The sequence below is a fragment of the Cinclus cinclus genome, chromosome 2 (genome assembly GCF_963662255.1).
Source record: "Cinclus cinclus chromosome 2, bCinCin1.1, whole genome shotgun sequence".
Taxonomy (NCBI): Eukaryota; Metazoa; Chordata; class Aves; order Passeriformes; family Cinclidae; genus Cinclus; species Cinclus cinclus.
The window spans coordinates 68,538,296-68,647,807 of record NC_085047.1 but is presented as its reverse complement, the minus strand read 5'-3'; the positions used below and the strand labels follow the sequence as shown (position 1 = coordinate 68,647,807).

At 39.4% G+C, this 109,512-nt stretch overlaps 1 protein-coding gene across 3 annotated transcripts; it reads left to right on the top strand.

The window, feature by feature from the left end:
- Positions 1-8,121: 8,121 nt before the first annotated feature.
- On the top strand, positions 8,122-106,268 carry TBC1D4 (TBC1 domain family member 4). 3 transcript variants are annotated; one of them, XM_062487773.1, is made up of 21 exons: positions 8,122-8,607; positions 63,693-64,295; positions 65,644-65,733; positions 68,931-69,035; positions 71,528-71,660; positions 73,457-73,548; positions 74,338-74,448; positions 75,098-75,217; positions 78,705-78,779; positions 79,756-79,982; positions 81,802-81,951; positions 88,073-88,230; positions 89,148-89,357; positions 89,571-89,573; positions 92,899-93,057; positions 94,377-94,535; positions 94,975-95,219; positions 97,996-98,155; positions 100,339-100,508; positions 102,215-102,391; positions 103,977-106,268. In XM_062487773.1, exons 1-21 carry the CDS (start codon positions 8,122-8,124, stop codon positions 104,202-104,204), a joined length of 3,861 nt encoding a protein of 1,286 aa, XP_062343757.1. In that variant the 3' UTR covers positions 104,205-106,268. The 3 variants fall into 3 exon arrangements, with proteins under 3 accessions (XP_062343757.1, XP_062343758.1, XP_062343759.1); XM_062487774.1 differs by lacking the exons at positions 8,122-8,607; positions 81,802-81,951; positions 89,571-89,573 and adding an exon at positions 14,012-14,698; XM_062487775.1 differs by lacking the exons at positions 8,122-8,607; positions 81,802-81,951; positions 89,571-89,573 and adding an exon at positions 57,150-57,465.
- Positions 106,269-109,512: the final 3,244 nt, after the last annotated feature.

The window sequence follows — 109,512 nt, the reverse complement described above, 5'->3', positions numbered from 1 at the left end:
TACCTTCCCCTTTTTAAGCTTTTGCATTCTTTTTGAATACTTGAAGACACATTGCCTTGGATGAATTAAAAGCAAAGGGAGAGAGTAGATAAACTGGGGGAAGAATGTTTCTTTTTCCTGTTTGCCCAGTTGGAATGTTTCATTACCCTCTTGGCTGTAGGTATAATGACAGGGTAATTTCCACTCCTTTGCAGAGGCATGCAGGGTGGTTCTGTTAAGGCCCTGTGGGTACTAGAATAACACAAAAACGTGTCTTGAGTCATTTGATCAACCTGCAGAGAAAAAAAATGCCCTATCTCTGAAGAATCTCTACTAATGGCTGGGGACTGTGGAGGGAAACACTTAAAACTGAGCAGCCTCTCACTCATGTTCAAGATTCTGTAGTTGATCATGGTAGAGTTCCTTTCCCAGACAGATTTTTAGTACAGTGACATACCTGTTGGTTGGGCTGATAACTTGATGGGCATTTGCTTCATTAGGAAGCTGGATTGGTGCAGGTCAGTACCTGTCCTGAGTGCCTTGATCTCAGCTTGCATGGTATGCTGTTGCATTGCTTCCTTCCTGAGGCTCAGCCAGCTCATGACTGGATTTGCTTGTCACTGTGAAATTTTGGCCAAATGCTTCCTTTACTTTTGCTTTTATAGTACAGCAGTGTCCATACTCACTCTAGTGTATGAGGTGCTGTGGTTTAATCCCACCTGACAACCATACAGCTGCTCGCTCAGTCCCCGTTCTGTGGGACAACAGGGGGAATAAGGGAGGGTAAAAGTGAGAAAACTCATGGATTGAGATAAAGACATTTATCTGGGTGCTTGGAAAGACTTCCTGATTGTTCTTTCCAAGGCTTTTCTGACAGAAGGTGGACAAATGACCTGGCATTTAGTTGAGTTACTGGGATATGCATCTTAATTATGTATAACTTTGTGTCATTGAGGAAGTAAGGAAGCTGAGATTGCTGATGTTCTCCATGAAGGAAGGCTAATTTTAGTACTTCTGGGTTTTCTCTTCCCTAAACTGCATTAACATGCTATAGCTAATTACAAAGCTGCCCCACTTCAAGAACCCTTTCTGTTTCATATGTGTAAGTACTGTAGTTTCCAACTATTTAGTCTGTTTACATTACAAATATTGTTACATTTATATAAATTGGAAGTTTCAATGTCAGTTTTGCACTTCACATAATGAGCTTTGGAAAAGTAAGGAAAATTCATTGTTTCATACAATAAATCTGTGCTATGTAGTAATTCCAGAGGACTTTGTCCCAGCATCGGTCACCAGGTGGCACTGCCACAAAGAGCCTTGCCTCACAGCAATCCTTTGACGGCACATCTGGCTATGGGATAAGAAACCTCTGGTTTCTTCCCCTCTGTAGCTTGGGTCTGGAACTACGAATTCATGTCACCATAACTTCCATCCCACTTCTTATATTGTAAGGAAACAAACTAACTCCTTTTTTAATTATTATCAAGATAAGCAGAAAGATTTCCAGTTAGGTAAACAACATTCAGCATTTTAATGATAACAGGAATACATACCATACACTGCATATTTGCAGCAGTTAAAATCAATAACTTGAATATACTAACATTTCTGCATTATGACTCGCTCTTCAAATAGTATGATATTGCATTTGGGGCCTATTCTCATTTTACTGTTTTCCCTGTTTATATATCTCTTGAGATTTTTCTAGACCTGTACCTTGATCATAGAAGAAACATTTGTATTTCTCTAGCCAAGGTTTTCATGTCATTTGACCACTCTAAAATTCTTCTTCCATATTCTGTTATGCAGTCTAGTTATCAGTGTCTTTATGCCGCATTTAGGAATACTCTTCTCTGCCACTGAAAATGGCCCAAGTGCTTAATTTCCCTGTGAATTACCTCTGAATCTGAAAAGTCACATTCTTGGTATTAGTGAAGCTGAAAAGAATTTTTCTGTTCTGCATGAATGTCATTGCTGCTGAGTCTTTGGCAGTTTACAGGTGTTTGTAAAAACATACTCATCTGAGAGCTTGCCCAAAGTAAAGCAAGACAGGATTCCTTCCCAGTGATGCTTCTGAGCGGGAAGTCCTGGATGCTGCAACCACACATGAAGCTTGAGAATGGTACTGAAAATTACATTTAAAATGAGGAATGTAAGTGCCTGTCTGGCATGAATCACTGTTGTGCTGTGCCAAGCTGCTTCTCACAGTTGGGAATGTGAGGAGATGAGAGATACTCAGCAGTCAACAGAGTCAAGACAACAGATGTCGATTTACCTAGGACAGAATCAAGGAATATGAGAAAGAGGATTAAGGAGTTCCCATATGTTCTTTTTTTTTAATGTTAGCAGCTACACTGGCACCATTCTTGCTATTGTGTTGGGCCTACTAGTGCCCTGTTGTTCATGCTAAGCTGTACCTTCTTTTACCATGCATCAGTACGAAGTGGAGAAGCTGCAATAACACTTCAGTAGTGGTACACTTGAAGTAATAATGGCATTTGCATTTTCCTCTTGAAGAGACATAATTTGTGCCCATTGAAGTACTCTTGCCTTCCAAAGCATCTCCCTCCCATGTTATTTCTGCACTCTACTTCAGATTTGCTAACCTTTCTAGCTGGTGGTTCATCCTTTGTAATAATATATTTGTGAAATAATATCAATATGTTCCTTTCAGCTTTGGCACTGACAAGAAATTCTGTCTTAGTTTCCAGTGCTAGAGAATTGGAGTGGACCAGGATCCCTTCCAAATCACAAAAGTAGATGAGATAGATGTAGCAGGCACTGTTAGGGAGAGAAGTAGACTCCAACAGTCACAGTACTTCATCTCTTCTTCCTCATTTTTTTCTCTTATTTGTACATTATTGTTGCTGCTGGGGCTGGGGAACAGTAGAGAAGTAAATGGCTTCTTTTTTATAAAATAAATTATTGGAAATATGGAAGTTCTTGTTGCAGAAGTTGCTCTGTCTCCTGCAGTAACTAGCTTTGCAGCTGATCTGAGCTGCTGACAGCCACCAAACTCTATTACCTCAACAACTGGGATTCTAGTAAGTTGATGTGATGCAGTTTGGGGGGCAGGGGCCCTATTAAAAAAAAACCCAAACCAAAAACATCAACAAATTTCAAATGCTTCCACTTGGAAAGGTTCTGTGATCACACAGGACTCCAGATTAGTTTTAAATAAAATGCATTGTAGTTCTTCACTGTATTCAAAGTCTGTGCTGGAAAGTTTTATGGGATGACTGTGATAAAAAAAATTACTTAAGTAAGAATCTTTTCCCAATCAAATTTCTCTTTGAAGAATTGTCTCTCTTAATCAGTGCTACATTAAATTGAATAACAATACACTGAACACAGACATAAAATGTGCCAGGTTGCTTTAAGTTCTAGAGATGTTTATAACATTTCTAGCTAGGGATTATTCTCTTATGATCTTTGCTCATTCCAGTTCCCCTAAATCTGTTTTGGAGTGGTGTTATTGGCAGCACAAATTCAGTCTGTCATTTTGATCAAAAAGGATTAGTGCCATTTAAGAAGAAAACACTAAAACCAACCCACCTCTTATCAGATTAATTTTTCATCATTTTTATTGTTTACAAATTGCAGCAATTGTCCTCTGCTATTGACATATCCCTGCATGACCAATATGTCTTACTCAAAACTTTGGTATTGCATTTTAAACTGTAGTAGTCTTTATACATCCTGCAAAATACGTTTTTATTATTTCTAGTGAGGTTTTTTTACGTAGTTTAAAATAAGAGGCACCAGAGTTTCTCTAGCAGCTAAAGCTTAAAGCCCTGGTAATATGTCCAGTCTACTGAACTTTCTGGTACTTTAATTGTATTTCCAGAAGTAATTTCATTACAGTCTTCAAATAAGACTGGGTAGTTTAATTTAATTAGATGGTTTTTAAAGTAAAAATACCTGTATCTCATATCTGAATAAAAGGTGATCTGAAAGTAAAATAAAATATGACTAGTTTAAGCTAATGCAAATATGGAAATGGACCTTGAATTCCCAGACAGCTAAGTGAGATCATTCTTAGAAAAGCAATTGAATCAGAAGCAATTCCAGCTTCAGGGCATATTACTGAAATAATAGTCTAAGGTGACTGAAGTTATGCATAAATTATGGAATTGTAAAGTGAAGCCTGCAGATCCTCTAATAACTTAATATTTTTTCTGCAATTAAAATTGTGGCTAGAAAGCTTAAGGGGATGGATCATTACTAGCAATTAACAGTCTGATCATGTGAGATGCTGAGGTCTCTTTGCTGCTTAAGAAGTTACTGAGAACTGTGGTTGCTTACCATTCTGCAGGCCTAAATCTGAGTATGAACTGAAGACCCAGATATGATATATGAAATGGCTGCTGTGGTGCCATGTGACAGAAACAGTATATATTATCAAGGTATAGTCTTAGAGAATTAAACATACTTCCTCTAATAAACAGAAAGGACGTTTTTCCATTTTAGTTGGAAAAATAACCTTTACATGTAGTGCTCCATTGACAAGCATATAAAATTCAAAATGTTCAGAGGCACTTACATTTAGTTAACTTTATCTGTGTTTGGTCACTTCAGTAATATCCCTCACTTTAAGAGGTTTTGCATCTAATATCTAAATGGAAACAAAAGCCAGTGGCAGGTTATCAAAAATTCAAAAAAGTCTGATTGGGTCCGTGGTTGGTTTCACTTGCAGCACATGCTACAGCAGTTTTTCCCCGTAGTACTTTATGTATTTCAGATCTTCCAATAGAGTGCTCCCTTTGGATTTTACAAGTTGTTCCAAGAAGCTTGGCCAATGCTAATGCTAATAATAAAAAAGGAATTGTTAAAAAATTGTGGCTTCTCACCAGAGACTTTGTCTCTGGCATGGGTGCTGCATTTACACTTCTGTTTGGGATGATCTGGAGAGAAACTGTTCTTCCATCAAGAACAGACATGTATTTTCAAAGCTCTGTGGATAAGGGCTGTGGAAAATTGCTTTCTTCTCTGTCCCAAAGTTTTTGATTCCCATTATGTGAGCTATAAGGATTATATATTTTTATGCTAGTTCCTACCTACATTGTGCAAAGAATTAGAGAGAGATACTTTCATTATCATTATAGTTTAAACACTAGAAATTACATGAGAGGCGTGTCACATGTCATGGGCAAAGGAGTACTATGCTCAATATGAGAGAAATTGGAATTTTTAACTTAAAGGTGCATGAAATCTTACAAGTGAAAAAAAATTAGAAAAGGGGAACGACTTCAAGAAGGAAAGTTATATAACAAAAGGACTGACTTCCTACTGAAACACTGTTAATGAGATGGGATAAAAAGTGTTAGGCAGATTAAAGGATAAGAAATGATGAAGTAAATGGATAAAAGTAATGGACAGCTAAAAGGGATTACTACCAAGAATCAATTCATAGAGACATAAGAAGCTGAAGCAAGAAGAAAGCATGAAAACTTTGGATTAACATCTGAGAATTTGATTTTGAAAGTAGTTAAAATATTAGTGGTAGCATTTATATAAGTTAATTTCATCTTCTAAGGGATTTGTATAAAAAATTCAGTAATAAAAATAAATTAAGTCAAAATAACCAGATTTCATACCATATTATGCAAATCACACAACAGAAGGAAAAACCAAAAAGCTTTACAAAAGAGGCACAGTGGTGACAATTGAAGAATTTCACATTCATTTTTCACATTTTAGAATTTCCTTTCTACCTGACATTTTGCAGTAATTGAATTGCATTCTTATCAGCTGAAAACACAGCTCTGTAACATCTTAAAGTGAAGATTTCTTGCTGTTTGTATGATGCGAGAACACCAAGGCATCTATAATTGCTTAAAAGATTTTTTTTTTGCTATTTTAATGAGTTTGCATGATTGTCTTCAAGTTTCCTGATTATTATTAAATATTTGTATCACCATAGCACCTAAAAGCCTAGGTTGCTGTCTACTGTTTTTGGTGGTTCATATACAAACATAAACTAAAAGGGATCTAGTACTCCCAGAGATGGTGTTGGTAAGCAGCTGCAGCTATTCAGTATGTTGCAACCTCCCCTTTAGGCTGGAGTCATTTAATGATTCTCCCATCTGAAACAATTGCAGAAGAATGTATGAGGGGGTTTTGCCACAGTTCTAGGGCAAGCTCGGTGTTTAGTTCACTTCCCAGGTAGGTTAAATTGGTCTTTGCACTCAAGTGCCCGAATTGCAGTTTCACGCTCCAGATGAATCCTCTAACCAAGCGTACCCAGAAGAGGCGAGTAGTCTTGCTGCTCTCTTCACCCCAGCAGTCATTCCCGCTCCCTTTGTGCCAACAGCGCTCTCTCTATAAGCGTTGTCACTTAAATTAGAGACGGCTCACAGAACTGAACTGGCAGAAAAGGAGCAGCTCACTGCAGCATTAAGCCAGTGCCAGCGCTGCTGCCAGAAACCAAATAGCTCTTCTTCCAGGTGCACTGGTAAGAGGCTCACAAATTGTCATTCTGTGATGCTGTTGCACAAAATCTTAAAATACCATTCTCAGCCAAAAGGTTCATAGTAACTGTGGAGAGTGAGGGAGATTTTTTTTAGGTTTGTGATCCACAAAATTTGACCATTATTCTACTTACCCTAGTTGTAAAATCTGCTGTACAACAATGTAGTTCAGATGATCAAGTGTGAAAACAGCTTGGGAAAGCAAGTCCAGTCTGGCTTTAAACTTGTAACACTGTGGCACATATTAAAGTTGGTTCATATTCATATGAACACATTCAGCCTGAATAAGACTTTTTGCATTAGCTCCCCTGTCCTAAGGGACATGGTAGGATGTCCCTTGAGGCTTTTGGATGCCACGAGAGAGTATATATTTGAGGTCTTACCAAACAACAACATTAGATTGAAACTTACAAACGATAAACCAGATTGCATAAACTAGATGGTTAAACTGGGGGGGAAAAAGAGCAAAATTGTTTGCTCAGGAAATGAGCAGACTGGTTTGTAACAGTATGAAAATACCGCAAATGCGGCAGTTTTTGTCAGTTCAGGCTACTGTGTGCTGTGACCTGGGCGCTACATTACCTTTCTCTGCACAAATAATCATGTAGTCTCAAATTACACGGAGCGGCTCTTTAGCTCAAGCTACAGATTTTTTATTTGTGGCCAGGGTTAAAACGATGACCATAACGACGTGTACTGGGAGTTACCGCCGCTGTTGCTACAGATTTAAACGGGGACAGTCGCTTCAATTGGCAGTTACTAAAAGGATACGGATGATGTATGGTTGGCAAAGCTTGTCCAGCTTTCTCAGGTAGAGGAGATTAGTTACCAACATCTACAGTAGGTGGCGGATTTGTCGTTGACAAGAAATGTTATCGCGATAGCAACGAGGACCCCCCCCCCCCCAGTTAAAACCTCAAGCAGGAAACACAAGCTTAGGGGAATAAAGGAAAGTTAAAATCAGCCGTAATGGAACTCCTGACTCGGCGGTGCGCAGGGGAAGGATGCCGTAGCACGGCCGCGGTACGGCTGGTTCTCTGGGCGGGGAGAGGAGAGGAGAGGCGGCCGCAGGAGCGAAGCCGCCGCGGGCGGGAGGTGCCCCGGGTCCCCCATCCCCCGCAGCTGCTCTCCGACTCGTCAGAATCAAAACCAACTCAAGACAGCGTTTGGGAGCTTCTGCAAACGGAGCGGGGGGGCGGGCCCGGGCAGCCTCCCCACCTCCCTCTCTCCGCCGTTCGGCGACCTTCCTCTCCTTGCGGATCTCCTCCTCCTGCCTCTCCCTTCACAGGCGGCCCCGCTGCGAGCCGCAGGGAGGCCGGCAGCACTCGGCAGAAGCGGGAGCGGGGCGCACGTTGTGTTTTCCTTTGGGGTCCGGGTCGGCGGGGCTGTCCCGCCCCTGAACGGGAGTCAGGACTCGGAGCCCGCTCGAGGCGTAGCCTCGCCGCTCCGCCCCGGGGCGTTGAGGAGGAGGAGTGGGGTGTCTCGGCCGTCCTTCCCCGCCCCGCGGGCTGACCCCACGCGGGCAGGCGGGAGGCGGCGCGGCGGAGGGGACGTGCCCGGCGGGATGCGCGTTTAGCGGCGGCCCCGGCCGAGCGCAGGCCCCGCCGGCTGCACCTGGCGCCGGGGGAAGCGGCCGCCGAGCCCCACGTCCTGCACCCCGACACCAGCTATGGAGAAGCGAGGGGAGGGCGAGCCCCTCTCCCACCCCCTGGAGCCCGAGCCTGAGCCTGAGCCGCAGCCGGCGCCGCCGGGGGAGAAGCGCTTCAGGTTGTGGTACGTGGGTTCGTCGTGTCTGGACCGGCGGACCACGCTGCCCATGCTGCCCTGGCTGGTGGCCGAGATCCGCCGCCGCGGCCAGCGGCAGGAGCCCGGCGGCGCCCCGGGCAGCGGGGTGCCGGCCCGAGAGGTGCTGCTGCTGCTGGGCTCGCCCACGCTGCGCTGCGTGCCCGCCAGCCCCGGCCCCGCCGCCGGCCCCGGCCGCTCCGCCAGCCCCGCGCCCGCCGTCTTCATCTTCGAGCACAAGGCGCAGCACATCGCCCGCTTCATCCACAACAGCCACGACCTCACCTACTTCGCCTACCTGATCAAGGCGCAGCCCGACAACCCTGACTCCCCCATGGCCTGCCACGTCTTCCGGGCCACCGACCCCAACCAGGCGAGTGGGGGCAGGGGGCGGGGGCGCTGCCCGGGATCTCCCCGCTTGGCTCCTCTGCTCGCCGGGCGGGATCCCAGGCGCTGCGCTCCGCCGCCGCGGAGGGGCCGATGTGCCCGGGAGGGGTACGCTGGTACCTGCGGGGCGCTGCGGGACCGCAACCTCCGCACGCCCGCCCGTGGTATGGGGGGAGCCCGCCCGGGGCCGGCCGTGCCCGCCGGGCTCATCCCTGCCTGCCACTCCAGCTCAGGCGGCTGCAGCGCCCCTGGGCTCCGGGGAAACAAGGGGGCAGTGGGGACACAAACCCCGCTTGGCCGTGGGGTGCCTTGCCAGACCGGGGGTACCAACCTCTGGGGAACGCAGTGCCCAGCGACGTGGAGCCCCTTTCTTCCCGGTCCACCGTCCGTGGGGAGGCCTCGCATCCTGCAGCAGCTCCATGGCAAGGGCACGGTTTTGCTCTACGAGCAGGAGCCAGGATATGTGTTAAAGCGTCCCAGAGGTGCTGTCAGTGCTGGACGGGGATGGAATAGTGGAGGATGGTGCTTTTCCTCAGACCTTCGTGGTGCAGGAACGATCTTTTGTGACCAGCGGGTCCTGTTGTGCTCATGGGTCATGCTAAGGACACCTGGCCCTGCTCAGGCATATGCAGTAGTGCTACAAACAAGGCTAGGTTTGGGTGGGGACATTTTTGATAAAGTGCCAACTGGAATAAGAGACCTAGCAATAAGGTTGTGTTTTCCTGACTATCTAGCGGGCTTTGGCTGACACATCAAATGTGCAGCAGACTTGTTTCTCTCCCTTTTAGAGTATGTGAGCAATAGTGGGTGGACATGTAGGTTGAATAATCAATTTAGCAGGATGACAGCAAGAAAAATGCCTTTTGATTACAGCCCTTTGGTTAAGTAAGTCAGAATACCTTCTCAGTTTTCACTAACTAGAGGAAAAACTCTTGTAGTTAGAAGATAGCTGACTTACTGCATCTACTGAACAGCTGCTGGGGTTTCTTTGGTTGTTTGGGTTTTCTTAAGTAAGGAAGGTAGGAAGTATTAAGAAAACTACTAAAAAGTTCTTGGTATATTAACTTTTATTTGAACCAGCATACTTCCAGAGAGAACATGGAGGCATTTAGGTTGCATTCATAGCTGTGGCTTAAAGACAAGCAGTATCCCAAGTGGTGGTAACTGTGTTTAACTTGTTGGCAACTGCTATGGGTTGTGCTCTGCCAGGAGAGCATGCAGCAAGAGCGGGGAGGGGATCATTGTCTGGCAGGGGAGGAGCCCAAATGTCCTTTTAGGAGTTCAGGCAAACTAAGGTTCCTGCTGTTGGCAGATGCTGAATCAAATTTATTTCTGGGGTAGGTCTGTACTGGTGCCCTGAGTTTGTAAAACAATCTTGCTTTAAGATAGTGAATCTCTAGTACTCCAATGGACGTGCAAAGTACTATATGCATTTACATTTGGAAGGCTGTTTCTAACTAAAGCTCTATCCATTTGTCTTTCCTTCTTTCCTCGTGGAGAAGGTGCCCTTATGTGCATTGAATTAAACTGATACTGTAGGTAAAGTCTTTGTATTGAAAGAAGTTGTTAATGTGACTGTATCTTGTTGAGGTTTTAGTTACACCTGTTAAGATTTTTAAACTGTGTTATCATTAATAAAGACTATATCCATCCCTCCCAGGAGTGTTACTCAGCACATGAACTACAGTGAGGGTAGTAAATGCAGAGCTAGTGATGTGATTCACAAGTATCTGACTAACAGACAGGTTTTTTTAAGGGACCAAAAGGAAAAGAAGGTGGATTTCCCCTCTCCCTACGTTGAGTTTCCTTATCAATTTGTTGAGGTTTGGTTGGCTAAGCCTGTGCAGGTATCTAGCTATTGGTCTGTGCTAAAGCTTAATCCTGAGTGGGTGAAGTCAAGCTGCAGGTTACTAGCTCTAAAAGTCTTCTTTCCAAGCTCTTAATTGTTTGTTATAGAATTGATGCTATCCTTGCACGCTTTCAAGATCTGTACACGCTTCTGGTTTGTAGTGTTTATATGAGCTTCATGTTGTGTATTATCTTAGGAAGTATTTTCACAGCTGTTACTTTAAGACAACCTTTTCCATTTTAGGCTATAGTGACTTTCAGCCAACCTTAGTTGGCACTGCTACTGAGAAAAGTGATCCTGTCCTCTTCAAGAAGCTTCTACCCCTTGTTTCTTCTTCTCAGCTTTGTCCTCATGGCAGCACAAGTGTTTGTGTAGCCATACGGCAAACAGGATCCAGGAATTGACTGGTGTTAATCTTGCTTTTCCTTACTTTCTCTGGAGTATTTCCAAACTGCTTCCCTCATTTGCTTTTCTATGCAACCCTCAAGGTATTACATCAGGCAGGTGGGTTGGAGGCACATGGTATCAGTAAGTGGCCAAGAAGACAAAGGGTCAGATAGCTTTTCCAGAAGCTCTAGAGAAGATAATTTCCAGAGAAGTTGTGGGTACTCCAACCCCTGGAATTGTTCAGGTTGGATGGGGCTTTGAGCAGCTCGGTCTAATGGAAGGTTCTTCCAGCAGTGGGGGTGGAATTAGCTGGTCTTTAAGACCCCTTCCAAGCCAAACTTTTCTGTGATTCTGAGGAAGTTATGCTGACTTTAGATTTGTCAGAGATGACTGCAAAGCCATGGTATTGTCCATTTTGGCACTATTAAGTTTAGCAGCATGCTAAGTAACTGGAATGAAGGAAAGGTATGGGAGATGTCTTGTGGTCTCTGTGTTAAAAGACAGCTAGCCATAATTTTGAATGGTGGGTGTTAATTATAAAGTGAGAGGTTAATGACTGACTTCCGAGGAACGAGTGCTACCATGATAATTCAAAAAACAGTGTAGGTGCAAAGGAAAGTTTTGGCTTCAAGCCTGCTGCTTTGTCTACCAGCTGTACTGCACCGTGTTTAGGATGCACCTGCATTCACTATGATCACAAAAATGGCTGGCATTCATGGAAAAAAGCACTGCCTCTTGCCATTCTCTATGAATTTTTTTACCAGATGACTGATGAAAAACCAGTGTAATGTGTGCTCAGATGACATCAGATGGGAAGATAACATCTTTTAACATTATTTGCTATGACTGGAGAAAAATGAGAGTGAGCTAGTAGTATGAAACACCTTCATATTTAATTTGTAAGCCTGCAAATTTTAGGCAGAGCTGGAAAGTAGGAGCCAGTGAAGTGACTGCTGTTTTGGAGTAGTACTTGGACAGAGTGTCAGACTCTGAGCTTGTCAGGGTGACAGTGGATACTAAGATGCTTTTATTGGATTGGCCGTGTGGGTGTGTCTCTTTTGCTGTTTAATTAAAAGGGGAGACATCTGAAGCCATCTGGCTGGTGGAGATGGGAAGAGAAAGGTTTGTCCTTTTTTTTTTTCTTTTTTTTTTCTTTTTTTTTTCTTTTCTTTTTTTCCCTCAGAACTTACTACAGTGTTTGCTGCTTCTTGTAACTGTTCAAAGCAGTAGCCATCTGGAATGGATAAGGGGAGTTGTCTGTTTCGTGTTGCCTGGTAGCCTATGAGTAGCAGCCAGGGATTTGTTATTTTCTGTTGCTGTCATTTGAGAATTATCGAGTATGTGCAGACTATATGTAGACATCAGATGACAGCATTGTCTCACTTTATATTTGACAGATTTTCTTTATAATCCTGGGAACAGATTTTTGTTTTTTAACCCGAAAGTTAGAATTTATAAATCTGGCAAGCATGACCCCTTCTTGCAGCCACTGAGAAAAGGCTGTTTAATTAGTATTTTCAAGCTCCACTTTAACACATTTTTACCATTAAATATTGACTTTATTCTGCAAACCAGTTTTTAATTGTGTGCAGTTTGACAATTGCCTTGAGTTCCCTATTCTCTGGGGGAGAGGTTTATGGTATGCAGTTTTTCTTTCTGCAGTTTTTTTTGTTTTCTGTTATTATCATGCTGATCTAGATTGTGTGTTTCCTGCTTGAAACATGAGTAAGCCTGTTTTGAGAGGATTTTTTTTAACTTGAACTTGCATCCTAAATCAAATTATACCGTACTTGATTCTTATTAGTGAAAATAGTTGTTTCCTCCAGTGAAATAAGAACTCATTTAATGTGTTTTAATTTTCTCTTCTCAAACTTATAAGCATGATGAAAACATATTGTTGTAAGGTTTCAAAAGTTATCTGATCTGACTGTGGGAAAAAGAAGTTTAGGTGGACAGACCCCAGTTGAATTTAGCTCTTGTGGGTATATTCTATAGCTGTGTCTTTGTGTTACACCCATGTGTTAAGGGTCTAGGCTTTCTCAAGGTGAAGAAGTGGTAATGGAACCTTCTGGTGACAGTGTAAAGTTGTGATAAGAACTGGAGAGGTAAAAGCTCAGAGACAAGATCCAGAGACAGCCCACTTGTCAGAAACACTTGTCTATTCCAAGAATGTGTTTCTTTTCTATTGGATAATGTGTTTCAATATAGCAAGGACATATGACAATTGTTCTGGAAAAGCAAGACATCAGTACAAAGTCTAGCCAAAGAAGCCAAAGATTATGTTCTATGAATATCATATTACATAAAGTTTCTTAATGAAGAATAAAAGTTAGAAATGTTTGAAGAACAAAGTATGTCAAGTTTACATGCATATTTCTGTTGTACTTTGATTTTTATGTGATATAGGAGCATGAGCTGAATGGCAGTAAAGTCAAGGTGTAGGAAGTTCACATATACAGCATGGTTGGAATTCATATTAAAGGATTGCACTGGTTGAGTTTACTGATAAGATGTGTTTTGAATAGTTATAACAGACATGACAAAATAGGTATGCTGTAGGTTTTGAAGGATTCTGTAAAAAATGGGAGAGATGACATTTGTATGATAGCACAGTTTGGTTGCCGAGGAAAGATTTTTCATGAGAAACAGAGGTTTTCCCAGTTTTTACCCAAGAAAACAAGTCTTGGAGGGACTGAAAACATAAATGTTTTTTAAGTTTTTGTGGGTCAGAATTTAATTCATGGGTTGAGAAACTGAAAAGCAATGACTCAGAGCAAAGCATGGATGTTAAGGGCTTGGAATGAATGCAGAATTGTTTGGTGAGCAACCTTATTATCTCTAGCTTACATGAGCTAGACAGCCTCGGATGAAAAGTCTTGCACTCCCTTTTTTTGAAACTAAAAGTTGAGAACTTAATGTTTCATTTTTGATTTCTTATTAGATTTGGCACTTTTTTTTCCCCTGAAAACTAGAGTACTTTTCATTTTAGGATTGTCAAGCTATCTTTAGATTTTGTTTTTGAACATCCTGTCTGTAATACTTTTTCCCACATCACAAACAGAATAAATAAGAAAAACATTAAAATTGTTAAGTGTTTCTAAATGGTGACATGGGACCTTTTTATTCCTGGCTAATGTTTAGGAGAGGAAAGGGAATGGTTTTAAATACCCTTGTCTGTCATGTTTGTGGAAAGAATTAATCCATTTTTTCCTTTTGCAGTTCATGGAAACCACCCATTATTTGAGTAGAAGCAATGTCTTGGAGGACTGTATTTTCAAAAAGGCAAAACAAAGTACATGAAATTATGTATTTCACTGAGAGTGGCTGTAGGTAAACAGTGACCAGATAATAGGGCTGTTTTAAAGAAAGGCGCTTATGTGTATCTGAGAATACAAAATAAAAGGCTTATCTTCTGATTATTTGTTTCTAGGTTTGTTTTTGTTTCTTTTTTGTTTGTTTGTTTGTTTTGGTTTTGTTGTTTTTTTTTTTTTTGGTCCTCTCTGTCAATGCAGAGGCAGTTTTTAAAAAAATAATTAAATAGAAATCTGACTGTAAAAAGATCTAGCTAGCATATGTGTGTCGTGACAACAAGGGGAGTTTTAGGAGTGATAAAAATCCCTGACCAAAATACTTGGAGGTTGTTATTTATAAAAGTGAGTTCTAAAAAAACATTTAATTTCTAAGTAGCTGTTATGAATTAGTGGTGTTCCTGATGCCTGTCAATCTCTGCTCTTTGCTAAGGTTTGGTACAGCATTTGATGTGCACAGCTCACCGTTCCTTGGATCTGTTCCATCGATCTTCCCCATTTGGAGCTCCCTGAACATCTTGAGTTTCTCTGAGGTAAAGTGGTGAATGAATACCGCAGTGAGGTGGGACCAATTCAGAGATTGCTGTCTGGTCTGTAGGTCATGCAGATTTTCAGCAGCATTGGCATGGACCCCTCATGGTACCAGCTGATCCTCTGCCACCTGGTTTTGTTTCCTTTGTGGTTTCAGATACTATTTTAAGTGCAGGGACAAGAAAAAAAGGAAGAGTTTGTTTCCAGTGTGGCTTTTGTCTCATATTTTGTCATGTATGTGGACTGTGGCATCTTCTACCTTTGTGTTATGTGCTGTTCTGAGACACCTTTAGAGACCACAAGAAGATAAAAAGACCTACAGGACCTTCAAGGGTAAAAATCTACTTGTAGAGGCATTAAATAATGTGGTGTTTCTGGAGCTGCTGAAAACCAACTTTAAGGAAGTAAAGTGATTTAATTTAGAAATAGGCTCTGTGCTATCCTGATCTGTATCACCTGTAAATGCAGTGTCTGTCACCTTATGTTCTGACACACATACATCAAGACCACATGAAGTTACAGGGATTCCAAAATAAAGTAGAGCATCACCAGTGCAAGACAGCATATGATCATTTGTCAAACAGCTGTATTGTCCCTTGAGAGGTCAAAGTATAAAAAGACAATATTGAATGTCACAGGGCAGGATAAAAATATGGAAGTGATTACACCAGGGATGCATGAACTATGAGACTTCCTATTTTGTGATTTGCTTTGGGTACCAGAGAACATGCATAAGTTTTGGATATGCCTGTTTTCATCCATGAGCGTGTTGGGGTTTTTTGCTCCTTTTCAGGTGTATTAATCAGGTGACATCTGGTAGAACAATGAGGGCAAATAAATATTCTTCATGATCTTGTAGATCTGAAATTAGTCTGGTATTTCAGTTGTTGGATGGATTTAGTTCTGACATTATATTTAAGACTGCAGAGAAAAGAACATAAAATCCCACACAAGCAAACAAAACCACATGCATTTGACTGAAAGGGCTCATGGCAGCCCATATTGGAGTCTTAAGTTTTATATTTTATAGAAGCTGACTATGTGTTTTGAAAGATCCGGTTAGTTTTTCTTCTGAATGCAGTCACGCTCTACCAGTGCAAAGCCTGTGATCGTCTCAAGCTGCTCTCCCTTCCTTGCCTCTGCCTCTGTGTAGCAGCCACCCTGCTTGAAATAAGCAGCAACTGTGCCTTGCTGTTTGAGGCAAAGCCTGCTTAAAGCCATCCCTCTTAAGTGAAATGGGCTGCTTGGCCCCCTGCCCCCTCTCCCTGCTGCAGGGAATTTGGACTTAGAGTGAGAAGTTAATTACGTGGTCCTCTTTTGGAGAGGATGGTACTGCCAGGATTTCCACTGCTCCCTTAGCAGACTCTTTCTGGACCAAAAAAAGAAAAAGCTTGGCAACAGCAAGACTATTAGGTATCGTTTTACCTTCACAAGGATAAACTTTGTCTTGTCTTCAGCTGCAGTGCCTAAACATGGCTTTTATGTCCTTTTGTGTGGTTTTACCTGAGTCAACTGAACAAAAACTTTCAATGTGTACTTTAAAGGCTGTCATAGCATGAATTTCAGATAAGGATGATGCCATGTAGTAAATGCATGCATGATATGTCTTAAATTTTCTGTTCAGAGCCTCAAAAATATGCCATGAGCGAATAATTATGTAGTTGTGTTACAGATCCTTTCACTTTGGATCATTTGTAAGAGTGCCAAAATAATTCAGTTGAACCTCTGCAAAAAATAAACACTTTTTTTTTTTTAATTTAAAAATTTTTGAGTCCTAATGCTATTCAGAAACTGCTTGATGCTTTGGAAGAATTGTATCTATTTAACCACATTTCCTGACTTTATAAGCTACTTGTAGTAGTGAGTTGTCTTAATCTCTGTTCAAATCTGGTTGCTTTCTCATGGAATCCATTATTTTCCTTTTTAAAATCATTTTATGTATTCAGAATTAGATAGGCTTTTAAAAATAATGTCTTCTAGAAATTTGGAAGGGTAATATGTTGAGGATTTTCTTCTGCATCTCTGAAACTGCTGAAGATAGGTAGGATTTTACAGTATTGGGCATGTGGCCCTTTTCTGAAGGATTAAATAAATTTACAATGCAAACATGAAAGAGAGAGTTGTTCAAAGCCAGTGTGAAAGACTTGTAGAAGCTGTTGGGTAAGATAAAAGCAATACCATAGAAGTGTGGCTTTTTTCCAGCTCTACCATCCCTAGCTCTGCAGTTTTCCCTCTCCCATTACAGCTGACTTTAAAGATATATTTCAGTCATGAAGTTAATTTTTGTATGTTGATAAACCTTAACAAGGAACTTGCTCTGTTAAAGTGACTGGGGTTATGTTTTATTTCATTACTCTTCTTGGCAGGAACACACAGATCTGCACAGTGCTGTTTAGAGATCCTTGATGCATTGAAAAACATGTTGAGGGAAGTCAGAATATTATCCTCCAGGGCATAGCAGTGACTGCCTTCCTGACTGTTCATGATTTTGTTTTTCCTAGCAAGATAAATAAATATTTATTTTTCAGAATGCTGATGTTAAATATATTTCGTGTGTCATGTGACACAGATATGCATTTCCTGTTATGTTAATTCAGAAAAAGAGCAAAAGGCAGCAATGTCCCAGGAACTTTGGGAACAGTCAGTGGTCTGTGGATTCTTAAGTATTACTGAAATAGAGCAAATATTCAGTAACAGCAGTGAAAGACTAGGACGTGCAGTGCTAACTTGCTGAAGCATATTTTCATGTGGCTCTTCACCATTTGTTTCTTGCTTTGGCTTGATTATTTCTAACAACTCCATCTCAAGTTACGGTAAGGTTTCTAAATAAAAATAGAGTAGGCTAATGTATATTTAACAGTGCTGTATTTGCCAGGGAGGAACCAGTTGCTTGCTTGCTGCTTGGCTGAAGGGCAGAAATGAAGCTTCACACCAACTCCAGCTAAAGCCTGTGCTGGAAGCTGATGTTTGACCTTCAGATGCTGTACAAATGCAAAGGTCTGCAGTTCCTGCCTGCCCCAGCTCTGTCACAGCATGCAAAATTATAGCCTTGGTAGTCTAAGGTGAAAAAATGCATTCCTGCTTGTGTGAAATTAGAAGGTGAAGGGATTGTGTGTATGACCTGCTGCCATAGTTGGCAATCAAAGTAAATACCACACTGCTCTCAGTGTCATGGTACTTCTGTGGCAATTAAGCAGTTAGGTCACAAACTGCCAAACAAGCTACTGTAGCTATACTCTACAAAAACAAAAAACCAAGAACATAATTTAAGATCCCGAAATGCTGCTCTGATGTGCAAATCCCATAACTGATAAGAGAGTTTTCTATGGAAAATATTGCTCTTTAAAATTTGGTTTAGGCTTTTGTACAAGACTTTTTGTTTTAATGCAGAACAATTTAAAACAAGTATTCCTTTTGTAGACAATACTTCTGTCCTGACTTTATGGTCATACTCATGGAGGCCCTCAATTTTCTGTTCAGCAAGACTGCAAACTTTAGCAGTACAAAAAATAACTTGTAAAGAGGATACTCTTTTTTTTGTAAACCAACTATATTATAAATAGACACAAGATGTTGGCTTTTTTCAGGAGCAGATTTTTTGGATGGACCTTGCCAGAAGAAAATCAAGTGAGCCTTTCAGCAGGAGCAACACACCATACTTTTATTTCAATTATTCATGAAGAAACACACCCAGATTATCCACAGCATATGTGTGCATATATTCAGGTTTAGCCTTGAGAGAATTTGCTGACCTAAATGGGAGCCGAGTAGGAGCAAGGCAACATGTTTAAAGCCAGCTCAGAAGGAGTGGGTTTACATCCTGGCACTGTGCCTTGGATTCCCTGTCTGCTTAGTGCTAGGGAGAGCTAAAAATAGTATCTGCAGTTTAGTGGGATAGTGTGAGGTTTACAAAATGAATGAGTTTCTTCCATAGTGACCTTCTGTCGCCAAAAATCTGCACAGAAGGTGATCTATCTATCTATCTATCTATCAATCAATCTATATAAATGCTGTGGAGTTTTTCAGGAAATTTTGTTTTCCTTTGTTCAATATGTATGCTGTCTTTAAAATATACAGCATTACAGTTTAGAGTGTGAGAAACATGGAGGCCAGCCCAGACTGCTTGGTTTGCTTGAGTTTTGTGTTTCTCTATGTAACCAAGTATTTTGTTTCTTTATGATTGCTCACTGTTCTGCATTTCATCTGTTTTACTTAAAACCATAGTCTTGCTGGTTGCAGCTGTATGAGAGCTTGAAAGGGAACTTCATGTTTAGTGAAAACTGGACGTTAAACCCCATTTTTAACAGTACCATCAGTAGTAAGCTGAACAGTGTCATTTTATTCCTTATCTGAGTTTAATTTTTTAAGATTTGACAATGTATTTGATGTGTTTCTGCTCTGAGTTCTCCCATGACTGCCATAAAAAGGTTAGATTTTGAGAAAATGTTTCTTGTAAGTTATCTTGTAAGATATACAAGTTAATTCTTGTGTATCTGCAGCACAGCAGACTGGGTGTTTTAGAATGTTACTTGTAGAAGGGTCAACCTCAGCAAGGCCGGGATGTATATGTATATGTATATGTATATGTATATGTATATGTATATGTATATGTATATGCTGCTGTTCATTAACTATCAAGTAACAAATCTGCAACAATCACATTATTATCTGGATTATCATAAGATTTCCTATTATGCTAAGCTTGAAGTATCAAAATGAAATGTTGCAATACTATTTCACTGTTTGGCAACCCAGCCTCTAATACTAGAGATACTTTTAGCTGCTTAGTCCTGCTGTTATGTTTTGCAATTCCACTGTTGGATTTTATACACATAGTTTACCATCGCCTGAAAAACTATGGCAGAGTTCCACTAGCTTTGACACTCATTTTGTGGATTTTAAAATTCTTACCGTAGCTCTGTGGTAAGCTCAGAATATTCTGTGGAGTCCCACAGGTTGTTGCTGTCCTTGTGGAAGCACAGCATCCAGCCCTGTTCTGGGCTAGTTTGTTAGAAATAAAGAGTAGGCTTAACAGTGTCCTGTTACACAGGTCAGTTAATTCACTTGAGCCTACTGCTGCCACGTGGGCTCCCCAGCCATGTTCCAGGGAGCAGTGTATGTGAATTGCAATGGATCACTGCTCCTGGAAGGGCTGTTGTTATGCACCCACAAGAGCCCTGCGTGAAACTATGCAGGGTCTGCTTTGTGCTTTCATCCCCTGTTTAATTGCTTTGGGTTGGTTTCAGGGGACTATTCAGTGAACAACTTAAGACTCTGTCTAGAGAGTCCTGCTCTGAAACAGGATCCAAGGCACACAAATCACTGTCTGAATTGCAGCGTTTTCCTGTAGGATCACCAGCTGCTAGAAGATCATACTGCTTCACTGCTCTGTTACTGCTTTAAGTGCCATCCTACTAACAAATATAGCAGTTTCTTACTATTACTATGTCATAAAAGTGATACTCTGGAAGCTTTTTGTGTCTACCTGTACTGCTCCTATTAAAATGTCAAAATAACTTTCAGCTCAATTGAATAAACAGGTGAGTAAGGATGTGATAGGTTTCAAATTTAGTTTCAGCACAGGTTGCTATTGTCATTTGGAATATTGCAGAGAACTAAGAAAACACTGAATCTACATGCCAATAGAAGTTTGTGGGACTTTGTGGTGTGCACCCAGAGTGTTCTTCCAGGGGAGCACACTTCTTGAAGGGATGTTTTCTCTAGTTGGCACCTGTGAGTGGTCACAGTGTAGGTAGGATTGGGAACTGCACCATGAAGGCAATGGGGAATTGGTACAGAAATCAGAGCTGCCCACAGAGCAATAAAGAACACAGGTCCCTGTGAGATCCCTTACTGATTGTCAACAGATGCATTACTTTTCTAATTTTTGGGCTTTTCCAGTCTTTTTAGTCTATGTGTATAGAAGGCTACTGCTTATTATTTTATGTCGTATCTCTTGCCCCTTGTTTCTCTCAGCTCCTTGAAATTGTCCCAATCCATGATTGTAATATTTGGGCTTTGAATGAGTTGTTGATGCTGCATGTAGTTCTATCAATCATGCAGACCCACAATTCTGACCATAGGGGGAAAAAGATAATAATCCCTTTAACCCTGTTGCTTCCCACAAGCTGTGGGCTGCAAATTAAAACTTGGAAGTAAAAAACCCAGTCATTCATTCTTTTGAGCTGAGCTTTTCAGATACAGCTATCAGGATTATAAGAATTTTAACTTCATTCCTGTTTATATTGCTTGTTTCAAGTTTCACATTTTAGAATTATCACCAAAACTAGCTCTTTTTTATTATTATTGATATGAACATGTTTTTTAAATGTATGTTCTGGTACCAGCTGTTAATTGAAAAGGGACTTGAACAGAAAATTTTATGTGAAAATAATAAAGCATGGTGTTAATTTCAAATTTAATAGACCTGTTCTAATGCTTTTATTTGCTCAAAGTTCCTTTGCATTTGAAGTTTAGTTTCACCTTCACACCCCTTTTTTAAAACACATGGCCTGGCAAACATTTATTTTTAAGTTGTACTGCCAGTGGCTGATGAAAAGTGAAAGCTGGTCTCCTTGCTGACCAACACAAATGTGTTCTGTGTCAGAAGGATGGTATGAGTAAGAAAAAAAGCCTCAAACAGATGAAAAAAACCCAGCCTCTACTGTAGAGGGAAGGGATGGTGTGCTGTATGGTAAAAGTCTGTAATATTAGCAAAATAAATCCTGGAGCCTAATATGAACAGCTGAGTCATTTGTAGCTGGTAGGGAGACAAATTGCTGCTGCAGGATGTTTGTTATTGCATGGCTGCTGCCACAACTGGTGGATTGCCTGCTAAAGAGCAAAGTAAACTTGAACTCGGTAAAAACTGCTGTGAAAAATACACTCCAGATAAGCTTACTTTAATCTCTGGAACATTGAATTGGTTCAACAGCATTTTCTAGTGCCTCAGGTTTTCAAATGTGCAAACATATTTAGAACATTGACATAATTATCAATTTCTAATTTATTCTTCTCTGTCAATCCACTAGTAATAGTAGCTGAGAACACATTCTTTTTTACTGTTAATACAGATAGGGTTCATGTATCAAATTATGATGTTAATATCTGTCCATGAAAGTCTCCAGACTATTACTTCTCTGCTTCTTAATGCAGTACCAGGCTGCTATTGTAGGTGCCTATGCTGATGGTCATGTCTATCTAATGAGGTTTGAATGTATTTAATATGAGCCTCAGAGTATGCAACTATGTAAAATTAATCCTCTCAAAAATTTATATTGTCTGTTATCTCTGAACATCATGTCTATTGGAAGATTGTTTTGACAGATTAGTTAATTAATTGTAAAACAAAGAGGTCTTCTACCCTCCTTAATGTTGCCTTTGCCTCTCAGCTGCTTTTTTATAAACAAGCAGTCTCAAAACTGAGCATCAAGAATAATTGCAAGCCCTTGCCCGAGTGCACTGTGGCAAAGGGTGAGTAGGTGCAGTTTTTAACAATCCTTCAGTTCTCTCACTGGTCTTAAAGAAGTTGGCAAATTGATGGGACCCGAAACAATACATTACAGAACTGCAGAGTGACATTTCAGAGAGGACAGCAACATAAGGTAAAGCTGAGGACAAAAGTAGGGCATTTCCCTTGCTCCATGGGGGAATAGTAATGTTTCCATGGGAGTCTTGTGGAGGAATGATTAGTGGCCAGCCATAGGAGAGGGAAGCTTTTAGTGTCCTGTATGATAATCAGTCTCCTGAATAATTAATGAGTGACTCTGATGAATACATTCCTATTTCTAGTCATTTTATTAAGAACTCCAAACACAGTTGCCAGTTCACTTTCTGAGATGTAGGACTACAGCTACAAGTTTACAATATAAGTAACTATCTGAACACCTCACATTACCCATGTGACCACGTGTCTGCATTGTTTGAATAACATAAAGGAAAAACCCCCAAACACAGCAGTAATTTTTTCAACCATATTGCATCTAGGCATTCTCAGATTCAACTCCTATGGAGAACTATGCGTCCTATCTTTTGACATGGTAGCTCAGAGTGCTCTGATAGTTCTTTTTTACCCAATAGCTTCTTTCTGTCAGCCTGGATGGTCTCAGCCTGTAGCAGCAGCATTGATGACAGAATACATCAGTGCAAACCTCTTGTTTGAGCCTCCAGAGTATAAACTAACAGATGGCATTGGCTAAGAAAAGAGGGGATGTTAACTACATCAAAATTACTTATTAAAGGATGCTGCTGTGTGAAAATGTTTTTCAACAGCTCAAGCATGGAAATTACATTCATAAAAGCATTATTTCTTTGTGCCCCAGAAATAGGTTGGAAATAAATTGATATGATTAGACTAGGTGTAGCTTTTTTAGAGATGAGTAAGTTAAAATAAAAACGGTACTGAAAGAGGTAGATTGACTTTATGTGCAGAATGCCTATTAGGCCTGTAAACAAGATCAGTTATTTTGAAGAATAGATTGAGTCAGTGGCTATTTTAGTCCAGATTAACAAAAATGCCTATTTCATGTCTTTCGGGAGCTCTAATGCTTGTGTATTTCTCCAGCTTTTCAGTGGAGGATGATTGTGTCTCAATAAAATTTCCCTGCAGTTTCTACCATAATTATATTTTCACAAGCATAAGTGACTTTCACTCTGCTGTTTCAGAGTCTAAGTATCTAATGTTTATGTGTTACATCTTTCACTGTGTATCCCAAGAATTCCCATACGCAGTGGCATGGAGCAAAAACATCCATGCCTTGTGAAAAATGATCCATGGGAACATTTAGACCTAGTGAAGTAATTTGGATGTGATCAAGCAGAAGTGAATTGTTTTTTGCAGCTGGTTCTGCAGTTTCACGTAAAGGAACCTGCAGCTGTGGTGCTGATGGCTGCTTTGAACAGCATGAGTCCTGTTTCAGCAAACATCAACCTCCTGTCTGTGGGACTGATCATCTTTAAGTGTCTATTGCATAGATAAGTTCCTTTCTTTTACGCCCTTCCCTCTAGATCTTCTGCTGAGAACATGGGATCATAGCTATACTTTCTGATAAAGTTATAATTTCTAAAACCTTATTTCAGGTTGTTTCCCAGCTTGTAAATGGCCTTTGTCTGTGACCTTGCAGTCATACCACCATCTTGTGAGCTGCAGTTCCTGCTTGAACACAATCGCCCAGTGTCACAGCTGGGCCGGCACAAAAATGCCAGTTATTGCACAGAACTACATTATTCTGCTGATTTTACGTGCTTAAGCGCTTAACAAGTGGTGATTCTTTCCAAGCTGATTTCTAAAGGCACAGGCCTTTCAGGTGTTATTGGACAAGTCTGGCTGACTTCAGGGACATGGCTTGTGTATGAATATTCCTGAAATGGGCTGCAAGCCCAGTATTTGATGGGAAGGGTTAATCTGAAGAGCATTATGGTTAGGTCTTGTTTCCAGATGAAATCTTTTTGTGAATTTTGATTTTTAAGAAGGCATGTGTTCTTTTGTTTATTCATTAGCTGGTTTGAAATGTGCTTTAATAGAAAGATGTGTAAGATGTCACCTATCCTCTTCCAGAAGGCATATTATACCATGAAGCAGTGACTTCAAGTAATTGCAAGACATTTTAAGAATAAGCTGTTACTTGTTTTCCCAAAAACTTAGGAACTAAAGAACCTGCTACTGGATCTTTTCTTCTGTATACTTCTTCTCATAGATTACAGTTTTATGTGACCTTCTGATAACTTCAGGGTGTTTTGGAAAAAGCAGTTTTATTGGAAATGTGGCACAGACATTGAGTCCACACTGAAGAATTTGCACAGGGCATTTCCAGATGCCTTGAAGGAGTTGCTGTGGTGATTTTATTTTTTAACAGAATCCAAAACCCAAGCAAAAGTGTATTTCTTCCTCACCAGTGGCTGAACTATGTTGTGTTTTCTGTTGTATTTTAAGCACTGGAGCACTGTAGTTTCCCTTCAGATAGACTGGCAGATCAACAAGAGGAACTAGAGAGGAACCCTAGCCTTTGGGGGTAGGGGTGGCTCTAAAAATAGAGGTTTCTTTTTAAGGTCATCTTCAAGAAGGATGGAAAATGTTGATGCAGTTAGCTGATCCTTTGCTCATGGTCTCATATTCTTACTTCTGAAAAACACCAGGAGATACAGCATCTTCTTGACACAGCAGTTTTAGGGTTATGAAGTGGTGAGCCTCAGCAGACCTGTTGGTCCTCCCTTGTGCCTTAAGAGCAGACAGTAAAGACAAGACACATGGACACTATATATATTGTGTGCAGTCTGGAGAGCTGGTGAAACCCAGCAGTATGTGTGCAGTCCAGTGCTAAGCCTCCTTCTGCAAGAAGAAAGCCCTTCTTGAGATGCTTTTCAGGTCAGAGTAAAACTAGGAGGGAACTGCACGTCTTAGCCATAAACGCTAGATTCTTATCTAGGTGTGTGGTAGATGTTCCCCTGATGTTATAGGAAAGGTAGATGAAAATCTAGCTATTTCTATCAATCCAGAGATGTTAAGAAATACAAGAAATCATTAATTCCCTGCGTGGTTCAGTCCCAGTAATTTAATTTTCAAGAAAAAGTCTTTCCAATAGCATTAGAAGTAATTTCACAGTTTAAATGAATTCAGTCACGCCTCTGTAGTAAAGAGTGCATTACCCTTTTTATTACCATCTGTGAAAAATGCCTTGACCTGCATTTGAATTCGAGACACGATGGTTAGACTGGACTGTGCATATGTTGTTGAAAGTGACTGATCTCATTTTTGAGAAGGTATTTCCTAATAAATGCATGTTTATCAAATGGAGTTTCAGAAGGGAAATGATTACTCATTTACTGAATTTACAGGACAGGCTTTTATAGCCCAAATTTTAGTAACTGCTCTGAATATATGGCAACTACTTTTTAGAATGTTAGCTGTATTTAGGACAGATGCCATTCTCTTTGAGAGGAAAAGTCTGTCATCTCTTAAAAATTGACCATTTGTCTTAAATGTCAATGTGAAATTCACAGATACCCTTTGAGACACATGTCAAATATTTAGAAAAAAATTTTGGGCGTTTCATCAGATTTCCTTGAATTTTCATTGATTAACACCTAGATTACCTGTAAAGACAGGTTAATCTGTCCAAACACACTTCCATTTCCCTTGGAAGTTTCCAGATCTGTCTGTTGGTAATGGCTGCTTGGTCTCTTAATTTTTTTTATCGAATAGAGAAATTGCATCAGTTTTTAATTACTTTTAGGTATTTCTGAATTTGAAACAAACAGCTCGGGCAGACTGCATTTGAGACAGAAGCAAATTTGGTGCCCTGTATCCATTCAGTATTGCAAACTTGCTTAATTGGTTGAAAATAAACAGATCTTATTTTTAAATATGAGCCGACATGTGAAGATCAAAATTCTTTGCCAGCTGTGGGCAGAGACAAATGGGAGAGAAGTCTCTTAAAATACATGACACTTCAAGGGGTCAGCATGTGCTGGGTGGACCATATGCTTTATTTAACAATTATACTTCACTGAAACAGCCAATTCTACTTGATTTTGGTTGTCAGCTGTTTTTATCAAATGGAGTCTATGTGCCTTTACAGGTCCAGCTAAATAGCATTTCAAAAGAATTTTAAGAATCAACCTAACTAGATGTGAACAAAAAAATTCAGAAAGAAACTGAAATACAACTCTCTTGCAGTGAGAGGATCATAGAGTCTGAATTCTTTTTGACATAATGCTGCAAAGAGTGCATACTATATTGAAAAAAAACCCAAAAACCACAAGAGAATACAGACTTGATGGTGGATAGTCCTTCAGTTTTCTTAACTTCTCAAGAAGGTTGGAACTGGTAATGTGTATCCTCACCTTTTGAGTAAGACACTGGGAACAAAAATTGTCATGAGTCTTCGTGTTGCATTTGTATACATGTATATGAACATGCCCCATCTGTGGTATTTAAAGAGAGGAGAAATTCCATTCATTAAGACTTTTCCATAGTATTTTTTCAGGACTGTTAATGAGCCTATGAGGTTCAGAAAGCTTTGAAACTAACGGTGTGATGGGAGCAGTTGAGTGTTTGTCAATTATTTACTAGCATGTGGTTTCAATTAGGATTGCAACAGGAGGGACATTTCCATGGGAGATTGCCTCACGTACCTATTAGAATACCAGTCTATTTTAGTTGTTCAGTGCAAGCTTTATATAGCTGTAACACGAGTTCATCAAAATTGCTCTGTTCTAGTTTTCAGATCAAGGGTAGGTGACAGATTTGTCTTTACAAGGTGAAATCCATTGGGATTGTTTCTCGATGTCAGAAAATAAACTAGGTCCTTAGTTGGTACTTGTAGTATGAGAGAGACCAGGAATGGTTTTCAGTTCATGATTCTGCTTTACTCTGTCTGTAACATAAGGTCCAGGTTCACACTGCCTCCTACATACTGTTTTTCATTAGACAGAGAGCCCCCAGAGCAGGAGCAGAGCCCTGCTGCACCCCAGAAGACACCTCAGTCTGAAGAGCAAGCCTACCTTGTTGTTCAGAGGGCATCACAGAATGGCCTCACCTCTGGCATATCAGAGCTGATGGCATGCATTACAGAAGAGGGCCAGAATCTGCCTCTGGAAACCAAGCATACAAAAAAAAAAAAAAAATCCCTTTTCCTCAGAAACTGTATCTGCTTATTTGCAAGATTTTTTTTCTGCTGCTGCTTTCTGCCTTTTTGAAAGCAGATGTTTGGCTGCTGACTGCTTGTTGATCCCCCGTGTGGGAAGATCCAAGCTACATCCTAGATCTGTTGATTAGCTGGAGCTGAGGCTAGGCCCCCCAGAGCACTGTTCCTGTTCTCTGAGCAGTGAATCAGAACATGAGAGCTCCTGACATCCAGGCCATCACTCTGATGATGCAATTTATTTAAAAAAAAATAAAATTAAAGTTACATATAGTCTCATTTTACAGTGGCTCGAGGTCAACGATGTAGAACCATCTAGTTTAGGGTTCCTAATCTACATACAGTCTTTTAAGCTTTTTTTGGAAATGCCAGAATAGTTCTGAGGAACATAACCTTCAGGTAGCATGGACAAGTATTGTGTTATGCAAGAGCTATTTTTAATGTATTAAAGATTAACATTGATGTATAAAGTTAATCAGGAAAAAAACATCCTGTGTTGATAAGATAAAAATCATTCCCCATTTGTTAATACTCCTGTTTTCAAGAGATCCCATATTAGACCTAAATGTTTTTTTATAGACAGACATTGGTCCATGGAGTAGTCAGTCAGGAGTATAACTTTTTTAAAGAAATGTGTTGTTTACAGTGACTGACCTTTTTTCCTTTGAATTTTTCAACTTAATTATTAAATAGGAAAGGTAGATTTGTTCCTTTACTTTTCCACTGTTGCACACTAGAGGTAGAAAAGAACCTAAAATCTAAGGAAGCGCTGAATCTAATATATATATATATACACACATATATATATATATTTTTTTGCATCTAGCATGTGTATAGGCTGAGAAACAAAGTCATTATTCATTTTGGAATATTAATTTGCATTTTGTGGTTCACAATCTAAATTAGACACAAAAAATTCCATAGAAGCACATAAACCAATGAGGAAATGATGAGCAGTAGGAGTTCCGGTGATGCATTCTGAAGGGTTTCCTTTCAGCAGTTTTGCAAGTGTTAATGCTCAGGCATTTCACATGATTTGTAACTAATACAAAAAGCTTGAATGTAAGCAAGACTGCATGATTCTGCTGAACCTTTTTTTGGCTACATCTTTCACCAGTCAGAAGCCATGGTTATGCTTATTTCTGGAGTTTGCTTAAGCTCTCAGCAATTATGCTTTATGATTAGTAAAAAAAGTTCTCTTGTAATCCAAATAAGCTTTTAACTCTCAGAAGTAGAATAGGAGCTCATAACTTGCACTCAAGAGGTTTCTTGGAAGAGAAATGCTCCTTGGCATAACTTCGAGAGGCTTTAGCATTGGCCCAGAATGGTAGGACTCGCATTCTCTCTTAGACATGCAGCCTCTTTTAAATGCCAGAAAGATTTTATTGCTTCTGCAATTTTTTCATCCTCCTGGACACACAGTCTGGCTACTTTCCCTACCCATTTAGATGTAAAATTACACAACAAGAGCTAGTTTGCAGAAGCAAATGGGAGTAGTAGGTAACTTGTAAGCAATGGCCTTGGGTATATTTTCCTTGTCCTGCTCTGGCAGGAGAAGAGCAAACCACAGCAAGCATGTGTTACCTTGCTTCCTATTCCAGCTGTATTTAAATCTTTTCCTGTTGCAAGCCATATTCTGCTTCTCATTTGGAGGAATGTGAAGTATTGGTAAGGATGTTAGGACAGAAAAATGCCTTCGGGAAAGCACTGCATCACCTTGAGGAGGAGGTTGCAAATGTGGCAACTTTTACTTCCCTTCAGGCTCTCTTCCAGTGCAAAGACAGTCTGTAAAGCTCTCCTAGTTCAGTTTCTTATATTTCTGGCAGTCAGAAGGCTGCTAGCCAGGGTGTTTCAGTTTGTGTATAGTTTAAGCTGTCACATTTTAATTGAAGGGGGAGGATATCAGTTATTTAAAGTTTCCTCCAGTGGTTTTCACAAATTAAATCTGCTGTAACAATGATGTTAACTGCACCACTAAAATATTTGCATCTCAGCAAAAGCTTTTGCTAGCTCTCTTGGATGTATTTCTTGAACTGTTTTTCTTAGCTGCTTAACTTTAATTTCACTTGTTCAAGGGCTGTCAGAAAGGTTACTAAACTGGCTCAAGATGTCATATTAGCCAGATACATTGGGAGGCAGCTTAAATTTTCAAACCCCAAGATAAACAGGGAACATGTTTCTGTTACAGTCATTCAGATGAAGTTAATTATACTTCATCTGCTTCTATATTTAATTGTGTTGCAGTTTAAGTTCCAGTAGCATAGAAATATAGGAGTGAAAATGTGATGCTTTTAAGCAATAACTGTTGTGATGTTCTTTCCTGAAAAAAAATTAGTATGTTAGATAAAATACGTCATAAGTGACAGGGAGGATTAATTTTGACAGTAAGCTTTGAAGTGATGTGGATGGGAAAAAAATTAGCAGATGTGGATATTTGCTGAAGAATCTGGATTTGCAGATTATGAAATGTGGTATGAATTACAAATGAGGGCTACTTGAAAGCTTCTCTACCTTCTAGGCCTGCTACTGTGTTCTTAGACTCCATATTCTGAGTTTTATCCCTCCTAAATTAGAAAATGCTAAAGAGTAACTCTCAGTTTTGTTAGCTAATTGTTTCTTAATGTTCAGTAGGATAACTGAGTAACAGCAATCTACAAAAGCATGCATTTTTTTAGTTAGCATTATACAAAAAACAATCCAGGAAACATTTATTTGAGAAAGGAAGAAAACTGTACATTTGTATTATTTCTGTTATAATGCTTTTTTATATATATATGTTTTTTATAATGCTTTTATTTTAAAATAAGCCTGAACGTTTCTTAGGGTGATGGAAGCACATCCTGCAGAAGAGCTGGGCAAAGAGCACCAGGAACTGCTAGAAACGACTTGGGAACAGCTAAAGGGAAAAGAGTTCAAGGGCAGCTCATATCTAAGTTGGGTATCCATTGGTCGAGTTGTTAAGGCTTTCCACAAGAAAGCTACAGACTAAGAGAATTCCAGATCTCTATTTACAAGAGATGCTGTCATTCCCTAACTTAATCCATAAGCTTTTAGGGTGGTTAGGGTTGGCTGTATTTCAGTGTATTATTTCACATGTTCTTGTATTTTTATAGGATGTGTGTCTTATGTCCCAGTCTGCTGGGCAGGTTTAGGGGAAGGCTATTTGATTTTACTCTGGGTGATGCGTGGGAGAAACAAAAAATTCACAGGAGGTTCAGTAACAAACATTTACTTGCAAACTTTCAAACAGTAAGGTAGAATAAGGTGCTTGGCAAATTTTAAAATGTATGTATTTTGGTTAGAAGTGCAACAATGTAAAAACATGTAACACTTAAGAAAAGGTATTAGGGGAAGGAAAGAAAGGGTAGCTGTAGAGAGGTGTATAGTGACCACCCTTGGATCCAGCGATGAGACCTCATTGTTGAAATTTCAGTGTATGTTGGTTGAAGTCATAGTTGAAGTCTTGATCCATTGGGGGTGGGGAAAGCCTATGAAAAGCAATGCCCACAGGGTTAGTATTTGCTCAAGTTAGGTGGGAATGCCCAGGTAATGTTGCAGTTAAATAAAATATGTGTCCCACCATTATTCCTAAATGGTTAAGCATCTTCCAGCCAAGCATATTCTTCTGGATGGGACACCATCTTGCAACAGGTCTCTAGTCTTATCTTTTTTGTGTTGTAGCTACAGAAGTGCTTTATTTCACTGTAAGTTGAAAAGCTTCTATCAAACAGGTCTTGCTTGACAGGCAGATTAAAAAAAAAAAAGTAATTTAAATTAACTAAGGGCTTCAACTCACCTTGCTGAGTATTTGTAAAGGCTAATTAGTGTTTACTTTAGATAATGGAAACTTTGGCTAGGTTTTTCCTTGGGAGCCAGAGACTGACAAAATCAACACCTTAATCAGCTGCAATATTCCTTATGCACAGTCAAAACCTTTGCATGTTTTGTCATTAACCAGGAATGTTTACATGTTCCTAACTGAAATGTTAGTTCAGAGCAGGTGTCCAGTGGACCTGTTCTGCCTCCCAGCAAGGTTAGATGTATTCAACTTGTAGGTTCTACCCTCTATCCTGGTGAAACTCCAGACAAAATTTGCAGCTGTAGGAGAAAGTAGTGCAATTGAAGGCAAAAAGTACTGTTGCACTTTATTTGTTAGCAAAAAAATACAGCTTCCCCCCAAAAACAACAGAACAATAGTGCTTGAATTTTTAATATTAGGCTGACTTACCAGAACAACCAATGTAGCTAAAAATGGTTGGATTTTAAAAGGAAGGTAGTAATTGGAGTACCAGAAAGTAAACTGTCTCTGGTATTTTTTTGAAGTTACAAAAAAGCACCTGTCCTAAAACACATGGGGATGACTTATATCTGCTGCATTGGAGTTCCTGCTTTTTGATGCAAAATCTGTACTCTAGTCAGTTTTACTATTCCTGGTTTACATCTTCTTGCCTTTCTTTTTCTATTTATGCTGTTATGAGAGTTCTGTGGTGTTTCCTTGAGAGTAAAACTATTTAGGATGATGATGACAGGATTGGCTGTACTAAACAGGATGACACGTGGGTTGTACTTAATATGTCATCTGAAATAGTACCTTTGGAGAGAAATCCTAAAATTTTTAGCCTTCAACAGGAAATTGATTAGAATAGCTACATTGTTGGACATCCATTATTTTGGGGTGGACTTCATCCTGGATAAAAGCTTGAATGGAGATGAGGAATAAATAAAGGAAGAGTGAAAAAATCATAACCTATTTATCTTTATAGATTTACAAATTGCTTAAATGCAGAGGTCTCTAGTGTGTATAGTGTTTCTGTGTCTGGTAGAGCTGGCACATCAGTGATGTGGAACTTGTACTTCAGACATCTATGAAAATGAGAAAGTTAAAGTAATCTTGCTTTGGGCAATGAGTCTTATTCCCCAAACGTTTGGGGTCTCAGGTGGAGTCTAATTATGATGTTCTTTCAGTTGTGGTAGAACAAAGCTGAAGCTGGGGGAAAAAATTCACTGTATTACACAGACAGAAGCTTTGGTGCACGTTGTTATGCATTAGGCTGTTACCTTCTTCTGTCCAAAAACCCTTCACCTGCTACCTTCACATTATAGCTGGGACTTCATATTGAAGAGGTAGTGGGAGGTAACAGTGAAAATCCTATGACTGTGCATGTATTTCACAAAACACTACCATTTTGAAATGACATCTCCATCAGTCATACAAGGTGCAACTGTTTACCAAAACACCATTTTGGTGTTCAGATAGGAGCAGGTATTAGATGTGCTATGAGCCCACTCCCATTAGATTCAATGTGCTAGGATAGGATTCATTCTAGGAGAAGAGACTGCTGAAACAGTAAATGTTAAACATATTGATACCAAGAAGCATATGAAGGCATCAGTAGTTGTAATATTCTTGGAGGATAATGATGTCAATGAACAGCTTGTGCTGTGCTGGATGTTTAAAATGTTTTAAGTACAGTTTTGAGTGGCAGATTTAATCTAATTAGCATGGAGCTGATAGCATTAACAGGTGCAGTCTCTCTTGCACAGCTGAACAGATAGGAGTCAGCACTGCATTGCAGAGGGAGATGTGCAGGTATAAATAGACATGATCTTGTCCTTGAAGAGCTTTCTGTTTCAATTGACGTATATCCTGATAAAGGTATCTGCTCTGGGAAGTGGTTCTCGACTCCAGCACCAAACAGATGGGAGTCTTGTGTTTGAACTTGCCCGACTTGCTCCGTCCAGAGGGTACTGGCTCTGTCCACACTGGCCAGCATCTGCTTAGTTTTATGTGAGTCTCTTGTGGTCACAGGGCCTCCAAGGGTAGGTAGGCACTTTGCATGGTTCAGGGAGCTAAAAACATGAGGTTGGAGTTGGCAGTTTCAGGAGTGACACAATGACATGGTGTTGAAGTGATTGTATCATGTCCTGGGAGTTGGCTGAATCATAAAATCACTGAAAATCCTTAATTGGAAGGGACCCACAAGGATCATCAGTTCCACTTCCAGCCCTGAACACAATCACACCATGTGCCTCAGAGCATTTTTCCAGTGTTTCGTGAACTCTGCCAGGCTTGGTGCTGTGACGAGATCGCTGGGGAGCCTGTTCCAGTGTCCAGCCATCCACTGGGTGAAGAAACCTTTCCTTACACCTAGAGTAGTAGGGGATACTAGGGGTGGAAAACAGCACTTGCATGTAAATGTTGGAGGTGTAAGGGGAGAAACAGTGAGATCTGATGCGGTCTCACTGTTTTTCTGTATTGCCCTGCAAGCAAGTACTGCTAAGTTTCATCCTTAATGTTTGAGCAAGCCAAAGGGGTGCAATGGTGAAGGCCAACAGGGCACTTGGGAGTGAGTTTGTATGCACAGTGGGTGAGCAGGGACGAGACTTTGGACTGAAATTGAAAGCAAGTGGCAGGCTGAAAGGCATCAAACAGTATTTTCAAGGGATTTTATTTTGAGGGCCTTAAGAACACCAATGAAAATACTTAGCCAGCTACTTATCCACAGTACGCAAGTGAAGCTGCTGAATGACTTGGTAAACTGCTAAGTATCTGATTTTTTTAAAGGAAAGCAGGTGTGGGGAGACCTTTTTTGATTGACTGCTGCATTTCTCAAGAGGAGCTTACAGGCAGCTGTAACCACTCAGACTGGTAGTATGAAAAGCAAATGACTGAACTGATCCCAGAAAAGCTTCTGGGTGTGTAGGGGGAATTAGTTGTTGGGAAGCTGGTCACATCTAACAGGAACTATGTCTTACCTTTGTAAATGGAGTAGTCTTAACTGATGAAGAGAGTATCTCCAGGAAGAGGGAGCTCCTGCAGAGAACAGTTGGGTTGGACCATCTTCTTAATTCTGATGAATGTGGGAGTTTTAGCATTCATTTTTATGGCTCATTTCCTTTCCATTTACACATGAAGTAGGTCATTAAAAAGTTGCTCTTTTTATTGGTGCAATCATTGTTTATCTTTAGCAGAATGCATCTTTAGGTAAATGAATTAGCTATTCCTAAAGAAAATTTATCTATGCGTTTATAAGTTTGTAATTTATTTCCAGTATTATGCAGGGGTATGAAAAAAGTACTGTAAATTCCTTGGATTATTATTTGTGTCAAAAAAAGGCATTTAAATGCTCCAGTGATTATCTTAATGAATGATTGAATGCTTATATGTCAGCTGGATTTCATTGCCTTTGTATTTAATTAATGAGAAAAACCTAGACTCTGACTTACAGAACCAGAAGTATTTCCCTAATGTTTCCACAATAGGGTTGTCAAATTGCCTGCAGATTAAAATTATCATGATGAAAAAAAACTCACGGTAATCTTTCCTGCCAGGATTTTTTGGTGAAATTTCACATTGCAGTTTAATATCATTAATGAAATCACTTCTATGCTAGACTAAAAAGAAGTGTCAAACTATAGAGTCCCAGCGTATGCTTGGGTACGATTATGGGATTTGGTTGCTGACAGTACTGATATTCTCTTGCTCTGTTATGGTTGCTGTGTGGGTATAGAGTGGGATTTTTTGTTGTTTTGGTTTTTGTGGGTTTTTTTGTTTTGTTTCATTTGGTTTTGTTTTTTTAATACTAGTATCTGACTTTAAAAAAGGTCATTGTCCAGCAGTAGCAAACATAGCCATGTGCTGTGGTTCTGCCAGGCACTTATATCCTGGGTTTTCTGATGCATGTTTTTCATAGCTTGCAAGGAGGAATGTGTGCATTACTGCTTATGAAATTACAGCAAATGCAAAATACTGATTTAAGATTTTCAGGTCTTTAGAGCTAATTTGTTTTCTAGTAGTTGTAGAACCTAAGTGGTCCATAAAATGTTTGTAAGGTATTTTTTGCTGTGCTGTCTTGGTACTATGATTTCTCTGTCTTATTAAAGCAGGTAGGTAAGTAAGCTCAGATGTTCTGCAGGAGTAACAAGGTCATTAGAAATTAGATGTCTTGTCTCTGCTGTTTATTCTTCCATATGATTGCACTCAACAGCAAAGGTGATTCATACTGCTTTGGTGGTTAAGAGTGCACATAACATTTGCACAAACACGAACTTGCTGGACACATGCTTCTGCTATCCATAAGCTGGTACACCACAACTGCAGCCACCAGCTTCCTAAGGAGTGTGTATTTTAACCTAAGGTCATTGTTTCATTGACCCAGCTGTATGATGAACTCTTTTCACTCTTCCATCGGTTTCTGTTTAAAGGAATATTAATAGAAGTATTCCATTTATAAGCTTTGTGTTTAAGAGGTCCAGTGGTGAAAATCATAAGATGCTTGTACTACATACATTAGAACAATGCTAGAGAAGATGAGAGGGACAGAAGAATTGTTGTTGCAGGAAGAGTTGAAATCATCCATGGAGAAAAAATAATCTGCATCAGTGTTTTTTTGCATTCTTCTGTGTCATTTCTGTGATCTTGGAGCTCTGTTATGAAACTTTTTTAAAAATCCCCAAGTCTTATTCCCTCCTTGTAACCCTGTATTAATCCATTATGTTTTTCCATTAACTTGTGAGGATCATATATCCGTTAAGGTGGGAGATTACTTTTTAAAAAAAAGTTTTGTGTCCAGTCCTTTGTAGTTTTTGGAGTTTCTTAAACAATGTGCTTATGGAAGGGGTGCCAAGCTTCCACATGTTCTCCATTTTTAAACTTGAATGCTAAAACCCAGTGAAATTGTGTGCAGTCATATACAAACAAATTATTTAGATCTAACTTAGCTAGTGTAGCGCTTACATTTTACAAAATGGTAAAAATAGAAGAGTTTTGGGCCCCAATTAAATTGTTTCATTTCTCAAAAATCATAAGACCTTAGTCGGAAGACATTCTACAGTTGTGCACCTCACTCTGTATCCACTTTTTAGAAGCTGCACGTGTTTAGTATTTCACTACTGAAGCACTTGCATTTATCATCAATGCAATAAACACTTGCATAGCAATATAGCACTTATGTAGAGAAATAATAGTTCTTTCCTGTTTCCCCCACTCTTTCCCACCTTTCTATCCATGTCCAGAGCTGGATGTGCGAGGCCTGGCCTCACAAGACATTTCTCATGCTGGATGAAAGAGGCTCCCTAAGACGCTGCTCACAGGGGTGAGCTGTGGCTGCGTGTGTGCTTCTGTAGCTGCTTTCAAAAAGAGAAGCTTTGAAGTGCTTCAAAGAACCCAGCGGTATCTGTACCTTTTGATTAAAAGGATGTTCGGTACAAATAGGAGAATATACTGAAATATTAAGATAAGCAAATTTTGTGGTCATGAACAATAATTCCTAGGGGAGAGCTCATGGTGACCAAAGTGTACCTAAGCAAAACTGTACTTTCACTCAGCTCATAAGGACTGAATAAACAAACAAACAACCTTGATTAAAAAGAAAGTGAACTGAAACACAGTAGTGACTGTTTTTACTGCCCTGTACTAGAAGGGACAAGTTATGGGTAAAGCTAAAATCTTAGTGCTTCTGAATTTTTCTCTGTGTCAGATCAAATGTGTCAGGATTTAATTTTATATATTTTTCTGCCAATACTAAATAAACAATGGGACTAGCTGTGTCTTTTTAAGTGGGTAACCTTCCTAAAAATGTTTTTACTTATGTGGAGGTTCCCCCCCCCCCGGAAAAATGAGGCTAGGGTTTTGGCAGAGGAGAGTTGTCTCTAATGTAACAGAACTTAGTTCATCTCATGCCAAACACCAACATTGATATCAATAATCGTTGACTCAAGTATTGCTCTTGGGTACATTAATCATTCCCATTGTTCCATAACACAGCAGGAAAAACAGTCTTTAACAATTGCTACCAAGGAAAATTGCATGGTGGGAACTGAAGCAGTTCTTGCAGTTGTGTAACAAAACTCCAGAATGTTGGCAACACTCTGGACCTGGAAGGGGATTCTTGTTGATGAATGTTAGCAGTGGATTCAGACTGAAGTGCACAGTTGTTTTCTCTCTTTGTGGTATTGAACTACACTGCATGTACAAAAATGTAATTCTTAAAGGTTGTTTTTTTTCTGCTCGCTGTCCCAAAGAGGATAACTTGTAGGTAATGTATGACTGGCAGATTGTGACAGTGTGAATTTGAATTTCTGTACTGTCAGTGTACATTTGAAGGGTGATACACTTGTACTGTGTAGTCAGATCAAGCTTTTATAGCATTCAGTGGTGCTAGCCTGTGCATTAGAGCATGCACATTTCAAGAGAAAAAGAACATACAGATTATTTCCCCTCGATTTCTTCCCACTAAGAGTAACTAAAAGTCCAGAATATTTTCTTCCCTCCTGTATTTCTCTTCACATTTTTTTTTACCACAAATCATGTTTAAAAAGAGCAACATCATTTTGTAAGACAAATGGTTTTAATTAAACTTCAGATGAAGGTCCTTCTGATTTCAGAGGATGAAGATCGTTTGAGACACAGATATTTCTGAGGAAGGCAAAGGATGATGTCTCCCCTGTTCCCAGTTAAAGGAATCTATTTCTTTACATTTGGGAAGATAATATAAAACACTTTGATGCTTAGGTACATTGTTACCTTGATTCTTTATGAAGTGAAGAAGGATGAGACTTTCATACCTTGTAAATTAGTTCAGTGTGCCTTCCAGTACACTGACTAAAAGCTAAAGCCAAGCTCTCCTTCATTAGGCTGTGACACTGGTGTGGAAAGTCTTCAGACCAGCTCTGGGACTGTTAGAGGTGCAGGTCAGATGTGCAGAGCATAAGTTGTGTTCCAGCTCCTGTTAAGACCTGTCTGCTTCGCAGCAAAGGTGCAGGGAAAAGAGCTCAGGTGCTGAGAGCTCTACAGTAGCTGTGCCATAGCTGTGTTTTACTTGGAGTGGTAATGCAGCAGGCATGCAGCACTTCCCTCCCACCTCAGCCAGGTGTCAGCACAGCCAGCGTGGGAGATGCTGTACAGAGAGAAGGTGAGCATGTTGTGGAGCTCTGCTTGGGTGGAGTGATGTGGCTACTCATTAGCTGCAAAGGTGGCATTTGCCTGTTAAATGTGCAGTGTTAGGTGTATACTTTGACTTCTGACTGGTCATTGAGACACTTTGTATTTCTAAGTCTCCCTTCCATTAAGATTCTGAGTCTCTGTGGTAGTACAGTTGGATTCAAAGAGACTGGAGTTGGAGTTAGGAGTTGGATTGATCCATAGTAGAACTTAGCACTCAATACATGCCTAAGTTTTCTAACATGATCTCTTGAGTGTTTTAAGCATCTATTTCAAGTTAGTAATTCATACCTCTAGAATGTTTGCATGCTTCCTTCCTGTTAGTGGTTTTAAAGGATTTCAGAAAAATCCACTGGCTGGTGGCATATTGCTCTGCCTTTATGATTCCAGATACTGGGATCTGGGTAAGTTACTAGCCTGAGTCTTATGCTTGAGAATAAATATTGCACCCTCAGGCCATCTGAAAACAATTTTTGTTCTGGGTGCAATTCATCTAGTTTGCATTTTGTAGTGGGAACCACTGTGTTCAGTACGTTCATCTGCATGGCTAGTTGTGGCACAAGGCGTCTTCTGTTTATGTTGATGGCTTTGCAGAGACTGCCAGACTGAATCACTGATGTAGCAATAATATTTTATAATGCTGTGAGATAGTTCCATTGACTCCACACCATTTTCAGGAAAAGAGTCTAGATAGGAAGTTCTGTGCTGTCATGTAGTGCCTGCCTATGTATCAGAAGCAGCAATGCTGTTCTTCCATTAAGGCTTTAGTTAAGGAAAAAATCATTACATCTTTTGGAATATTTCACGGTGTGATAGTTGGCAATTGTGACCAAAAGAAAGGGATTTTCCATTGCAGGATGTATGGTTAACAAGTTATATTCCTAGTTTGTTTTATTGGTCCTTTTAACTAGGAGCTGTAAAGGGCAACTTAGCATGGGATTGGGCTCTCACTAAAGAATAGATCTCATTACTGCCTGTGCTGCTTTCCCCAAAACACTGGGAAAATGCTGGCTACAGTTCTTCTACCTTCTGTCACCGTGAACAAAATCCCTTACTAATTTTTTCAGGCTTCCTAGGAATCGTTTTACTCCTGCCACAGTTAATGAAAAGCTGTCATGTGAAAGACCTGTATCTTATAAGATTTAACTCCAACAGCATTCTTCATATTTAAAGCTAAAGTTCTTCACTCTTACCCAACTATTTCTACTTTGCAACTGTCTCTACAGCTATAGTAATTTCTTGGATAATATCCTTTAGATCATAGCTGGGGGCAAGAGAAAAAAAGCAGCAGAGAGACTCTAGGTTAGTACAGGTGCTGTTACACTTGATGAAATACTTTGATAATGGCCCCTACAAGCCAAGAATTAACTGACATTATGTTGCTTGGTTTTTAGCAATACTTCGTTTCCCAAATGATGGCATTGGAAGGTGCTCAGGTTGCCCTCACAGTGCCATGCAACTTCCAGCAAACAGATTGTTTCGTACAGTTTACTTTGTTGTCATCATTTGTAGATGGCACTCTCTGACCTCGTTTGCGTCATTTCACCCACAAACAATTCTCCAGTTGTCAGAAGTCAAACTGCCAAAGATTATCTCTCCTGTATGGTAACTGTAAGGCCTTTGTGTGATTTGAACCTTTATACAGATTTGTTATTTTTTTTTCCTTATATTTTTCCTGCAAATTTAGGTAAAAGATCAGCTTTTCTTGTTCTAGTAGTTCAAACAGAATCAGTTGGAAGAGTGGTTACATGCAATTGGCAAGGATTTATCTTCCACAGGACTCTGCGTCTCAGTATTTGAGCTTCTCTTTTCAGATCTGGTACACTTTGTTTTATCTAAAATAATAAAAACCCACAACAACCAAAAAAATTAAGTTTCTTTGTATGTCTTCCTCAAGCAGAGAAATTGGCTTTGGAGTGTAAAAATGCTTTCTTTTTATGCATAACTTTATCACCGCTACGAACCAAATTTTAAAGTTGTCTTTCTACAAAATCATAGGATGGTGGAATGATAAAGGAGTATTTCTTTGTACAACTTTCTGGACAGATTTCTTTGTTCTCCAACTTGCTAATTACTTCTGTAGTAGTCTCTACTGTTTTCTGAAAGGTCATACACTTTTGTGGAAAACTGTCAGTGCGAGACAGGGTTTTGGTAAAGCCGGTCCACAAATTAGGATCTCTTATAAAGAACATTGGGCAGACTCCTTAAATTTCTTTCTTCTTAATCAGTATCGTTGCCCAAAGTTAACCATTTGGACAGAGCAGGACCACTTTCCATACAGAGGAAGTCTGTGTCTCAGACTGATTTTAAGATGTGTAGTTGCTTTCTGTGAGCAAAAGTCATCAAGAAAACATTGATTAATATCTGAAACTTGAGCAAGGATTTTTTGGAAGCTAGAGAATCCCTGCTGTAAGGGAAGGGCTGGAAGGGCTTTCTGCAGCTGCCAGAGCTGTCAAAGTGTGGGTGATAAATTGTTCAGTAAATGCACATGAGCTGATCCTGTAGCAACTCACTGGAGCTTTGTGAAAGGACTCCCTGAGGATCCCAGGCTTGCTAGACACAAATCAGTATAAGCCTCCTTAGGAATTATCCTTCTAACCGTAAACTCTGCCCAGAAAGGATCCAGAGCTGGTGGCAGAGAGACTGCTCCCTGTGAAATCAGTACCACTTTTCAGGCTTATGGATTAAGAGAGGAACAAGCTCTTATGGCTACATGAGGGTGTGGTGGAGGTGGTAGGGCAGCAGGTTGTTATTCTGACTGGAGTCTGGATGTGTGACCTTCTTTCTATTAGAAGGTACTTGTTCCCTGAGACTAATAGTGGAAGCCTTTGAAATGCATCTCTCAGATATTGCTGAATGCCATAGGAAATGTCCTGCCTTCCTGGCTGTTGATGCTTTGGATGATAACAGTAGTACCTCTGGTCAGTAAGCTCAAATGGCAGTTGCTCATTTAGACAGGCTTGAGGGTTAAAGAACCCTTTGGAAAGGGTTATTTAGGAAGATAGGAAGAAGATATGGTGGGTTTTCTTGCCCTTTTTTTGTTTTGTTTGTTTTGATTGTTTTGTTTGGTTTGTTTTGTTTGTTGTTTTTTTTTTTTTTTTCCTTTAATGCAATTATTCTCTTTCCTGGAAAAGAAAGTTAAATTCTGGATAAAGGCAAGATTGAAATACATAAGTTGTCATAATTAGGTAGCTGGATATTAGGAAATACCCCTTGCCCCAGTCATTTTTTAAAACGTTATCACTGTGGAATTTATGGAGGATTTGCCTTAGAAAGAATACATTTCTTAAGAGTAAGGATTAATTTTTGACTTTTGCAAGGCAGTGAGAGAAAGTTAATAGGAAATAACTAGGAAGAGTATGGTAAGTAAATGAAAGGTTTTAATCTGCTCAGTATAATTTGAAATACCAGATCAGGTTCAGTAAACTTAGTTCTCATTGAAAACAAGTACTTCCAATTACGTCAGTGGAAGCCAGACTAGATTATTTTTTCTTTATTGTTAGATATTTGAATAAACCAGTGTCATGATTTAGGAATGGTATTCACCAATTCAGTGCTGCCATGCTGCATCTTGCCCTGCCTCCCCCCTCTCTCAGGCAGGTGGCTGGAGAGGAGAATTGGAGGCACAGAAGGCAAAGATTACAGGTTGAGATAAGAACAGTTTACTGGAAACAGCAATGTGATAAGAAAACGAACCATAACAGCAACAGTACTGGTTGCTGTACAGAGGGTAGAAGAAAAGATGCATACAGGAAAAAACCCCATCCAATAACAGATAAGAGTGGATGGCTCTGTCCACCATGTTTTCTCAACCAGATGGAACTCCTCCCTGAAGGATACTCTTTTCACCTCACCCCAGCAATGTGACACAGTGGTGTAGAGTAACCTCTGTCTCCTGGCCATGGTCCCTCCCAGCTACTGCAAAACTTGACCTTCTCCTGAATAGAACCAGGACAACTGGAAAGTGGCAGTCTGTGTTTATTTGTCTTCAGAAATAAGTCTTGCCAGTTTGGGAAACTTAGACAGTAACCCTGGGGGAAGAGATGATAAAAATCAGAGCTGCTTGTAAGTGGATTCTCACTCTATTGCTATTTCATGCTTTTGAATTTTTTTTTCTTAGGGACCTGCACCTGGCACATTACAGTTTGTGATTGTCTACCAGTTTCAGTCTGTGGAGTCTGGGGTACCTGACCAGATGTCAGCGAGATGCAGGGCACTCTGCTGTCTAACTGTGTTTCTGATGTGAGAATTCAGATTCTTCAGTCCAACTCGTTTCGGGGGGGGAAACAGAAAGCTCTTTGGGGGTGGGACAGGGCAAGATGGGATTCAGCTACAGGTTTAAGTTCCATCTCCTACATGAGATGCCTATTGTACCTCATTCACATGGAGTAGTAAAACTCCTTTCCATCTTTTATTAACCACCCACTAAATTATTTATCTAGTCCCTTTACTCACAATAAATACTCTTGCCTAAAGCATGAGAAAGTTGTGTTTTTATTGACAATAACAGAAATATTGTATGCATGAATTGCTTTAGCTCAGTTTAGAAAAGACAATCAGCATAAGACTCAGACTAAATAGTTGAATATTACGTAGCTGCCTAGGATTTGAAGATTCCTGACTAGTCAAACACGGTACTTCTACACTAGTATTTTATGTACTGTTTAGAGTTCATTTTTCTGTTGAAAACAAGTATGCCAAAACGTTGACTTCAGTAATTTTTCAATATTGAACTTGATTGTAGCTTAGGTAGCAGTGGCGTTATATTACAGGATGGCAAAATCCTTGGTGTCCATTCCAAGGTTGAAGATTTGTTTCTGTGCATGAGGGTTGTGTAACACACTTTGAATTCAAACACTTAATCATTTCAGTCCTTGAAGCCACATAACAGATATCCCAGCTTGGTAGTATAATGCCCTTGAAAAATACTTTGTGGGAGGAGGTGAGGAGATAGCTCTTATGCATTTGGAAATCCTGGTCTTAGCATCTAGAAGCTCTGGACATGTCCTGTGAGACAAGCTGACTGGATGTGTGTTAGGCTTTCTGCTGTCCTGTTGGGGATACTCTCCATCTTGTTGCTCTTGTAAAGTTCAGCTGTTAAGTCAGCAGCTTGGTTTCAGACGCAGTATCTAAGCTAGGGAAATGTTGTTGAATGTTTTCAGTGTTCTTAAATAGTGGGTGGTGTTAAGTGACATTCTGGGAAGTGTAAATAGGAACAGGTTGAGCTTAAACACACAAAATTGGTGTAGCATTGGTGATAATGAATAACTTAGTCTTAATGTGCAATATTTAGCTTAATGCTCTAGACTGTGACTGTAACTGGATGAAATGCTGTAATGTTTGTATGGCCAAGAGGGAGCAGGAAGGAGGGATTCAATTTGTGAAGTGGTCTTCACTGTGTCTGAAATAACACTGCTAGTGTTCATGTAAAACTGCAATGCTGCTTCTCACTCACAAATCGGGAAAATCCAGATCGCTGCAGAACAAACACTCCTGCCACTTCATGAGTTACATACTTTCTTGTTTTGATCCATTTCCTTCTGTTTAAAAGAGATAAGAGAGATGTATTATAATATGCTGGGTACCTCAGAAGATTCAGCTAGGCCTTCAGCATTTCCTGGAAAATGAATGAGATCCAGTGAGATGGAGCCAGAAGTAAGAGAGAATGTAAAAGCACACAAATAAAATGCACAATAAGAATTTCTTTAATGTAAAACTGTTTATGAAGTTCTTTGTTTCACACAGTCTTTGAGTTTCCCAGCTAATTCTATGTCCTTGGGTAGTTGCTGGGCTAGAAGCAGCATGTTATGCCAGCCATAGCTGGTGTTTACTGTGCACACACTCGTGTGTGCATTGGCCAGCCAGGCAGAACAGATGCCCTCAGTACAAGCTTGTTGGTCCTGCTCTGTGGGGGTGTCTGTGCTTTCCACAGCCACTTGGTCACTTTCTCTTCTCTGCACCCCACCTGGCCTTCCTCAGCAAAGGCTTCTCTAAGGGTAGACATAGCAGTCAAACTTGGTGGAAGACATGAGCCTTAGGTGCTTATGACAATGGAGAAGACAAGAAGGAACTGATTATGTAATTTCAGAAGCTGGTTTTTTTGTTTGTTTGTTTGTTTTTTTGTTTTTTTTTTTAGCCAGGAAAGGAGGTGCACAAGGTTCTTGTAGATGCTTCTGAAGATTTTCACAAGGGACGTGTGATTATTTCTTCCAGTCTCATGGCTGGACATGCAACTCTTGCACTGAGAGGCCTTCTAGCACACTGTGATCCCTCACAAAGGCAGACTGGGCACCTCCAGGTTAGCTGTGGAGATTCCAATAAGGGCTTTCACTCTGATTTTCTAAATAGTAGGGTGTTTCATTCTAAACACTCTTTCCTTTTGCTGTCTAGGTACTAGGAAGCTCCGCCTTTCCCTGAGAGGTTCAAATATCTGAAGCAAGGAATAAAGTTTAAGTGCTGCACATTGGGTGCAGCAAAAGAAAACTGTTAAATGTATGCTTGCTCTTTCTGTGCTTGAAGATGCAATTTCTCACCATTATCCTGCCATGCCTTATGATGCTGGGGATGAAATACAGCTGCCTGTGCATGAACAGCATTCTTACATCCCTGACCATTCCCCAGAAAATGACTACACTTACCTCTATGATTGACTAGGCTCATCTAAGAATAGAACTACAACAATGTGGAATTCCAGTCTGAGTCCTGTTTCCAAAATCTAGTTTCATGTAAAAAGGAAAAAAAACCCACATTCTTATGGTCTGTTACACTGTACCTTTATTTTGACAGTTTCATTCTGTGAAACAATAAAAGATAATGTTTTATAAGCAGATACCAGCCCAGAATCAGAGTCAGTGCTAAAATTTAATTTAAAATTCTTATTTAATGTAAAATTTTCAAAGAGTTTATGAAAAAATAAATCTCTCAAGTCCTGGTTGTTGCTTAAAGCACTTGTTTACTTGTAAGAATGGTTAAGCTGGCGATGCTTTCAGCAAAAGTTAAGATGTGCAGATGCAGCCTACTACGTTGCCTGGTTTCTGAATCCTGAAAACAAGCTTTTGAGAGTGAATCTTCCCAGCCCTACTGAGTTGGTCTGAAGAACTGTAGGTAGGCAAATATCTTCCTTCCTAAGAGATGAAGTTTTAAGTAGCATGTATAAATGTCCTGTCTGTCGTTCATGAGCCACCACAAGTCAGATTATGCTTTTCATGCTACTTATGTGCTATGTAATGTAAATCAGCTTTACTAGGGAACGAAGTATCTGAAATCTCATTCTTTGAAGTATGAAAAAATAAGTCTTGATGCCTAAAAAAAACTTGGATATAAATTGAGTATGATTTCAGAAAATCAGAGCTTTTTCTTTTTTAAATGCAGTTCTCACCAAATTTGTGATAGTGCTTGGCAATGCATTGAAGTGTTTCCCATCAGAATTCACTGTAAAGCACCTGTATATCTTATCATCTTAAATTCACCTTCAGCTTGCATTGTTGCTGTGTTTCTGATTGCTTGGTGCATAAAGACTCAGTGCTGTATTAAAAAAAAAATTGGTGACAGCTGTTTCTTGCTGCAGTTTGAGAGGCTGGCATCTTCCAATCTTCCATCAGATTCCTTGAACGTGTAGAAAAGTGATGCAAACAGGATTGACTTCAGAAACTCTTAACAGACATACTAAGTGGACACTGCTGGTTCTCTTATGTGAGCTATTGTATTGTTTCCTAGAACCTAGCTGCTTTGGGAAGTGTCACTGTACAGCTGAATGTACAAATGACACAGGTGGCATGGAGGGAAAGCTCTGTCTGCTGTCATCTTTTTGGGAAAGATGGACTTCATTATTTGGTTCAAGTTTTGGAAGAGAGAGAGTCTGCTCTCCTTAGCCCTGTGCAGATTTAACTTACTCATTATTGGCTACAAGACATAATAAAAACTCATTTTTCCCCCATGGATAAACTGCTCTTGTTTAAACATTCTGAAACAGAAAAAGCTTTTACTAAAGTGATATGAATTCTCATACAAATTTTTTTCTTCTTCTACTGCATAGCCTTTGCAATTACTTCATAGAAAACTTACCACATACCTTAGATCATGAACCTTCGTAGGCATTTAAAACTGATCTTGCAGGTTGGTTTGAGATGAAGACCTTCTGTCCTTTCACAGAGCCCTGCTGACTAAAAATGGTTGATCAGCCTGTCTGAACTCTTCTGGACATGGCTGTGGAAGGAAAGAGATTAAAGCGTGCACTTTTACAATAATGGAGAAACAGTGCTGGTGCAGGGGAGAGTTTACTTCCAGGGGTCTCAGTTTATCATATAATTCTTTAGTCTTTCAGAAAAGCAAGTTCTTTGTTTCTCCCCATGCAGTTGTACTGTAGAAAATTAAATATTATAACCTTATCTTTCTAGTGGTAAATTTGTGAGATCTACCAAAGAAATGAAATTGCATTTGTAAATATAATTAATACTGTAGTAAAAAAATTATTTTCCTTTTTTTTCCCCTCAAGAGTAAAATAAAGAATAATATATTAACTTCTGCTCTTAAAATTAAAAGCATTTGCAGAGGATCCTCACATAGCCTAAGAATCTGCCAAAACAATATGAATGAGGGTGATCATTGCAGCCTCTTGGCCACGCTTCTGTTTCAAGAGCCAAGCCCTCTATGCATTATTGCAAGGTTTATTTACTGCACCTTTAGATGTGCGTGTTGCTTGATCCCTTCCTTGATGACCTCAGGACTTCATTGAAAGAAAAAGAAATGTCTTGCAGTCTGTTTTCTCGCTGTCTAAATGGGAAACTCTTGGCTAAGACTCTCAGCCTAATGTGGCTGATGATGTTAGAAGGTAAAGGTTAAGATGACAAGATTTCAAGTTAGAAGAGAAATAAAGTCATGGCAGCCAGTGTTCTTTCAGGCTTGTGGGTGTGCAGGGCCTTCACTGTGCAGCTGCTGATTAAACCCAAGCTGAGTACATAAAACCTGAAATCATCTGTTTCTTTGCTGCTTCTAATAGGGCTCAGGACACATATTCACATCCCAGTAGATACAGCTACCTTAGCACAGGGTGTTTTATCAGAAAAGTGCAGTGTGTATTTTGTTAGATAGCGCAGGGTGGTGTTCAGATAAGCAGTGAAATTATATAAATGCAGCTTTGTTCTTAACATGATGAAGGGACTTCTTGTTTTGGAAAAAGCAGCTCCCCCCTCCTCTACTCAGTCTGTTAAATATTTTTTAATTATCTATGTTAAATATTTTTTAATTATCTATGAACTTAAAAGGTCTGAAACTTCAATTTAGTCAGTTTATGAGCGACACGTGCTGGCTAGAGTCACAACCTCAGTTCTTTGTATTCAATTAAAGTCTTCTCATAAGGCCTGTGGTAGTGCTGAGGTAAGCTGGGGTGGCAAAATTGAATGTTTTTTGTAAATGAATGTTTGAAAGTACACTCTTACCTTCTGTGGGTGTGACCATCCAATCAAGCTTAATAAAAATGCAACAGTGTCTGCATTCTTATTTCTATGCAGCTATCAGGATAGGTCATAGATTTTTTAAAGTTGGAAAATGCCTGTAAGATCCTCAGGGCCAACTATTAACCTAATATGGCCAGGTTCACCACAATTTTTGGTGTGATATATTGAGAGAATACTGGGGAGGTGGTGGCAGGAAACCTCTTCAACATCTCAACTCTGAGATTAATTTCTTCCTTCCCAGCTGCACGTACGAACCTTTCTAAGTTGGTGAGTGGGGTTTCCCTTTCCATTAGAAGTTTCTTCTGTCATCACCACTTGGGTAGTTCTTCTCATAAATTTGAGGCTTTCCTATTAAGCTGAATATAATTATAGGTTGAAAAACCTTTAGGCTGTGCACTGTAGTTTTGCTAAATATTCAGTGTTGGGTTAACATCAAGAGTGTTTTTAGCAGCTTCCTCTTTTTAAATCCTTCTAATTGCATAAATATTTTCCCAAATGTCTGTATTAGTTTTTTCTTGCAGAATGAAATTGTAGGATGTTCCATAAACTGGGGAAAATTATGCTTTTTTTTTTTTTCTTAGAAGAATAGATGACAACAATTTTACTGCAAATGTATAGACTATGAAATAAGATGTAACATAAAGTTTGAGGGGAATCCCAATTTCGGAGTAGCAGCTTTGCATCCCCAGGTTTTATTGAGGTGGGGCTATTTGTGAAGTCTATGCACCATGAGCAGTTCTTATCTGCTTGAGAATTCACAACAGTCAGTGTACCTTATAAACAATACAGGATTATTGACAAAAGCTGCTTGCGAAAATGACTTTGCCTTGTTTATTTATGGTAAAATACTAGTTAACATCTATTATAGCCACATGACCTCAGTTTGATCCTAATTTCCTGCCTCTGTTCATAGATACAGAAAAAAAACCTTAATAAAATACTAGGATTGCCAGTTCTTCTTCACCAGTGTCCTAATCTTACAATATTTTCCATTGGAAATAAACTCTTGGTGTCTTAAACCCTGTATTTCACCTTCATCCCACTTAGGAACAAGGTATAATACCAGGATGTTACTACATGACATGCATCTGTTACCTAATCCGTTTCTTTGAAATGCTGCCTTAAAACCATCCCCCTACTTACCAATTTATCCACTTAATCCAGTGACTGATTTCCAGAAATGACAACTTCTGACACTTTGGATAGTTTTATGTTTTTTGTTTTTTTTTTAACTCAAAAGAATATTACTCCTTGACTGTACATAAAAATTTCAGACCCGTCAACCCAGTAGCTTGTAACAGGCTTTGTTCTGTGTCTCTGTAATTACCTAAATTCGTGTGTAACAGTTTTCCTTTTCCTTTTCCTTTTCCTTTTCCTTTTCCTTTTCCTTTTCCTTTTCCTTTTCCTTTTCCTTTTCCTTTTCCTTTTCCTTTTCCTTTTATTAGCTCTTATTTCATGCATTGCTTTTCTCTTGTGTTCTATGAAAAAAGGGCACAAGTTTTAAATTTGTTGTTCAGTAGCTGTTTTCTACCATATGCTATTGGGGCTTACAATTTCCTTGCAGCAGTTCTACTTTCTTGTGTCCTTCTAGAACCTGTCTACTATGGTCAAGCCTCAGAGCTGCCATAATCTAAATAAACTGGGCTAACAATGGTCATGAATCTGCTACTAGCTGAAAGTAACACAGTTTTTTAAATGTTATGTACTGGTAGCAATTCCAAATTGTTTAATTCCAAGACTGGTGTTTATATCTGATGCATCTTTGAAAGAGTCCAACAGATTGAACAAGGATTGTGATAAGCAATAATGGCATAAAATGGCTCCTTTCATACTTCCTCTACTTGGGTAGAGAAGGTGAAGTGCTTTTAGTGTGATACTAAACTGAATATCCAAGTCTGAGATAGTTATTGCCAGTGTTCCCATGAGCAAAAATAGGATGTTAGAATCTGTTTATGGGATATAGGTTTAAGCACGTGGGGAGCAGCCTCAGCTGGGCTGGCTGTAACACTGCAGAAAGCTGCTCTCAATTGGCACTTCAAAACTGTGTACATACCCAGTACTGGGTTTGGGAGCAAAGATGTCTGTTCTTTACATTTTCCTATTATTTCCACTTACGATTTTCTCATTGTTAGGTCCATTGGTTTATAACTCTCTCATAAAGGTCTCCCCTATTTAAAAAAAGAAACAAAACTCAAAAAAATCTACATGCTGGTGGACTTGACTTCTGTTTATGAATAAATACGGATGAAGATGTTTATTTATTTTGATTTTTGTTTGTGTAAATCCCTTTGAAGTATATCTTGGTCTGTGAGTTCCATAGTGCCTTCTCGAATGGATTATATATTTTTTGGATTTTGCTTCTAGCAGAAGTCCATATTAATTTCTCAACTCTTTTAAGTTCTGATAAAATTCTCCTCATAAGGTATGAATCTGATAAACCAGCTTCATTGTATTGTAACTCTGTTTTGAAGTTAGCTAATTTATGCAAGATGTTTTGACAAGAGCAAAAATGCAGAAATGATCCAATTTTTGTCCTATGCTAGCTTCTACTCCCTGAGAGTTCTTGAACAAACAGAAACTACAGCACTTGGGACTATGCCAGGTGGTTTAAAAATTCCCTAGAGAATAAATAAATCTAACTGGTGTTATATATTTCATTTGAGATTACCCTTGAAGTTGAGCGTTTTGTTGTTTCTCCTTGAAGTTTACCAGTATCTACCATATAGAAATATATAGAATTGTTTTTTGGAAGCCCTTGTGGGTGTCACAGGTGAAACTGGAAGGCATACTTGTGAATCCCACCAGAGGAAGACATACCTTGTCCTCTGAGTTTGGATGCCAGGAATCACAGAAGAGGTAGTTAAGAAACAGGATTAACTTTTATGATACAGTGTTTCCTCGTTGGCTTTGCAAAACAGCTTCCAGCCTTGACTTCAGTGGGAACAGGACATTCAGACATGACCAAGAATAGATTCCTAACATAGTTAATTCCCAGATCATCTAAGCTCCCCCCAGGGGGGAGAGAGTTGATGAGCAAGTGGAATGAAGTTCACTGCTTAGGGGACCTTTTTTTCTTATTTTTCTTAATAGTTTGTATGTTCTCTGCTAACTCTCATCAGCAAACCAACTTCCAGTTGCAGAGAGAAATCTTTCATAATCTGAGCTACTGGAAGTAAACAAATAAGCTGAAGAAAGATAATGTTGTAGGCAAACTGAGTTTTAATTTCCTCAATCCAGAGAGTACTGTTGACTTCTATGAGAGAGCAGCTCACATACTAATTTCTGAAACTTTAAGTTATTTGAAGGTGTATCCTGCTTTGATGGCAGCTGAGGATGACAGTACCTTAGCTGAAATTATGAAGAAACTTCTGTAGTAAGGTGAAGTGAATGGGATTTACATTATCCTTCCAAATAACTGTCATGAGAACACTGCTGTGTCAGTGACAAAAATCACTCTTCTCTTCTCATCCCTTGCCCATCAGACCAGAAATAAGTGTTTCTATTTCCAGGCCAGACAGGAGCCACATGATGGGCTTTGTCATTTTAAATCTGAGTATACCTTTACCAATCCCTAGACATTAGGATTATGCTGCCCTTCTCCTTTACAAGAACATACCTAATGCAGGTATCCAGCTAAGATGTGCTGACAGTACTGGTGTTGGGTGCTGGCCTGGCTGGACACCAGGCACCCACCAAAGCCTCCCTCACTCATCCTCAGCTGGGGAGAGAAAATATAACAAAAGGCTTGTGGGACAAGGCAAGGACAGGGAGATATCACTTAGCAATTGCTCTCATGGGCAAAGCAGACTCAGATTGAGTTTAATTTATTACCAATCAAATCAGAGTCGGGTAACGAGAAAGAAAACCAAATCTTGAAAACACCTTCCCGTCACTCCTCCTTTCTTGAACTTAACTTTACTCCTAATTTTCTCTACCTTCTCCCTAAGCAGCTCTGGGGGACAGGGAATGGGGATTCATCACACATTGTCTCTACCACTCCCTCCTTAGGAGCAGGACTCCTTACAGTCTTCTGCTCCAGTGTGGGGCCCTTCCCACAGGAGACAGCTTTCCACCAACTTTTCCAATCTGGGTCTTTCCCACGGGTGCAGTTCTTCAGGAACAGAGTGCTCCAGTGTGGGCCCCTCCCACAGGGTGTAGTCCTTTCAGGAACAGGCTGTTCTAGCTGGGTTCTCCGTCTGGAGTCCTGCCAGCGAACTGCCTGTGCTGTTGGCTCCTCTCTCTATGGGTCCACAGGTCCCTGCCAGGAGCCTGCTCCAGCATGGGCTTCCCAAAGAGTCAGAGTCTCCTTTGATCTGCTGCTCCAGTGTAGCATCCTCCAGGGGCTGCAGGTGGCTCCCTGCTCCGGAATGGATCTCCATGTGCTCCAGGGGCACAGCTGCCTCACCACGGTCTTCACCACGGGCTGCAGGGCAATCTCTGTTCTGGCACCTGGATCAGCTCCTGACCCTCCTTCTTCCCTGACCTTGGTGTCTGCAGGGCTGTTCCCCTCATGTGTTCTCATTTTTTCTGTCCTAACTGCCATTGCATGTTTTTTTTTCCTCTTCTCAAATATCCTGGAGGGGCTACCACCATCACTGCCATGGTCAGTGGTGGGTCTGCCCTGGAGCTGGCTGGCATTGACTTCATTGGACATTGGGGAAACTCTGGGAGCTTCTCTTGGAAGTCACCCCTGCAGTCCCCTTTACTACCAAAACCTTGCCACACAAAAACAGTACAACCACTAAGATGAAGATGCTGCTAGGGAAGGTGAAGCCGTGTGAGTTCTGCTCTGCATTAGTAATGAACTGAAATTCCAGAAATCCTGGGTTAATTTTTCATTGTGTTGCTAGGACTTCATAAAACCCATGCTACTCTTCCTGTGAATATTGTTCTCAAAAAGTTAGCTGCAGTTATTTAATGCAGGCTAGCTGTTCTTCTTACCTATGTGTTCTAAAGCCAATTCCAAAAATCCTACTGTTTATGCTGTCAGGCAGTGTTGTGCAGCTGCTGGTTCAGAAATACCTAGCATGTACCAGACTCAATAAATTCAGAAAATAAAGTTTAGCAGTACTGAAGTAAGTAGCATCTACCAGTAGCAATTAGTGAAGCAGTGCAAAAATTACCTGATGTACATGAAAATGTTGCCTAAAAATTTAGTAGAAGCTCCCCAGTGAGCTCAGAAACAACTCCTTCACACCCATCTTGAATGGACAACATATTGTGCTTTCATACTTACACAATGATTCAGTGCCTCCATGCTCCCTTTTCCCCTTCAGTTGTGTAGAACCCATATTCATAACCAAAGCAAAATGCTCTCACAGACTTTTTGGAAATACATGTAAATGGTCTCATGGGTCTTTGTCACACCCTTAGATTACTCTTCATGTATGTCACTATTGGTGCAAGAGTCTTGCCTTTTAAAATTGTTTCTCTGAAAGGTCTTTACTGTCTGTTAATTTTACTGACTCTTTTTATCAAAGCTTTCTGGGAAAGCATTTTCTTTTCTGTTGCCCCTGGGTCTTGTGAGTTTTTTTGGTTTTTTTTCTTCTTTTCTTGTTAGTAGTAGTAACAGTAAGTTTGTAGCTCTTTTAGAATTTTTCTATGTCAAAGTAAAAGGACCATGCATTTCATTACTTTCAGCTATTAAATTTGAAATACTTGCTTATCCAGCTGTGTCTGTATGGTTTGCATTTGAACACTCTATCTAATGATTAATTCTCTTTGCAGCTACCAGATGATGGAATCTAGGTATTTTAAACAGTTAGTGATTGACAAGATCAGACCAATGTGACTCCCAGGGAGAGTAGTATTTAGTGTTTTGTGCTGTGCTAACTTTGCCTTCAGGTATGGTATTCATTATTCCCCTATGCAAAGTGGTAGTTCAAGAATTCGGTGCTGAATGAAGTCTAGTCAGGTGGAAGTTCCCAGCATCTCATTTCAAAGCAGTCAGCAATTCAGCATCTGGATGAGTATGGCTTTGAAATCCTTCCTTGCTGTGTTTATGCTTGGGTTCTTTGCTGGTTGTTATCTGGGAAGAGTTAATTGTACTACTGGTTGCTGAGGCATTTGATACTGTCACAAGACAACACATCTGCTCTTGTGAGCTGTGAGTTTAGCAGACAAGCTGGAACATGTTGCAGGTGTGTACTTCCAAAGTACTAGAACGCTATTGAACATTACTTGACAGGTGTGGCGAAGCTGTTGAAATGCTACTAGGTTGCAATCTATTTTTTCTTTATACTCTGCCCACATTGTCTGATGAATCATGTGCCTTTGTCTTTCACAGATTCTTAGTGAATGTTCTTGTGACAAAAGGAGCCTTGAACCCAGTAGTAACGCTTTTTGTCTCTGTCACAGTATCACCTGCTGCTTGACACTGCTGTTGGTGTCCAACTTTCTGTAAGCAGAGCCTTTTTAAAGGAAAGTTTGTAGTCTGAAACCTCCCACTGCAGTTGAGAGTTTGTGGGAAAACATCACATAGGAAAAGAACTAAATCCTTGTTTGCTGAGGAATTTCTAACCTCATTAAGGGAGCTAGAAGTTATTGCAGAGCCTGACTTCCTTGCACCGAGTATACCCACATCTGCTAGACTGAATAGAATCTAACTTCTCCCATCTCCCAGAGTCAGCACTGAATTAAACCACTTACCATCTTCTTCTTCTTCAGTGATAGTAGAAGAAGGTGGTTGTTGTAGCAAACAAGTTATAAAAGTGGTGTCATCCATGGGTATCATGGTAGGTTTTAACCAAATCTGGGATGATACTCACTTTTGGAGTCTTCATGATCTGCCATGTAGGAGTCCTGAAATCTTGGTCTCTTGACTAGGGAAAAGCAGACCAAAGTGTGTTCATTTCATAGTGAATCAACATGCTGGTTAATATTTTAAATTTAAAATCTTAAGAACTTCTATCTGAAACTACAGAATTAAAAAATTGCCACCTTCTTAAACATGGTGCATGGAGCACTTATTTCAGTATTGCGACTTTGAATCTGCTAAAATGAAGTTCATGATCTTCTGATCTGTATTGGAGAAGTAGATAGTGATCATAAATGGGCAAAATACTTAAATGAGCTCTCCAATTTTCCCCTCCCCACACCCCCCCAAAAGGAAATGAATGCAGAGAATGCATTAATTGTTTGGGACTGTCCACGTGACAACCTTATCTTCTCAGGCAAGCCCTTTTAAAAATAGAGTATGTGTTAAACATGATGGAGTTTTAAAAACAACATCTTTAATAAACCTCTTACTAGAACTTCCAAATTAAGCTAAAGTGTGCTTTTCAGGAGAAAATTCCTAGCTAATATCTGAATTTGTGCTTTTATTATTTGTAAGAACTTGGGTTAAAGAAGTTTAAGAAGAACTACTGTTCCAAGCAAGCTGTACTTTGCTAAGTCTTTCACTGAGAACTGTGTCCTAAACTTGAAAAAAAAAGTTGCATATACTCAAAGCAGATGAATTGTTTTACTAATCTACATATTCAAGAGCATAAGGACCATCATGAAACCTCTGTACTGACACTTCTGTGGGTTGCAGAGTACTCAAGCTAAGTGAATGTGAGCTTTATCTGAAAGGTGGAAAAGCATCACACCTGACTGGCCTAAACATAGGAGCAAAGTACTGCATGCAAGAACCTTCCTTGCTTAAGCAGTGCTCCTCTTGTGCTGTGCTGTCAGTCACTGAAGTTCTTTGATACACTGCTGTAGAGTGCTTGCACAGAACTATAAAGAAAAGCACCTATTGTCTGCTCAGGCATCTAAACTATCTTGTAACTCTTAGACATTCTTTCCTGTTAGGGTAACTTGATCTACCTTCTATCATTATGCTGCTTGCTTAAATTTGGATATTTGGAAGTGCCTTGTGTGTGTGTGTGTGTAGCACACAGAATATGTTAGGTGGTCCACAAGTTTCCGGCTGCAAATTAGATACTGCCATGGTTTGCTAAATGTATGCTGTGCAACTCTGGTACTTTTTTTTGCTTGTTGACTATATCAAAATATAACAGTGTAATTCCTGGGTTGGTCATGAATAAGAATTATTTTGAAAACTGAATTTTATTTTATTTGGGCTAACCTATCTAAAAAAAGATCTCTCTTTAGGGTGGTGTAGTAATAGTCAACTTTGCCTTCGACAGGAGTGTGTGATCTCCCCAATATGTGGCATAAGGCTGAATGTCAGAGTAAAATATGTGCACTACTCTGCAGCAGTTCTTTAGAAGCAAACCTAGCTGGGTCTTGACCAGTCACCTAGGAAAATGTAGGCCAGGCAAATAGGAAGAGGACTGTCTCCTGAAAGCAAAACTGCAATCTGTGCAATCCTTTAATGTTCCTCTATGAAATCCTTTAATGTGTTTTGTGATGCTTTAAGCTTTGGTTGAATTCATGATCTTGTAGAGAAAAAATTGAAAGCACTAGCTGCCAGGGATGGCAGTAAGCTTGAAGCTCCAAAAACTGCTTTCACTGGAATTTCATTTGCCAGCCCCTGTATTCCAGCTTTCTGCTACTGGGTTTGTGTTGTGTTGGCCCAGACATGCAGCAGAATGAATTGAAGTTGATGGCAGATGCTTATTACTCCCCACTGAGAACCTGACTTGGAGGTTTCTAAACTGTTATTTTTAGACGGTACAGTAAGTGCAGATGGGTTTTAGAATTGCTTAGTAATTTGGCTGTTGCTTCTTTCTCTTTGTGATAGCATTTCTCATGGCTGTAAATCCTCCTTATTTCTGTTAAAAAGAGGATACTATTCCTTCAGCAGTAAGTCAGCTGATGGAGGCAAATTCGTCTGTTCTAGTTTCTGAATACCTCAAGCATAAACAAAGTCAGCAAATTGCTTGTGTGACTGCATAAGTTGAATCATGCCAAGCTGGTCTTTTATCTCCTTATTAGAAAGATGCATTTTTAATGGTGAAAACTGTTAAGTGGAGTACTGTCACCAGAGTGGAAAGCAGCAGAATGCAGTAGTTTTAAAAGTAGTTTTAAAAAGTATCTGAATGATCAGTGCTGGACTAACTGGAGGGCGGTAAAAACATTTATAGCAGTTAAAGGAAAACAATTTTTTCCCTCTCCCACCCTTCTTTCTAGTTGAGAGTAGTTATGGATATCTGCACTTTGGCTGGCATTTGGTTGTGTTTTTTTTTAAGATAAGAATTTTGTCTCCTTCTCAAATGCCTGGTACATAGCAGGATATGATATGCAGCTTATTTTGTCTCTGTTCATGTTTCACTTCTGTGGCTGGATTCTCCTGTCTTGTGGATATACAAGTTAACACTAGCTAAAAGGAGAGTCATTCTATTGCTCCTAATTTTTTCTCACATTGCATTGCTTTCTTAATGATGGATGTCAAACTCTCAGTAATTAGGAAAGCTCAAGGTGTTGATTTCTGAGCAGTATCCCATTCCTCTTTTCTTTGCTTTTAAGTGTATGTAGTTTGATCATGAGTGGGATGCATTATTCAAATCCGAGGCAGTGCGGATGCTTCCAGCCCCAAATCAGGAAATACTTGACTTTTGAAGAATAACGGCTGCTGCACGGATCTCTGGCTCTGCTGTGCTATCACGAAATGAGCCTGAGGAAATGCCGTGGCAGCACTGCCAGCCCTTTGTGAGAGGGGGATCCTTCCTGCACTCACTTACCCCAGGAATCTGTTGCTGAGTCTTGGTGTTCGTGGCACTAAGGTTTGGTGACAGTTCTGCTTGGACATGCCTCTGCTTCTGAGCTGGATCTCACACCAGAAGGTACTGACTGCTCCTGTCGTGTGTGTGTGTGTGTGTGTGAGAGAAGTTCATTCATCTCCCGACTTTTGTATGGTGGAAGGGATCTGCCACTGCACTTTGCGTGGTGATGAAGTGAGAGGGGTTGAGCTTTTCCCTTGTTTTGAAATAATTGGCATGCTAGAAATGCTGTCATTAAGTAGCCACATTTGTTAGGCATGTTGGTTAGATTAGTACTTCACAGTCACACTTATGTTTATAAGCCTTATAGTATGAAGAGGGACTTTTCTTTGTTAATAAATTCCAGACTTAAATTTTCCATGTGGAAAATGAGGAAGAGATGCAGCTTCTCTGCACAGCAAAATTCTGTTTATCTGTGGAAATAATGAAATCCAGCTAGTGAATTTTGTTCTTCTTTGCAATAGCCATAGCATTTAAGCTCTAAGTTTGGATTAAAATTGAAAGGACTGCTCAGTTATTACTGAAGGATTCATTTGAAAGTTAACCCTCCAGCAAAAAATGGGACATCCAGCTTTTTCACTGGAAGCTCTTGTAAATTCAAAAGGATTTTTTTAATACTTCCACTTTTGTCACTGATGTTCAAGAAAGCGTGTAGTGTTACAACAGAAATACTCTGCCCGTTCTAGACTTGTGACAAAATGTTCTGCTATTATGCTGCATTAGGCTTATGTAGTAGGCTCAACACTCTATTTTGCTACTTAAAGATATTGATGATAAATATTCATAACTGAAGTTCTGGTTTTGAGGTTTTAAGGGTTGTGTAGTTGGAATTAATTTTAACAAAGCTTCAGTTACGTGACATGAGACAAATTTGGTGGTAATTGTTTTTCTGCAGTCCTCCCTTTGGATTTAATCTGCACTTTGGTCAGATGAAAGACCTTGCATTCCTTATATCAATTAAAGTGATGTTTCTTTCCAACATTAAGATACTATTCTATGTAGAACACAATGAAGTGTCTTGATGTATAGTAGAATATTTCTTGGCAGTACTAATCACATGCCCTTTGTGCAGTGTGCTACTAATGCATGAGGAAGATGTTTGCTCTCCCTTATGAATTAGCACTGTTACAGGTCTAGTCACAAGGGACAGAACTAGATCTAGCCCTTGAATTGCAGACCAGGAATTGACTGTGTGCTGCCACCTCATTCTACTATCTGGCCTAATGAATGATGTGCTGCAGTAGCTCAAAAGGTCTCTAACCAAGATCATAGGTGTGTGGTACAAATACAGGAGATTGGGGATTATCGGGCTAAAACTGGTGCTGTCATTGGTTTCAACTATCAAAACTCTACTGCCTGTGGTAAACAAATTTTGTGTCAGTGTCATGCTTTGCTTATTATGTTGTTTTTTTCAGAGCAGAATCTAATTGTAGGTGATGCAGAGCTTGGCCAGTGCCATCTGCTCTGATTGAGTACAGCTAACTTTTCCTTATTGAATCGCCACGTATCAAATCAGATCTGTTTGGGTGAAGACTGGTTCATACAATCTTAGGCTACTCAGATGTGAATAACAAATTTGATTTGGGTTCTCAAGTGTGGGGTTGTTTTTTTCCTTAATTACTCTTATTGCATCAAATATATTTCCCAGGAAGTTAAATTTTGCCTCTTCAATAACATTATAGAGCACTTATTATTTGCCTCTCAACCTGAAGTCTTGTTTGGTTGGTTTTGGTACTGGGGTTTGGATTTTTGGTTTCTTTTTTCTCAGTCAGGTTTTGTAGTGTTGTTCACACCGAAGAGACAAACTAATATCACAGGTTTAGTTTTGTACTTAGGGTACCCATTGTTCACCCTTGTCTTACTGGCCTCTTGCATTTGGGGCATTGTTTGGAACAGGCCCTGAGGAAGGATCTCTGCTCTTGACTTCTCTTGGCTCTGTTCAGAGATTGAGGAGTTACTTTGAGCCCTGTTTCAAGGGTCTTAAAGTACACATGCTGCTGTTTTTTCCTGACAGGCGTGGATGCTCTTAACATCCTGGAAGGGAAGAAAGCTCACTGAAGCTCTCAGATCCATTTTGTTTGGTTTCAGGTTATTAATATCTGAGAAGGTTCAGTGTGCCTGTCATGGTTCAAACATGAGGTCACTGCTGCATTAGAGAAAGATCTGTGTGCTGCTCCAGCATATTTGAGTGAGAGTATTGGGGTGGGGGGTAATTTCATTGTTCTGATTAATAAAATGGTCTTCTGCTATTCAGCATTATAGGGAAACTTCATGAGTAAAGTTGCTCTACATTATGTATTTGCATTTGAGAATGCTGTTGCAGCACTGCACTATCAGCTCCTACCTTTCTGGACTGAGAAACACTGTGAAAACTCCCTTTGGAACATAGTATTTTCCTTCTCTGTCCAACATTATTTGGAAAAAGATGATAGGCCCCTAGACCATGTGATTTAGAAAAGGCAATGTCTGGGAGAATTAAATCTTCTTGAATTGTCCGACCACAGGGTTTTTTGGGGCTGGAAGTATGCCTCTTTCACCCTGAGGATATAGTGTGTATCCCTGTCTAATCCAGTCTTTCTTCTTGGCATAACTGTCTTCAAGGCTTTACAAAAAATATTTGAGTGCGTTAAATAGATAAATTGCTTAAATATTTTAAGGATTAAATTTTATATTCAGGTGAATACCGAAAACCTTTACAATAACTCATTGAACCTTTTAATTTTGCTGTACTGTAACAGCTTGTAGTAGATGTCCAGGAAGATTGTCAATGGCCCTGTGGTTTTCAGGAGTAAGAATCCCATTTCTCCCCTTTGGCTGCTTAATTTAATGAGACTTCTGCAGGGAAATACTAGAACTTGGTAAACACATTAGTAAGTTTTGACTGATCTAGGAGTCTGTCACCTTAATATTCCTAAATTGATTTCTAAAAGTAGTTAAGAATTTTCATCCAGGTAATTCAGTATTTTAGAAGCTCCATTCTGCTTATTATCTTGTCTAACTTTGCCCTGCAATTTTGACATTAAAAGATAATAAGCTAATACCCAAATCCAAAAAAGTTACACAATTTCGATGGTGAAACTTTTATGACTGGGGTTTCTTGGTACACAGAGGAGCAAAAATGTCAAAACCCAATGATATATGTCAAAGAAATGTGTAAAAAGCCATACTGGGATGTATGCTCGATCATTATGTAAATTTTCCTGCATCTTGCATTTCCGGAAAACACAGGTGAAAACTGTTGTTTAAACTCCACTTGATCCCACTTAGGGGTTTTGCTCAAAGTCAAATCTTTACATGAAAATACTGTACCCTGATGAGGTACATCACAAGTGTAGCTCTTGGTTCTTGATAAGAAAGTGTCACTGTGGGAGTGAAGAGGGTCAGGTCTAACAGCACAGGCTGGCACATTGTCAGTCACTGAGTACATCAGCAGGAGCACACACACAGTCCTGTACACTAAAGACCAGTAAAATTCATGTGCACAACTAATAGCCTGGCAATGTTAGCATCTGTCTTGAATGTTATTCTTGAAGCTGTTTTTTATACCATGCTGCTGAGAGTACCCATGAAACAACTATGAAGCATCTGGAACTGGTTCTGGGCTGTCTGACAGATATTAATTATCAATTGTGATATCCCTGTATTGCATTACTATGTTTTTCTCTTCATCTGTATATAACAAAAGTATTCATAACTACAGAGATTAAACAGGTCTCAAAATGTTCACTTTGATACTTTTAGTTCTGTCTATAGGTTGAAAAGAAGTAAAAAAGTGAATACTGATGAGGGAGCACCCCCAAAAAATAACATAGCCTGTTAAAAAGCTCACCTATATGAAGCAGGGAATAAAGATTTTTTGGGCTGTATGAGCTGAAACCCCTGCTCTAATGCTAGGATCCCTCTGCGCATAAGGGAAAATACTGTAGCACTTTATGTATTCCAAAAGCTTTCTAAGGAGCAGAGATACTGAAATAATAATTGTGGTTTAAATACTAGTGTCTGAAGAGCATACACAATCTGGAAAAGATGGAAATAAAAGTGATAAACAGCAGGCTACTTGGGGTGGTGGGTTTTTCTAAGTAGAATTGTAATTACCTAAAGCTGTGCATTTTTGGGGGAGTTCTCTGACAGAAGAGGGAATGGATGGGTATTACTGTTGGAGTGTCTTATCCCCAGCCTATTTGGACATTTGCTGGTGGAGGAGAGAGGGGAAGGATGTGTTAGGAGGCTACTGAGTATTTTTAGAAATACTTAGGAATATCTAGGTTTTTTTTGTCTTAGAGGTGATGAGCAGGAGGCAAAACCCAGTTATTGGATTGGAAGTGATGGTACACTTTTTAAAAAAATTAAATTGCAATTAAGCAGTGGTTACTCTAGTTGACTGTGTGTAATGTGTATGCATCATGAATAGAATTATCATTTGTCACTGTACTTTGAAGAGAAATATATGTGAATTGCCCTCTGACAGCTTCTGGATTCTAAAAGGGGAAATTTTAATTAAAAGATAGCTAGATTGTGACTCTTGTTAAAATAGAGAGCTAAGGAATTTAAACTCTAGAGCTTCTTTAAGCACAGGCCATAGAGAGAATAAGACATCAATCAGTGGAAAAAGAGCTGCGTCTTGGAGTACAAACAGACAAGTGCAAAGTGAGGATTGTGCACATCTGTCTGAACTGCCATGGCTGAGAGGAAGTGCACCTTGAGTGATGATGGTAAAGCAGCCCAGGACTAAGGAAGAGGGAAGAATAGGTACAGTCTCATATCTATGTCAGATCTAGGCTTCGCTTTTAGCCTCACTGAAAACTGAGATGATGGTGACATCTAAAGGGATAGAAGCCAAACGGTCAGCAAACCTTAGGGTAATTGAACTTCATTTTGTAATAAATGAACTGGAAGGAGATTTGACTTGAATGTCCAAGGGATGAGGAGTGTGTAATGGGAGATGGGGATTATGATGAGGTAATTTTCCACTGTGACTTGCAAAAGTGTTGCTGAATGAGATTGCTGCCTCAGTAGCAAGCTTCAGCTGGTATCATATGACTGAAAGATAGAGATACTGTATGGACCATGGATTATTTACTGAGGTGTGACTTTAAAGTTGCCTTCTTTTAATAGAAAAATTCTTTGAAAAATATCAAAGTGAAAAGTTGTATAGAATACAGAAGCTGTTGATTGATTATATTGGATTAGTTGAATGTTGAGAACTGATTTCTCTTGCAAAGAAAATTGGATTGATATTCTCTTTATTTCATTGTCACTAGTAACTTCTCCAATGCATGTAGTGTGATGTCATTCATTATACTTCTAGAGAAAATGGGATGTGTGGGAAGGAGGTATGGTTCAGAAGAGTAGGTACTGTCATCTATTACCACTCTGATCTACAATTAGTAGAATTGGGTAAGTCTTTGTTTTCTTTTGTGAAGCCAAAATGAAAAATGAGCTCGCATATTAAATATGTTGGTCCTGAAAGCAGACTCCTCCCAGGGTGATTGGGATAAAATGGAGGAAGAACCAGGTGTCTTTGAAAGACTGTGTGATACAGGGCTGAAATTGAGTTTCTTCTGGAGATGTGTAGTTCAGGCCTACAGTACTGGTATAGGAGGGGTCTGTGCAGAGAAGAGAGATTTGTGTGTACTGTTTCATTGCACAGTGACTGAGGCAGCAGGGAAGTGTGATCTTAAGGTGAACTGTGTCATAGGATGGGTGGGGCAAGGTTTTTATAGTTGATAAAAAGTGAGACCTAATGCAGTTGTACATGGTACTTAAGTAAAATGTCCATATTCTTGCTACCTCTGTTCCAAAGCTGTCAGTTGAAACTGATGGAAATTGCTGGCCTCTGTTCCACAAAACTGTTCCTGAGACAATCCTAAGAATAGAATAAGTGTCTCTGCAAAATAAAAACAAGGGAATAGTGATGGCCCTTTACGGAATACAGCAGTAAAACATGCCAGTGTGGGTGGATGACAATGGAAAAGAGAAAGTAGACTCAGTAAAAACAAACAAAAAAAGGATGTGGACATTTGCCTGTTGACCTTCTGGTAATTTAAAACCTTATACACTGGAAGATGTTCCAGAAAAAAACCTGGAAATTATTTGCTCTTCTTCCACTGCATAAATTGTCCATAGAGAATTTAGACTTTACTGGTTTTATGTTCTATGCCAAGAAGCTGGTGGCACTCTGCTGGAGAAATAGGTTGGGTAAATAGTTACCTTAACAAATGCTTGATGCATCACTGTCTCTGCTGTCTCATTTGTGGTTACTAAAAAGGCCTTTCACACTGTCCCCTTAGGTTCCTGATGTCATCAGCAGCATAAGACAAGTCTCTAAAGCAGCACTGAAAGAAGATGCCAAACCAAGTAAGGATAATGAAGATGCCTTCTATGACTCCCAAAAATTTGAGGTCTTGTACTGTGGAAAGGTGACAGTGGCTCACAAGAAAGCTCCCTCCACACTAATTGATGACTGCATAGAGCAATTCAGCCTCCATGAGCGCCAGCGCCTCAAACTGTTAAACGAGCAGCGGAATAATGAGTCAAGTTTGGACTTGCCCCTGTGTGAAGAAAATGTGCCAGCTTCTCCTCTGGACAGCCCGTTCGAGGAGCTGGACAGCCCAAACAGCCCTTCAGGGCATGCTGCAATGTTTACAATTGGCAGCCAGACCAACCTGACCAACCTGGCCAGCACTCGTGGCTTCTTTCCAGAGAGAATTTTAGAGGACTCTGGCTTTGATGAGCAGCAGGAGTTCCGCTCCCGGTGCAGCAGTGTCACTGCAGTGATGCAGAGAAAGGTTCATGACACAAACCTGAAAATACAGTCCCGCAGAAGGCATGCAAGTGCACCCAGTCATGTTCAGCCCTCTGATTCTGAGAAGAACAGGACAATGTTGTTCCAGGTGTGTTCTAGAATGAGCAATTTCCTGTTGATTTTGTACCCTATCTTCTTCCCCTTATTTCTTTAAACCCTTAAAGTTTGAGACAAATTTTGCAAGATAAGTAGAAGGGATCTAATATGGCTTCATGATTTGTCATGTATATTTTTGTATCTGCTCATGAATGGTTGAAACACAAGTAGCTGAAGTTTCACCTCAACTCACGAGCTCAGGCAAATTTTAAGAAAAAGTATTTATTTATGGAGTAATTATTTAAAGGAGCAGAGTTATTAGTGAAATTATTATTTTATATGTAATTCTGGATTGGCTGTGTGGGTGATATTTAGAACCTAGCTGAAAAACATGAATATTCTTTCAAACAGAGAATCAATGAAGACTACCACGCAAACAAAACCTCATTTTTATGCACTTAAAAAGAGAAAACTTTGCATAAGACTTCCACAGCTTTGTGTTTGAGCCAGCCTCTTTTTGATAATTTGCATTAATGTCTCCTCTTTACCAGACGAGTATTCAAACATCTCTGCACTGAAGGCTTCTTCCTTCAGACTCCAATGATTATTTTTTCTCTTGCCTGAAATGCATTTTGCATCTTTGGAACTTGATTTGAGAAAACAGAAGGACAGATAAAGGAGGTGACCCATAAAAGGAAAAATCTTTGGACCCTAAAATAACAGTGGGCTAAATGCCTGGATTTTGACTTTCCATTTGTTTTAAGGATCATTCTTAGTTTTTATTCTCTTGAAGAAATGATAACTGAAGTGAAAATGCATAGCCCTTCAGAAAACCACAGCTTATCACCAGTAATGAAAAGGATTTAGCTGAAAAATCTCTGAAGAATAAATTCCATGGGTTTGAGAAGCAGTTTGGGAAAGCTGAAAGGTAGTTTGCTGCAGAACCTACTCTTCCTCATTTGGAATTAGTACAAACCAAAAAATATTGCCTTAGTTTCTCAGCTAATCTGTGGTATAATTTAAATCCAAGAACTCCCAATTATTTTTTTCATTTTTTAATTTAGCCACATTGTTTCCTAAAGGTTTTAGTATTGTCTGTCAAACATGTGAACTTTGGACTAAAATAACTTGAAGAAGAAAGGTGGGGGAGGGGAAGAAAAGCTGTGTTTTTTCCAAGTAGTTTTTGTTATTCAGCTGAGTGTATTGTTCTTGCTGAAATATTCTTACTCAACATGGGCAGAATTACAGCACCCTGGCACCCTTGTTCCTGATGAGTAAGCTGTTGTGCCAAAAGGTACTCTATGTGAACAAGAAAGGGCGAGATTCTGACATTTTTCTTGCTGTAAATGCTATGCCCCCAAGACAGTCATAAATTAGATTTTTTTTTTCCCTCCCCTTAGGTTGGAAGGTTTGAAGTTAACCTCATCAGTCCAGACACCAAATCTGTTGTGCTTGAAAAGAATTTTAAAGATATCTCCTCATGTTCTCAGGTAAGCATTAATAAGATGCAATATGTAGATCATCAGGAGAAAAAGATGTTATTTGTTCTTCAGCTGTGTTGCCTTGCTGGTCTATAGGCAAGAGAAAAAAAGAAACATAGAATTCTTTTTCCAGAAAAGATAAGCGCAAAATAACCAGTCTGAGCTGTGTAATAGCAGCAGCTTCAATCACTTGTCAACAAACAAAGTATAAACTGTTCTGCTTTGGAAGAGTCTGGAGTATGTTTTTTGGAAGTAGTTTAATCTCCCATTTAGTGTGCTCTGAGTGTACTGTTTCTGGGCAGGTAAGTTCTTGAAAGCCTTCAGAATGAAAGTAGGAGAGCATCAAATCAACACTTCAGAAAATCAGCAGTTCACCTGCATAATTTCTTCTGGAGAATATGGTGATAGGTGTACCTAGCTATGTTCAGTAATAAATAATTATTTCTTCTAAGGTTAAATGTCAAGGCTAAGATATTCACCTTTCCACCTTGCTCTTGTTCAGCACCAGTTACTGCACACACTTTTTGGTTTGAGGTCTTACTTTATTATCTCTTTTCATTTGCCATTCCACATCATCACTTCAGGCCTTCTTAAATATGATTATTCTAGTTTAAAGTACACTTCTGGCATTCTCTAAACCTGTATTTCACCCCCAAGTGCATTCATTTTAATGCTAATAACAAGTCTACACTTGTATGACTGGGCTATCAATGCTTAGACAAATTAAGAATTAGGCAATTCTTGTAACTCAAGTGGTGTCTTGAGCTACCAACTAAAGGTCCAGCTCCATTAATCGACTCTACATTTTAACTACAATTGTATTGCTTTGGGTAGAAGAAAAATGCTGATGCAAATGCAGAGTGGGACAGTAGCATCAAACAGTGTAGTTAGTAATAGCTTTATAATAAATACAGATCAAAATAATTCTTAAAGCAGAGGTATGGAATGCAGAATTTGCAGACGACTTGTCTGCAGTCTTCTGCTTTTTGGGTGTATGAAGTGACCCTTCAGCTTCAGGTACTGGGCTCCTAGGTTGTGTATACATACTTATATAATAGTCAAAGAAAACCATCCTAAGCGGAGGTGACCTTTTTTCTGCAGACTTTAAAGTATGGTGACCAATAAGACCATGGAAAACTGTCAAGGCTCAACTTTCCTTCAGGAAAATAACATTGTACAGTAAATAGTGTCAGGTAATTCACTGTGTTGGGCTTTGGAGGTGTTTTTCACTCCATCTCTTCACTTTCATTTGGAGCAAAGCTTGTGTTACTTTGCATTCTTCAGTAACTCAAAGAGGCAGTCACAACAGTTTGGGGATTTTGTTTGGGGTGGGTTTTTTTTGTTTTTTTTTTTTTTTGTTTGTTTGTTTGTTTGTTTCTAATGTGAAACAGTTACTTTAGAGTAGTCAAAGGGGTTCTGTGTTCAATAGAAATAAAATATTAATTTGTTCAAGACTAAGCATTGGTTGCATAAACCTCATCAGTACTTCCTTGAAGAACTTGATACTAGTCCCAGGGCTCCTCTGTTATGGATTTATAGGGCAGTGATTTACTATGTATTGTGGGACTGTGACTTAGGCATATTTGTCCTTTGAAGCTTTACAAACAATGAAAAGGAGATGTTATTGCCAATTTCAATTCTGGATTTTCTTAGTCTGGTCTAATAAATGTATTTTATAGCTTAAGCATGGTTGAGCTGATGCATTCAAGTAATTATCCACACTCCTTATAATTGTCAAGCAGCAGACATAATTGATGATAAACCTCTGAGTGTGCAGTCTAAACTCAGATATCAAATAGCTGTAAAAGTTTTCTTGTTGCAGCCTTCCCCTTGAGGGAACCCAGGACAACAGAAAACTTGGCTCTTTTGCCATGACCTCTTAAAGCCGGTGTCTTAAAGAACTGTGATGGAGGTAGTGTTGATTTAAGGACATACTGTCCTATTTGTGCTTCAGTGTCACATCTGTCTCCCCCCTCAAATATTCTCCTGTGGAGTCTGAGAAGTCAAGACAGCAGTAGACTTGTTCAGGCACTGCCAGTAAGGAGAGAACTGGCATCTCACCAAACCACCTTTAATAAGCATGTTTTCTTGCAAAACAGAGGTCAGCACTTCACTGTTCTATGGATCAACATGTGCATACATCTGACCTTTTTTATTTTATGTTTTTGAAGACTTAATATGTCATGAGAAAATGAAGTCAAGATTAGTTGGACTATGGTTCAAATAATGCCATTTTTTCATCTTAGCAACAGTCTTAAGTGGCACAAATGTGACTTCTGGAATTTTGTTTTTAAAAACAGCAGTGTGTAGTGACAATATGTTCAGTCTGTCACGTACTGCATTCCCAATTTTGTCTGGAGTGTTTTCTGTAGTGACAGGCGAGTTGCTTTGCCTCCTCCTCTCTTTTATGCTATAGGTGTTTTCTTTGGAGATGGATCCAAGCAGCTGTGTTCTGATTTTTGTTGTATTTGAACTTGAGAGATTAGGCTTTCATTTGGGGAAAATCTACTATTACCATGCTCAGATGATAAAAACATTGACAAAATCTTTAACAATAGTGAGTCATGTTCCATAAATTGAGACTGGGAATATAGTGCCTCTTAGGAAGCAGCTGTCTTTTCTTTGATCTTCTCAGTGCTGCTTTTAGCAAGGCAGCATTCCCTGTCAAGCTGTTACACTAAGATCTTGAAAAAAAAGTGTCAGTAGTAATGTGTAGTAAGTCTTGAAACTTCTGGTATGTAACTCAATCTCAAAGAATGTGTTTCAGAATTTAGTTGGAATTCTGGATGTTGCCACTCATTCCTTCCTTTTTATTTTTTTTTTCTTTTTTGTGTAGTCCTAACATGTATTACAGGAAAGGAAGACTCTCCTGCTCTGCTGCTAACCTAATACTTCTCCAGTTCAATGTTTTAGCGGGGCTTGTAACATCAAATTTTCACTGTGGAGGCAATTCTAAATACAACCCAGTAGTCTTTAGTTTGCTTCCCTGAAAATCCAGTTTTGCTAATGGAATAAATTCTGGTCCAGCTTTATTGCTGTATAGCTTTGGTTTTGATTGTATAATAACTTAAATACAAAAAGCAATTTAAAAATAATTATACGACTTGTAAAATAGATAATTAGGGGCATGCATTTATAGTTATCAAAATTTTTGTAGACTAAACCTGTTTATAAAATCCACTAATGCTGTTTATAAACTCTTTTAGGGTATAAAACATGTTGATCACTTTGGTTTTATTTGCCGGGAATCTGTGGAACCTGGGTTAAGCCAGTATGTTTGCTATGTGTTCCAGTGTGCAAGTGAGTCTCTGGTAAGTATTTATTAATGATCCTTACCATTTCATCAGAGCATTTCCAAAGCATTTCCTGAACAATAGGAGTCTCTGTTATTCTGCTGTGTCAACTGAGCCTCAGTGGTCACATCTGCTCAGGTGCAGGATGTCAGCTGTGCACATGCAAATTTGCAGTAGGAAATGTGTATATTCTGATCATACACAGCCATATCCTGCTACTCTGCTGGGGCATATCTCAATAACAAATAGATAAATCCATATAGGTGTGTTTATGCATGCTGACTGTGGGCATTTTTGGACTTCCAATTCTAACTTTTGAGAGGCTTGGTTCCCCATTACACATGTAAAGACATATTGAATCAGTAACAAAGCTGATGATAAAACCCAAACATACCCTTCAGGGTAGGGTTTAAACTACTGGCTGATCCTGCATATGTTTTAAGACTACATCTGGCTTTAGCTTTTTCCCTGTAGTCTGTTTTGTTCCTCAGGAGAAGAAAATAGCAGCATCTAATCACAGAAAAAAAAAACCAAAAAACAAACTATAGTATTTGTGGATGTATGTAACTATGAAAAGCGTACATTGAACATTGTATGAAGTATGTATCAATTAAATGAAGTTCCAGATGCCACTGATTTTACTGACAACAGATAGTTTAATAGTGTGAGATTCATACAGGAAATAATTTTGACTACTCCATTTTTATTTCAAAACCGTGACACTTTAAAAGAAGTTGGTTCCTGTTCTGAAAGGTGTTTGTTTCTGATAGCGCTGGTAACAGCTGCTAACTCTTTCTCAGATAAACTTAAAAATCACTTTTCTAGCTGGCTGAAAATGTAATTTGTTAATCCACTGACTAGCTTGAGAGTGAATAGATTTACATCAATAAAACTTCAGACAGATAACAGCTCTAGATGTACAGCTGAGGCTGCATTTTTGTCAAAATGGGAGCTTGGCATGAAATCAGCTTTAACATTGTAATAACTGAAAAGTTACACCTGACCTATTGATAAATTTTGTCTATGCATAATTCAAAGCCTGAAGTGGTTTTTATGCTTTTATGAACCTCTTTGCTTATTTGGTTATTCTAGTACTGATATGTGTGGGTATGCCCATACTGCAATATGAAATAAACATTCCTGAGCTACTTTCAGATGCGACTGCGTGGATCCTGGTGGCAGTTTGACTGTGGCAGGGCAGAGCTTTCCAGATTCTCCACTGCCAGGCAGGCTGTGTTGGGAAGCTTGTGTGGATTTGCTCTAAGTCTCGTTAGAGTTTGTGCTGTAGTTCTTGTGATTTTAGGGTAGTCATAATCCCTATGCTTAGCACAGTTCTGTGGATCTTGCATTGGAGAGGGATTGTAGACAGCTTAAAAAAATTTACCAGTCCATGTTGCAAAATAGACATTCACTGTTCAATGTTCTGCTTTATTGCTGAGAAAGCACCCAGAAATTGCTGGTAATTATTAAAACTGTGAGGTTTAAAGCAAAGAAAACAAACCTATGCATACTGTGACGCAAGCTAGTTCAAATTTCTACATTCTGAATCCATTTCTAGTTTTTTTTCTTTTCCCCTCAAGTGACAGACCCTCAAAAAAGTCTGTATGTTTTTAATGTTAAACTGGATTATTTGGGTCTTAAATATTTCAGCTTTCTTGTTCCTGCTTATAAAGCAAAGTAACAAGCAGAGTGAGGACCTGATTCTGAAATAGAATACTGATTTTTTTCCTGAAATTGTTCTCAAGATGCTGTCTCCCTCTTTGCTTGCTAATGCTGAGACTGAGCAAACAGCTTTTAATAAGCATTGTATTCCCCTGCAATACAGAGAGGGAAACTCCAAGTGCTTTGTATACCAGGTCTGAGAACATATTTGAATGAATGTGGAGAAATGCTGTGAGCTCAACCTTTCTTTAGGGTACAAGTTGAGCTTTTCTAGTGCTGGTGTGTGGGAACACAGCCCTGCTGTGTTTGTGGTAGTGGCAGAGGAAAGATCAGGGCAGGCCAGCAGCACTTAAGGATATGTAGTGATTGTAATGAACCTGGTGGGCAGTCTGGTATCCAGGAGAAAAGTGAACTGCTGTGGGGAGCTCCTGTCTGGCAGCAGGGATGGCTCTGTGGGGGTTGGTGCTAAAATGGTTTAGTGGAGGGCAGAGGTTAAGAGGGAACATGTGCAGTTTACAGGAGGGACTTGAAGCTAAAGAAGTTAATGTTTTTATTTAGCCAGCATATATTCAAGCCAAAAATTCTCACTTGCAGCTTCTTAAAATAGTGGGTGCTTTCCCAGTAACCTTGACTAGCTGCAGTTAGACATCAAAATTACACTGGCAGAACTTAAAGATGGTGATCATCTACAGAAAAGCAGAAGGCTGGGAATTTAGAAAATGGCAAAGGTGTTTTGGTTTTGTCTTTTTCTTTAATTGTAAAGCACCTGAGATGTGATTTATAAATCTAATTTTGTACATATGGCATGTATTTCTGTTTATATACTTTTTTCTCTCCTTCCCATATAGGTTGATGAGGTAATGCTGACCCTGAAGCAAGCCTTCAGCACTGCTGCAGCCCTGCAAAGTGCCAAGACTCAAATTAAACTGTGTGAGGCCTGCCCTATGCATTCACTGCACAAACTTTGTGAAAGAATTGAAGGTAGCAGCTGAGTTTATCTTCTAATTGTGCTTTGCTGATTTTTCTAGAGGAATAACTTATTCAGTGTAAGAGCAGAGGGAAAAGTATCTCAGTATGCAATTCTTACTGTCACTTTGCATTCTCTGTATTTAGGTGGAGTGTTAGCAGTAATGATACTGCAAAAGAATATAGTGTAGCTTCTATTATAAATACATACTCTTTCATCATCATACCTTTCTTAATCAGAGCAGCAAAACCCACCAGTTGACCTTCCATTTGTTTGTTTGGTTTTTTTTTCCTCAAGTTGCACGCTTCCAAAATGACTCATAAAAGGACGGTGGTGGTCAAAAAGGATCTTTCTTTCCTGTGTGTTCCTTCTTTCCTGTGTAGGGTTATTTTTTCCTTCTTTGTGTTTATTCCCTCACACACTTTAAAATCTAATTGTATTATGGGAAAATAAATTATTAAGTTAGGAGGTTAATATCTAATAAAGAAAGCTAAGGCAGCTACCTGACTTCAGATATGAATAGATAAACTTTTGTACTGTCTCTGGAAGTGAAGTGTGGCAGAACACATGAAAAAGTCTTACAAGGTAGAATTTTTCAAAAACAGTTAGGATCCTATTTTCATAGTCACACAGCTGTGTGTCTTTGCAAAGTATTTTATGCAAAAAGAAAGCAAATATGTTACAAAAAACAAACAGTCTTGTATTTTCTGGTGTGGTTATGGTGGTACTTGATATTTACAGCTCCCCCATTCATTGAAAGTCACTTGCCACTTGCTTCCCTCTGGTGGATGAAAAGCCAAGTGTAAAGTCATAGTGGGGTGAAATTGTGCTAGGCTGTGACTTACAGTTTCCAGGTTTAACAACAGGTATTCAGAAGTAGTAAAGCTAAGCTGGGAAGGTTTTCTGTAAATGATAGAGGCTGCTGTATAAGGCAGTGTAAGTAACTTAAAAAGTACCCAGTATCAAAATAAAATCTCTCTTGAGGTAGCAACTAGAGTAGTGTAGCAAACTTTCTATTTAGTGACTGAAAAACTTACTTCATTGTCCCCCTTTTTTTTTAATCCACCTGCTTTGAGTCTAGAAGTTTAGCAAAATGAAACCTAAAGCTGCGTGATTTTGAAAAAAAAAAACTTATTTGTTCTGATTGCAATTTTCTCTGAATAATATCTACCTTAGATGGAAAAAAATCTTCGTCTCATTCAAGGGGTTTGTTTTCAATCACATTTTTTCTAGCTTCCCAATATTACTTCTGTGACAAAATGTGCACCTTATTGAACATTAGAAATTCTTTCCTTTATTCTGACAGCCTTTATGCTGCTCTTTTTTTTTCAAAGTGACTTCAGTTCTCTGGTATGACCTCTACCCTATCCTTTCCTTGGGCAGAAAGGCATATAAATTTTTAAGTTAAAAGCATCTGAAAACTTCCAAGTATCCTGTGTATTGTTTATCTCTCCTGTTATAATCTGTTCCTTTCCTCCTCCTCTTCCATACAGTTGTCAGACTTCCAGCTGTTAGTGATCTCTTGCCATTAGGACAGAAGCCATTGGTGGGGTAGGGAGTACAACTTTTTACACAGAAGCCAGCCACGTAGCTGCTGCTGGTTAGATTTTTTGCTGCTGAAGAAAGGAGAGAAAGCCATGTGGTTTAGCAAAAGCTCCATTATTTTGTATCATGTATACATTGGACATACAACTGTCATACCTTTAACCTGTGTAAACTCAAATGCAGGTTTATATCTTCTACTGTCATTTTGCTCAAAAGTGTTTTGAGAGATCGTTTGAGAATGTTTAATGGTCCATTCTTTTCCTAGGACTCTATCCACCAAGAGCCAAACTTGTAATTCAGAGGCATCTGTCATCACTAACAGACAATGAGCAAGCAGACATTTTTGAACGTGTTCAGGTAATACCTTAGGAGCTGTTATTTCTAATTTGAAAAAGTCCATGATAAAATGGACTAGGTAATTTTGCTTTTGATTTTTTTTTTTGATTGTGTAGTTGATCTAGAATTTACTATTTTTCCACCAAAAATCATACTGAAATTGCATGCTCCAACTTAACCTCTTGTGTGATACACTGCTGTTGGAAAAGCTTTGTTTCTCAAATTTGTTGAGATTATTTGTGTTCTTACATAAGAGTATATTTTTTGTTCTGATCTTAGTTTTTCATTTGTAAACACTTTTCCCTGCTTGAAAGTGATGTGGTAGTAGGCTGGGAGCAGGAGGGACATGCAGGTATCAGGAACATGTCCAGCATTTTCGGGATTTGTCTTTTTTGGCTTACTTTGACACAACATTCTGGTGTAAGTCAGTGTACTCTAGTGGATGAAATATACAGTGATTTGGACTTCCAGCCAAGACACAAAGGCTGTGCTCCTCTCTGGATTCCTGAAGAATAGTGTGGCTTGGTTTCCTTATGTCACTTAGAAGGCTGTATAGAAACAGACAGTCTTAGAAAACAAAATATGTGGGTGTAAGGCTCTCTTCTGCTCCCTTCTACAGCCTGCAACATTTTTCAGTTTTAGTTCTGTCTTGCTCAGGAGTGTGAAGGCACACAGACAGAATTGCAATTCGACATAACAGTGCCCTCTGGCATTTGGTGTATCAGTATTTCAAAGAATACCTACGTAGGAAGGAAAAATAAGCAAGTCATGACTTGAAAGACAAACTCCTTTCTTTGCTGTTACTGACAGAAAATGAAGCCTGACAATGACCAGGAAGAAAATGAGCTTGTGATCTTACATCTCCGTCAGCTCTGTGAGACTAAGCAGAAAACACACATCCACATTGGTGAAGCACCGCTGGTGAAGCTTGGTTTTGTATTATTCCTCTCCCCCTTCCCACCCTATTAAAATGCTTTCTTAGCTACTTGTAGGATCACTGCTAGAATACTTCAGGAGTACCTGAAGCTGGGTATTATAATTAAGAAAGGACTGTACCAGAAAAGAAATCAGATTTATCTAAGAAATCTAATTTATTGTGGCTCATCTGGGTTTTGTAAGTTGAGGGGACACAACAGGAAGAAAGACAACCAATTAATTTTATGTCTGTATTTACTTATAGCATAAGGATAACTTTTTTTTTTTTCTCCTTTGATCCCTATGCCCAAGTAATAATATCTAGGAAGAATAGGAATGAAAAGGGTATCGGTTTTAGTTGAAACTATGAATTTGCAAAGGAAATGTAAGGAACAGTAAGATTAAATTGGTATACTTGTATAATAGTCTTTGGGATGGAATGTGCCTTTAACTGGGGTTTGGTTGATTGTTTGTTTGGGAGACTTTTTTTTTTTTTTGGAAGGAAGGTACTATGTTTGTGGTGTTTTTTTTTTAATAAGGCCAAGGGTACTTCGTTTCTTATGTAACCAGTTTCAGGTCTAGTCTTTGGAAATAGTCTTCATAATTAAAAAAAAGAATTGCCAAAGCTGAATAATGTCCTTGCTCATTTCAACAGGTCATTTCTAACAGTGCAATTCCAGAAAGCACCACCAGTGGTGGCCGGTTTAAACTTGACATTCTGAAAAACAAGGCAAAGAAATCCTTGACTAGCTCTCTGGAAAATATCTTCTCAAGGGTAAGTTTAACAACTCATTATCATCAGCTGTCCCAGATATCCTTGACAGTAAAGACCTATCAGATTTTTCTTTGTTTTGTCCTCAATCTGATAAATGCTTAATGAAGCAATATCCCTGTTGTGAAATCTGAGAGTTACAGCTGGGTTGATTGTGACTTAGCTGTGCTAGAAAGTTTACTGTAAGGCCACACATACTGAGGGGAAAAAGACAAATTTCTGAATAATGAGCATTCATTGTAGGTGTCAAGTGAGCCAGCTGAGTGTTGTTGGATATGTTGCTTCAGAATAAAATTCAACCAGGATGGTTGCATGATCCCATAAAGAGACATGTTATTGGTCTTGCAAAGTGTGAATAAATGTACCTTGCATATATGGGAAATCTCTATTCTGAGAAGTAATACCGTCCAGCTTATACCTACAATTGCTCATATTAGGCAGTAAGAATCTTTAGAAACTAGTAACAAAATTCCTGATGCAGGGGGAAAAAGCAATAGTCTTAAAAAGTGAGTTGGTCTTCATTTTAATGTTTCTAGCCAGATATGATGTGAAATTGTGGATAATCACAGGAACTCTCTTACAGTAAGTAGTCTTTTGATAAAGAAGTCTGAATGGAAAGTTTTGCTTAGTGTCTTCCACTCAGGAGAGTGAATCAGAGAACAGGCATAAAGAGAAACATCTGAAGAAAGCTGTGTGCCTGGGATCCAGTGTGTCATTACAGAGGAAATGTGATGAGCTGAGTACAGGATAGTTTAGACCAGTGACATTAAGTTCCTTCTGCTAGTAACTTCAAAAGCACTAAGTTGCACTTGTCCTGCAGCTTACATGTCATAAAGTAACCTACAAATGTAGGATGCGATGGATGTTCCCTATAAAGGACCAGAATACTCTTAGCCAGAGAAAATCCTTAGGATTTACAGGTAGGTGTCCATTTGATCTGATTTGATTTGACTGAAACTAACATTAAACTCTCCTGGTCAAATTTGACCTCTCTTGTGTAGCAGATTTTACAAACTAGGGACTTGGTCTGAATATGGAGAGAGAAAGAGAGAGAGAGAGAGGGAGTAACTGTATGTGAAAGAGAGCAAAAGAGTTTTGGCAGTCAGAAAAATTAGTGTAATTTCAGCAGTTTGGAATATCATTGAATAGTGACAGCCATAGCCATGCCTTTGATGTGTCTGGTTTCTTTTCCACATCTAAGGAACATGTGACTGGCAAGTGATCTAATTCTAGTGGTGGGTCATGAACCTTGCAGTGGCTGTGAAAGAAGTCATCACTGAAATGAAGCTTTTACAGCTTTGCTGGCATTCCAGTCATGTCAAGAAAATGTTTTTTGGATGAAATACACTGCTTACATTGAAAAATCTCTGAAGGGAAATTTCATAGATGTTTTTGGTATAGTATGTTTCTTCTCATCGGGGCCCCTGAGACATGCTGCATATTATAATGTAAGGCTCTACTACTGCCCATGATTGAGTTCAAAAGAAAAGGACACTTGAGTCTCAATTAGGGCCATTTGAAGTTTGCTGTTTATGAAGCGGATTTGTGATTGTGAGGATAGTCATCTCACCTTTACCTTGACAGTACATCAGGAGCAGCAGTATGTTGCAGTGAGTCACAATACATATAGGGGTCATCCTTACAGATCCGCCTAAAGGTTACACAATGCAAGACTAAGAAAAATTATTTGGAGTGCAGCTCAACGACTAATTATTTGTTTAAAGCTGGTACATGTATACAAGTGCCCCTGTGTAGGTGTGCTGTGTGTTATGTGCATACATATGACACAGAATTACTGTAGTTCTTACTCTTCATCAGGCTATTACAACAAACCCAACAGATCATGGTTAATTCTTAAAGGTATTTAAGTACTAAATACCTATTGATGTAGTTGTTTTCTCCTCCTTAAGCCAGGTATAAATGGTAATGATGCAATAGAGCTAATTATGTCATCCTTTTTTAAAAGTATGTTTAGTAACAGAGAGACCAAGAAAGAACATAAATTAGTTTTGTTGGTTTTTTTTTAAGTGGCATTCAGCATCTTTTTATAGATAAAAATTTTAAAATTAAAGTTAGAAGTCAATATAAGTTGGGGAGAGTCTTAGACAGCCTCAATCTTAGGAGAGTTAGAAAGAAGGAAGTATGTAGTAACCAGTACCTAAGAACACTTTAGGTGGATGGCTTTTTAGCTAGGTAAATAGCATCAAGTGACATTTTAAGCCACTCACTACTTGCCTCAGGAAACATGTTGGTTTCTGTACCCTGGCTTCACATAGTCCCAGAGGAATGTCACATCTTCACTTGTTTGTTTTGCTGGACCGATCTTATTTTTGTGAGGTTTGGACCAAAAACAGGCTTCCTAATGAGGTACCTCAGAGAAATAAACATAACCTTTCTTTGACCTCTTGAACAGATTTCATCCACTCCATGCTGTACTAACCTCTTCTGTTGTTTTTTCTTAACCAAAAAGTCCTTCTTACAGTGCCAAAAATGTGTATTTTCAAAGGTAGTGAGAAACTTCCAATTTATACTTTGCTCTTGTTTTTTTTGGAAGATTCAGTGAAAAGATGCTTCAGGCAGAGTATTTATTGGTAATGCGCTTAAGTGGGATAATGTGCTTAAACTCTAAGTTTTGAAAATAACTTTTACAGGAAAAAGTAGGCTAAATAAATTCTGATGATGTTGAAAAAACTTTCCCTGGACTGCAAGCGTATCAAGAGGACCTCTGTCTATAGTTTTCCTAAAACCTAGGGTATTTTTCTCCTGATAAAGTACTGAAAACAACTTGTTTCAGCAGTCAGAAGTGTCCAACAGCAAACATCACCAGGGAGTTAACATTAGGAATGAAAGCAAGTCAAAAGTGTTGTGGATCTATTGTCTTTTGTTGTGAAACTGAAGGACTGTTACAAATTCAGCAAAGATCCTTTAGCATAAATTTCTAGCAAATTTGCATCAGGTTTACCTGCATTATAAATGAAAAGTCTTGTCTTGTCTTGTCTGATGCTATTTGGCTGGATTTGCTGCCAAGAGAGCATTACTAAAAGTTTTAGTACTTTTAATCCTTTTGACCAGGTGGATATAATTTGTCTGAAATGTTTAGATATTGATAAACTGTGTCTCATGGGACTGTAGTGTGTCAGATGCATCCATCAGGAGCAGTGCATGCACAGCACTGAAGTCTGGAGTTTTTTGAACTCAGCTCTTTGAACCGACTTAGCTAATTTGCCTCAGAAGTGTCAAGAAATACTCACATGCCTCAAACAATAGAGCTGCGGGTTTAAAACTCCTGGGAGCAGTGTGGGAGAAGATGCAGTTTGGCCAGCTAAAGATGTCAGTTTTTGTAAAGTCCCGAGCTTGACCCATGATCTGGGGTATTACGTCAGACGCGTCACATGCCTGAACTGTCCTGTGTTCACCTGCACAGGTGTTGCCACCTTTGCCCAACCTTCAGAAAAAGACCAGATTAAATTTCTTGCCTTTTTTCTTGCAGGGAGCCAACAGAATGCGAGGCCGCCTGGGAAGTATGGACAGCTTTGAGCGCTGCAGCAGCCTGGTTTCTGACAGAGTACGTAAGGAGTTTAGCTTAGACTGGCGTTTTCATGCACGGCTGTCGATGGAGCGTAAACACGGCACTCTGCTTTAATCTGAAGGAAGTAGAACAAAGCACATCAATTTACAAAACTCAAAGATGTTTCCACTGGGAGGCAGAGGGTGTAAGAAAGCTGGGATTTATACTGACTTGAAGCTTCAGATTTAATCTGATTGCTGGTCCTTTATTCCTACGTTTCCCTTGCTTTTACAAAAAGCAAGGAATTTCTGGCTTCTGCCTTGTTTTACTGAAGTAATTAAGTAAGGTCACGTCTCAACAAAAGGAAGTGTTCTGAAGGTGAAGAATCCTTTCTGTAAGTAACAGTTGCTTTAGGGAAGTAAGAATTTTTGACCTAAGCCCAGCTGTTGGGGATGCTGTATTGATAGCAAGAGGGTGGAACTCTGTTCACTTTCTTTTTATTTCCTGTTTTTAAAGTTTTACCTCACATGAGCGTTGGTTACTGGCTTTCCCAGGAGGTGAAGATTCTGTTATGGTTTTCCTGCTACAGTTGCTCATAAACTGGCTGTGTAATAACAGTCTCTCTTCCAGGATGTCGCTGTGACGGTACAGGAAGTATGCTCGCGATATGTCGAGGAAACTAGCTAAAAGCAGTTTCCCTGGCCTTTTCCATTCCTGTGTTTTCCCGAAAGCGACAGAGGTCTGGTAGCTGGAATGCCAATCCCTGTGAGAGGATGCCTGGAGTAATTATTGTGTTTGTGTTGCGTATACAGTTTTATTCCTCCCTCCGCTTTCACTTTTTGGGAGAAGGACGCTGCTGGTTTGGAGTGAGCTATCAAAGGATGTCTGGTTTGGGTGATAATTAGCATACAATAGGCCATGACCCAGAAGGGGGAGAGGCTTTGGTGCCCCTGCACTGGCTGCCTGTGGGTTAAGTGAGAGCTCTCACAGGGCACAGAGCCTCAGGCCTTACTCCGCCAGGACTTCCTTTCAGGACACTTCTCCGGGCGATTCCCCGCCAGCTACTCCTCCAGCGTCCCCCGTGTCCTCGGCCTGGCAGACGTTTCCCGAGGAAGGCTCGGACTCCCCTCAGTTCAGGAGGCGTGCACACACCTTCAGCCACCCGCCCTCCAGTGCCAGACGGAGGATAACCTTCCAGAACGGCAGGTCCCAGAGCGCCCGCTCCCCGCTGCTGCGGCAGAACTGCGTGGAGGCCACAAGGTGAGTCAGGGCGTGCCGTGGCACCTGCCCGCGGTCCCCTGCCATCCCCGTGCTCCAGCCTCACCCGCCCCCCTCCTTGTGGAGGCTGCAGCAGCCCTGCTTCTGACACAGTACGTAAGGAGCTTGGTTTAGGTTGGTTTCTGCACTTCTCCAAGGTCGGTTTGTTCATTTATTTTCAGCCTGTCTTCTCTGCCTCTGAATAGTTAGGACTAGTTAGGACTCAATAATCCCTGAATTAGTGGTTCAGGGGAGGCATCAATCCATCAAACTGATGATTCGGCCAGATGCCAGCACCAATCTGTTTATTTTTTATTTATTTCTCACCTCTGAGCTGAGCCTTTTTGGCAGTCTTGTTAGTCAGACTTTTTGGAAAAGAGGCCCTCAGTGCTTTAAGTGGCAGAGATGGCAGCATGAAACTTTTATGGCAGGATGAAAAAGGCACTAACAGCTTCAAGTGTCTGTAGCTGTGTTAGTCAAATGTCAGAGAGTATGTCCAGAATTAAAACTGGTGAGGAGTCTTGCAAAAGGACATAAGGATTAAACACATCCACAGACCTATGAGGCATGTGATTTTCCTATTTGCCTTTCTCCAGAGCTTCCCTCTGTAGCTTCCCTCTGCAACTTCTTTCTGCTTCCTTTTTGGAGACTCTCCAGCTATTAATATATGGAACACAGTTCCTTCACTCAGCAGAAGAGGTCCTCACTGTTCATTGTGGGCCTCTTTCATTCTGCCTTCTTTTTCTCTTCTGTGATGGCTGTAAGTGACTATACAAACACCAAACCCTTTATAAAGCTCAGGTCCAGATGAGCTGAATTTTTTTCTGTTGGAGGATCACATTCTCCAACCTATTATCTGTTTCAGTGCTTGATTATAATTCTACTTTTTGTGGGCTCTTTCTAAAAATGACTTTAAATATTAATTTACCACCAATTTGATGTCTACATAAAATATCACTGTGAATGCTGCACCAGCTAATAGAGAAGGGCAGAAAATTTTATTATGTTTTGGAAAAATTGAATGGAGTGAAGAGTAAGAAACTAGCCTTTGTTACATTGTGTTTCTAGAGAGATAAATTATGTGTTTTTTACTGAGATAAACCTTTTTCTCACTGACCGTGTTGTATGCAAACAGGAAACCCTGACAGTTCAAAGTGAAGGACTTGCTGACTACATTATTTGTAATAATTTGTAAGAAGTTGCTGATTAAGTGGCATCAGCAGATTTTTAGTCAAAATAGTTTGTTGCAGCATGGCTCTAAGCTGGGATTTTTCATTCTTTCCTTTTGAGGATTAGTCATAAATGTTAAGCAAAATAAACGGAATTTATTTTTATGTCCCCTCCAATACTTGTCACTACTACTAAGTAACATTTAACTGTGGAGTAAGACTACCTTTCTTAATTTAGTTATTTCACAAAAATTTATGCAGAAAGACTGAATTTAAGTAATCTCTGCTTCCTAATGTGTTGTTTACAAAAGCAAAATAACACTGAAGGGGAAGAAACAATACAGTTCATACTATTGGAAAAAGGTTTCTCAGGATATTTTATGAATGTTTAAGGGATTCTTTTTTCTGCATTTGCTTTTGGAATAAATAAAGCTAAAGAAATAAGGTGGTCTCCCTATTCTGCAATGTCTGTAAAGTTTTTAATAGAAATCAGCTGTAACAGCAGAATCAATATCCCCTGGGAAGCTGCCCAGGAAACAAAGTTAATGTAAGCCAAGATGAGGTATTTGGCCAGTGTCTCTAATCTGGTGGTTTTGTTGTTGTATCTGAATCCGTGCTGACCCATCTGCTGTGTTCTCTTGTTGCCTGCACAGTCCTGTGGTCGGGTTTCGTCGCGCTCTCAGTGAGAGTGAATCTGCGTCACCTGGTCTCCCCTCCTCTCTCTCTGCCCCTTCTTTCCTGAAAACCTTTTACCAGGGCTCAGGAAGGTTGCTCCAGCATTCAGAAAGTGACCTCTCCAAGAGGTGAGAGCATTGTCTCCTGCCTAGTTCTCCAGTGCCACTAGCTTAACAGCTGGATTCCCAGTGGAATGCAGCACATGGCATCTCTCCCACTCTGCCTTGTGCTCCTGCATTTCTAACAGTCTTCTGTGATGCAAATGGGCAAACAGGCTTTTGGATAAAAAAGCCTGTTAAACCTAAAGGCTTCTATGCTGGTGACAAGTAGCTGTCAGCTATTTATGTTGCAGTATTGCAAATCTGCTGCATTGGTTTGTCACATGAAATGCAATGGATTTTAGGAGTGTTATGATTTAATGCTTTCTCTGCTGAATGCAAACCAGCATGTGTTGCCATGATCACTGGCATGTGAAAATAAGAAAAGAGCAATGGGAAGACTGCACAGTACTAATGTGGGATGCCTGTGCATGAGGAAGGGGAAACACCAGTCCAGTAAACTGGATGATACTAACTGTTGGATGTTTGGAGAGAATTAACAAATAGCTTCCAATTGAAGAGGATTTGGGAAGAAGCAAAGGTATGAAAAGTGGCAAAAAATCCCCCAAACTTGTCTCTTGCAGACTATCTCTGATTTGTGTTTCAGTCCAGCTTTGTTTCTGTGTTCCCTTTTGATAGCAGACTTGGTCCAAGAGGAACCAATGCCCAGCTCAGTTTGTACAGGCAGTGGACACCATTAAACCCAGCCTTCTGTATTTGGGGAATGAAGGATTGAGTATTGTATGAGAACTGTATTTTAATGCAAGATAATTCGAAACCGTAATTTCTGAGGTTGGAATTGGTTATGCAGAAAGGTCAAGGTACTGTGTTCCATTATAGTGGAGTTTTGAACTCTTGAGGTGGGGAGATCTTCAAGCAGTAATTCCTAGAAGACTACCATGTTTCTACTTAGGTTTTACAGTATACACATTTCTGATATAATTTGATCTTTAATTTGTATGCAGTCTCTTGTGAAAATAGGGTCACATTAGCTAAAGGTCTTTCTGGGGGCAACTGGGCCCAGACTGTCATGATGAAGAAATTGCAATAGCAAGAGTGCACTGTTAGAATCTAGTTGGGTTTTTGAAGGGAATACAACAGATAGTCAAAAAGAAGTGCTGAGTGAATAATGCTGATGTGATAAGTGTCACTGAGGTAACCCATCACTTCAACTGGCTAATGGAGAATGAATGTCCAATAATACTGAATAATGTCCAACTGACAGTGGCCAAAACTTGCAAATGTATGTTGTGCCACCAGGTTTAGGAGTGAGAAGTTCTCTTTTTTTACAGTGTGCTTTTTCTTGTGGGTTTCTTCTTTGGTTCATTGGCTCTTTTTGCCTTTGATTCTTTTTCTCAAGAGAGGAAAGACCACCATCTATCCCAGAAGGATCAGTGTGTGGTATTCTCACCATCTATCCCAGAAGGATCAGTGTGTGGTATTCTTAGCATTCTCATGTGAGTGAGTGTAGACAGGTTGGAATTAAGCACAGTGTGTCAGTGCTTTGTAATCTGCAGACTATAAACTGTTTGACTGTTAGGAACCCTAATTAAACTTCAGTGCATTTTCCAGAATAATCCTGATTACTACACATTCCTGAAGTGTGGAATTCCTATAGCACTGGAGAAAAATTCTGTAGACCTTCACTTCTCACTTCTCATAGAGCCTTGCTTTTAGAAGTGAAGCACTTGTAGATCTTCACTTGTAAGCTTTGAGATTACACATCATGCAGCAGGCAGTTTTTCTTAGTGTTCTGGCAAACTTCAATGTGCAAGAGCAGAGACAGTTTCAGTTGGAATTCATTTTAGAAAGATTTTTGAATTGTAGCAGTCAGATGGGTTTATGCAAAGAGAATATTGCAGAATGGCATGGGATTTTTCTGTTGGGTTTTTTGGATTGTTTTTTGTTTGTTTGCATTCTTTTGTTTTTTTAGGGCTTTTTTATTGAATCACAGAATGGTTTGGGTTGGAAGGGAACATAAAGATCATTTAGTTACAGCCCCTCATACATCCTTCTGTATGGAATGAGCAGTATAGCAAATTTTGGCATCAACATAATATTTATAAGTGCCTTCAGAATGTTTTTATGGCACTGTCAATACATTTCTCTGGAGAGAAGGCTAGGATGGAAATGGACTCTACATAATCTTGACTTTGGACAAGTGTGTTGTACAGCATTGGACAGAATTGCAGATAAGGATTAAAAAAATGTCTGGTCAACATAAAGGCAAACAAGGCTTTTTAATAGAAACATAAAAGCAGGACTTCCAAAAATGGAGCAACCTTCAGTGTAGGTTTGACTAGCCCACAATTTCTCTGTTCACTGTGTTGCTATGTGAGGATCATTTAAGCTGAATTTGAACAGATTCCTTTTTTAAAAACAGCTTTGTGTCTCATGAAGGAAGTAAAATACTTGAGAATATTCTTTAAACAAAATAGCAGAAAGTAATTATTCAACATAAAAATATATGACAGGAGCAAGAACCAATAGGGGGGGTGTAAACTGATAGAAACTGGTTTTTCTTGTTCCCAGATGGGAGGAATGCTTCATATATTAGTCTTACATATAGGTGTCTGCCAGCTTAAGTGCTGGGAAATTGAATTCTATACTTGATCTGGGGGATTTTGTACCATCTCAGCCTCCAAATTGCAAAGTAGGTTGCATTGATTCAATTGCTAGTTAGAGCAATCAAGAAGAGAAGTTGAAATGAAAGCAAAGTGGGGAGAAATACAAGTCGTGGCATGAGCAACAACAGTATTTATTCATGAGTCATTTGGCTTTCATGGACTCAAGTGCAAAATAATTCAGGTAAGTATTATGTAAGGAGCCCACAAAAAATGGAGTAGCATTGTGGTTTTTTAAATAGCAGTCTTTGGGAGCAGTTCTGGGAAGAGATTTAGATAATTAAAACCAAGCCATAAACATATTTGTAATCTGACCAGTTTTTTGAGATTTATTCTTTCCTTCCTTTTTATTTTCTTCTCTTGAAGTATCTGTCTCATCTTCATGCTATGCATTCTCTGACAGAATAGTTAATGGGTGAGACTGAGTTCCTATTACCTGAGATAAAACCTTGCATGATCAGTACTCTTGAGGACTTGGGTTATTGCTTGGAACAGCTTAATTATGAAAGTAGACACTGAAATATTTGAAGCTTTATATTGAATTTACAGCTGTTTATTTTTTATTTTATACAAGCTGATAAGTGCGTTTTGGTTTCTGTATTGGGTCAGAAGCGTAAGGTAAGCAGCCCTACAGAGAACCATTATTCTCCAAACGGAGTCGTGCTGCATCTGTCTTAAATACAGAGTATTACATTGTTATATTTTTCCAGAGATTTTTCCGCTAGGTGACCTTGCAGCATGTTTCCCATGTAGATGGAAGATGTCCACCTAAGATGTCTGCTTAGGTGGTAGTGAAAACTCCACTCTGCTTTTCAGTAGCAATGACTGAAGTCTATTTAAGAAGTTGTTTTTCTTGTTTCGGGGATGCTTTGGCTTAGTTTCTCCACTCACATTAATAAACCTCTTCTGTGAGAGCTGATAGCTAATTTTTTTTTCCACCCCCACCCTCTTTAGAGAAACTGGTTTTTGCACCAGCCTTCTGAATCTTTTCATTAGGGTAGGAGACACTACCATTTTACTCTGACTTCTTCCTGCTTTTGCTCTGTATGGTATTGCTTCACACCTTCAGATCTGATACTAAGCTAGGAGTTGTCTGTCTTGAGATAAGGAAACTCTCTTTGATCCCTTTATACCCTCCCTTTCCTAAATCTTGGTGTTTTCCTGGGTTAATATGACAAGGTGTATTTCTGAGCCTTGCAAAAGTTTTCCTCTAATCACTTATTGGACAGCTCTTTGTAAGAGAAGGTGATTAATACTAGTTGCTTAAAATGACAGGGGATTTTTGTGATGGTAGGATTTAACAACAGAAACACAGGTCTTCAGAACTGTATGATTTGCACACTTCATGAGGTGTACTCACTTCATGCGGTAGAGTACATGTTTAGTTCATCCCAATGTACACTCAGTGACTCAAATGGTGTAAACAGGTTAGTTTCATATCTAAAAATAGCCACCTTCTTATTCTGATTTTTCTGTGAATTTTGCTACTGTAAATTGAACACTATTCCTAGGACTATCTAGAGGCACAGTAGCTGAACATAGATTTTTGTACATAGCAGTAGAAAAGAACTTTTCATTCCCTTGTTTTGTAGCATCTGTTTAGTAAGCCCTGGAATGACTCAGTTTTTGTGTTGTAACATGTGATGATATGTAAGACTTGAAAGAGTAAGAAATAGTTCTGTTACAGGTATTTATAGAAACATAAGTTGGAGGTATATATATCCAAACTCAGTATCTCATTTCCAAGAGCTGTTGGACTGAAATACTCTGGTGAAACAGCACCTATAGGTTCAGAATTAGTGTTATAGTCTAAGTAGTCTGTGTTTGGCTGCCACAAGCAGTGGTTACCCATCATTAAGACACAGTTAGACAAAGAAGATTGTCACCGTTGCAGTTTAGGTTAATGCAGCATGGAGATCTACTGAGACCACTATCAGTAGTGTGATGCTATAGGGAACTGAAGCACTGTGGAAGCTAAATCAGGAGTGGAGAACAATTCAGACTATGTGTTGTTCAGGGCTCCCAGCCAGTAGCACTGTTCTTAGAGGAGAGCAGGGGTTGGTGCCTTGTGCTGGGTAGGTGAATTTGAAGTCATGGTTGTTTCTCTGCCAGGATATGGAAGAAGGGACTGATACCCTAGTATGACAGTGAGTCCAGTTGGTCACTCAGGCTTACAAATATCAGGGAGGTGCTGTAGATCATTAGCATAGTGACAGCTTTGGTCACCAAAAGGAAGGTCCTAGCTTGGTGAATTCAGCACATTCATTCAGCACAGAGTTTTAGTTATGAAGTGCTGATTAGGATAGTGTAGCTGAAACTTCACAGTCCTTCCTTGCAGATGTCTCCTGAGCAAGCCAGATGTGAGGGTACGGACTCCAGCTGGCAAACACAATCACCTGCAATTGCCTTCCCACTAAAAACAGTAAACATGCTGGGCTTTCCTTTCATCTGACTTTTAAAGATCCTTGCACTGTAGCATCGAAATTTGTTACAGGACGAAGGTTTAAGTGTAGCTACTGTTTTGATATAGCAGTTTTCCCTGTGATGAAGGTGAAGCTGCAGAAATAGCTCCCTGTTTGATGCTCTCTTCCTAAAAGCTTGTACTTTTGCCTGTTGACATTACATGGAAAGAGTTGTGGCAGATAATCAATATGCCTATTGTTATACAATATCTGTGTACCTAATTGACTACCACAAATGCAAAAATTCTGAAATATCTCTGAAAGTGGATCAAGTACTTATGAAAGCTAAATGTCTCTTCCTCTGGCAGTAGTCAGTAGAAAGGTATACTTGGTGTGTCCTCCCAGTAAGCTTTCTTGTCTCCTTTCCTTGTTTCTTCCAGCAGCATAAGATACTATTAAAATTAATGTGTAATTATATTTCTACATGCCAGCTGGGGAGAAGATCTGCCCTCTGTTTACAGGGTCTCTGTTCCTACAGCTAATGAAACACAAGTACATGTGTCCCCATTTATCCAAGTGAAGCATCCACTTCTTGAAGCTTAGAAAAGAGACTATATGAGAAGGCAGAACATTGTCTCCAATGAAATATTCAATTGTGAGCTCAGCATGACACTTAAAATGGCACTAAATGGAGTGTTGTGCTCCACTGGAGCACCATCTCTGCTTTTAGGGATGTTATATCAGATTGCTCCCAGAAGTATGATGTATGGCAAAACAAAACCCATTGCTGTCAAAGGCAGAGGCTTAAGTATTACCATGTTTCTCTCTTAGCTTCTCAAAATGTTAAGCTTTTTTATTCTGAGCTTCCAGCTGAGTCCTGTATGAATGCTGTGAATGCTTCCTGGTGGTATATAGTGCAAACTTCACAGCACTGTGCTACAAGGAAACAATTGGGCACTTCAATATTCAATGTGTAGCTCACACACAGCACGCTTTGCCTTCTTAAGCTTCCCCACAAATGCTCCTGCAGGTTTGGTTCTACATTAGAGAGATTTAATAAAGGGTTTTTTTTCCCTACAAGGAATACCGACTTTAAATACCCCATCTGCTTTTTCTTTCCTTCAGTGATGGGGAGGGAAAGAAAAGAACATCAGCCTGCAGCAGTGAATCTCTAAATGCTGCGGGGGCCACGCTCACACCTCGCCGCATCTCCTGGCGGCGGAGAATATTCCTGCAGGTAGCTTCACCTATGAATAAATCTCCTTCCAAGATGCAGCATCCAGGTCTGTGTGTGCTTTTAAAGAAAATAAACAAGCAGTTGTTAATTAATACTGTAGTGAACTGCATCGTGTGATAATATGAAAGGGAGAAGGGAGTCAGTGCGGTACAATATCCATGCTAGAACCTCGCCCGAGTTCAGCTGTGCTCATTTGGCTTTAGACTATTTAGGTTTTTGTTGCTTTGAAGAGAAGAATTTGGCATCAAAATTAAATGAAATGCAATCTGCCATAGCTGCTGTAGCAAGGAAATGAAGACAGGTGTCTTGCTGACTAAGATACTCTTTTTAACAGTTAAGAAATTTTTACCATGACCTGTGTACATAATAGGAGTGTTTGCAGAAAATGGTAAATTTTATATCTTGTCCTTGCAGTTCACATTGCACCTGTTGAGTGTGTTTATAATTCTTGCAGCTTTAAGCCATTCAAGGTAGAAACCTCTGAAATAGCTGAAATAATGCTATTAATGAAGTCCTGTTTGGCAGAATTCAAAACCATAGGCAAATGACAAACTCTAAATATAGAGTGCTATAGCACTCTCTGTAGTGCAGGTTAGCAGATGGGAAAAGTATCTTTAATGTAAAACCCATGGTAAATCATAGCAGTAAACAAGCTCAACTATAAAGGAGGCTTTATGGGTAAATGTCTTGTGGTAACTGTGGAAGGAGCTGGCAGGGGAAAGGTTTGAAATACTGGGTGACCCTTTATCTAACTCTACTTAGTTTAAATATAACTTTATTAATGTAAACAAAGCACATTTTAAAAAATAATTTTCTGCTGTTGCACTGCATTTTCTCTGTCTTTGGAATCAACAAATCACTGCTGAATTTTAAAGACTGCTATTTTTGTTCTGCTATGACATAGATTTTCATGATATGTCAAACAATCTGAGTTTCCTGTAATAGCTTTCTGATTCTTTGCAGATGGTCATGATGGAAGTGAATTGTTACCCTTATCCCTTCTTGCTCCACCCCTGGAGGAGGACCCTCTTGTTCTAGTGTTGCAAAATGAGGATGGTTCAGATAAAACTGGAGAGAGGAAAAACTCAGAAGAACTACAAAGTCTATGGAGAAAAGCCATCCATCAACAAATTCTGTTACTTCGAATGGAAAAAGAAAACCAGAAGCTGGAAGGTTAGCTATTTAGAAAACACCCCTAAAAGCTATTGCAGATTCTGCTGCCTGAAGATGAAAATTGTTCTGGTGTTGGGCACCTCAAACAGAGATGCGGTTATCTAACTTTTAGTTAACAGTATTAGAAAAAACCTGTGTTTTCCTAGTCCTGTCACACAGTCTACCAGGTTCTCCATCTACCTGACTTAAAATGAGTAATGCTAGTGACAGAAGAAGGTGGTAATTTTTCCTTTTTGAGTGCAAGTTAGACAAAGGATGCTGCAGTCTGTGTTGTATCTGTCTCAGTGTAGGAGTTCTAATATGAAGTGGAGTGAGCAGAACAGGTGCTGTATGAACACTTAGGTATAGTAAAACCTTACCTTTCTATCTCGTTTCAGTCCTTTGCAGCTCATGGCCTTTCTCTCCAGGCTTTTTGTTCTTCATTAATCACATCACAGTGGTAATTTATTAATGCTTGAATCCAAATATGGTTTTTGAGCAACTGGCTCTTGAGGTACGTCAGAAAGTTCTGTTTTTTGGAACATGAGCACTGTACACTGAAAATTGAGTGCTGTTAGAGAGGGATCTAAAGTTGACTATTCTGATTGTCAACTGCCTGAGCTTCTGGCTATGATATTTTATTAAGACTGTTCATGACTCACACAAATAAGGTAGGATGCATAATAGACTAACAAGCTTTTGGTGCAAATTGAAAATTCCGAGTGTCTTCTCTACAATTGCTGACTTCATCTTCTCCTTTACGCTGTATAACCTATATGGTAGCTGATTCTGCATACTACCATGCTACTTCAAACATAATGATCTTGTTAAGGTCTTTCTCCTTCTTTAGACTATCTTACTGGGAAGGCATAGAAAGGAAAGAAAAATATCAGGACAGAAGTCTTTCCATGTCCCTACAAATATGCATCCTTGAATGCATTTCTTACACACGTAGTGTATTTCTTGGTGCTGTTTCTCTCTACAGTTTGTCTCCCTGTAGAGTTCTGTGGAAACCGCTAGATTCACAGGGAATTCATGTCTAGAGAGAGCTTCAAACAAAATCTTAATTTTATAAACCATTCTAGCAAATAGTCTATTTTTGTGGGGTGAGGAAGCTGGAGATCTGCTGTGGTGACTAATTTCATGTTATTCCCTCTGATACTTCAAGCTGCTGAGGGATAAACTCCTTGCTATACCTGCACTCTGTGGCTGAGGGTACTGAAAACTGTTAAATCAGTCTGGTTCCTTAAGACTCAGTTCCAAGTTGCTTCCATTCTGTAACAAATATGTAGAAATCAGGTTCTTCCTACCTGATCATTTGTGGTGAAAATAGGAGTGTTGTTAGTAGAGATGCCAAACTGGCACACATTTGCCAGACCACATTCTTGGTTTGTGCTCTGAGGAGCATGTCTCCATTCTTGTATTCAGGTTCATGAGTACCCCTGGTGAAACTGGTGCTCTTGCTAACTAGAATTCATCACCTTATTTTCAAAGGGTGAAAAGTAAACTGTTCTAACACCTATCTCTAAGTTTCCTTCCTGTGGTCTGTTATAGCATGGGCCATTTTATGGACAGGATATGTGCAGAGCTGATACATTCCAAACAAGTGTAGGGTCAGGTGGTTCTTTGCGTCCTAGCCTACAATTAAAATTGCATCCCAGGAAAGGGAAATGAAGTAACAGAAATGCAGAAATTTCTTTTCTTGAAGCCAGGTTCCTAGCAGTGAATTTATTAGCTGTATATATTAGACTGGTTTAAGTTTGGAATTACTGTGAAATTGTTTCTAGTGAATTTCTGTTAATCATTTTTTGACTTTTATGTACAAAATATTAATAGAACCTCTTTTCCTATTCCTTTTGCTGTCGAGGAGACTTGAATGGTATTAGTTCTTTATTTTACAGAAGGTAAGTTCTGTCAATTGCACAAGCTTGCTTTCTTTTTCTTTTCCTTTTTTAATTCTGGGAAGCTAGAAGCTCCTTTATCCAGTAGATCACCTAGAAATATAAGAGCTGCAAAAGTAGCAGGTCACCTAGCAATGATTAGGAAAAATATTAACAAGGATGGTTGAGAACAACCAAGGATGGGGTAGTAGGTATGATCAACAGCAGACTTGCTGGCTTTCACTAGGGTTAATGTAGAGTTAATGTGGGAGTTTGTTGTCATACTGAAATATCTAACTGCTGTCTTGAATCTGTTGCATGCTGCTTAAAAGAGTGAGAATTCTCAGTTGAAATCAATTAGCAGTAGAGTAGCATTTGAAATCACCCCAGGTGAACTGCAAATTCCTGTGGTAAGATCACACTCTCATTTTTATGGCAGTGTACTTCACCTTGTATAATACCTGCTTCTGCAGGAGCCCCCTGTAGTCTTGAATGGCTAAGATCTCAGAGGTGTAACATTGAGCTTTTGGAAATAATTTGTCATTTTTGAAGTGGGCTAGGCAATGATCCTGTGGATTGATCCAGTATTGACTCTATCTGAAGTGAAGATGGTCTTGTTTTGCAGGATGTATAAAAATGTGAGCGAGAGTTTGTTTTCATCGAGAGGTGATGGTGGGAAGGGGATACATTTGTAAGAGAAAGGAAGCTTCTGCAAGAAGTAGTGTGCACAGATCAAGGCAAATTTTGGATAATTACAGCTCAAAGGTGGTGTTGTGAAATGTACAGCTCGCTCCAATGACAGTTAAATAGATCTCTCTAAATTAAAACACATTCAAGTCTTGGTTTCAGTTTTTTGTACCAGTAGTTAGAGGAGCAGGAGTGCTTTTCTGCATGTGCATCATGAATAATAAAATACCCAGAGTTAATTTCGTGTTAATGGAAATGAAAGCTGCTTTTTCATGAAATGCCAGGGTGACAATGCAACTTTATTTCAGAAGTAGTGTAATAAATACTTTGTACCAGGTGGTCCTATGCAACAAAGCTTTTGAGTTTATAACAGCAAGAGTTCTGTGCTTCAGCACAGAAGTATCTATCTGGATATGGTTTGTGCTGGCTCATTCTGGTTTGTAACCATTCATATGGTTAGTGCTGGTTTGCAGTAGTCAGCCTGATGATCCTAGTTAGCAGTGCCAAGAGCTCATCTCACTCTCTTAAGGGACGTGTAAGAACTGGAGCCAGTGTGACTGATTTCAGTTCAGAAGACTTGCCTAGCTTGCTTGCTTAAATCTCTAATACAAGTATTCATATGTTTGGGACTTTCCATACTCAAACAATTGTAATATTCAATACAAGCAAGAATAAAGTGATCAAAGGTGTTTTTGCAGAGCAGGTGCTGTGAAGTTTTGTTGAGTGGGTATTTTTTTACCCCAAGCTGTAAAAAATATTTTTATGTGCTTCATGAATTTCTAATATTCATGACCCAGTAAGAGAAGTTAAATTGTTATATGCAACATCTTATGACAACTGGCCCCATCTAAGCTATAAACTAAGGAATTGTAGATGCATTTATTCCCAGTCAGATTATTGGGTAGATGTATTTAATTTGAGTGGGTTTTCTGTATTTATTGTTATCTTGTAATTTTCTGATTCCATATGCTTTTCCTTTTTGCTCTGTGTTCTAGCAAGCAGAGATGAGCTCCAATCAAGAAAAGTAAAACTGGATTATGATGAAGTTGGCACATGTCAGAAAGATGCCATAAATATTTGGGATAAGAAGTTACTAAACTGCAGAGCCAAAATCCGATGTGACATGGAAGATATTCATTCCACTTTAAAAGAAGGTATTTATGTAGGAGGGCTTTTAGCTCTGAAGTCTCAAGATCATATTTTTTGTTCCCTTCTGATGCCAACAGATCAGCAATACACTTTTTCCAGTAGCAAAAAATTGCCTTCTTTTCACAAAGGTGCTGCCTTCTCCTGCAGAACATAAAATTGTTTCTGCTGTGCCTGAAGCTTGCAATGTCAGCACTGCAGAAACATGTATAGTCATATTCCTGAAAGCAGCATTTTGTTTCCATGTGTCATTACATTCAAGATTGAACTTGCAGCCTCTGCAGCCAACATTGTGACCTTTTGGTTTCTGATCAGTGGATCCAGTTGATTCTGAGTTTCAGATGTTCTGATTTTACTTGCTTACTGAGAAGGCAGGGCCATAATGTCTGCTGTGGACTGTGCTCAAAACCTAGAGGAATCAGAGCCAAGTTTTGGAGAATATGATCACCTTGTATTTAATTTCCTGGAGTGAAAGGCTGGGGATTTTGTCCCAGTGGACTAGCCATAGGCCAAGAGGGTATCCAGAGGGCCTTGCTAGTATAATGCAGATGTAGGGCCTGCTCTGCCCTCTTCCATAGAATCTCATGTCTGTGTTACAGATGCTGAAAAATAATTCAGTAATCTGGCTGTGGTATAGAAGAGAAGTTTAAATTGCTACTGAAGTATATTATTGTAGATATAAAGCAGTTCCTGTTAGTGACCTGCAGAAGTCTGCAAACAAATTATTTACCTTGATACCCTATCTTCTGCTGTTGGATTGCAGTTCAGAGTTGGGAACAAAGATATAGTTTTTTAACATGTCTTCTTGTTAAATAATTGTTTACTTAGAAGGTATTAGCAGAGTTGACATTTTGACTTTTAAAGGTTGGTTTATAGAGTCAGATATCAAGGGGATGTATCTCTCCACATTTGTGGACTGACATAAGCAGCCCTTTGCAAAGGGAAAGAGGAGTTGGACTTCCCTGTATTTTGCACTTGTGAATTTAGTTCATTTTTTCTGAACAGGCCATTCTACATTCTGAGTGTAGTTGTATATCTTTTACTACTGGAGGCTAACAACTCAGAAGTGGCAAAGGAGGAGATATCTGTACCTCAGTTGCCCAGGGTACTGCTCAGTGTGATTGCCCTTAAGTTTGTAGGTTTTTTGTCATGTTTAGTTTGTGGGACTGAGTCGTGGCAACTGAGTGAACACACTGCAGAGTGGAGTTCACTTTGTAAGGAATCCTCCAGAGTGGTTCAGCCAAAATTATGGCAAAGCAAATTGTTTTGTTGTGGCATCATTAGTATACCCCTACTTAGGCCTCTTGGTTTTTTGGCTGACCTGCAGGTGTACCAAAAAGTCGTCGGGGAGAAATTTGGCAGTTTTTGGCTGTGCAACACCGAGTCAGGCACAGGCTGCCAAACAAGCAGCAACCTCCTGACATCTCTTACAAAGAACTTCTGAAACAACTGACTGCTCAACAGCATGCCATCCTAGTAGATCTGGGTAAGTCTGTTCTTTCTGACTGGTTTTGTGGGTCTTTGAGTGAAAAACACACCAGTCATAATAGAAGCTGTTGCTGAAAGTAGATGCTGCTCTATGAGCTCCATTTTCTGTGTCATCAGGATGCATTCTGTGCATGCCACTCAGAGTCCTGTAAGCAGATGATTTCTTAGGCTGTGCCATTCATATTTATGCCCTTCTTCATCTGTCTGAAAAGAGAAGTCAGGCAGTTGCTCCTGCAAATTCTGTGCAGGCGAGAATATTATATGACTTCAAAAGGTACAGTCCAAAATCAGTGGTAAGATACAGATTGATCTGATTAAAGGCAAACTGCACATAAAAGCAAAGAGCAGTGGTCTGAAGGAGGAGAAATGCTGTCAGATGGATTGGGCTTTCTCTTCAGAAGAATTGAATATCAACTACTCTTCTCTTTTTACGTCAGGACGGACATTCCCTACGCATCCTTACTTTTCCACACACCTGGGAGCAGGACAGCTGTCACTGTTTAATCTCTTGAAAGCGTACTCTTTGCTGGACAAAGAAGTGGGTTATTGTCAAGGTATAAGTTTTGTAGCTGGAGTGCTGCTTCTGCATATGAGTGAAGAACAGGCCTTTGAAATGCTGAAATTCCTCATGTATGACCTTGGCTTCCGTAAACAGTACAGGCCAGACATGATGTCACTACAGGTGAGTCAGTCCTTCTGCAGCAAACCAGAGTTTTACTTTTGAGCTCTTAAGGGTTGCTTGGGTTCTCCAGGGCCTTATGAAGCTTCTTATACTGTTTTGGAGGTTTTGAGGTACATGTATATTTTACTGTCAAGCTCCTCTTTGCCTCTCAATTTGCCAGCAGAGAAGTTTAAAACTTGCCGAGTTTTCCCTGTCACGTAGCCCTGCCATCTCATCAGAAATTCTACTTTCTGCTATTTTGCGCTTATTTTTCTCCTCCTCACTGCTCTCTCTTCCTTATGCGTGGTATGAAAAAACTGATATGCTTAGTCATGTATGGATGGAGTTGAAAAATTAATTAGATTTTGCATTTCTTCAGTCCATGAGCACTTGGATGTAGACTTCTCCGTTGTAAGGCCAAGTCAAGTCAATAGTGACACACAGTGGCCAATCAGTGTATTCTGCAGGCATTTGTACTTGGGGCTGCTCTGCCTTCACTAATCATTTCACCCCTTTTTGTCTCATTGTCTTCTACCCCATCACCCTCAACAGAGAGAATACAGATGAATTTTTAATCTTTTAATTATCTTATGCAAAGATGCATGCTCTGCAGTATTATTTAACAGCTAGCTATAGATACTCAAGACTGTTTAGGAGGGAGACAGAAAATTTTTCAGATCTGTATAAATTTCATGGTTTAAAGTTCGAGAAATCTTTCACTGAAACATGCAGCTGTCCACTGATTTGAGTAATTATGATATGCTATAAACCCCTTATATTATAAAGGAAAATACCATTGATGAGTTGAAGCTTTTATAATACACAGTGGAGGAAGAGAAAACAAAGCAGCAGATACAAAAGACTCCTTTTTATTTTTTTCCCCATGCTCCCTGCATGGTAAACACTTGTATTTGAGTAAAACTGAAGGGAGAGTTTTGGCCCGTTTTTCATGACCAGTCACTTAAGGTGCTTATTTGGCAAATGTGCAGAGCAATGGAATATATTGTAGTTAAAGAAACTGTATGTGCTTGTTCTAAAAGCAGTAGAAGACTGTGGATATAACTATGCTATAACAAGCTTGTTGTTGATGAATTAAGAGTGAACAACCATAAAAAGCATAAAACTCCTGTTCCATTCCATCCCCACAATATTTAAAACAGTGAAGGTCAAAGTGTGATAAATACATTTTTGTGGGGTTTATTTTCACTAGAAGATGTGTGTGTGTGTGTTACACTGCAGTTGTAGACTTCTAACCTCTGATGATTTGAGAGCATTCACATTTTCAGGATTTGACATTTTAATTCAAATGAGTGTGACTCTTTCATTGTCAGAACCTCTTAGTAAGAACACTTTAAAATTTGAGAAAGTTTACCACCTGTAGTACTGTTTGCCTTTTAAATTAAATTACCTATCTTCCCCCTCCCCTCCCCTCAGTTTGCTTCTAGGCAGTTCTTCTGTTAAAGTTTTGTCTGCCCAAGAAAAGCTAGGCAAGAAGACTTAAAAGATCTTACTACTACTTACTACTACTATTATTTGGGTTGTTTTCTAATAGGAGTAGAGTACTGCAAATTCTTTTGTGTTTACAGTAGTAAAACACAAGCAAGCTTATCGGCAGAATTGGCTTCAGTCCTGCAGAAGAATGTTGGATGATTCTTCAAGATAATGAAAACTTATTTGACTTAGATTTTTTAGTTGTCATCTGGAAAAAGTAATAATCTAGATCCTTAGCTCATAATGAACTATCCCAGTTGGTTTACTGCTCTGTGATGCAGGTTTTGTATTGACACTGTCCAAACTGGCTTAACTGGCACCTTACACAATTAAAGCAAGAACTCAAATGCATGCACAAATTTAGCTGTTCTGCCTAAATGAAAGTGATCCCTCTGCTTGTGCGCAGTGCTGTTGAACAGGTAGCTTCAAGTGCACTTAGCTTCTGATAGGGAACAAGCATGACCTCTAGAAGTAGGAAAATAGCTGGATTTAAAGAGTTATTTTCTTACTGAGAAACAGATTCACCTTAAGCATAAAGCACTGTTGACAATAAAATTGGACCCGACAACTAATCAATATGTGTCTACTTCTCATCTTCTGCTTTCTGAGAGAAGCATTGTAAGGAAATCATTTACCACAGACTGATATTTGTAGCCATGAATAGCATCTTTTAACCACTTTCCCTTGCGACCTTTTATAGCTTGTACAGCAAAACTTTTTTGCATCAGAATCTTAAATAGGAAAATCTTAAATAGGCTAGGAAATATGTATGCAGTACACCTCTGTGTAAAATGTATTCTGTGGGTACAGAAACTGTCTAAAGTGATGACTGTAGCATTGAAGTTTTAAATGCAGCAAAAATAAGGCTAAAATTCAAAGAATTAAAGCTGAAATGTATAAATTTAGTCTCAACTCATGGAAAGTTTCAACATCTTGGAAGAGGTACAACTAATTTCATTGCTGCAAGACTGAAAGTTCTTACAAAGAGGTTTGACACAGTCGGAGCAATATATTCCCTTCTTACCTTAAGTCTGTGAATTTGAAATGATACTTCATTAGTAATCAGGTTCACACTGTTCTTTGTTATTGACTGCCCTGTTGGTTTTAATTCATTAGTGGCAGGTTGTTTATACGTGATTAGATACCACTCAAGGCCCCAGGAGGCAATTAAGCTTCATTTTACTGTGTCATCTGTACTGCAGTTAATTTCCCTTGAATGAAATATGAATGATTTGGAAAACTGAGTAAAGCTGAACTTTTCTTTCTTTACTCCTCCCCCCCCCCCCAATCCCTTAATGCACTGTAGATTCAGATGTATCAGCTCTCAAGGCTTCTACATGATTACCACAGAGACCTGTATAATCATCTTGAAGAGAATGAAATCAGTCCCAGTCTTTATGCTGCACCATGGTTTCTTACACTGTTCGCATCTCAATTTTCATTAGGATTTGTAGCCAGAGTGTTTGGTAAGAAAGTTTATTCTATTGAAATAATAAACAGAACAATATCCATTGTGTTTTGAAACACTCCAGGAGTAGTTTTCCACATGCTGGGAACATTTGGGGTGGCTGTTGTGGGTGGCAAGTAGCAACACTTTTCATAGTGGGATGTCAGCTTCTTCTTAAGAAGAAAATCCAAAAGGTATTTCTTGAAACATTAGACTTGAACAAATAATTATATCTTCTCTTACTACTTAAGAGAATTCTGAAGTGTAAACACCAGTAAGTTTATTGTTGCAAATGTATTTTATGCAAATTTATTCAGTTCATATCATTAGAAAATTTCATCTTGTCAAACTTGCAAACCGAAAAAAGAAAATGCATTTCTGAATTCTGATTCTAAAATACTTTCTAAAAAAATTCCAGTTAATTTGAATTTAAAGACTGGTTTAGGTGTTCATGTATATATTGAACAATTTCCAAATCTTAATATGCCTCTGTTTTCATTTAAATAGTTTTTTCATTAAAAAATCCTCTTTGGGCAATGTCTAATACAGAAGCCTAAATGCTGATTATGCCTGGTAGTGTTTACAGTATCAGGATGTCAAGTAATTATTTTTGGGTTCTTTTCTTATCCATAAGAACTTCCACCTTAGTCAAATCTCTAGTAATGCACCTTTTTATTTAAATTTAAATTTATTTATTAATGCTAAACTGACTTGTATATTTACACGTATATGCACCAAAAATCTAAATGCATGTGTAAGGTACTTCCTCATAAATCAATTACTTTTTTTCCCCTTTGATCTTTCTGTTTTCATATGGCACCTTTTATCTTTTCCTGAGGAGGTCAACCTGACTTTGTCTTGTGTTGTAATATGGGAGTGTGTTAGGTTCTCAACTTGTGTGGTGTGTTGGCTTGGTGGTGGGAAGAAGGTTTTGATTGGTTGGGTTTGTTTTTAAGATTTTAAGGTTTTTTTACCCAGTGCTGGCTGCTGTCTGGGTAAACAAATGATTGGTGTATCTTTTTCTCAGTGGTGTACCACTCATGTGAATATCTGTTTCCTGGTGGGATTTCTGGATTCTGGGACACTTGAGCATTTTGTGTTTATTTCTTTTTCGTTGTTTGTTTTTTCTCCTTTCCTAAATGAGTTTTTTACAGATGGGGAATATGGGAAGGAGGTTCAGTGTTCATTTCTCTGTAAATAAACTGAGCAAGGCCAGTTCCCATTTTAAAATTGTAAAGTTACTGTGTTGTTTTACTTCTTAATGCTTTGAATTCCTGAATTTTCAGTATCTTATGGGCCATTGTCATCTACCAGGAACAAATGGCTATTGTCTATCCTTCACAAATTATATACTTATATTTATGCTGTTTGAATGTCCATCATAGACTTGAGGAGGGAGAATTTCAGGAACTGCATTTGAGGGATATGGCTGCCTCTTCAGTGTCCTTGTCCTGCTGTGTCATACTGGATTAGGCCAAGGATGACTTCTTAAGTATCAGTTTCAGGAACTGAATGAATTCCTTCAGTTATGTAGGCCTGAACAAACACCCTTTGGTGTGGCAGGGGTGACAGCTCAGGTTTACTTGAAATGCCCATGTGCTGCCTTTATCTCAGTAACTTCGAGTCCACCATTGATTCTGAGGCAAAATTTCTATTTACTGTCCTCAGAATTCCCATTTGTATACAGTGTGTCTACTGACCTGCAGAGCCCAGACTTTCCTCTCTTATCCATGTAATTATACCTCAAAGTAAGGGTTTGGGTCTTAGATTATAGCCAGTTAGATCAATATGAATTTTGAATTTTGTTTATGGAATCTACATGGTTTTTTTTAAAGGAATAGCTTCTGGCTGTTGAAAACTGTTGTATTGTGATCTGCTCCCCAGTTGCTTTTCAGTCACAGGAACACTTAAAACCAGTTAATAGTTGGTTAACAGTCTCTGGCAGACAGTGATGAAATGCTTATTGCAGATAAATGCTGCACACATAATAAGCATGCAGTATTTTCTTTAATGCTCTCTCATATCTGAAAGATGTAAGAAAATTCATGTTTTATCTTCATGATGAAATAAGACAGATTACACTTCTGAACGGAATACATCTGCACTGTGATTGATTAAAAAGAACATCCCAGTAAATATATGTATTAATACAATGACTCTAGCTTCCCATTTTCAAGATACTTTAATTATTTTCTCTTTTAGACATTATTTTTCTTCAAGGAACAGAAGTCATATTTAAAGTAGCACTGAGCCTACTTAGTAGTCAAGAGACATCTATAATGGGATGTGAAAATTTTGAGAACATTGTTGATTTTCTTAAAACCACTATTCCAGATATGACAAAACCTCAAATGGAAAAAATTATTACTCAGGTAAGGATGTTTTTCTCTTTACTTTCCTCCTCCCCCCCCTCTTTAGTTTACTTCAAAAGATTCATGCCTACAAAAATATGCAAAAGTCTTCTCAGAAGATACATAAAGCTTCTAGAGAAATACTGTCAGTGGCTGGAATCTTTATAACTTAAATTCCTCTGCACTGATGCTGCAAACTGAGAATGAGCATCAGTCTAGTACCTTAACTGTGAAACTTTTAGCAGCTCTCCCCCTTCAGGTGGTAGTTCAGAGATAACAGAAGAGCTCTAGAAAACCATCTACATGTGCAGGAGTGGAGTAAACACTTGTGCATTCCTCTGGCTTGTTAAGGTTTGACTCTTTCAGGTGATGTTAGATAAGAATTCATTTTTAGACAATGCAAATCCTCATTTCCTTATTGCATTGACTGTCATGCTAAACCTGTGTCAGGCACTTTGGTGTCTCTCGTGACTCACTGATTCTGGGAATGATAGAGATGGTAGTTTAACACTTTTTATACTCTTGGACATTAAATCTGTTCTGTGCTCTGCATGGGTTCCAGAGCAGCCGTGCAGTGTGGGCAGGGTAGAAATGGCTTTGTGCAAAGCCAGGTCTGATAGGGTAAAGAATGGGTTATGTTGCCTGCAGAGCTGAGTGTGGTTTCATGCAGGGCAGCTCAGCTCAGCTCTGCTGGCCAGTGGTGTGGTCTCATGCTGAGCAGCCTTCCAGATCTGCATTCATGTGTAGACTGCCTGTATCCTGCTGCTGCTACCTAGCCTGGCTGGAGGGGCAGTTGTTTGACTATCTCAGTCTTGTAGTTCCTAGGACCATTCCCCTTATAATGGGTAATTTAAGAAAAATGTAGACATTATGCAGATCTGTAATACACAGATGATTGATCAGGTAGCTATGTAGAGGAAAATAGTACTTGTCAAGCTTGAACGCTACATAACTTAAAGTCTTATGTCATTTGAATAGAATAGAGCAGTGAAAGTAATACAGAACTTGGTTTTTCAGGGAATCCGTGTGTGTTTTGTGTTGATGGAATGTTTGTGATCTCTAGGATAAAGAACTGTAAATTGATGTCACAGTAGACATCTGTCCAGTCCTAGTCTAAAATCCTTGGTAATTTTCTGAAGCTGAGAGGCTGTGGCTAGATGTGTAAACAGATCAGGGTCATATGTCCCATCACTGTTAGAGGCTCAGTTCTGTAGTCTTCACAATGCTTTGTCCCTAAAGTATCCCAGTAAGAAAGTAGTGTGTCATCATGCAGGGATAGAGCACGTGGAAACTAACTATGAAGAATGTTTTTACAGAAGTCTGTTAATTGGCTCTTGGAGTCAATGGATCCAGTTTTGAAGACAAAGATCAGATGAATCCCATATTTCAAAATTTTGTCTTGAACTTCTTAATATTCCTGAGCAAGAGTCAAAAAACTTCATCATATTATAAAATTCTTTGATAGAATAAGACCTTTCTGCTGATACTTCTTATAGTAAAAGATGGTATTTGATAACTGTGAAAGGCATGATCCTATTTATTCTGAAGTTTATGATTTATTATGGTTGCAACTATGTTACAATGCTCTTTCTGAGACATCCCCTTAAAATACTTTTTCAAAGGGAGCAGGAAAAGCATTAATCAAGAAGAGTGCACTCTTAGTCAAACATTCACGTGTAATAAGTCCTCCCTATTGTAGTTAAAAATTGTCTTTTCTCTCATGGCAGGTGTTTGAGATGGATATTTCAAAACAGCTCCATGCCTATGAAGTAGAGTACCACGTTCTTCAGGATGAACTACAGGAAAATGTGAGCCCCTGTGACGAAGGTGAACCTCTGGAGAAGCTGGAGAGGGCAAACAATCATCTGAAGAGGCAAAACATGGATTTGTTAGAGAAGCTACAGGTAAATGACTTAGGCTATAAACTCATGGTGGAGTAATTTCTGTGATTCAGCCAATAGAGGAAAATGTATTGTTTTAAGTGTATGTGAGAAGTGTATGTATATATGTATGTCTTCTTACTGCAAGACCTTGTGCAGTTGAGCAGTTCTCTTAATTACAGCCATTCACTTCTGCTAGGCATGCTTCTAACTCCTTTGTCATTCCTTGGACAACTTCTTGATTTAGATTTCTTTTTTCCCAAAATCTCTCTACCCTTATTTACCACAAAATCTGTTGGCAAAATCTGTGTATCTTACTGAAAAGTGAGTTCTCTATCCCTTCATATCTCTGCTTCCCTATTGGAAAGTTTTAAGAAATAATCCATAGTGCAGCAGACTGGTTTTGTCCAGGCCTTGGTGAGCAGTATTGTAAGCAGTCCTGCTTTTGGAAGGTGGTTTGACCTAGCAGGCCTGGTTACATCTGAAACCTCACCAGACTTTGCCTGGTGAAGTTGTGCTTTTAAAATGCCCTTCCTCCTTCACTATTTACCCTTTGTCTCATAGCTTGGCCAAAACTTGTTTCAGTTGCAATTTGTTGTATTGTCTTGCATTTTCTTGAAGATAAGTTCTTTTTTTTCATCATCATCAGGCTGTTTCTTGTTATACTTGTGAATTTGAACAAGCATTGCCAAGAGCTCAACAAGCACTTTCAGCTTCTGAAATGTGAAAATGGAAGGAAAAAAAAAGAAAGATCAAGTCCTCATTATTTTTGTGTTTATGGGCTAAGGGTGCTGTGTTCTTTTCATACTGAAAACAGGAACCACTTGAACTTTTTACTATTATTATTTTTTCTTTTTTATTTTTCTTTGTTTATTTACTGCAGCTGTGGCTTTTAACTCTGTTCTGAAAATGCACCAAAGGCATACAATAATTGAGTGGCTGATTTGAAAGGCTTTATCAAAGCTTTTCTCTTCTTTCAGAGTGCCTTACAATAATGCATCTTTCTCAGTGCTTAATCTCTTCACCTTTTCGTTTGTATAACTTCTTCATTCCTCTGCTTGTACCCTTTCCTAGGAACAATCGGAATTCTTCCAGTTCCCACAGAGGGAACTGCTGCTGCTGCTGTGGTCCGGGGTTTCTTTGACTAGTCAGAGGAAGCTGTAGGTTTTTAATTGGAGAATAGGGAACACAGTCTGCTTCTAGACTTAATGGTGAAGTTCTCTTTCCCTCCAACCTCTCCATCCCTCTAACTTACTTTATCACAGAGGCTTCCCCTTGTTCCATCACTGTCAGACAGGTCATGTCCTCTAGCTGCTGATTTCCTTTTTGTCCCTCTGGCTCCAGTTCTTGTTACTCTCAGCTGTCCCTTGCTTGCTGCAACTTGTATGTCTCCTTCCCTCTGTAAAGCTTTGAGAAATTATAGGGATTGATCTGGCCACTATGAGGAGATTTTGTGTATGATACACAGTATGCTTTCCTTGTATTGTCTGCCTACATAGATGTCTTTTAGAAGTATCTGTGTAATTCTTTCCTTAGCAGATACTATATCATAATATTAAAAGAAAACTCTTCAGAATTTATCAATTTATTATAACGTTATTGTTTACAGGTTGCTCACGCGAAAATTCAGAGTCTGGAAGCCAGTCTGGAGAGTGTTTTGACAAGAGAGAACAAAATGAAGACTGTAATTCAGTCCCTGGAGCAGGAGAAGATAACATACCAAAAGACTCTTGAGCAGATAGTGAAGTATTTGCCAGCAGAAGTGTTGCCTGACTGTGAACTGCTTCTGAAGGAAGTAAACTACAACCCAAATAATAAAATATGGAGTAAGCCATAAACCAGGATTTTCTAGGCAGCATTTCTTCAAAACCAAAAAGGGAATGAAAAGATTTGTATGCTGCTTTCAATAGCTACTTAGCACTAGGCAATGGTATTACCCAAAAAATCATGCTGGGACACTCATAGCTACAGATGGGCCTTCAAGTGTCAGTATGCAAATTCAGGCTATTAATTTTTTTATAATTATGTAAATAAATCACAAGGGGGAAATAAAAGATTCTCACATGTAATTATGATCAGTAGATGTATATTTAGAGTTGACCTAAAGGAAAGGAGAAATTGGAGTAGAGAAAGATAATGGTGATCTGCAAATTCACTCTGGATGTGCTTGTCTTGTAGTGAAATGAGGATAGTGTGTCTTTATATATATATATATATATATATATATATATGTATATTGAATATGTTGAATAATACTTGAAGACAAAAAGAAAAGGAGAATGTAATTTTCCCTCCAAAGAGCAGCATGTTTCACATCTTCTGTGGAAAATCTGTGTGAACTCATGCGTGCCTCTCTCTTTTAATTCTACTAAGATTGTGAGCACAGATGGATAAGGAAACAAAGTATCATGATGTGGTTTGCACAGAAAGAGCTGTAGTGTCATCCACTGCCTGGGCTGTACCAGTCAGCAGTGTCATTCCACATGCATGTTGGAACTGGAAACAAAAGAGCATCACATCACAGCTGTGTCCATAACCCAGAGCTGAGGAATAGGTGTCTGCACGCACTCGCAGAGCTGGCAGAGGCAAGAGCTGGCAGTGACTGCCACTTCCTTCCTGGCCTGTTTGCTTCCACCTGTCCTGGGGCTGATCGTGATGAGGAGAGGGAGGAAGCACAACAGAGGGATGGGATTTATCTAGATAATAATTTTCCACTGGAGACTTGCCTTTTGTAAGAGTTAGGTGTGTCAGGGGTTCTCATTTAACCAAAGAAATGCTGCAAGAAGCCTTGTCTAATTGTATTGGGATGCAGAAAGCTGTTTTAAATTTTATTTGAGAAGAAAATTGAGGTAGGTTGCAGAAATTTTAGTGTGAGTGCACGAGAGGACCAAGCAAGTCTCAGATACTATGTACCTTTCAGATTTTGCATATACAGTGGCTATACATTTCAAAGGGGATCCTGAAGTACAGGCACAATTTTAATAACACTTTTCAGGCTATTCCTGTTTTAATACTGCTTTGTGGTCTTCTTTTTAAAACAAAAGTCATGAATTTGTGTGTTCTGGACAGAAGGTAGGATAAACTCTGATCATTTCAAGGGAGAAATTATGTTTTTAGAGGTATAAAAAGTTGCATACAGATTTGAAAATGTTTTTGAGTGGAATTTTTGAGAAGGCTTAGACAAATGTGTAATAGATGAGTATTTTGAAGTGCATGTCTGAACCCTTAATTGCATTTTACAGTGGCTCATGTTATTGCTTTCCATTTCTACTGTATTTCAGGAAATTATGTTTTTCTTGTATTTCATTCATTTTAGTAAGAAAACCAATTGAGCAAAGTGCCAAATACAGCAGTGTCTTTTTGCATAAGATTGTCCAATTTAGAAAGCAAGGACTGAATATCACTTCATTCTAAGCATTATGCTTTATGTTACCATAGAAGTGAGGAACAACAAGGCTTATATGCTTCACACTGCTGTGGAACTCAGGGGCTTCGGCTGTCCTGGGTATTTTGTTGTTGTTTTTTTTTACTTCCATGATATTTTATTTGATTAAAGATACTGATTTACTTAACAGTCTGTTTTTACATTTGGGGTGAAAGGTCTTAGCACGGTGTATAAAATTATGTGGAATCTCTCTAGATGTTTCAAGAATGTTGTATTGTACTAAATGGGGAAATGCCAAGTGAAAAAGCAGTTCTTTGCAGTTTTGTTCAGAGTGAGTTTTAGCTGATGTGTACCTAAACAACTAATCCTAGGAACTGCAGCAGCATCTATTACAAAGAAACAAGATTATTCAGATACATCTTTTTTTAAAAAAAAGATGCACTGAATGAGCTTCATCCTCTGTTTCACTTTAAAATTTGTTCATGTAATACCTGGAGAAATTCCAATAAATATCATTGCTGCATTTCCCATAGCCTCTGGGTAATTTTTTTTCCCCTACACTTCAAGTACCAATCTCATTATCAATAGTACTGTTCACATGAGATATGAAAAGGATCTGGCTTTAGTTTCTAGTTGTGGCGAAGAAAACCTGCAGGATTTGTAAAAGTACATAGAGAAAAGGATAAATATTCTTCTCAGGTAGGATAATCTTACATTGTTCTTAACTGAAGATGACATTTTTAAAGGTATTTTTGTTCTGCAGCAGTTCAGTTAGTACATGTGCATATTGAGAATAGTAATTTGATGAACTTTGTGTATCTAGCTTTGAAGGGGGAGGAGGATGCAACAACACATGGGAATAAACTACAGAAGTAAAACCACAGTAGGGTGAGTGCCTCATGGCATCAGGACACTTCTGACGTTTGTATGCTGAATCCAAGAGTACCTTGTAACTGGGTATCTCTAGGCTGTGTAGCTTGAAGTCTGCACTCAAGCAGGTATCCTCCAGAACATCTTCAGATTAATAACGAGCAAGATTATCTAGAAGACTGAACTGAATGTATGTTTGTGTCCATCTGTAATGTATGAACAGCTTTACAGTTGTTCTGGGCAGTTGCACTTGTGCAGCTGTGAGGAGGGAGGTCTTAAGGTGCTGTGGGCCAGAGGCAGAGCTGCAAGGATAATTGCTTGGGAGAAGGGGCATTTCCTGGGATTAGAAAAATTGTTTTTCTATTTCTTTATCTTGTTTTTTCCGATGGGAAAAAAGTTTTCAGAAAAAAAACTATTCTCTCTTACCTAAGAACAACAGAGCTCTCAGTTTTTGCTCTCAACTTGTGGAGAACTAACTCTTGAGTGAAAAGTATCTGCTGTTTTCAGAAACAGGTGACTTAGACTGCTTTCTGCTGGTGGAGGGTTTTTTCAAAGTCTGGGAAGACATATGTCCTTCTAGCTCACAAACTGGCTAGTAAGTGAAGAGTACCACTTGGCAGGAATAGAGCCAAAATAACTCAGTCTGGTAGGAAGGGCTAATGTAAGAGATTCTGGTATTTGCTTCTTTTATGGATGGAAAACCTGGCCAGAAAGTTGTTTGTTGGGGTTTTTTCTTCTACAGAGTAGAATATTTATTTCTCTCCTCAAAAGAGGAATGTTTGTTTAAGATGCCTGAAGGTTGCATTTGTTCACTTTTGTCTAACAAAAGCACTAGATTTTGCAGGAAATTTGTCTTACATGAAATCACAAATCTAGTTAATCTTAAGTGGTTTGATTAAGATTTGCTGAATCTTCAGCATGATGCTTCTTAGCTCAGCATCACTACAAGAAAGCTGAACAATTTGTAACATACAAAAGAATTTCAACAGTTAATCCAAGAATTTGATATTACTACTGGGATCCAGGGAGTCTGCATCTGGACACTTAATCTAAACCTGAAACCACATAGGTATTAGCATGAATAGCCTTTTCTGAGCTGAGGTGAGTAACCCTAGGCAGTGTTAATAGTGATCATCCAGTCAGTCTTTGCAGTCATAAATGGGTGTTGACAGGCATATGTAGGCTGTGACATGACAAGATTTATGCCAGGCTACACCATCCTTTAGAAGAATTGTAATTGATTCTGTGTTTCTGGGCTTCATCTTTTACTGCCACTGTTAGCTCTTGAATGCATTTAACATATGCTTTTCCTTCCTCAGTCTTTCTAGAGACTAGAAAAAACAAAATGTAATGCTCTTTTCAAAAAAGACATACCCAATGTTTAGCTATATCCTTGCTCCAGTGTGCAAGAGAGAGTTTATATGTCTAAAGTTTAACATGTTAGCTCAGTCTGTCTGAAAGTGTGTTGAACTCTGTAGTGACAGTAAAAAGCTGGGCAGTCAAGCAAAGATGATTGGGTGTCTTGAGCAGCTGACAGGTTGTGTGCTGGCTGGTTTGCAGTGTAGTAGAATCTGGACAGACAGGCACTGGTCTGTTTGGTTTTGCTTTAATGTTGACCTTAACTATGGACCAAAGGAAGGAGCTGGCAGTGCTCCTTTACCAAAATGTCCTGTTGGTATTTCCTTTAAGTTGAGAAGTCTTCCAGCCCTTAACTGTTCTCTTCAGAACTATTGCTCAGCAGCCACTATTTAACAAGAGATTTTGGAATTGTTGTTTGTAGTCTTGCCATTAAAAAAAACTACTCCTGCTGCTTATCTAGACTCTTTCTGTACTCAAATTGTAGCTTACTCAAGTTTTCACTCTGATAAAGTAAGAAGGCTTTATTATGTAGGTTTGATTTTTGATGAGATTGTGTACTGAGAGATGACAAAAGTGCCATACATAATTTCTTGCTGGAGTCTATGTGGGGGAAAGCATTCTGTGTGTGATGCACCCCAGACTGTTGTTGGCCCTTTTGCTGTCAGGGTAACTGCTGGCTCAAATGTAACGTGCCATCAACCCAAACCCCTAGATCACTTTCTGCAGGACTGCTCTGCAGCCTCTCATCCCCCAGTTTGCACATATGACCAGAATTGCTCCATCTTAGGTAGAGAATACAGCACTTGCTCTTGTTAAATTTCATACAGTTGGTGATTGCCCAGCTCTGTAGTCTACCCAGATGTCCCTTTACCCTTGAGGAAGCCCACAGCTCTTCCTAGCGTGATACCAGCAGCACACATGGGGACTGGAGATACCCTGGGGGGCAGTGTGAGGTACAGATCCAGGCTAGCTGGAGCCCACGAGCAGCCACAGTAACACCATGCAAAGCCAAAGCCTGGCTTGCTCAGCACCCAAAACCAGTCTGTGGGAGGCTCTGGGCAGTCTGGCCATCACCTCCTTGCTGCCTGTTTGAACTCCGTGCTGCCAAAGTGATGCCAAGCCTGGCCTGTGCACCACGTGCCCATTTGTGCCGTGCAGTTTGTGCTCCTGAATGTTGTCTTCCAGTTTAGTGCTGTGTGCTGGGACAGCACTCGAATGCAAACCAAACTGGAGAAAGTAGGGATGAGGGGGAGATGTCCTTTGGAGTGCACACCTGATTCTAATTCAAACTGCTGCTGTGGGCAGGGCCCCAGTACCAGAAGGACTCCCTCAATTGCTCCTGCTCCTGCTCCTGCTCCTGCTCCTGCTCCTGCTCCTGCTCCTGCTCCTGCTCCTGCTCCTGCTCCTGCTCCTGCTCCTGCAGAATACCTGCCTAGTTTTTTGTGGACCTGCTGGGCTGTCTGCATTATCCTCTTCAGCATTTGGTAAAGGATGATTTTTTTTTTTCCCCAGCACTACAAAAGAATATATG

What these genes read in the sequence shown, in the direction of transcription:
- TBC1D4 (XM_062487773.1), top strand. Translation starts at nt 8,122, where the DNA reads ATGGAGAAGCGAGGGGAGGGCGAGCCCCTCTCCCACCCCCTGGAGCCC. An exon ending in ACAGGACAATGTTGTTCCAG is followed by an intron (nt 64,296 to 65,643) that starts GTGTGTTCTAGA and finishes CCCTCCCCTTAG; the next exon opens with GTTGGAAGGTTTGAAGTTAA. An exon ending in GAAAGTGACCTCTCCAAGAG is followed by an intron (nt 81,952 to 88,072) that starts GTGAGAGCATTG and finishes TCTTTCCTTCAG; the next exon opens with TGATGGGGAGGGAAAGAAAA.